The 137,436-nt window shown below is 36.9% G+C and overlaps 15 protein-coding genes and 1 pseudogene across 26 annotated transcripts; 9 read left to right on the top strand and 7 right to left on the bottom strand.

Moving 5' to 3' along the window:
- Positions 1-8,171: 8,171 nt before the first annotated feature.
- LOC140760390 (probable serine/threonine-protein kinase PBL8) lies at positions 8,172-10,020 on the bottom strand. Its single transcript, XM_073097323.1, has 5 exons — positions 9,967-10,020; positions 9,461-9,596; positions 9,171-9,310; positions 8,904-9,027; positions 8,172-8,760 (listed from the first exon to the last, which is right to left on the bottom strand). The coding sequence occupies exons 2-5, from the start codon at positions 9,585-9,587 to the stop codon at positions 8,201-8,203; spliced, it is 951 nt and encodes a 316-aa protein (XP_072953424.1). The 5' UTR covers positions 9,588-9,596; positions 9,967-10,020; the 3' UTR covers positions 8,172-8,200.
- LOC140760433 (probable serine/threonine-protein kinase PBL8) lies at positions 9,946-13,468 on the bottom strand. Its single transcript, XM_073097370.1, has 6 exons — positions 13,124-13,468; positions 12,826-12,961; positions 12,606-12,742; positions 12,015-12,138; positions 11,423-11,906; positions 9,946-10,252 (listed from the first exon to the last, which is right to left on the bottom strand). The coding sequence occupies exons 1-6, from the start codon at positions 13,466-13,468 to the stop codon at positions 9,946-9,948; spliced, it is 1,533 nt and encodes a 510-aa protein (XP_072953471.1).
- Positions 13,469-20,999: 7,531 nt separating this feature from the next.
- Positions 21,000-22,939, top strand: LOC140760559 (large ribosomal subunit protein uL15x-like). Its single transcript, XM_073097564.1, has 2 exons — positions 21,000-21,508; positions 22,625-22,939. Exon 1 carries the CDS (start codon positions 21,064-21,066, stop codon positions 21,505-21,507), a length of 444 nt encoding a protein of 147 aa, XP_072953665.1. The 5' UTR covers positions 21,000-21,063; the 3' UTR covers position 21,508; positions 22,625-22,939.
- Positions 22,940-23,486: 547 nt separating this feature from the next.
- Positions 23,487-26,403, top strand: LOC140760109 (putative pentatricopeptide repeat-containing protein At3g08820). Of its 2 annotated transcripts, XM_073096923.1 has the most exons (3): positions 23,487-25,571; positions 25,679-25,802; positions 25,994-26,403. In XM_073096923.1, the coding sequence occupies exon 1, from the start codon at positions 23,521-23,523 to the stop codon at positions 25,390-25,392; it is 1,872 nt and encodes a 623-aa protein (XP_072953024.1). In that variant the 5' UTR covers positions 23,487-23,520; the 3' UTR covers positions 25,393-25,571; positions 25,679-25,802; positions 25,994-26,403. The 2 variants fall into 2 exon arrangements, with proteins under 2 accessions (XP_072953024.1, XP_072953023.1); XM_073096922.1 differs by lacking the exon at positions 25,994-26,403 and having other exon boundaries at positions 25,679-25,975.
- Positions 26,404-28,305: 1,902 nt separating this feature from the next.
- On the top strand, positions 28,306-31,613 carry LOC140760108 (probable GTP diphosphokinase RSH2, chloroplastic). The gene is made up of 6 exons (XM_073096921.1): positions 28,306-29,062; positions 29,301-29,486; positions 29,718-30,178; positions 30,341-30,499; positions 30,573-30,924; positions 31,163-31,613. The coding sequence occupies exons 1-6, from the start codon at positions 28,538-28,540 to the stop codon at positions 31,448-31,450; spliced, it is 1,971 nt and encodes a 656-aa protein (XP_072953022.1). The 5' UTR covers positions 28,306-28,537; the 3' UTR covers positions 31,451-31,613.
- Positions 31,614-31,948: 335 nt separating this feature from the next.
- Positions 31,949-46,859, bottom strand: LOC140760226 (protein FIP1-like). Of its 4 annotated transcripts, none has more exons than XM_073097091.1 (14): positions 46,620-46,856; positions 45,202-45,293; positions 44,946-45,054; positions 43,762-43,811; positions 42,788-42,854; positions 42,393-42,465; positions 41,462-41,517; positions 36,211-36,307; positions 35,245-35,329; positions 33,771-33,833; positions 33,226-33,285; positions 32,641-32,733; positions 32,498-32,560; positions 31,949-32,422 (listed from the first exon to the last, which is right to left on the bottom strand). In XM_073097091.1, exons 2-14 carry the CDS (start codon positions 45,271-45,273, stop codon positions 32,324-32,326), a joined length of 987 nt encoding a protein of 328 aa, XP_072953192.1. In that variant the 5' UTR covers positions 45,274-45,293; positions 46,620-46,856; the 3' UTR covers positions 31,949-32,323. The 4 variants fall into 4 exon arrangements, 2 of the variants coding, with proteins under 2 accessions (XP_072953192.1, XP_072953191.1); XM_073097090.1 differs by having other exon boundaries at positions 45,206-45,293; positions 46,620-46,855; XR_012104345.1 differs by lacking the exon at positions 31,949-32,422 and adding an exon at positions 32,806-32,848 and having other exon boundaries at positions 45,206-45,293; positions 46,620-46,858.
- Positions 46,860-48,601: 1,742 nt separating this feature from the next.
- On the top strand, positions 48,602-54,331 carry LOC140760570 (UMP-CMP kinase 3-like). 2 transcript variants are annotated; one of them, XM_073097579.1, is made up of 10 exons: positions 48,602-48,760; positions 49,508-49,577; positions 50,483-50,537; positions 51,332-51,449; positions 51,665-51,821; positions 51,970-52,050; positions 52,161-52,268; positions 53,040-53,111; positions 53,223-53,269; positions 53,847-54,331. In XM_073097579.1, the coding sequence occupies exons 2-9, from the start codon at positions 49,533-49,535 to the stop codon at positions 53,229-53,231; spliced, it is 645 nt and encodes a 214-aa protein (XP_072953680.1). In that variant the 5' UTR covers positions 48,602-48,760; positions 49,508-49,532; the 3' UTR covers positions 53,232-53,269; positions 53,847-54,331. The 2 variants fall into 2 exon arrangements, with proteins under 2 accessions (XP_072953680.1, XP_072953678.1); XM_073097577.1 differs by having other exon boundaries at positions 48,603-48,760; positions 53,220-53,269.
- A 1,699-nt stretch (positions 54,332-56,030) lies between these two features.
- LOC140760481 (fatty-acid-binding protein 2) lies at positions 56,031-62,719 on the top strand. 2 transcript variants are annotated; one of them, XM_073097456.1, is made up of 11 exons: positions 56,031-56,243; positions 56,919-57,560; positions 57,709-57,919; positions 59,654-59,729; positions 59,902-60,004; positions 60,198-60,266; positions 61,420-61,456; positions 61,555-61,629; positions 61,709-61,760; positions 61,843-61,887; positions 62,193-62,719. In XM_073097456.1, exons 2-11 carry the CDS (start codon positions 57,043-57,045, stop codon positions 62,288-62,290), a joined length of 1,284 nt encoding a protein of 427 aa, XP_072953557.1. In that variant the 5' UTR covers positions 56,031-56,243; positions 56,919-57,042; the 3' UTR covers positions 62,291-62,719. The 2 variants fall into 2 exon arrangements, with proteins under 2 accessions (XP_072953557.1, XP_072953556.1); XM_073097455.1 differs by having other exon boundaries at positions 56,957-57,560.
- Positions 62,720-64,384: 1,665 nt separating this feature from the next.
- LOC140760434 (endoglucanase 8) lies at positions 64,385-67,892 on the top strand. The gene is made up of 8 exons (XM_073097371.1): positions 64,385-64,600; positions 65,267-65,479; positions 65,781-65,981; positions 66,239-66,316; positions 66,402-66,551; positions 66,656-66,764; positions 66,910-67,073; positions 67,566-67,892. The coding sequence occupies exons 1-8, from the start codon at positions 64,385-64,387 to the stop codon at positions 67,890-67,892; spliced, it is 1,458 nt and encodes a 485-aa protein (XP_072953472.1).
- Positions 66,951-74,698, bottom strand: LOC140760341 (uncharacterized). 5 transcript variants are annotated; one of them, XR_012104357.1, is made up of 8 exons: positions 72,561-74,698; positions 71,845-72,278; positions 71,378-71,539; positions 70,369-70,444; positions 68,967-69,125; positions 67,993-68,080; positions 67,160-67,213; positions 66,951-67,087 (listed from the first exon to the last, which is right to left on the bottom strand). XR_012104357.1 is itself a non-coding variant. In XM_073097269.1 (7 exons), the coding sequence occupies exons 1-7, from the start codon at positions 74,229-74,231 to the stop codon at positions 68,584-68,586; spliced, it is 2,487 nt and encodes an 828-aa protein (XP_072953370.1). In that variant the 5' UTR covers positions 74,232-74,694; the 3' UTR covers positions 68,123-68,583. The 5 variants fall into 5 exon arrangements, 3 of the variants coding, with proteins under 3 accessions (XP_072953369.1, XP_072953370.1, XP_072953371.1); XR_012104358.1 differs by having other exon boundaries at positions 67,160-67,221; XM_073097269.1 differs by lacking the exons at positions 66,951-67,087; positions 67,160-67,213; positions 67,993-68,080 and adding an exon at positions 68,123-68,685 and having other exon boundaries at positions 71,845-72,052; positions 72,170-72,278; positions 72,561-74,694.
- A 2,387-nt stretch (positions 74,699-77,085) lies between these two features.
- Positions 77,086-83,428, top strand: LOC140760093 (O-fucosyltransferase 35). Its single transcript, XM_073096900.1, has 9 exons — positions 77,086-77,703; positions 78,803-78,940; positions 79,023-79,092; positions 79,209-79,279; positions 79,364-79,452; positions 79,535-79,667; positions 79,769-80,001; positions 81,820-82,296; positions 82,738-83,428. Exons 1-9 carry the CDS (start codon positions 77,224-77,226, stop codon positions 82,940-82,942), a joined length of 1,896 nt encoding a protein of 631 aa, XP_072953001.1. The 5' UTR covers positions 77,086-77,223; the 3' UTR covers positions 82,943-83,428.
- Positions 83,429-84,387: 959 nt separating this feature from the next.
- On the bottom strand, positions 84,388-85,471 carry LOC140760395 (germin-like protein 8-14; annotated as a pseudogene).
- Positions 85,472-86,974: 1,503 nt separating this feature from the next.
- On the bottom strand, positions 86,975-87,852 carry LOC140760190 (germin-like protein 8-14). Its single transcript, XM_073097037.1, has one exon. It carries the CDS (start codon positions 87,773-87,775, stop codon positions 87,149-87,151), a length of 627 nt encoding a protein of 208 aa, XP_072953138.1. The 5' UTR covers positions 87,776-87,852; the 3' UTR covers positions 86,975-87,148.
- A 2,485-nt stretch (positions 87,853-90,337) lies between these two features.
- On the bottom strand, positions 90,338-97,251 carry LOC140760337 (signal peptidase complex subunit 2-like). The gene is made up of 5 exons (XM_073097263.1): positions 96,227-97,251; positions 95,986-96,137; positions 95,802-95,883; positions 90,829-90,971; positions 90,338-90,576 (listed from the first exon to the last, which is right to left on the bottom strand). The coding sequence occupies exons 1-5, from the start codon at positions 96,317-96,319 to the stop codon at positions 90,483-90,485; spliced, it is 564 nt and encodes a 187-aa protein (XP_072953364.1). The 5' UTR covers positions 96,320-97,251; the 3' UTR covers positions 90,338-90,482.
- A 2,660-nt stretch (positions 97,252-99,911) lies between these two features.
- On the top strand, positions 99,912-122,548 carry LOC140760078 (uncharacterized). Of its 2 annotated transcripts, XM_073096880.1 has the most exons (20): positions 99,912-100,044; positions 101,252-101,539; positions 101,766-101,954; positions 102,294-102,377; positions 103,801-103,860; positions 105,784-105,828; positions 107,312-107,511; positions 108,167-108,598; positions 109,878-110,007; positions 110,096-110,293; positions 110,421-110,510; positions 112,839-112,901; positions 114,592-114,666; positions 114,797-114,847; positions 117,965-118,042; positions 118,263-118,397; positions 119,146-119,253; positions 121,007-121,072; positions 121,562-121,688; positions 122,185-122,548. In XM_073096880.1, exons 2-19 carry the CDS (start codon positions 101,264-101,266, stop codon positions 121,628-121,630), a joined length of 2,349 nt encoding a protein of 782 aa, XP_072952981.1. In that variant the 5' UTR covers positions 99,912-100,044; positions 101,252-101,263; the 3' UTR covers positions 121,631-121,688; positions 122,185-122,548. The 2 variants fall into 2 exon arrangements, with proteins under 2 accessions (XP_072952981.1, XP_072952982.1); XM_073096881.1 differs by lacking the exons at positions 119,146-119,253; positions 121,007-121,072; positions 121,562-121,688; positions 122,185-122,548 and having other exon boundaries at positions 114,592-114,694; positions 118,263-118,326.
- A 7,582-nt stretch (positions 122,549-130,130) lies between these two features.
- Positions 130,131-132,762, top strand: LOC140760567 (cytokinin dehydrogenase 11). The gene is made up of 4 exons (XM_073097571.1): positions 130,131-130,958; positions 131,155-131,430; positions 131,812-132,074; positions 132,251-132,762. The coding sequence occupies exons 1-4, from the start codon at positions 130,233-130,235 to the stop codon at positions 132,573-132,575; spliced, it is 1,590 nt and encodes a 529-aa protein (XP_072953672.1). The 5' UTR covers positions 130,131-130,232; the 3' UTR covers positions 132,576-132,762.
- Positions 132,763-137,436: the final 4,674 nt, after the last annotated feature.

Genomic DNA, 137,436 nt, shown 5'->3' on the forward strand with positions numbered 1-137,436 from the left:
GCCATTGTGTACGAAAAGAAAGACAAGGTAATATTTACTTATCTTAATATTTATATGATAATACCTAAGTATCTCTGTCTCTTTTTCCATCCAATATTTACTAATTATTATTCCATTTTTAAAATATTATTTTAATTAAATATTATTCAATCACTCTCTTATTTTCTAATTTTTTCTCTCATCTGGTATTATTATCATTATACTATATAAATTTATAAGGAATCATAAATATAATATTAATTTTAAATTATTTTGTATAATATAATTTTGATATTTTAAGTAATAACATGTAGTGTAATTTTGATACTTTTAGTAATATTTATTTAGATTTATTTTTTAAATAGTAATTTAAAATTATTCCTAAAACTAATAAATATTGGTATTATATTAAATATCACGATAAGAGTTTTATAACTATATTTTTTTTTCATAAAAACTAATAAATTAAGAGAACCTATTAAATAATTTAAAATATATAGATATATATATTATAAATAGATGGGTGCATTTCGGGCTTCGGAGCCTCTCTCCTTGTATATGCTCTTATAAACGCGGGCATTTCGATGGATCACGTCATGGTTACGTGATCCTCTGTGTTGATTCTTACGTGGTAATCACATCGAGATCTTCGAGAAACCAGCAAAGATCTAAGCGTAGATCGGGAGCTTAAAAAGGGAGAGAGAAAAAAAAGGAAAAAAAGAAGCTAAAAGCCTTAAAGAGTAATTCCCAACTCGTCCGAAAACAAATAACACAAGTAGCATTATTAATTTATTTTACTAAATAATATAAAAAGAAAATATAGACAGGTAAATCACTCGCCTACTCCATAGTTCAACGACTCCTTACTCTGGAGTCCGGATCCATCCTATAAGTTCTCGACTCTTCCCCCTCCTCCAACTCCAAGATCCGATGCCCGAATCAAAGAACGGAGGATTCCTCAACCTCCCAGGCCGAATCAGCCGGCCTAACCCACCGCCGCCTATCCTCGTCGCCACGCTTGGAGTCACCGCCGCCGCCCTCACCGTTTTCGACCTCCTCACCACCATCTTTCGCCTCTTCGACTTGCACTTGGTCGCGCTCGCGATCCTCAACCTGGCCGTCTTCTTCGTCAACATCGTTCTAATCCATCTCACCATCGCCGCCTCCGGTGGCCGTCCGCCGTCGCGTCGCCTCGCCGCCGGTGGCGGCGCTGCCGGGTACTTGGTGTGGAGGGCGTACGCTCTTGCCAAGCTCGCCGTCTTCCTCACAGGGGCTCTCATCATCCTCCTCGTGGCGGCGGAGCCGCATACCGATCGGTTCGTCGGTCCCACATGATGCAACGGGATGAGATTTCACTCTTCACTTTTTATTGATCATCTATAAATATAATATAACGTTCTATATATAAAGTAAATAAAATCATGCTTGAAATTACTGTATTAGCTGTCATGAAAAAAGAGAATGTATTATTACCTGTCATAATTAGACATGGCAATGACTACGTTAAGCAAATTAGATGCAATATTCTTTATCGCAATAAGAATGAATTAGTTTGTTTGATCAGTGAATAGACCTTCTTGTTTAATTATTGTATTATTAAATTATTATTGTGGATATCTCTTCCTCCCTCTCCCCTCCTCTCTGTTTCCCTTTAGCCCTTCTTTCTCCCCCGTTTTCACCCGTCTCTTCTGTCCTCTCTCAAACCGCCCCGCCGCCGTTAGTCTCCGCTGCTTGGGCCGAGTGCCCTGGTACTCGACCCATCCCCTTCTCGGCCTTCGTGTCGCCACGATTTGACCCGGTGCCGGCCTCTACCCGTCCGCACCGACCGCCGGACGCCTCGTCTCGTCCGATTTCTTCTCCTTCTCTTCTTTTCTCCCCCTCCTCGTCAGGCTCGGGGTTGGCCGGCCTCTTTGTGCGGCTAGGCCAAGCCCGCTACCTTCTCCTCCTCCAACGCCGCCCCTTCTACCTTCCACCTCCGTTTTCCCCTCCCCCCTCGCGCCCGCCCCTCCCCGCCCCCTACCCCCCCCCCCCCCCCCCCCCCCAGCCAACTCCGTCGGTTTCTCGCGCCGCTCTCTCTCCGCCTCCCTCCAGTGCCGCGGATTTTGAGATAGTCTGCCAACAACTTAACCAATTTGAGAATATATCCACACAGAGATCAAACGATTTGATCTGATTAAGCCTACGAGAAGTTTTTCATTCATATTATTCTATCCGACGATATCTGCTCTTTTTCGGGAAGGGATTAAATCCCACTTCATATAATATTGCGGAAAAATGAAAAACGACGTGCCGTTCAACTGTGGCGGCGCGTGATTACAAAGTTACAACTGAACTGAATCCCATACCTAGGGTTAAATTTTCTCTACTACTATTAAATTCTCTCCATGGATTTGGATTGCTTGCTCTTTCTTAATTTGTAACCAAACGAATGAAGAAATGGGAGACAAATATTTTGTGAAATATAATCGGAACAAATTAGATATTAATTATATAAGTCACAGCACCACTATATATGGCAGATTGCTAGGACTCTACATAAAAGTCAAGATGGACCATTATACGCAGCGACCATGGCAAATGCCATCCAAATGGTGAAACAGTACTATACATCATATTACAGCGGTAGAAAATATAAATACTAATATTACAACTTGAATACCATCTTATATCATATTGGCCTGGCTGGAGCCTGATTCTTATTTGGCCAATCTAGGTCATCAAAATATCATTATTTCTTAATAAAATCATTGAGCTCTATCGAAAACCATCTTTGTTCACAAAATCTAATTAACTGTGATTAATATCGAACCCACCATGAGAAACCTTTTTTCTTTTTATGTTTGTAGAGTGATTGTTGTAAGGCTTTTTTTTTTTTTTTTCCTTTTCTTTTTACTACTGCAAGGATTGATTAAAGTATAAAAAAAAGAAAAGAAAAACTCCTTCCATACAAATTGTCACAAGGATCCTTTCAGGATCTTTCCTTACTTCCTAAGTCAACCCCACTATATATTTCCAATTGTTATCGACTATCTCGGCATCCCTCGACTAATCCACTGTCTGTCTGTATGATGGAGTAAATTAAGCATTCACAATCAAAATTTTTTTATCAATCTCCAGAGTTGGAGTACCACTATCATAATTTCCGACTTTTAGATTGAAATAGAGAAAATTAATAAAGAACAAAAGAAAAAGTTGGTCATAAATTTCAGATGAAACAGATAGATTAGCAGTTAGAAGATACCCAGCGAAGAAGAATATAAAGAGATGGTCAACATAATAAAACATAGACAAGAAGCTTATATAAACTAATCTGGCTCAAGATAACTCAGTTTAAAAATTGGCTGAGGTCCGGTTCAAGTTGACTTGAGCTGAGTCGAGCTTAAACCAAAATTCAAGCTTAAACTTAATTTTGAGTCAAATTTGATTCTGAACTGACTCACTTAAGCTTAACTAATTTAGAATTGTGTTCGTGTGTATTCATTTTTTTTAAACTTTTTGATACAATACGGTGGAAAAAAATTTCCTAGAATTTTATAAATCATTTATCGTACTTTTTTCTCTTAGTTTGGATAAAAAAAATTAATAATCTTATATTAATATAAATATATGTTTAGAGGGCAATTTGGGGGTCCTAATAATTCGTAAATGGTAAGGCATGAATTCTAGACATCAAATAAAATCATTATAATTTTATTGTTTTTATTGTGCTTATTGAAATTCATCCATCTCAGGCGACATCAGTTCAGTTCGATATGTTATTCCAAGCAACAGATTTAAAGGAATAAGAACAACAAATAAATTGAATTCAAAGAATTCACTATTTCCTAAAGTATCTCTTTATTACCCTTTTGAGGTCACAATTAACAAAAGTCAAAAGCAAGAAACATGGAAACAGAGAAGCAGAAAGAAAGGAGATCAATACAACAGAGTTGACCATTAAGAGAGAATACACTATTGACGACTGCAAAACCATAGGAGAGCTCCACGCCAAGAACTTCACATCGGCATCCGCTGGTGTACGGGGTTAATCCGGCGGCAACGGTGGGAAAAGCATGAGAGAAGTGAAGAAAATGATTAAGGTAATAAATATAAAGCAAATAATGCAGAACGCCAATACGGCAAAGTTGGAACCCGCGTTTAAAAGTGGAACAAGCACCGGTGCAAGGATGCCGAGGTGGCGGCCAAGCTCGATGACGACGAGGTAGAGGCCACCAGTAAGGCGGAGAAAAGGATTGGAGCCACAGGCTTGCTGGAACTTCAGCTATGGAATTCATTTGCGAAGTTCTTTCGATGACGGGAACGAGGCAGATAACTCGATGGCGGCGAGGTAGAGGCCAAGCACAGTCTTTCAGGTCTTCAACTGTGGAATTTATTAGCGAAGTTGCTTGGTCAGAGCAAATAAATATATGAGGCAATTTTAGTCGAAAACTCCACAACTCTGTTTGTTTGATTTGACTAAGTTCATTATTAAGAAAACGGTTAAGAATAAGTAATAAAAAAAAATACTTAAATTCTAATTTTTTTAATCTTTCTGCTTATGTTTTTGACTCGTGTCTTTGACTTTTCTCCTTCTCTCTGCATAGATTTGGATAGCTTGCATTTTCTAATTCGTTACCAAAAGAATGAAGGGATGGGCGACAAATATTTCGTGAAATATAATTGGAACCAATTAGATGTTAATTATACAAGTCACATAAAATATGTGGCAGATTGGTAGGACTGGATACTACATACATGGGACCATTAAACACAGCGAGCATGGCAACTGGTGTCCTTATGATGTCTCCATTTACCAAACCAGCCATTCTTCTAATACTATACACCATATACAGTTTGTAGAAAATATTACTGCTAATACTACTTTTAATACCATACACAGAATAGTAAATACCATCTTATATCATATCCGCCTGGCTCGAGCCTGATTCTTATTTGGCCGGTTTAGGTCTGACAGTCTATGAGCATCAAAATATCATAACTCTTAATAAAATCATTGAGCTATATTAAAAACCATCATTTGCTAACAAAATTTAATTAACATTGTGATTAATATTGAACTCACCCTGAAAAATCCTACTTTATGTTTTTAGAGTGTTTATAGTAAGACATCTTTTTTCCTTTTCTTTTACTTCTATTAATGCGATACTTAAGGATTGCATGATTTCTTGGAACAAAGAACTATTTTTTTTTAAAAGAAAAAGAAATCCTTCCTTATTGTATCCAAAGTCAACCCCACTAAATATTATTCCTATATATATATTTCCAATTGTTATCGACTATGTTGACATCCCTCGACGTCGCCTAAGAGCATCTCCGACCATGGTTTTATATTTGGAGCCCCAAGGCTATAAATGTGGAGCCAAAAATGGAGCAAGATGGCTCCATATATATATATATTAAAAAGAAAAAGAAATCCTTCCTTATTGTATCCAAAGTCAATCGACATCCCTTAGAGCATCTCCAACCATGGTTTTATATTTGGAACCTAAAGGTTCTAAATATAGAGCCAAAAATAGAGCAAGAGCCAATGCATTGGACTCCATATATATTAAAATAATAATATAATATATATTATTATATTAGCTATTTTAAATTACTTAATATGCCATTTTAATATTATTATTTTTTAATAAAAAATATATGGTTAGAAAACTTTCGTTGAGATCTTTAAAATAAGACTAATATTTAATAGTTTCAGAATTAATTTTAAATTACTAATTTTTTAATTAAATGTATCGAAATTACATTACACGAAATAAACATCGAAATAAGTATTACATGTCATTAACTAAAAATATCAAAATTATAATACATAAAATAAACAGAAATTAACCAAACATAATAAAAACAATAGATGTTTAATATTCTGATAAGTCATCTCCGTAGTCACCGGTTCTGGTTTCATTTTTAATATATTTCATATATAATGTATTTTAATTTTTAATATTTAATATTTATATTGAGAATAATTTTAAGTAATTATATTTAAGGACACATAATTTATTAGACTCATTTTTATAAATAATAAAAAATTTAAAATTTAAATTAACTCAAAAATAGTTTAATATTAGATTTATTTTAAAGATTTCGATGAGAATTTTCCAATTTGTATTATTTTTATTAAAAACTGATTAGTAAAACTAATTATATACTCATTTTAACTAACTAAATTATTTAATAAAAGATACAAATAGAATTAAAATTATTGAATATAATAATTATTGAATAATTTTAATGTTTCAAAATGTTGAAATGACAAATGAAGTTGGGCTCTATTTTCACAGTGAGGCTCTAAAATTTAGAGCCAAATTGGAGGTCAATGGGGCTCCAAATTTAGAATTTGGAGCTTGGTTGGAGTTGTAGTTCACTGGTGATTTCTTGCTTGTGTTCACATTCAATCTATCCCACCTCTTCTCCCCTCCTCCGAGAACTCCATTCCATGGCCGAACCTAACAACGAAGGATTCATCAACTGGCGTAGGACGCCGGTCCTTGTCATCACGCTTGAACACGTTGACAAGGCCATCAACTTCTACGGCTACCTGAGCATCATCAATGGCGTCTTAAGCCAGGACACCCACGTGCTCGCATGTCTTGCCGTGCTCTTCTTCTATCTCTCCGTGATGCTCGTCAGCATCCACTACAGTCAAGGCCCGGTCGAGTTCTTGGGTTTGAATGCGTTCACTCTTCTCAAGGTTGCCGGAAACCTCGCCATGTTCTTCATCGTCAGCGCGCGGGTGGAGCAGCATCTCGATCGATTCCCCCCTCCCACCCCCACATGATGTGATAAGAATTTGGACGGTGAACAGATCTTCTTTTGTTATTGTTATCGTTATAAGTTATGAGATCTTTAGAATTCCTTAGCATCGGTTACTGATCTTCCCTCTCTGTATGTCTTCAGCTGAGACTTCTTCTATGAGAAGAAACAGAGAGGGAAATTAGTATATCTCCTTGATTGTCTTGTTATTACTACCTCAAATAGCAGTAGGAATCAACTGATAGTGTATCATTTCTCATTCTATGTTTTCAAATCTTTGAGCACCTTTGTTATGGCAATTTTCGATTCTTCTGAGAATAAATCCATATGAAGATGCCACAGAGATCAACCAATCCATATCAATTTTTCATTCAGCGATTGCTGTTGATCCTATTTCTCTTTTGGGAAGTTATGCACTTTTTTTTCTCACATCATGTTGATTAGTCGCAATTACATTGTTGATTCATAGTGGTTGATGATTTATTTACATAGTATATGGAATATGAATTTTCTCAGTTGATCTTCATACAAACTTTGATAATAAATTTTCTTGGCTCAAATTAAACATGGGCGTTCACAAGCCCATTCCAACGCCTGACTTCATTCAAATTCATGGTGTGACGGTTTAGATTTTTGCCTTCCAAGTTACACCTATAAATATCTCTGTGTTGAATTTATAAGATATCAAACGAGAGGGTATTGATAGAGAGCATATCTCTGTTGTATTAGAAAAGTCATTAGAGCTTTGAGGACTTTGTATTTTGCATCATCCCTCTAGTTGATTGAAGCTTTGCACTACCTGAAGCTTTAATTTATCTGGCCTATTATTCTGGAGCAATTTGGATGTTGTTCCACTTATATATCTTGTACGTACTCTGAGCTCAGTACTTCCTTTTCTTTGTTTTGTTGGTAGTGACTTCAAGCTTATCATTTCCCCGTGTATCAAACTTGTAACATTTGATTGAGATTAATGGAGATGCCCTGGACGCAAGTTATCCTTCATTTGCTTAACAAATTACAATTATATGATATGCACATATGTTGGATATATTACGAGGGAAGTATAATCATTCATTCTTTTTATCATTTTTTAGCGTAAAATTTATAGAAGGTCATCCAAATGCAAGCATGGTAATTCTAAAAAAAAAACAGTTGTAAACAAGATAAGAGAGCCTAATTTTTGAAGTAGTGTTAAGAGTTCAGAATGGTTATCACAGTAATTGCATAGTATTCCTTCCTGAATGAGATTTTAATGCAGACAGGTCAAGACGTCACTGTTATTGAAATCCGAAAGCTTTACCTTTTTCTATTAGCCTAGAAATCATCTAGGTTATTGAGGAAAGTGTACATTATTACATATTTTTCATATTGATTGATGATTTTACTTACACAGTTAATGGACTCAGGAGTATAAATTTTGTCACTTGATCTTTATATAAACTTTTGACTATACTTGTTCCGTGGCTTATGCCCCTCTTTCCTGGTCACCTGGGCATCTCTGATCATGATTCACTGAGCTTGTGAAGTCCGTAGTAGTCTCAGCATGGATAGCTGAACTTGGGAACCTTTGCTTGCACCTATAACGAAACTTTGATGCTCTTTTATGTCCATTACTCATGATCTCTATAATCTCTCCATCCCTCTTCTCTTCATCGCCTTCTTCGTCGTCTTCCTCCACCGTCACCACCGGGCCGACGGCAGGGCTGGTCGGTGCATAGTTCGACTCCAGAAGAGGCTCCAAAGCCTCAACAACATCTCTCATTCTCGGCCTCAACTTCCGGTTGCTACTTAGGCATTTGCAAGCCACCATGGCAGCCTTCTCTGCATCCTTTTGACAGTAGTATTGAAGTCTAGGATCCATAATTTTGTACAGCTTTTTCTTAGGCCGTCTCAAATAACGTTTAGCCCAACACACAAGGTCTCGCTCTCTGCATCGCCGCGTTCCATCGAAACATTGTCGTCCGGTTAACAACTCCAGTAATACAACTCCGAAGCTGTAGACGTCGCTCATTGCTGTGAGATGTCCTGGAAACAAGTTATCATTCAGATCGATGCTTAATAACTATCAATCAGATTTAGAAGATTCGTCGATTATCTCTATCATCATCGCAGGCCATCAAAATGCGAATTCTAATGCATATGAACTGAATGAGAATTCTAATGCATACCGGTCAAGACGTACTCCGGTGCGACGTAGCCATGCGTGCCCATGACGCTCGTACTGATGTGGGTGTCATCTCCTTCTGGGCCATCCTTTGCAAGTCCAAAATCCGAAAGCTTTGCCGTGTAATCCTGAGAGGTTAATTCTGATCTTATTGACATGAGGATTGCAAATTTGAGCCAGAAACCAACACACAGATCTGTCACAATCTTGTGGACTAAATGCAGGAGAGAAGGGAGCAGAGGTGGAGACTTACAGAAACAGAGCCTAAGACAGGGTCTAACAATATGTTTGAGGCTTTGAAATCACGATAGATGACGGGTTTCTCGGCTTCGTGGAGGAAGGCGAGGCCTTTCGCTGCTCCTACTGCAATCTTCAATCTCGTCCGCCATGGCAAAGGATCACAGAGGGGCTCTGCGTGCGCATATAAGAAAATTGAGCTCAAAACTCGACGAGTTTTATACGTGAGCTGTTTCCATGAGCAATCTAATTTAGACGCATATATCTCTGAACAATTAAATGCCATCTGAAATCATAAACGTGGAAAAGGGAAATAGATTGTACTTCTAAAGAGATGGGTCTCCAAGCTTCCCTCGGCTACAAACTCGTACACTATCATCCGGTGCTCCTTTTCGTAGCAATAACCGATCAATTTCACCAGATTCGGATGCCTTAGTCGCCCAAGAAACATGACTTCAGTCTGCATAACATTTTAGTAACTCTGTGATTAGCACTCCATCTCAAGTTATTTGTAATTCTCATACGATATTCTGCCATTTCCTTAACGCTTTAATCATCCACATCCAATGACCCAATTATATTATAGTCAGGTATGATCGGAGTCATCACGATCACTGTATTGACATACATTCAATTAGACACTCAAAATCGGCTCCACAAAATTCCACTCAATCTTAACTTTGATTATGGTTTGCTCCTTGAATACTTTCCAACATAATCTCACACTAACTAAATTTACTAAAATACCCCCTGGTAGTTTAGTCATCTTAGTCAAATTTACCAGGGTGTTAGTTGAAAATTTCCCTATTTTATTGCATGTCAACTTTTACCTGCCATTCTCTCTGTCCTTGAACCCCACCCGGCTCCAGATACTTCACCGCCACCGTTTGCGCCGCTAGCCGGGGCCTCAAACCATCGTCGATGACTCCCTTGTAGACGCGTCCGAACCCGCCGGAGCCGACGAGGTTGCACGGCGCGAAGTTCTTCGTCGCTGCGATCATCTCTGCGTACGTGAACACGTGTAGGTCCGATCCGGCTAACTTTAAGGACAAGTCCTCAGGCGAGAGGAATGAGGTGGAGTTTGTGATCCTCCGGCGGCCATGTATGTGTCCTCGTCTGCAATGCCACAGAATGGAAACTAACCTCCATAAAAAGTTCGGCATATCTTTGTAGATGGTTGGTTTGCAAACTCTTGATCGATCCAAATTGAATTGTGTACGTCTTCTATGTTAATTAGTCTTTGAAGATCAATAAATATAGCTAGAATTGCCAATGGGAAAAAGGAAACCAATGGATGCTCAAAGTCGTGTGTCAAACATATGGGCAGTGAATTCTTTATCTATTAAACAAATGTTTGGGCCTCTTCTTTTAAGAGCAAGAAGAAAGGATTGAGTGCAAGGAATGTAGTTTATTAACGTATTTTATATATAGACAATTTATTATAAATGTCCAGGTACTTTGAGCCAATAAAAATAAAATGTAGAAAGGTAAATGATAAAATACTGGCATTGTAGGATTCAGTGATAATAAAAGACAGATGTATGATACTTTTTAAATAATTCCCTATAAATATATATATATATATATAATCTTTGCAAGAAAAAAAGTTGACAGCCCAACCTTGTTCATGAAGATGGGTTGATTAATTAGGCAGCGGCTTCTCCTGGCAGTAGGTAACTCTCGCATGGATAGGCTAATTACAAATTGCCAAACATCTTGGTGGAGTGGCACAAAGGCTGACACACATAACTAAACAAGCTGGATTTCCCAATTAAAAGCTTGGTGGGGTCTTCAAGATGATAAGATCATAAGTTCATAACCCAATTTATATCTAATCTTGGATTTGAGGTGTGACATCAGCGTATTTATTATGTATAGTTGACAATCACAATTGTTAGAATACTAAACACACCTGTCAATTAAAATATAAAACATCTGTTCATTTAAATCAAGTATATTATTTATCTTTAGTAGTTGTGTTAGTAATAGCTTTGTGCATTAGAATATTTTTAAGTAATTCTTTTAAAGCACTGGTTTTGTAAATAACTTTTTTTTTTGCTGCTTTATATAGGAGTTATGTAAAAGTATCTTCACAAGGTGCACTTTCAATTTATAAGATAACTCCTATTGACATCACTCCCTATTACATCTCATATAACCAAATGGTAAAATGATCTGATTTGATAACATTTTGCCATTTGATGCCTGAAAATACTTAGACTACAAGCTTTGCCGTAGTCTGTAATCTATACTCCTCTTTCCTGGCCTGGAAATCTCTGGTAGCACTGTCCAAGAGAGTTAGCATAGCTAATGGAAGTCTCTGCATGAATAGCTGAACATGGAAACCTTTGCTTATGCCTGTAATGGAGATATTGCTGCCTTCCTTTGGCCTTTCTATCCATCTCCTCTGCATCAACTTCCTCATCCTTCGCTGTGTATATGAACACACCGATTTCTACGTCGTCGAACTCAAGAAGAGGCTCCAAGGATTCTACAACTTCTCTCATATGAGGCCTAGACCTGGGGTTGTTACTTAAGCATTGGTAAGCTACTAGTGCAGCCTTCTGTGCACCCTTTATAGAGTACTGGAATTCAAGGCTATGGTCCATAATGTTGTGTAGCTTATCTGAATTTTTCAAGTAAGGTCTAGCCCAGTCCACTAGGTCTTGCTCTCTGCGCCGTTTTGTTCTGTCGATGGACCGTCGTCCAGTTAATATCTCAAGTAATACGACACCAAAGCTGTAGACATCGCTCTTCGAAGTAAGATGGCCTAGACATAAGAAGGAAGATTGATAAAGTTGTGAATTTCTCAATCTGACTAAACTGAATTGAACTGAACTGAACTAAGCTTATATATGTATGCATGTTACATATATACCAGTCAAGATGTATTCAGGTGCAGCATAGCCATGTGTGCCCATGATGCGCGTCGTGACATGGGTCTCATCGTCTTCAGGACCTTGCTTTGCGAGTCCGAAGTCTGAAAGTTTCGCATTGTAATCCTGAGAATTGAAGGACATATATAAGATCAAAGTTGCAAAATGTTAGCCTAAGTTGTAAGTGCATAGCAGCAAACATGTGTTCTCTTGACCTCTTCAAAGAAGTACACAGATTTGAAATTAAGAGGGAGGTTTAGAATTAGTTGGACGCCATAACTTTGTAATCAGTGTCACCATCATCCTAATTAAACCAATCTTTGTCTATACCTTTGAGAAATTTTGGTCAAAATAGGACAAATATAAATGGAACAGTCTCTGTCATCAGCTTATAGGATATATTTTGTAGTGGTTGCTCAATTATATGTTACAAGGAGCTATCAAGGTGTACTTCCAACTCCTATTAGCTTATGAGACTTCCTGAACCTTCCTATAAGAATCATGAGACAGGAAACTAGTTGTTGTCATGAGTCACAATCTTCTGACCTGATAGATTTCACACAGGATGCAAAGGGGCAGAGATTGTGACTTACAGAGTCTAATAATATGTTGGAGGCTTTAAAATCGCGGTAAATTATCGGCTTCTCAGCCTCATGAAGGAAGGCTAGACCTTTTGCAGCTCCTACTGCAATCTTTAATCTTGTCAGCCATGGTAAAGAAGTAAGAGATCCTGCAGCCATAAGAAAATTAAGCATAATAATCATGTAAATGTTGACACCCACAACGATAGGGAAGGATAAAAAGAGAAGTTACTTCTGAAGAGATAGTTCTCCAAGCTTCCCCTGGCCATGAATTCATACACTAACATCCTGTGCTCTTGTTCGTAGCAGTAACCAATAAGTTCTACCAGATGTGGATGACTCAATTGCCCAAGAACCATAACCTCAGCCTGAAAAATATGTCACATAGATCAAAATTAGTACTAGAAAACTTAAAATTGCTGATCAAATTTATAACTATTGTAATTCTAAGACAAATAAATAATCTTTGTAAAAGCTTAAGCAGATAGAGGACGGTGGAGATCAAGTCTCATCGTCTTAAGAGTCCTTACTAGCCATTCCCTGTCACCCTGAAGACCTTCATGATCAAGGTACTTCACGGCAACTGCTTGTGGCTTTAGCTCAAGCCTCAACTTCTCGTCGACAAAACCCTTGTAGACAGGCCCGAATCCGCCTGATCCTAAGAAATTACACGGCGAGAAGTTCCTCGTTGCATCTTTGAGCTCCGTGAATGTGAATGCATGGAGATCCGACCCGACCATTGTCAACGACAACGACAAGTCCTCCGGTGAGAGCAGTGGGGTGTCACCACCACGCCTTCTCTCTCGTCTTATTGTGGCCTTATCAAACTTTCCGTAGCATCCCATGAAACAAGACTTCCATGAATTGTTCACCATCTTTGCACAACTTAATGGTAAGTGTGGACGTATTATTTTCCTGGCCGGCTTGATGGAGATCAGAACGTGAATTGAGAAGATTATGGAAAACTAGGAAGAGGGAAGAGGGAGAAGGGAAAGGGGCAAAGATTCACAACTCAACGTGCGTTCATGTTTCATATATGGCAAATATGTATGTATATATATATATAAGGATTAGCTTACTCTTTGATGTGATCCCTTGACATAGTCATTAGAAAAAGAAATAAAAGATCAAAACTGTGGGATTGTTAAAGGGCGGGAATGGCCGTTGGCTGTTTGGTGGGTTTAAACGAGTAAACAAAAGGATAGGACTTTTGTTAGCAAGGCTTATGTTGAATGATCGAGTACAAGCAACTTCGTTTTATACTACCTTAATAAGCATCCTTATAAGAATTTGAGATTTTTTTTTCTCGGCTAAGTAGATTAAAATTTCAAACTGTTTAAGGAATAAGTCACATCGCTTTCGATGAAAGCGAATAGTTGGATCTTTAATAATACCTCTGAAGAATTCAGTGTTTCCAATAGCAGTTCTACTTCGAGAAATAGACTTGGTTTGCCACACACACACACAAACCAAAAGGAGAGAGAAGAAGAAGAGAATTTGAATGATTTCGGAACAAGTGCTTTTGCTGTCTCTCCTATTTCTATCATCTTTTGGATTTCCTCATTAATTAATCACAACTTTTAGTAAGAACTTGGTGATGCCGAGGACAACTTAGATGTCATATGCTAGTTAAGATGGGCTATTGGTGAGTTGTCTCCTGAGATTGTTTTGATGCCATATGTCTATTGGTGATCAATTATGAGAAAATAGTGCAAATATATATACACTTTTAAGACAACCTTATTCTTAGAAGCATGGAATTAATTTAGGGGATATTCGCATCTTGTTTCTAGTTGTATAATATCATTAATGATGATGGAGAAGGAACATCTTGTCATTTGGTACATAGACAATTGAACTGCTATTTTGAAATGAATGATACAAATTGATCCACTTATTCTAGGTGGAAATTTCTATTGGCTTGTAGACCAAGTCTCACGCTAGTTAAGAATAAACAAGAGAAGTTTGATAGCTAGAATCTCCACTCATGGGGAGCATGTCTGCATGAAGATATTCTGAACATCCTAAGGCTAAATTACTATCAGAAATAGATGGAACAAACTTCAGAAGCATTTGCTTTCCTCTTGTTTTCCTTATCCTGATTCAATATTTTCTATTGATGATTTTTTTTTTAATCTCAGTTGCTTTGAAAGGTCAAGGAGAAAAACAAGTGTTGAAATCTTCTGAGATGAGGCAAACAAAAATGTAGCGTAGCATATTAAGGCTCTATTGCTAATTTCTTTCACTATGTACCAAATGAAAGGTAACGAAGAAGTCAATCGGCGATTTCTTGATGCCTAGGACATTTCCCATTACATTAATAGAAGAAGTTTCAGTGATTAGGATCATTCAGGGATGCAGAAGAGCATCTTGGAGGATCATGGTTATTGTTGAGGACATATTGTACAATTTTATCAATATTAACCATGTCTTCATGGAAGTTGAGTCAAATGAAAAATGTCAAAAAAATTCTGTGCAAGTTCTCAGTGGATATACTAATGTCAAGTTGCTGACTGCCTCTGTCTGTATGATGGAGTAAATTAAGCATCTTCTGTTTCACAATCAAAACTTTTTTTATCAATCTCCAGAGTTGGAGTACAAATATCATAATTTCCGACTTTTAGATTGAAATAAAGAAAATTAATAAAGAACAAAAGGAAAAGTTGGTCATAAATTTCAGATGAAACAGATAGATTAGCAGTTAGAAGATACCCAGCAAAAAGAAGAATATAAAGAGATGGTAAGCATAATAAAACATAGACAAGAAGCTTATATAAACTATTCCATGGTAGATACTGAATACTCATCATTCATGTGATTTAGTTGATGCAAAAAGTGAGCTTCTTAAGTCCCTTTCATTTCCTTTTCTCTTATAGATTCAAGCTTAAGTGATTATTAGCAGCACATCGATGTGTGCATTCACACTATAAATGCAAGAATCACATGAGGAATAAATCTCCAGACTAATCAAACATCTCATTCATTTATTATTTTAAATTTAAATAGGTCATCATACTGAAGCTAACAGCAAATCCAGAATCTTTGCCATACGAAACCATCATATGATTAGTTTTACAATCGGAGTTGTGACACACGCAACAATTACTGTATCAGATTGACATCATAACTGCAGTCAAAGACACAAGATTAGTCTACCCCCATCTGCTTGGCTTCCAATCAATTATTAGTACTAAGAATAATCTATATCAAATGATTCAGTAAACTTGCAAATTATTCAGTATTCGGTGCTTGTAGTTCTTTACAGAGACCAATGAGCCACTAGCCCACAGAGTTCTGTAAGATATCCTTTTGGCCCCCGGATTAGATTTAGAAACCAGAAGGAAATGATAGAGATGAGGTCATCATTATGACGTTTTTACAACAAACCTCCAAAAGTCTCTGCCAAATTGATGGTGGAGAGATGAATTGACCTCATCTGGTTTCCAATTCTGCACATGAATATGAACACAGATATTACTTCTTGTTAAGAACATTAGATCATTGGGCAAATGCTGAAGTCATTCAAGGATATCTCAATGTTTCAATGCTCCAATAGAATGATGGTTGTCCTTTGGAAGGTATATATGGAGAAGTTGACTAAGTGGAAGTCTCCAAAAGGTTTCATAACAGCCAGAAACAAAGGAGAGTGTTAGAATATATTCAAGTCAAATCCACCTTTCTCTATCAACTCGTGGAGGTTTGATGTTGCCTGTAAAAAATTATTTTTTCAAAAGCAATTCACTTTTCTCAATGGCATTAGTTTAGACAGGTTACAATTCAAGAATACCACCAGAGGATACAACCGAGAGAGAATTACTGATAGAATGAATCCTCAAAAGTGATACTTTCTTTTTAGGAGTAAAACAAATCCATATCTATGGATCAAAATAGTCTGAAAACATACATATTCCTTCGATGATAAGTTTAAAAAAACAAACCAAATTCCTCGAATATAGATGCATAATGGGGAGGGAGTTATAACAATAATAGTTATTCTTGCTTCAATTTTGATGAATAAGGTGAGGAGTAAACTACCGAGGAGTAATTCTATGCTTATAAACACTTTAGGAACATTCTACAAACAAAGTAATGCTATGCTGTCCCAGAATATATGCAAAGAAAAAAAGTACTAATGTTTTGAATTGGTATTAATTAGTAAGATGAGCCCAAATAAATGGGCCAGGCCAGCTTAAATTGTTTCATCTGGTATTATGAGCATATTTGTTCATCTGTCATTTGAGCAATCTCTTCCAATAACTTCTACTGTTATCTCCTTAACTCTCTTGTAGGTTGTATATTTGATACACCATTCTCTTAGAAGTCGTGTGTCTTTTGATTATTAAGGAGAGCATCACGGTGTATCAAAGACTCAAAGTGATAAGCTTTGCCACTATGACTCATATTCTACAGTGTGTTTTGCTAAATCTTGTTATATTAATTAGACTTCTAAGCTCATTCATTTTGATGAATTTTGTTTGTATCTCTCAAGGAGCACAAATAGGTTAATTAAAAGGATTTGTTTTAGTAACAAAGCAAACATCGAAAACAAACTCTAAGCAAAGCTGAAAATTTCTTCCACACTCTGCTAATTACGTTCACTTGTGGAGTAACTTTCGTACTAGTTTAGTTATGTTAAATTTTCAAATCTGCATGAAAGAATTTATATCTGTTTAGACTATTATGGTGTTTGGTTTTTAAATCAATATAGATATTTTAGCAGATGACCAAAATACTATTTCTAATGGATGAGAAAAGAAAACAGAAAAAAAAAATAGAAAAAGAGATGGAAAGAAGGATTGAAATGATATTTTCTCAAAGCCAAAATATTAATAAAAAATACTGGATAAAAGTGAAATAAGTTTATGTCTATTCTAAAAGTGAATGAAACCTTAAATATTTTTTTTAAATCTCCCACCATCACAGAGAGGTTAATTCTGCATCCTCTAAGCCTTCTTCCTTGTGCTATCTTTAAAGTCAATAGAATAGTAGAATTGTATTGTTTTCACAAAAAGAAAAGAAAAGAAAAACTCTGCTAATAACCAAATCCAGCTGATTAAATCGCATTATGTCCATTGAAAACATTTTGGACGCATACGAGCTTAATCTAGTTCAACTTAGTTGGAGGTACTCTTTGTTTTTCTTTTTGTTTATTTTTTTTAATTGTTAAAAGGAACTGTATTAGCAAAGATAGGCACAAAAGTATGCTATTAAGTATCAAGGTTGACACCTATACAATATAAGAGGTAAATAGGAAGGGGATAGAATCCATCCAGAGAGAGGTGAAGCCCTGGACTTCTCCCCAGTCCCCAGGTTAGCAAGCCAATGCATTGGCTCATTTGTCTCCCCAGGATAGTAGTGGGTAGAGAGGATTCAGAATCTCTCTCTATCACGATGTTGTGTGAGCTTCGTCTTACGAGCTTTGGTGAGGGCTTCGACTTGGGCCTGCAGAGGGTCACTAAAGAGAGTTAGCACCAGAGTGGGTTCTTGTCTGAAGCTATTGTTGTTCAATATCAGAAGCTATTTACGGGCAAGGATTAACTGAAAATTCACTTGATTTTTGCTTTAGTAAGATAGGATTATTTTTGGATTTCCTCACACTTGAGTTATTTTTCTTTTAATATTATTGTTGATGTTCTTCTTTTTATTCTTTTAAAAATGATATAGAATTGTTTTTAAAAAAAATGCAAGTGAAAAGGTTATTTGTTGGTGTTTACGTCTAATTTTCAGTGAGAATTAAAAGCAAAGCAGTTACTTGCTTTTCTGCCATCCATCAGAGGAGCCTGGGCCAAGAGGCTAGAGGTGATTGGGCTGGCCGGGTCAAGTTTGGTCTTAAATATTTATTCTTGACCTGATCCACTAATCATTTGGATCAGGTTGGGTTTAAGTTAAGCTAGAATGCTGTTATTGTTTACTAGTCTATAAAATATTAGGCTTGAGTTATGGCATAATAGATTTAGCATAATACAAGTTTTGCTACTTGTAGACCCCAGTGTGACCCTCAAACTACTATATAAATCCCAGTATAGTCTAAGAAAAGATCGAACGAGAAAATACTTTCTTGTAGGTGTATATTTGATACACCATTCTGTCATTTGCAAATGGGTTCCATTTCCCAACAATTCTTTGACGCCGTAGCTGAATTCCGGCAAGCCTGTGGTTCGAATCCTTTTCTCCGTCTTACCGGTGGCCTCTTCCTCTCCTTCATCGCCATGGGCCGCCTCCTTCCCGCCTTTGCACCGGTGCTTGTTCCACTTTTAAAAACAGGTTCTTACTTTGCTGTATTAGCGTTGTTCATTATTTGCTTTATAATTATTACCTCACTTCTCTCATGCTATTCTCACCGTCGCCGCCGCGCCGCCCGATGTGAAGCTCTTGGCGTGGAACTCTCCTATGGTTTTGGAGTCGACCAATAGTGTATTCTTTCTTAATGCTCTCAACTCTGTTGTATTGATCTCCTTTCTTTCTGCTTCTCTGTTTCCATGTTTCTTGCTTTTGACTTTTTTTTACTCATAAAACCCACTGTGAAAAAAGTAATGGAGAAGTAATTTTGGAAATCATGAATTTCTTTGAATTCAATTTATTTGTTGTTCTTATTCCTTTAAATATGTTACTTGGAATAACATATGGAATTGAACTGATGTCGGATGAATTTCAATAAGTACAATAAAACAATAAAGTTATAACGATTTTATTTGATTTGATGTCAGATTTTTATAGAATTCATGCCTTTCCACTTACGAATTACCACCCCCAAAATTGCCCTCTAAACATATATTTATATTAATATAAGATTATTATTATTTTAATCCAAACTAAAAGAAAAAAGTACGATAAATTATTTTTAAAAATCTAGAAATCTTTTTTTTCCACCATATTGTATCTAAAGGTTAAAAAAAAGAGTTATTTTTAGTTAGACTAAGTTTGAGTTGAGCTCAAGCTTAAAAGAAACTTATTCTCAAACTGAGTCGAACATAACTTCTCTATGTTAAGCTGAGCTACTGGATCTTTGATCTAATAGTTATGAAGATATATATATATATATATATTTGAATTGAGCTTATTAAGCTGAATTCAAGCAAGTTAGCTTTAGCTTAAACTTACCTTGAAAAAATTTCAATTAGGCTCAACTCAACCAGACTCAAGCCAAGCTGAGCACTTGCAGCTCATTTATTTTGCCAAGTGATAAAAGGGAGATAAGATAATTTTACTTGCCTAGTTAAGTAGTTGGGTGGTGAGGTCAAGACTGACTGAGTATTTTTTGTTACACAAAGACAGTAGTATGGCAGATGTAGAGATAACGATTGGGCTTAACCCAGCTCACTCAATTTTAATCTAACCGTCACTCGGCTCATTATATATATTTATTGCCATAATATTTTTAATTCCATCAAATTTTTAGTAAATGAGATATTAATCTATAAGTATGTTCCAATAAAATATAATTGAAATATTTTTATGGAGGGTTATTATCTCAACCCGGTAAGATATAATATTTTTTAAAAAAAATTTAGCCCGTTATAAATTAGTGGGAGGTAACATGCTATAGTATACTAATATAATTAGAACCCGATCCAATTCGGTCTGAGTGATTGATGGGTCAACCTAGGAACAAATATTTAAGTTATCAATCAAAAAATCTGATCCAAATCCCCTCTCAAGGCTAGGCTCCTCTTATGGACAGGGCAGAAAAGCTAGTAAGAGTTTTGCTTGTAATTCTCACTGAAAAGTACACTACACACCAACAATAACCTCTTCTCTTGAACTTTTGACTTTCTATAGTATACTCGGGCCCCAAATAGCCAATAAATTGGCTTGCTAACCTGGGGAGAGTCCAGGTCTTCACCTCTGTTTAGATGGATTCTATATTATATTGTTAGGAATATGCTACCTAGGTATCAACCTTGATACTAAGCATAGTTTTGTGCCTAATTTTGCTAATAGAGTTCCTCTTAACAACAAAAAACAATAAAAAAATAGTAGCTCCTTATTAACAACTAAGTTGAATTAGATAAGCGCGTATGCGTCCACAATGTTTTCAATCCTTTGTTGCGATTTAATCAGCTATATTTTGGTCATTCGCAGTCTCTTTTTTTATAAAAAAATATTTATATTTTATATAAATAAAATATTTAAGGCTTCGTTCACTTTTAGAATAAATATAAGTTTATTCTAAAATAAGTCTCTTTATATTAGTATATAATTAAACAAAAACTTATTTCTACTTTTATTGGATAACTAACTAGGTGTTAGTTACTCTTTCGGCTGTCCCAAAATATATGCACCAAAAATAAATAAAAAAAATTACTACATTTTGAATTGGTATTAGTAAGACGAGCCCAAACACATGGGCCAGCCCAGTTTGTTTTGGGCCAAGGCCTAATACACCCATATAAAGGAGGCGGAACACCATTCCTCCAACTCCCTCTTCTTCCTTTCGCCGCCTCCCCCCAAAACCCTAACCCTAGATCCAATGACCACCCGCTTCAAGAAGAACCGCAAGAAGCGCGGCCACGTGAGCGCTGGCCACGGTCGCATCGGCAAGCACCGCAAGCATCCCGGAGGACGGGGTAACGCCGGTGGCATGCATCATCACCGCATCCTCTTCGACAAGTACCATCCCGGGTACTTCGGCAAGGTAGGTATGCGCTACTTCCACCGCCTCCGCAACAAGTTCCACTGCCCCTCGGTTAACGTGGAGCGCCTCTGGTCCCTGATCCCCGAGGAGGTCAAGGCCAAGGCCGCCGGCGCCGGCGAGGCACCGTTGGTTGACGTCACCCAGTTTGGGTACTTCAAGGTGCTCGGCAAGGGGATGCTGCCCCAGGATCGCCCCGTCGTTGTGAAGGCCAAGCTCGTCTCGAAGATTGCGGAGAAGAAGATTAAGGAGGCTGGTGGAGCTGTGCTGCTCACTGCCTAGGGTTGGTCTTTTCCTTGATTTGCTTTGGTTTGGGTTAGCTTCTGCGTTCTAAACTTTCGATTTTGGGACTCCGTAATGTATTGGAAGCTTAATTTTAGTTGCCTATCTACTTGGATTCGGCCTCATTATGTTATCAAGAATTAAATTTTACTTCTTTTTCTATGGAGTTGAGTCAAATATGCACTCTGCAAAGTGATCGTGCTTATGAAGTGTTGATATATGCTTGGGTAATGAATCCTCTTATATAAGAGTTAATTGTCTGTGAGTATGATTTAAACTTGTCTATGTTTGATCATGCTTTTCTCTCAGCACCAAGTAGTCTTTGCTTTTGGTTAGTTATCCTTGTTGCTGGGCATGCTTGTATTGTTGTTGTGGGCTTATTGGATGTTCAAAATCTTAGTTGTTTAATAAAGTTAGAATGTCGCTTACGTTATGTAGTTTCTTGTTATCTGATATGTTTAATTTTCATGTTGTGTGAGGATTACCGGACATTTAAATATTTGTGCACATTATAAATGATAGGAATAATTGGGTTCTTTCTTATATTTGTATCTATTTAGAATTCATTTACTTGATGCATAAACATAATATGATAAACATCAAAGCTCTATTGTATTTTTCTTCTACTTTTCCATTCAGTTCATGTTGTAACTTGTAGTAACTGCCTAGAGAAAAGGTAGCACCAATAGATAGTAAGTGCACAAATTAATCTGCATTCATATACATTTTTACATCACAGGAGACATTGTATTCTGTTCTAATATATTAGTTGCTAAGTAGTTCTTTGAATTCCTCTATTAGAACTGTTGATGTTTCACCTTTAAAGTTTATCACTGTTTGCTTCTTATTCTTTGCTATTAACTTGAAATGCTCAGTCAGACTACTACAAGAACAGGTTTATGATGATACTACTTTGATTAAATAATGCAGCATACCACATCGCATGAGAGTGGAAAGTGCCATTTTTTACTAATTAACATGACAATTGCTTTTTAAATTATTATGCTTCTGTATCAACAATTTGATGTTTGATTACTTGGTTAATATGAGAAGTTATCTGCTAGGAATAATACTTTGTACAGATGTGTTGGTCTAAAGAATCATTTTGCCTGAACAGCAACCAGAAGCTCTTAGGTGACTGCAGTGCACTGATCAAGTCCAGGAGTTTTGTTTGCCTGAGAGCAACATAAAGTTTTAGCTTATAAAAGTACACCTGGTATTATGAGCATATGGGTGACTGAAACAATGATTGGATTATGGTTGCTTATGTTTTTTTTTCATCTGTCATTTGAGCAATCTGTTCCAACCACTTATGCTATTATCTCCTTACTTTCTTGTAGGTGTATATTTGATACACCATTCTGTTTTAAGTTGTATCTTTTGATTGTTAAGGCTATCATCACAATGTTTGGAAGTGATGAGGTTAGCCATATGATTTCAATGTTCCAACTGTGTTTTGTTAAATCATGTTATATTATTCTTCTAAGCTCATTCTTTTTGATGCATTTTGCTTGTATCTCTTAAATATCAACATGCGTCTTTAAGGAGCGCAAGTAGGTTAATAAGGGTTTGCGATACGTAGCAAAGCAAACATTGAAAAATCACTCTAAGCAAAGTTGAAGATCTTTCCCATTTGGATATTTAATACACTTTATTCATCTTTTAAATATTTCTTCTTTCTCCCAGTGTTACGGAGAGGTTAATCTCAAATATGGGTTGATTAATAAAGGTTATTTTGCGCCATTTTGTTTGGTAATAAAATTGCATTTTAAGACCCCCATAATACGAATAACCAAGAGTAACTATTTTATTGGCTTTCAGTCTTTCAGATAAAGTGATTCAATTTCTCTGTGCCAAAAATAACTTTAAAACCCATGAATTTCGAATTTAAGTTCAAAAATTAAGCGGAACAATTTTAATCAAATTCATCACACAGCTCAAGTTGATATAATAATACCCACCTTGTTCCAGTAGTTCCTTTCTCGCAGCCAATTGCTCAAACGACTCACATAGATGCTCTTTCCCGCCCTCTCAAAGCTTAAATGCTTCTATTCCTCATTCTTCTTCTCTTATTCCAAATCTTATTCCTCTTGTTATTCTTCTGATCGCAGAGCTCTCTCCTTCCTCCTTCAAGGCCCCCTTCTTCATCCCCACCTCCTCCAAATCCACGCCCGAGTCTTCCGTCTCGGCGCCCACCAAGACAACCTCGTCGCCACCCGTCTCATCGGCCGCCTCCCGATCCCCCTCGCCCTCCGCGTCTTCCGCCTCCTCCGCAATCCCAATGTCTTCCCCTTCAACGCTGCTATCCGAGTCCTCGCCGAGGCTGGCCTTTGCGTCCAGGCCTTCTCTCTCTTCAAATCCCTCAAGCTCTGCTCTCTTTCGGCCAATGACTTCACCTTCTCCTTCCTCTTTAAAGCCTCTAATGCCGCTAAAGATGCCCTCTTGGTCAGGGAGCTTCATGCCCATGTCGTCAAATCGGGTTTTGAGTTGAACTCTATGGTTGCGAATGGGTTGCTTTTGGCCTATAGGAAGGGTGCTGGGGATGTTGCGGCTGCACGTAAGTTGTTTGAGGAAATGCCGGAGAGGAAGGCGGTTTGTTGTTGGACTTGCTTGATTTCTGGGTATGCTCACTCTGGATTTGTGGAGGAATCATTGATGATGTTTATGAGGATGGTCGGGGAAAATATAAGGCCAGAGGATGATACCTTGGTTGGTGTCATATCTGCATGCTCAAAGCTTGATATTAGTGAGATTGAGAAATGGGTAAAAGGTTTTGTAAAATTTGGCGAAAAGCTTGATAGTCTTTCGGGTGATGCAATTGATACTGTTCTTATTTATCTTTATGGAAAGTTAGGAAGGATAGAAGAAAGTAGAGAGTTATTTGATAAGATGATTAAGAGCAGGAGAAGTCTACATGTTGTTGCTTGGAATGGTATTATAGGTGGATACGTCCAAAACAACAAGCCAATGGAAGCTCTGAATCTTTTTCATCAAATGCGTGTTCTTTCAAGTCCCAGACCAAACCATGTTACGATTGTTAGCATACTCTCTGCATGTGCTTTAGTGGGTGATCTTGATCTTGGAAGGTTTGCTCATGAGTATGTGAAATCCAAAAGTTCTAAAGGAATTGTGGAATCCAACAAAATTCTGGCGACTGCTTTAATAGATATGTACTCGAAGTGTGGAAGCCTAGAAGAAGCCAAGAAAGTCTTTGATGAAATGGCTATAAAAGATGCTGTCTCTTTCAATGCCATGATTATGGGTTTAGCTACCAATGGTCAAGAAGGTGAAGCTCTCAACCTATTTATCGAAATGGAGAAGTATGAGATACAACCCAATGAAGGGACTTTTCTTGGTTTATTGTGTGCTTGCACTCATTCAGGATTGGTGAATGAAGGACGAAGGTTCTTCAGAGATATGAGCCGAAAGTTTTTGCTGGTACCAAATTTAGAACACTATGCCTCTTTTATTGATCTCCTTGCTCGTGCTGGCCATATCGAAGAGGCTCTTGAGGTTGTCGAGACCATGCCCATTAACCCTAATGGCCTTGTATGGGGAGCTCTTCTAGGGGCTTGCTTGGTCCATTCTAAAGTAGATGTTGCTCAAGATATTGCAAAAAGGCTTTTAGATGTAGATCCTGAAAACTCAGCTGGTTATGTCTTGTTGTCTAATGCATATGCATTTGATCACAACTGGGATGAAATTGGAGAATTGAGGGCTCTGATGAAAGTGAGAGGTGTAAGGAAGCAACCGGGATGCAGTTGGATCAATATTGATGGGGTGGTTCATGAGTTTCAAGTGGGATCTATATCACATCCTCAAATAGAGAAATTGCATTATTTGCTAAATTCTTTGTCTCCAGAGATGAGATTTATAAGTCGTTAAAAATATGGCTGTTGAAGATTGGTTATACTGAAAGATAGTTAAGAATCTATCAAACTTTTCATTACTAGCCACAGAACTAAAAGCAGTTGATGGAAAAGCTGGTCTTACCAACATATTGTTGTTAAGAACTAGGTACTATGATGTACTGTAGATGATTTAGCATCATCATCAGTCTCTTGGTACGGATATTGCTTATGCTATTCATTCTTTATACAAGTTAATCTGGCAAGTAGTTATTGTTATAAGTCGCTGATACTCTTCTATCTACTCTTTGCTTTCGTCCCAGGAACTGTAAGCCATCACAGTGAGATCTGGATATCAAGAAGGCCCACACACCGCTGTATTATAGACCCTGGAATTCTGAGTTACCTCACAATGATGTTTGTCAGAACAGCTGAGCCAAACTGCAGGTATGTCATTTTTTCCAATTCTCTTTTCGGATGTCCATCAACTTCTGTTGTCTTTCTTCTTCATGGCGAATTCTTAGGAGTGCTAATGTTCTAACTCAATTCAGCTGATCTCGTGCTATGCAACATATTTCCCTGAATTGCATCTTTATTCAATATCAGATGTGTAACATAGCTTTTTTAAATCTATTCAGTTGACTGTCTCAAAGAGTAAAGATCAATCTACTAGAACTTAACTTGCACCATAAGCCAGGATGAGATATGGAAGCTTATTGTGGCAATTATTAGCTGGGTCAACTAGCTTGCCTTACTTTGTAAGTATAACACCAATCTAAGGCATTTGTCTTTGTCCCGAGAACATGGTTGTGAACATTGTACCAGAGTAATCGATCTGACCTAATCTTGGCATGTTGTGTGACTTGTGCCCCAAATATTGCGTGCAGTACAGTAGTACACATCAAGCAAGTCTGACCTTCTTACGAGCTGGGTCAAATTTGGTTGCATTTTTAGTGGCCTCCAACTTGCTTCAGTTTGTTTCCAATTCCACAAGGATCGCCTACTTGTCCATCAAGCACATGGCACATCAAGGTCCAAGTAGGAAGGATTAATTTATATCTATCCTAGGGGTGAATAAAGGGGGGCAGCATTTTGGCATATATATGCGTTCAGTTTATATTTCTGATTGAGAATTGCTAATGGTCCTCCCATGTCCTTATAAATACGTCTAATAAGTAATATATGCAAAGATAATTATTAGTATAGACAAATGTGATAATCATTATTTAAACTAAATAGTCTGTTATAAACTTATGTGATGGCATTTGTGAGGACACCACAAAGGATCCAAAATGTTTCCTTTCTTAGTTTATTAATAGAAGTACAAATAGTAAGTAAATAATATATTTGAAATACTATATTTGTTTAATATAGAACAAATATAAATTAGATATCTACATGTCAATTGGATTGAGAAGGTTAATAATAAAAACATAAGGTGTAAGTAGGTACTGATAAGTTTTCATGCATTATCAAATACGCATCAACATATTAATTTAATCTTATAATTGAGTTTGTTAAATACATGTAATCTATACGTTAGTGTGTATCTAATAGTGTGTTAAGATAAACTCTAAAGGGATTGGCATGCACTTAATCCTCGCTAGATGGATCAGCACATTCATGATACGGAATCGGAGAATGGTAGACAAAGATCGAGCTGAACATTTCCATATCAGATTGGTGCATCTATCTCTAGATGGGGGGTGTTGTTAACAAACTCTTTGAAGTCCAAAACTAGTATAGGTATACACAGACGTGACAGTTAAAACGCCGTTTCGCCCTTGGATCCTGTCTGGTAGGGAAGCAGCCAATCAGGTGTAGATGCGTGGAACGAATTGGGGGCTAGGGGGGGTGGGGAGAGCCGGTGGGCACGCAAACCACGAGCCGTCACGCCGACTGCTACCAGCTTGCGTGGAGACAAAACGTGGCTGGACGAGGGCGAAAACGTGGCTACGCTTGACACGTGTTCTTTGCCGTTAGTAGTGTTGGACCATTTCTACTTGCACGTGCCTCTTTCTGGAAGGAAATCTTAAGCTGCAAGGAGGGTCCTATGAGGTTACAATATTTAGGAAGGACTGGAAACATCCTAGGCGACTTCTAAGACGTTATTTATATCATTAATAGCGTGTCATACAAACAGTTGGAGATTCTTGAATTTTCTATGCATCCGTAGCTAAAATATGAAATAATTTTCTAACCCGTTGAGTTGTCGTTGCCCATATTCAAATAAATCCTCTCAGTTTTTTTCCTTTGGGGGGGCCCTCTTGGCTGTGTCAACTATGTAACGTCTTCTATCTTATGATGGTACTATGAGAAAAAAAAAATAATGTTAAAATGACTTAAGTGATTGTAACTTAAAAGGGACGAGAGTGGTGCCTGAGAGATTTTATCTTTCGTTGTTGAAAATTGTGTCGAAATAGTTTAGGTAAGTAAGTTTAATTATTCCTAAATAATACTTATTTCTTCTAGGTGGTTGGTACACTATAGTTTTGTAATAAGACTTATGATGGAAGTTATGGATTCAATTCTCTTTGTAGACATTGATTGAGTCTAGTGTTTAATAAAAAAATCCATTTAAGTGTTATAATAAATTTAGGATGGTGATCTCAAATAGTTGAATTGATGTCCGGTTGTCAATATGAGAAGCATGGATTAAGGTTAAATGATTACTGAATAATGGAGTGGTAATATTCCACTAGTTTATGTGTCAGTCACTGTTAACAAAATAAAAAGTCCTTGATGTGGAAGTAGAAGCGAGAAGAAGCTGCAAGGGTGAGAATCTCATTTCAACACGGCAAAGGAAGGCTAAATCGCAAATATTTTAAGATCCACTCAAAGGGTCAATTCCGTCATTCTGAGTTGTTTCGGGTACTCCAAGATTCTCCTCCCTTGCACAACTTTCCAAGCACCTCTCTCCTTTGTCTCATTTCTCCTTTGACCACTCTCTCAATCTCACTCGCCTCTATATTAGTTAGGACTCGGCCTCCAAATCGTACCTGAATTCTTTAAAGCTTCTTCCTTTCCTCCAAATCCTAGTTCCTCTTCTCAGATTAGGTCTCCAATCTCCATTCCAGGACGAAAGCTGCAACCTTTGTGCTGCTAAATCTTCCATTTGCGCCATTAAAGTTGGAGGGAGAGAGAGAGAGAGAGAGAGAGAAGAATCTAGGATTCTGACGACCATGTCAGTCGCTGCCATCGCCCTTCCACCGCCGTCCTCCTCCTCCTACGTCGGCGGCCTCTCCTGCCTCTTCTCCTCCGCCACCGCTAGCCGCCACGTGTCCTCTGGCTTTTCCGACGAGGTCGGATTGCTATGGAACGAGAGATCCGATGATCTGGGTAGCTCGATCTCCTACTCTTCCTCGCCCTTCAAGTGCCGAGACCATAGCCATAGCCCCGTATCCGTGTTCCATGGACCGGCCTCATATGGCGGAGGTGGATGTCCTAGAAGCGACTGGAGAGCAGGAAGAGATCGGCTATTTAATGGGTTCGTAACGAATGCCTTGGGTTCGTGCTTAGATTACGCTCCGTCGTGTAAAGGTGGGGTCTTGGGTTTTGAGTTGGATGAGAGGCTGGTAGAGGTGGAGACCTTTTGTGAGCCCCATGTGAAGGAATTGCTCGCTGGGGCTCAAGAAAGGCATAAGATTTTTTGCGAGGAGATGGTGGTGAAGGCATTCTATGAAGCTGAGAAGGCACACAGAGGCCAGGTGATTGAATTTTTTTTTTTCGCATTCTTGTACAGATGAATTGGGTCTTCTGTTTCCTGCCGATTTAGAAAGATGCGGCCTTGGTAGCCTGGGCGTCGCTCTTAGCAATTTACAAAGCGATTTCTGATGAAGGATGTTCAAGAACTCTGAATTCATTATAGGTTTCTTTTTGAAGTATTGTTTCTATTAGTATCTAAGTTACTGAATTGAATTGGGTTTCACTTGGTTTTTCAACTAGATGAGGGCGAGCGGAGATCCCTACTTGCAGCATTGCGTGGAAACTGCAGTTATATTGGCAAAGATTGGGGCTAATGCTACGGTGGTTGCTGCAGGGCTGTTACATGATGCAATAGATGATTCTTTCATGGATTATGATCACATTCTCCATATATTTGGAGCAAGTGTAGCTGACCTTGTTGAAGGGGTATGCTCCTTTTCTGTCAGTTTTATTGGGAATGCTTTGGTAAAAAAGAGTGTTTAAAACTTACTTGGTTTGAACCAAATTTTTAGTTGGGGGATAATTCATAATTGAACTACTGGAATGTAATCTTATGTTTAATCCCTCTTCTTTTTTGTTTATCAGTTACCTCTGGGTATGACTTATATAGATGAGCCCGAACATCTCACATTCTTTACTTCTCTGCCATTCATTCAGGTCTCAAAATTAAGCCAGTTAAGCAAGCTTGCTCGTGATAACAATACTGCAGGAAGAACAGTTGAGGCCGACAGGTTACACACAATGTTTCTTGCGATGGCTGATGCCAGAGTTGTTCTTATAAAACTAGCAGACCGTCTACACAACATGATGACTTTAGAAGCATTACCTGTTGTCAAACAACAGAGATTTGCAAAGGAGACATTGGAGATTTTTGTGCCTTTGGCTAACAGATTAGGGATCTTCAGTTGGAAGGAGCAGCTGGAGAATAATTGCTTCAAGCATCTAAATCCAGAGCAGCATAAAGAGTTGACCTCCAAGCTTGTGAAATCCTGTGATGAAGCACTTATAGCATCTGCTCTAGAAAAACTGGATGAAGGTCTCAATAATGAAGGCCTTCCTTATCATGTTCTATCTGGAAGAAATAAGAGCTTGTACAGTATTTACATCAAGATGCTAAAGTGAGCAGATTTTCTTTCTGTTTACAAAGTCTCCATTTAGATTTCATGTCTTATGATCTTATCTGCACCTCTCCAATACAGCAGAAAGTTGTCTAATAGGAACTTGACTATAGTTTTACTATGTTGCAAGGCTAACTAATTTTCTAAAACATTTTTTTTCAGGAAGAAGTTAAGCATGGATGAGATACATGACATTCATGGGCTACGCTTGATAGTTGAGAATGAAGAAGACTGTTATAGAGCACTTGATGTTGTTCGTGAGTTATGGCCTGAACTTCCTGGGAGGTTCAAGGACTATATTGCTCGTCCCAAACTAAATGGGTAGGTAATGGAACATCTTTATACGATGACTTAATGTCCTACTGGGACTCTCCGCTGATTATTTTAATTGCAGATACCAGTCTTTGCACATTGTTGTTCTGAGTGAAGACAATCTCCCGCTGGAAGTTCAGATCCGAACAAGGGAGATGCATCTCCAAGCAGAATATGGATTTGCTGCTCATTGGAGATACAAGGAAGGTACCTGCAAGCATTCATTTGTGCTCCAAATGGTGGAATGGGCAAGATGGGTTGTTACTTGGCAATGTGAGGCAATGGACAATGATCGGTCCTCATCTTTTGGCGACTCTAATAAGATTAGGCCTCCATGTCCATTTCCTTTTCATTCCAATGACTGTCCCTTTTCATACACACAACATTGCAACCATAAGGGGCCCATATTCATCATCATGCTGGAAAATGAGAAGGTAATCATTCTCTTTGATATGTTGGTCTGCATGATTAATAAGTATTGCTATCTAATATCTGATCTCGCCTTTGCCCTTTACTCCTTTGACATTTCGAAGGTTATAATGGACTGAGGATGAATTAGTCAGGATAGATATGCTCTCACATTAAGGAATTTTCACCAAAAATTAAAATTAAAATACATATCCAAGTTAATGACATTATTCAGATGTTTGACATGGAGTTTTGTGGTTTCAGATGTCTGTACAGGAGTTCCCTGTGAATTCAACTGTGATGGATCTGTTGGAAAGAGTTGGGGTAGAGAGCTCAAGATGGACGCCTTACATGTTTGCTCTAAAAGAAGAGTTGAGACCAAGACTGAATCATGAGCCTGTTAATAACCTCAGTCAAAAGCTGCATATGGGGGATGTGGTGGAGCTGACCCCGGCCCTTCCACCCGAGTCCTTGACGGAATATAGGGAGGAAATCCAACGAATGTACAAGGGAGAACACTCCGGCACCAGCCAGGTCAGCTGGAGAAGATGAGGAATGACTATATCTACTTAGTTGACTGGTTGAAATTCGTCATTTTAATTGTTGTATATATATTATTCTTTTAACCCATTTTTATTTGAAATGTATAGTTATTCTTTATACCCATCTCAAAATGTAAAACGAGGTTCAATAAATGAAATTTAATTAGTTGTTATTCTGCTGTGTTAATATTGTGTAGTTGTTTCAAGTTATAGCTCCTTGGTAGCAGGAATAATCAGCGTTTGAGCCATTAGGCCTTTACCTTTCAGGGGATTTACGCCATACTAACTTGTTTAAATGGGCTTAATTCGATGTTTCTGTGACATCATTTTGCTTTTCGACTTTTAGATTCACCAAGAAGCCCTGTTTTTTCAATTGGTAGCCTGCGAATTTGATGTTTTAATCAGTTACCTTCCTGAGATTCTTCTGGTTGTAAAAGATATGGTCATCTTTGCATGACATCCTACATTGAGATTTATAGCACCAGCATTTGAAGTTCGCATGGTGTAATTCAGTAAAAGAAGTAGATTTTTTTTTCCATTTAATTTCGGCCTTGGCATACAAATCACAGCACTGGTAGGGTGGGCCAGGCTCTGAGACTCGGAACTATAGCCCACGCAATACAACCATCAATTAGGGCTAATATTTATCACTCCAGGGGGAATTTCTAAGACAACAAGCTGCAGACATCCTCAGACATCAATTTACAAAACAGCAAGCCTAAGGATGTTCTTCTCTTCCTTATGTACATCGTAGGACAATCATGTGATCAATTTTTTAACCATCGGTCTCTCCAAATAGATCCACAATACGCCTTCAGCTGTGTACTTGAGCCAATTGGCTTATAATGCTGATGAAAGTATTAGGTTTCCTGGATTATCACAGTCAGACTTGACGCTCCACAGCCGGTTGGCTCCTTAGTTTTGTGATGCTCTTTTGCAGTTCCATGTTAGAGACACGTTCTGCTTCCAATGCTCGCTCAAGCTGTAAAACAAATTATTGCAACAGTTAGTCACTAATCATGATGGAAAAGCTGCAGCGAAACATGCATGTGACTACCTTCGCTGCTCGAGCACTCCATTCTCCAAGTATAGCTCTCAGTCTTTCATTTTCTTCAACATACTGTACTAGATATGTCAGTCAAGCATACAATCTTTTCAATTTTCTTTTCCTTTTTCTAGTTTTAGGACTTGACAAGTTACCTGGTTGTTAGTCACAAGAATGCTCTGGATCTCAGAGTCTCTCTCAGCAATCAGACTACGAGCAAGACGTAACTCAGAATGTACTTGATTCATCTGCAATACTAAACTGAATGTCAAATACCTTAAGAGTTTTTAACTCTATGGGATATAGTCGGTAAGCCTCACCCGACACACACACACAAACGCACCACCTAAAAACCCTGCAACCCTGCACCACAAACCTCGCATAGATGTAATTTTATTCCATTGCTGGATAGTGGATAGTGGATACTAGATTGTAATCCCAGCTATAAGTCAATTCCATTTTTTTGCAGACAGCTCTAAGATAAAGGCCTTCTCTTCTTTCTGTTATATAAAGGTCTGTCCAGCACTTATTCTAGCAAGAAGTATCCCTTTCTGGTGATTAATATGAGCAAACTGCAATATTCAAGGTATATTCTCTACATACGGGTGTAAGGCAGTGGATGTTTGTCAGGAAGTATTGCATTGTACATGGATACAAGTCACTAAAAGGGCATAATGGCACCTGCTACAGGAATCAGATTTCTTAATTACAAGTGGATATAGCACAAGAGAGCTTATTACCTCAGCAGATAAGGCACGGAGTTCTTGATCACGAGATGCTAAAAGATGAGCAAGGTCAACCTGCAAAAAATACAAAAGGATACATTAGCCATCTTTTTAAGTAATCGAATTCACAATCTGGTTTCATGATGATATCTTTCTGATCAAGATACCATACTATGTTTGGCTTATATTGACATGATACTGTTGTTTTCCACAAGTTTTAAATTCACGACACAAATAAATGCAACCATGGTTAAAAATGATGAGGCCAGACAGCAGCATATATTTGGTATGAAGAAATGATAAAAGTACTTTCTTCCCCCTTTGAGAAAGAACAGATGGAGGTCAGCCTACTATATGTATGTTCAGCGAAGAATGCTCTAAACATATTGCTAACAACATAAGAAAGGGTTCTAACAGACACTCAAGGAAAAGGACTGACGAAATGTGGTTGCACACGATGTTAAAGAACAGCATGGGGCTATCGGCAGCATTCTCCTTCAGTCATTAGGATTTAGGATACTCCATAAGGATGGACAGAACACAGGAAGGTGACAACAAACCTGAGGGGTGCTTCCATTATCAGATCGTTGGTATTTGCTTAAGGCTTCTTGTAAACGGAGAACCTGCAAGAAAGAGAATAAATTTGTAAAGAGAAGAGACAGACCAAAAGAAAGTAATGGACAACCCAAGAGAAATTTTTTGAGCAATAATTGAGCTACAATGCACACAGATCTTTTTCATTTTCATAACCTACATTCTGATAAGTCATGAACAGGAAATGCTTTTAAATGCCAGTCATTTTTAAGTACCAACATACTGCCTTCCTATTTTATACAAATATTAAATGTTTAGTACTGATGAGACAGCTAACAATTTTTTTCTCAAAGGAACATGTTGGATAAATTGTCTGTTTTAGATAGTTCACCAGAAGTAAGAAGCCATGCATAGAAATAAAATAGTAGCATTGTCATGTTTATTTCACATGTGAAATATCCTACAGAAGTTTTCAGCAATTTGAGTAGAAATGCAGTTTTCATCAGCCAGTTGCAGTCTGAAGATGAAAATGTTTCTCAATTTCCGTTTCTTTTTTTTTTCTCTGAAAAAATAAGTTCCCTTTTTTCCCTTTTTCCCTCTTTATAGATATGCTTCATTCACTCTCATTGTTTTCCTTCTGTACATTTCACCTCTCCAATGTCAGTCTATGCATAAGTGGGAATCTGTCCACGTCAAAGAAAGGTATTGTATCTATCAGCAAAGCAGCAGAAAAGAAGGGAGAAATAGACTATTTGTAATTTCGTTCTCCTACAAACTAAAAGATTCTCTTCTACAAAACATGTAACCAGTAGAAATTTAGTCTTCATGGCAGTGCAAGAAAGTTTAAACTTGAAACTAACTGCAGGTCAATAAATCATAAGTTGATGTCTTATGTCGTCCATGAATGTATTTTCATAAAACAGCTTATTTTCCATGACAGTGGGTTACTGTGTATAACTGTATGTCTTTCTAAAGTTAAAATAGTAAAAAACTCAATATCAAACTTCTTCCTCAAACCTGTTTTACATATTTTTTATATGTTTTTCTCAAAAAAGCGTATTATTATAAACCAATAATTATTGATTAAAGATATCCTATTCCAGTATTCCTTAAAAAGTAAAAGCAAACTAATGCCCCTAAGGAATTTAAAGATTAAATCTAATATATTCATGATTATGTACCAGTATGCCATATTTTTCGCTTCACTAGTCATTAAAGAATTCTTCAACCAAAACAAATATATATGTTTTTAAGTTATATCAGTATCAATAACTCACATGTCAAAGATCCCTTAACACTTTTACATTTTATAACCAACTGAAAGGTCAAAAGCACATAGTAAACTGGATTCCGCCTCATTTATATCCTAAATGGTTGTACTTTTTAGTCAAAAGATCAACGATTTTGATGCCAATACAGGGAAGTAAATAATTAAGCATGCATGTTTAATGTATTGGTTTCTACTCTCTATAAAATCAAGTATCTTCAATTAGTTAATACTTCTTCACTCAGATAATGCAGATTTTCCCTTTGGTACTGTAGCAGTGCCATTTGCTGATCAGAAAGTCGGCCACCATCATAGTATCTATCAAAAAGAAAACATATAACAAGAATGAGAAATTAAATACAAGAAAGAGATTGGAGACATGGCATGCATTTGATTTATTTAAGAAATGACATATTTGATGTTGTTTTTGTGATCTAAAAAATTGCGAGAACAATTGGCATTCCTGTGAATCTTTTCTTTTCTTCTATCCATTTTTTTATTACATGACTAAGGAATCAATCCATTGGAGAATCACACTCGGTTTCAGGCCATATAAGAAAAGGTTGTGGTGGTTGCTGTACTGGTTTTAGGCCCTCTCCGCTGCCTTTAAGTCTTTAGACACAGTGGCAGGTTACTATGGTAGGTGTGCTAGCTAGAGGGTCAGCACATCTTATATTTATAGGCCATTTTTCATGTTCTCTGAAGATACTCTTTTAGTAGATGTTCTTTCTTAGACTATCAGCATCTTTTGCATAGTATTTTAAATTATTTCAAATCTTTCACAAAAGATAGTAATTAATAATAACATCAATTTAGAGATTTAAAAGCACATCTTATGCTTAAGGCACACTCTTAAGCGCCATGAAAACTACTAGCTTCCATACACCAGTCAAATGCTTTTTGAAACATTAGCACAAATTCAGAAATTTAAGAGTAGTGCAAGGGAGCATCTTCATAAATTAAGCATCTGTGTATATATGCATGACGATAAATAGATTTGTCAATTGTCAGTATTGTGCAAACACAGGTGATATTCATGCATTGAAAGGGGACAAAATTAACTGAACTGATTCATTCTCCTCAAGAACAATATTTCTCAAACATTATGCGTTAAAGATCAGTACAACATGAAACAGATCAAAATGCACCTATACTTTTATTTAATTCATGAGAATTAAACAAGTGAAATTTTCTCCTACCTCGGCTCGTCCAATGAATTAGATGGCTGCAATGCAGAGTAGAGTGACTTTAAGACATCAGGCTGACCATTCAAAGAATTGTACTTATGTATACACCCTGCACAAACAAGAAGGAAAACTGTATCTATAAATTTTCATTTGCACATCACTTGATCCAGTCCAAGCAAGAAAAATGAAAATTCTTACTGCACTAGGGAACCAGCGAGTCTCCCAAAAAAATACAGAAGCTAGTAGTTGACTTCGAATCAAACTTATATAGGGTGAAAATGGGTTGGATTAATTCCAACCCAATTCGATCTGGATCATATTGGGTAAAAAATTTATAACCGACCCAATATGGATTCAAATACTGGTAAAACTTTTGAAAAAAATCCATACAGGGATATCGAATATTTATTTACCCACATAATTTGTAAATAATATACTTATATAATACACCCTACCGATTGAAAGCCTAAAAACCAACCAATTAACCTAAACCTTATTCCTTACGGTCTTACCCTTACCCAGTTACCACCTCATTTCACACCCTCACCATCTTCATCTCCTCCTACACTGCCATCACCGAGCTCCATCTCCTCCCTTCTTGAGCCCACCTTCAACTTCTTTACATCCTATATATTTATAGGTAACAATTTTTTGGTCATTTTCTGATCTTAGTTAAGCTAGATTAAAAAATAATAACTTCATTATCTATTGGTTGTTTTCTGATCTGAGTTAAACCTACATCCTTAACTACTGACTACAAGCATCTATTTCTCAATGTTACAGCCAACAACATCAATATCTTCTGCACCTTAATATTGTTGTTATCTTCTTCCTTTTGTTCCCTAGCATCATGACTTTTAGCTTCTAATCACCTCTGTTTTGAACATTTTGCAACTCGTATTTTTCTCTCCTCTACCCTTGTCTAATATTCTCACAACTTGGAAGGGCAATTAGCTTTCAAAACTTGCTAGAGTGGCAAGGATGTTTTTACCTATAATGTACTCCCTCTTTCATGTTGATTTATAAGCATGCCACCGCATATGGTTTTTATATGGAGTTTTTGTGAATTACATTTCACTGTCATAATATGATCCAAGTCTAATATGAGTCTAATTAAGAAATTAGTCTAAATCTTTAAATTACAAGATATTATGGTATGCACAGTTCCCCAAAAAATTATAAAAATATTCATACAATGTTTGAATAATATGAAACTAGATAAATTAGATCGATAGCATCATGATCTACAACTTTCGTTTTGACTTTCTTCAGATTCAAATGCTATCTGGCTTGGAATGGAGTTACAATCTGAGAAAGAGTTGGAGGACAATTTAGATAGGTTTAATTATTCGTTTCTTACTCGGGTTTTAGAATTCTTTTGTTTTATTCTCTATAAATAAGGTTTATGGCTTATATTTTAAACATGCTTATTTGAATGAATTTATCTTGCCCAATCTCTCTACCTCTCATCTCTCTAGCTTTCTCTTTATCATCTAGAGAGTACTTCTCTACCCTTGCTACCCTCTCTTCTTAGAGGCTTTCCCTCTTCACTACGACAATACTCTTTCTTAATGTGCACAACCTTACCAAAGCTATTACCCACATTTCACCATCATCTACATCAACCTTAGCCATAATTCATCTATCATCCATCACATATAAACACTAGATTTTGTGCATACCGCTTCCAAAAAGACAACAAGGGGTTTATTTGCTATCTCGGGCTGATTTGATCGCAATCCTTAGTTAGATCATATCAATTTGGTATTAAAGTTCGAGTACCCTAAACCGGTTTGTATCTATTTGGCATCAGAGTTCGAGTACCCTAAGCCGATCCATAACAAATTGGTATCGGGGCAACATTCTTCGGCATGCCCACCACATGAACCATATCTGCAAGAAGGAATGTGACATATCCAAATTCTTCAATGTCATATGCCTCCCCAGTCGAGCTCTCGACAAATTCTGTGACCAAGGACAACCATGTGGAGAGGTCGAATATATTAGATCTAGATCTCAAGTCTATAATGGCCTTGATGTGCTCAACCCTTAATTTGAATGTCATTCTACGAGGAATATGGAGGTACTAGAAGAGATTAGAGGCAATGTCGAATTCTGATCTATCGTTGAATCATCGGCTAGGGCTGCCACGGCCACACCTACATGTAGGCCTAGGTCGATAACACACCATCACCTCAGCGTGAAGATAGACCTCTCTCACCTTCGAAACAACAAAATCAGAGAATGAATGGAGCTTTCATGGATAGGTTACACGCAAAGGTCGTTAGCCTGTGTGATATTCAGGCGATCACACTGCTTTGTTTAAAGACTAGACTATGATAATAGTAGAAAAATATTTGTGAGATGGGATTATAGCTCTAGCGGTACTCAATAACGTTAGATCAGGGCATCCATTAAGCTGTGTACTTATGTTCTCACTGTATGCGATGATTCTGGTTGTGTGCAATGATTCTGCTACAGGTTATAGTTATATTGTGTGTAATGATTTACTAGAGTAGTGATGATAGGGATGATAATACGGACTTACGAATGAGGTCCTTAGTCTGATGATTATAGACAATGGGTCATAGTAGCATCATCAGGCATATAGGGGTGATATTATCGCTAGATGACTATCCTTTCTCATTTTGATGTTTCTTATGTGAATTATGGCTTTGTATCAGTATGTTGAGATATAATTATTTATAACTATATGAGCAAAGAGAAATGTATATGGTCTTATATTCTGTGTGAGTTCATCTTAATAAAATAAGGAGTTGAGTTAAGTTATGATATTATTATACATTTTGTAGGGCGGCAGAGCTACTTTTTCATGGCACTATCCAAACACGGGAGGGTGGGCAATGCAATTGATGATAAGTCGAATTCCAAACTTTGGACGTAGAACTATAAAGTCCATCAAACGATCCTCGTCGTGGTGACACTGAGAAGTAGCCAAGCTAGAGGAGATAATAGGCTCCATTGACGTCAGCTCACATCATATGTCAGTCATGCACGGTGTTTTTAAAAGCGACCGCCATGGCAGTGGGTCAATCAACCGTCTTGTCCATTAGTTTTTTAGCAGGCCTCCATGTCCATTAATGGCCCGCTTATTCCTTTTGGCAACCCACGCAGCCCGCTTAGTTGTTATAGCAGGTTCGATAAGATTGAATTGTCCAATGGATAGCTAGTGACTATTTTTTTTAAAAAAAGAAAACCAACTGCTAAACCTTTCCCAAATATCCGATTGATCTCTTATCTTCCTCTCCCTCCTCTCTTGATTAACGCAGCAAGCGATAGCGATAGTGGTAGCAGCAGCGGGAGCGGCGGTGGTAGCCGGCAAGTAACTCTTCTTTCTTCTTTACTCTTCCCTTTCACACTCGGTGCTGGCAACGGCAAGCAGCAGCTAAGGTGGTGATCATCTTCTCTCTCTCTCTCTCTCTCTCTCTCTCTCTCTCTCTCTCTCTCTCTCAAAATGGGATTTCTCAAAGGAAGCCGAGAAGGATTGTCTCAAAAAAGAGGGAGAAGCTTTAGGAACGAGAAGCTCTAAAAGGCCATGTGCTCACCCAAAAATCTCTCCCTCACTAGCAAGCATGCACCCATAGCCACTTTTATTAATTTTAAATGCATTAACAACATATGTAATACATAGATATTTACATATTTATAAATTATGATATTTTGTTGTTATGACTATAAAATATGCTACTAAAAAATTTATATATAGTATATCATATAAAATTATTTTTTATTTTTTATGTTTTAAAAATACTAATCCATCTTGGCACCCGTTTTCTGCCTTGACACTAGGCAATGGGGTGACAGCCCGCGACCCACGGCAATTTTTCAATATATTGGTCATGTGAGCATAAAAGTCTTGAAAGAAAGCTAACCTTGTCTAGCCTCTTAGGCATCGCGACAGAGCTGAAAACTATGCATTAGACTCAACTAAATGAATTGGTGGCTAAGATGAGTCCAGACAAATTGAGCAGAATGTAATGTTTGAAGCTGAGATCAAAAGAAGCAGTCAACTTGCAAGATGAGATAGGTGCAAATTCCCTATGTTATGCAAAGCCCACTCAGCATACTTAGGGGAAGGAACCTCTATCTAAATGATTTTGGCCGTGCCAAACTCAATAGGACCCACAATGATAATCTGGATAATTGTGTGAGGAAAAGCACACCTCATAGAGATATTGTCGATATGCTCGAGGAGATGTCGCCCACAAAGAACTATCTCGATATAAGAGCCTATGTGATCCACTCACTTTGAGTGACAAGTAGAATACTAACTAAAGACACAATCTCATGACCAACCAAAACATGAGACGCTATTAGAAGAGACGACAATCTATGAGGGAGTTTCAAAAATTTATCATAGGTTTTTTGTCAAATAGTTGGTGAGTAGAAAATTATCTCAGTGAGACTTTTCATCGAATAGTTGGTGAGCAACAAAGTTCCCATGGACACGGGTGCTTAAGCTAATTAGAAATCCTCAAGTGAATAGTGGGTGAGAAATGTTTCTTGAGCATTAAGAGGATCCTCGGCGCTGCCACTGTCAAATAGTTAGAGGACTACTTAGCACGGAACACATGGAAGCTATAGAAGGAGAGGTCAGCTCAGCGCAAAATTCTCAAAAGCGACAAAGGAGCAACGAGTTAGAGAAGACGGAGGAAATGAGGAATTGACGGCAATCCAACAACTGGTTAGGAGGGGTGACATGAAGAATCGCATGGTAAGAATTATGCGGTTCCTCAAGGCTAGGAGGTACGCTAGGCATGTCTATGTTGTAGCTCCAATCTCCCTTGTCACCAAAGTCTTGGAGTTGGCCAAAAATGCAAAAGATGAGTATCTTTGAGAGCTGGAGCTGCGACCGCATCATCCACACTAGTAAGGAGAGATTGAGAGCGACGAGGATGAAGAAGCGATTGGATCTGAGGGTGAAGGTGAAGACAAGTCTAAGGCAATTCGGTGAAGGTGAACGAGAAGAAATCCAATAGATGCACGAGTCCCTAGAGATTGGAATGCTGTGATACTATAAAACAATACAAAACTTGACCTAGAATGCGTTCAAGGAGAAGAGAGGAAGAGAAAAGAGGATTTGGTGAGAACGTATTGCTTAACCTTATGAGAGAGAGTCTTAGCCCTATTTATACAAAACCACCATATATATAAATAAATAAATATAACTCCAGTAATCAGTATCAATATACCAACTAAATACAAGATTCTGTAAGGCAATTTATCAAAACTGGTTATATACCTATATATGCACTCATAAAACACCCAGCACAAATAACTTCTGCAACCATGGTAACCCTGCACACATGAAGATGCAAAGAAATAAGCAGCTCATATCTACAAAAATCATAAGTTGTTTACTTCCTAGTATGTTACATGTCGTTAATTAGTGAATAGCTGCAAGGATTCCAAAACTTGTTACTAATGAATAAAAATTGAGCAACTTGATGTGTTTATCATAGACTTATTCAGGAGTTCAGCAAATTGTGGCAAACGATTGAAGTCCTAACCATCTTCGACAACAATTAAATGCAAAGGCTTATATTATCAGTAGACAGAGTATTAATAGGAGAGAATTAATGATTTAATCCAAGCTACTTTCACTTTCTTGTTAGATTTTTTAGCTAGTGTACCAAACCAAGTCCAGAATCCAGAATATGAAAGACAACTGCCCAAGGTCCAAAAACATAATTCCATATATCCAGTTCCCAATTGAGCCAGAGAAAATAACTCCTAGTTCAAGCATGTTAGATAGTTTGAATTTTAAAATCCACCAAGTTTAATCGGACACGACACTGTCAGACTCCAAGCTATTTTGATAAGACGAAGAAACGATTATTCATTATGAATTCTATGTTATATTTCATTGGACCATTAGATAGAACAACATATCATTGTTAGCAGGAAAAGACCAAAAAATATATATATATATATACAAAAGCATTGTGCATTATATCTTGATCTAACTTCAAGTCCATTCATGATAATTTTTAATGGATACATTGCCCCCATTGGTTTAATTCCATATAAACTCTTACTACTAAGTACCAGCATCATTTGTAAGGAATTTCCCCTACCAATATATAAGATAGAATCAACACATCAAGAAACTAGCTTAAATTTCTTTCTAAAATAAAAGGAGGGTAATGAATGTACTTGAAGCAGTAGTTCACCTTAGTAATACAGAGACTGATAGTATATGAATGTAAGGATGCCAGATTATGACAAGTAGCATCAAAGCAGTCCCTGTAAAACACATATAAGTAAGGCAGATGAGAACATGCAGCAACAATCCAGTTATATCTGAAAGGTTACTGATAGACAATAACTAGCCTTGTCTGCATTTTCCAACCAAAATTTAAAGAAAAAGTAAGTCATAGGCATGTCTGACAAATATTCTCCACAGAAAAATTGCTGGCCAAAAACTGAATCAGTAGAATAAAATCAATCATCCCATAGAAGCAAGAGAGCACTAGCATATTTTAATCCTCCCCTCTTATTATCAGCTTTAGACAATTTGTGCCCTAGCATCTAAAACTCATCAGGTGAATCTATAAAAATTACTTACCGTAAGCAATAGTGGGAAATGGAAGGCGAGCAATGTGCTTCATCTTCTGGCTAAAAGTATAGTAGCCCTGCGCAGTACACAGATAATCTAGTTAGATCAGTACTAAATACTATGAACTTTAAGTTAACAATCAAAGTTTGGAAGCTAGAGAGAGAGCACCATTTTTTCATGTTCTGGTGGATGGAAGATGAAAGAAACCAGTGAAAATTATTGAGTATGAAGAGGAGCATATAATTCCAAAAAACTAAAAAGAAATGATCAATTAATGCCTGTTTTGCAATACCAAAAGTACAAGGCCTCAGAGATGTAGACTTCCTCCATCTGACCTCTCTATTATAGATCTTACTCAACCCAAAAGTATCAAGGTGATATTCCAAATATGCCTAACATAGGTGACTACAGGAAACTACCTTTTGGGATATAGATTAAAGGCAGTACAAATAAAAATAAATAGAAAATGTATATATGACTTAGATGGTAATTCATTAGGTATTGTAACAATATATGTTTCTGATCCAAAAAGGAAATTCATCTGAATCTTTTGCAATAGCTTTGCTGGATCTGTGAACTTAGATGTTAATGCCTAAATGGTCTAAAGAAGAGAATAATTAATTGAAGAACCAAAAAACAGTATCAAAAAGCAATTTGCATATAGAATAACAAACTATGCAACATATTCCAGTGAATTATTTTTAACTCCAACTGACCACTGGATGTACAGTTCACTAGGCTATAGTTAAAGAAATATGGCAATATTTGGAACTGCAGATCTTAAGCCACACAGCAAGTAGAAATTATTTATACAATAGACACTAGGTATTGCCAACTCACTTAATTATCCATGTAACATATATGCAATTGTGCAACAACTCATGGTCTCATATATAAAACAGGATAAAATACAAAAAATAAGAACAGGGAAGATTGGATAAAGATATAGTCACAACTCACAAGAATGACATATAAGCAAGTACCTGCAAGCGCACTTTTCTAACCTGGTAAACCCAATATTGCTGAAATACACCTGCATACAATTTCATGCCAAGCTATACTCAGGACCACGAAAATGATGAACTGACAATAGCAGAGATATACCTTAAATATCACGCAATAGAATTTCTGAAGTACTCACACAATCAGAAAATTTATGTTCTATCAATACAAAATCTGTGGAAGCTTTCAAGTATGAGGGCTGAGACACATCGATATCCCCAATTAACTATTACTAACTAGTGGCTTCTCCACCTTATTTAACTGATAATAAAATTGACCAGATTGTTCAATGGTTATCCTTCTAATTTCCACAAAATTAAAATTTGATCACCAGTAGATAGCTATAATCTTGATGAGCAAAACATATTACAAAATCAGTGTCGAAGATTATTAAAATAAAGCTTATAGAACAATTAGTTGATCAATGATTGTTCAAATGGTAAAGCTATAATCTCTAATGCTGGTAATCAGGAAAACTATCATTGTTCAAAAAGCTAAAACCTCTTATATATGAAATATTAATACCCAATACGACTGAATAATTTATTTGAATTTAGAAACAAACTATTTGCATCGATGTTTCAATTTGCCTCATTCGAGTATAGGCAAAACTGACATAGGGCATAGTGGAACGAAGATGAGAACAAAAGAATTCTAGAGGTACATCGATATGGATTTTCCTACAAATAAAGAGTGAAAGTACTAAATAAACTGTTAAATCATTGGAACAAGAGGCATATTTCAAGTTATCAGGTAGATCTAACAAACTGTAAGGCATCTGCCATTCTGCCTACAATCTCATACTCTCGTCATGCCAGTAAAGGCCAGCGGATCAATTTTAACTCCTTAGACAACAATTAACCTACCAGAAGAAAATAGATATTAGTAAGGATTGACTACACTATTCATTAGCATTCAACTGTAGAGAACTCTAATATATTTGAATAAATTATCAGATCAATAAACAAAAGAAATTTGATACATGATGAGTTCAGCACTTCGGCATCTCAAAATATAGAGTGATTTATAAGCCACTTAAAGTATAAACTCAAATCAGAACTGTAATGAAATCAAGCAACAAACTTTTCTTCTCAGCATGCTAGTTCACATGGAATTTTGAAAATCTACAGACGGAAATTATAAGATCAGTGACTAAAAGGAATACTTGTAACTATGAGAAGAATGATATTGCAACTGCAAAGCAATGTGGGTATCAACTTTGGTATAAGGATGAATATCCATGGAGCTGCTGCAGCCACAACTGCATAACCAACCTGGAAAAGAAGAATTTAAGTTAAGAATACCAAAACATTAAATGGGTGCAAGAAACAAATATTGTGTACTGACAGAGAAAAATCAGGAAAAAGCTAGAGAATAGGAAGATTTAGAAATTCAGATGTCTAGAGAAAGAGAAACTGTACTTGCCAATATGAGACAATACAAAATGCTGCCGAATATGCCTCTAGGCTGCCGATTACCAGATAAAGGAGCATCCTGAAGTATGTCAAGAAACCTACACCATGAAATTAATATAACATGAAGACATAAACTAAAAATCATCTTCAATATAGTGTTCTATGATGACTATGGACAAACTTCATTGGCCACAGAAAAATGTCATGGAAGCTAATTAAATTCTTGGACAACATAGCAAATGGAATACCTCGTGTCCTTCATTACCATCTGTCGCTCATTACCTTATCATTTATGAAGCAATGACGCAAGTACCATGTAAAGAGCAGCCAAGATATTAGAGGACAATAGAACAATACCTCGTTCAAAGACCATTGTCTTTTTCTATAGGCCATATGATTAGATAAGTAAAATCTGATTCTTTAACCCTCTGCATAACGATAAAGTGAAAAGACTGTAACATCAAATATCTAAGAGGGAACTGTCGTGACACCAACAACAGGCATATAAACTTGCATCGGTACATCATTTCAAGCAAATGATGCTCGATCATGAATAAGTAAGGCATAGGAATCAGATCTGATATGAATCACAAAATCCTATTTTAGTTTTTCACAAATAAACAGCATGATCTTACATTTTTGTGGAAGACCCCAAAAACAATGTTCTTACAAAGTAGTTAACACTTAACAGTACCGCCAGGTTACATATATTGCAATAAAACTTGCAGCATGATGCAATGCAGCAGTATTGGTGCCATAGAAATTAATGGTCCTGAGATATCTTTTCAGAATAGCTCGAGGACTAGCTTGATCATTTCACTACAATGTACCCCGATGGTTTCAGTTTTAACTAATCTACTATACTGTATGCCATCATAATACCTAGTCAAAGAAACAGTATATTCAGAACATCTACTTGCCAAAAGGTTATTACGCATATCATAGAAACTAATGAGTAATGACGATTTAGGAAGAGCTCACAATCTACCGATTCCAGTTACAAAGCTCGCAAATACCCATCACTACAAAGAATAATAATTTAAAGACATTAAATTAGCATTTGATGATCAGAGATGATGAATTTCCTTCCGCAGTGATCCACCACTAGTAATAAAAATTAAGCTAATGCCACAACTCAAACAAATCAAGAATTCCAATACATTCTTCTATTTCTCACATGATCGTACATCAAGAATGCCAAATCAAAAGGAGTTCCTCACACTCGTAGATCTTACTCCCCAAATTTTCCAAAACTGGTTAACAGGATAATCCAATTGGTGACAAGATATAAAAACCTTGATCCGAACTATATGATCCAGAAATCCCTTAGCCTGGAGAAACGCTGGGCCGTCCAAACGCAATAGATTTCTAGGGTTTCCAAATTGCTAAGCGATTAAAAAATAGGAATAAGGGGAAAGGCTTACAGGGTGTTCTCCTCGGCGGATAGAGCGGCGGAAGACGCCCCGCCCCTCTCGTGCGACATCACTACGTCCTCCGATCTCGCTCGCTGTTCTCTCTCTGTGTCGTCTCCTACGTCGCCAACTTCCTCTTCTCGTCAGGCTACGTTGCCGCCTCCCATCTCTCTCCACCTCGTATCCCGCGGAAGAAACGTCGATATGTTAGCGTTACAGTTGTTGCAGGGGAGAAAGACAACGGACATCGCCCACCGTAATTTCCACGGGATTCTTCTACGTGTCAAGGTGGCACCATGTGGTCGGATCAGATGTCCCAAATACGAATGGTCCCACCAAAGTGTTAAAGATGGGTCCAACGTTTACAACTTGAGTCTGGTGGACTGGTGGTTGCTTTTTTTTTTCTTAATTTAATTTCTGAACTCGATTAGTTATATTTTTTTAATTATAAATTTAATTAGGTATAAAAAAAATAAAAAAAAAATTTAATTAATGAATCAGTTTAGGAATCTCAAATATAGGGAGTTTACACAATAAAAGTTAAGCATGTAAGCTACGGATCAAGTGAGGCTAGAACTATTGATTTATCTCAAAATTTTATTTTTTATTTAATTTATTTGTTTATTCCTTTCTTTGAGATATGAAATTCAATATTTACATAATAACCTTTCATTCAATTATCGCTCCGTAATCTTTTCACTCCTAAATAAAAATGAACACATATACTAATATGACTCGGTCCATATTGGCTTCACTCGTGATATTGGGTTCGCTGGGATTAGTTTATTTATCTAGTTGATTTTGTTTGAAGAAATAAAAGAATATTTGTCGAGGGCATTCGAACGGGTTATGCGAACGTCTGCACGTATTCACAAAAATAAAGAACGTAAATTGTGCGTTTGAACGACATGTTCACAACGATAGAGAATTATAATTTTGCGTTTGAACGTGATCGACAAAAATTATTGGTTTGTTAAGGTTTTTTAACTTAGTTGATGGATCTTAAGGTGAGCATCTATAAATATATAGAGGAAACTCTAATTAGAGCTTATCTGATATTTGAAAACGGTATTGTGCCTTTATCTCCTTCTCTACTTGTTCTAGCTATTGACGCTCTCTCTTATCTCCTTCCTTTTATCGCTGAAGTTTTTGGTTGGCTTCTTCTAACTTCTAATCCCTCTCTTTTATAACAACTTTTCTCCCTTCACATCAAGGAATTAACTAAGCATCAATCTATCTATCGAATGACTATTAAGATAGGATTTATTTGACCTTCAGCCACCGTTTAGTCGATATCTCAAGATCTAATATCCAAACTCTGTGATTTTGGATTCGTTGAAAAACTCTTTTTTCAAGAGCAACAACATATCTAAAATTTAGAAAGATCTATTGGTTAGATTGTCCGTAGATTTCTTCAAAAGTAACGAGTCTAATCAAGTTCAGAATCGTTTCGAATCGGATTAAGCCGGTTCATAATATATACTTGTTAAACTATTTAAATACATCTCTAAACCTTTCTATTAATATTTTATTAAAAATTCTAATATAAATAGTCTTAAAATTTTAATAGATTGATAAAATTGTTCTTGTTCTCCTTTCATATATATATATATATATATTTTTTTTTTTTTTAATCTCTACGACAACTTTAGGAAATATGAAATTTTCAACCGATCTTTTTAAATTCTTTTAAAATCCACTTCTAATTAGAGAGGAAAAAAATAACAAAAATTCTATCCATCTAATTATTAGTTAATTTTTTTAATATTTTCTAATCTGATTTTTAATAATAAGAGACATTAAAAGTAACACCGAGTGATTATTGACGGTTCCAAAATGTAATTAACTTTAATTATTATTAATATTATTTCTAAAAAGACGGGGAGGAGCATTTTTGAAGCAACAGTACTTGCCGACCACCTCACGTTGACAAAACGGGCCCGTCTTCAAAATTCCGTTTCCGTTTTCCCCCGACGACTCCGCACGCGACTATATAATGCCTCCTCCCCCGTAAGAAAATATTCCAAATTCCAAACACCAGTTTGGAGCTCAAATCCCTCTCTTTTCTCCGCTCTCTGTCTCTCTCTTATCCCTCCTTTTTAATCTCCAGATCGAGCCCGAAATCTCTGTTTCTTCAATCTCTTCCTCTGCAGGTAGCGATCTTTCTCTCTCTTCCTGTTTTCTATCTGCAAAATTAGTGTTTGTTTAATAAACTTTTTTTTTCTTTTATAATGTATTGGCATTAGATTGTGATAGTTATGCAGATCTCGTGGATCTGGTGGGTTGGGGATGTTTCTTTTGGCCTTGATGATTTTCATCGCTTGTTTTTTTTATCAGATCTATTGAAATTGGAAAAATTGCTGCTCCTATTATAGTGTTTCTCGATTTCTTTAGCAAACTTTCTTTAGATCTGGGGCTTGTGCCATCTAAATTCGTTCAGATCTATTCGTTCACGAGAGAATGACATCTTGTTTCGAGGTTTTGATGCTTTTGGATACAAAGTTCAATAGAATTACATCAGATCTGTTTGTTTGATGTTGTTCTTCCCGAACCCGAGCTTGAAGATTCGTACTATAAGATGTAAATGTGATCAAAGTTCGCATTTATGCTGATCTATTGTACATAGACTAAGCTAGATCTGCTAATATATTTTCACACTTTAGTCTAGGGGCAGCTTTTCTTTCGCACTTTAATACTGCATGAGGAAAAGGTATCAGGATGTTAATTGAAACCTTTCTAATATTCCTCAACCCTCTATCATTTCTTCACACCCACAAAGATTACATCGTTGACTTGGAACACTCTTGGGTAGTTTACCACATTTTAGTTTTTTCCTTTTATTCTAATTTATTTGTTGCCTTATAATTTAATAGTTGAACTCTATGTGCATCTCCTTGCAGATAATAATTTCTGGAATTTTCTTCCATGGGAACCGTCGTAGATGCTCCTGTTGTGCAAATTGAAGAAAAGGTATTTATGCAATCACGACTCTTAATATTTATTTATATTTAAGATAATAAAGTTAATAATTTGGTTCTTCTTTCCTGTAGCGTTTAAAATATTTATCTTCAGTAGAAAGTATATGTACCCCAACAAACAAAGAATAGAATTGTGTGAACGCAATTACACTTGGCATATTACTGTTAGACTACAGCATAGATGCACACAGGCTGATGTAGAAACAGTAACCTAATATATTCATTCCAGATTTAAGGCCTCTTGTGAGTTCAAGAATTTTGCCTTTTTGGGTCTCTTGTTTCTCCTGTAAAGATGAAGTTGACTGTTTCAATGCACTGTTATATCCATTCCCTTTATTTGCCATATGTTTAACAAATTAGCAATTTAGGCGTGACTTATTATTTTCTCTATTTTGATTCTCGGCCTTGGAAGGACATAGGCTGTTATGTTGATGTTTTATCATTGTGGTTACATTCTTCAAATTATGCTGCTGAGTACATTATAGAATTTACAATGCAGTATATTGTTAATCGTACTGAGGTCTAGCCAAGATATATCCTCATTTTATGTATCTTCATTTTTTTCATCATGTTGCATAAAATCTGAATTCTCAACTAAGTTTGGACTTCTTTTCCATCAATTTAGAAAATAAGCTTCAGAGTTGGGTCTTATAAGTTTGTCAAGTCTCTTGTATTTATTAATTCTAAAGATCCACACATTTTAAAGTAATACTAATATGATATCTATTATGGCAGGTTGAAGTCATTCTTAATGCCTCCCTTTTGTATTATGTGATTATGTATTCATGCATAGACAAATCACCTTCACTTGAATCATGATAGGCTAAATTAATTTCTGATGTCCCACACTTGTATTTCATGATTTTATCATGTTGTAAGAATTGCTGTTGTCTGCAGGATGCTAGTCAGAACGTCTTGGGAGGCAAGAAAGTTACTGTTGTCTTTGTTTTAGGTGAAGTCTTGCTTCACTCCATCTCTGAGTTAATATTACCGCTCACAGCCATGGTCTTTCCAAATTATCTGTTATTTTTTGTTAATTCATAAATATCTAATATCTACATTCATCTTATCCTTTTAAATATGTGCTGATGTTGTAGAATAAAATCTGCATCTACAGTTATATTTTGAGTTTACTATTATGATATTTGATACAATTATTTCCAGTTAAAATTTAACAGATGAGGTCTCCTAAGAAAATTTATATTACATCTTGAGCTAAAGCTAACAGATTATAGAATTCATTCCTTTGTCCTTATGTTTGCCTTTCGATCTTTTTTCCTTTCCTAATAGTACTCGCTTTACTTGATATTGGATGATCAAAAGGGTGATTATCTGTTACGAACTCCATTTTTTTTTACAACCTTTATTGTGCTAGACCTGCTGGTTCATGCTGAGCATATCCCTCTGTATGTATCATACTAGTGGGTTTATAGCAACAGCTTGCACATGCTAACTTGACATTCATATCAGTTACTGATGATCTGTTTCTCTTCCTGCAAATGCATCTAGTGGATTGGCAGATACAAGATGGAAAGCACCAGTCTAGTTTTTCTCTGTCTGGCATGTCACTAGCCATGCTACTGGCACATATAGCCTAGTTTAGCACGAGTTATCATTGACCATTTCGAATTCTATGAGAGCCAAAATATGCTCATGATATCCACGTGAAATATGTCTAGATAGAGGCATGCAGAGAAAGAGATGGTCCTGGTATTATCTAATTTTTGTACATAATTGTATCTACAGGTGGTCCTGGCAGCGGGAAGGGTACACAATGTACCAATATCGTTGAACACTTTGGATTTACTCATCTTAGTGCTGGAGATCTTCTGCGAGCAGAAATTAGATCTGGTTCTGAGAATGGGTATGTGTTCCTCTTGTTTAGAAACAGCATTGATTGAGTTGGAACAATTCAAACGGTGCTTCCTTCAATTGTTTCCACAAGTTACAAAGCCTTGTGATGTGGGCCCTTCATACCTAGATCACTTATTCTCTTTTCATTAATGAGTTTGCTGAATCTTCTAGTAAAGATATTTAGTCTGTTTCCTTGAACATTTATGATTGCTTTAATTTCTACAGCAATATGATTCAAAACATGATAAAGGAGGGAAAGATTGTTCCTTCTGAGGTGACAATAAAACTTCTAGAACGGGCTATGCTGGAAAATGAAAATGACAAATTCCTGATTGATGGATTTCCTCGGAATGAAGAGAATCGTGCTGCATTTGAGAAAGTTGTGAGTCAGCTTGATGCTGCATTTTATGAGAACTTTCTTTAGATACTTCAAAATTCAAAATTTCTTTATATTAACAGTCCAATTTGATGCTGGTTCTTTTCTGTTACAAGGAGAATGCCTGATTGTTAGTTGTTTATTTCTGTTGCAGACAAAAATAATACCTGAGTTCATATTATTTTTTGACTGTTCTGAGGAAGAGATGGAGAGGCGTCTTTTGGGTCGCAATCAGGTTGGAATACTTACTCTGGTTTGGTCATTTTAGGTGTATATGCTCTAGTAGAAAGTTGCTCCCCTTTATAATTCATTTCTTAATTTTTTTTAATGTTGTTTGTTATGTAGGGAAGAGAAGATGATAACATTGAGACAATAAGGAAGCGGTTTAGAGTTTTTGTGGAATCCAGTTTACCTGTAGTTGAATATTACAACTCGCTGGGCAAGGTTAAGAAGGTATCCTTCCTTTCTGCATGATATGAATAGTATTTTGTGTCCATGTAACTAATTTGGAGACATTGCTTTTCCGGAACTAGTTTTGATTTCACAAGATTTTGTCTAAAATGGGATACTTGCATGTTAAATGTTTCGTCTCTTTGCTTGAGCTAGACCTCTACTTCATAGGAGGTCAGCAGCCAGTTTTGTCTCTAATGGTCACTGGTTCCCTATGCGGATAGCTTATTGTCCTTTATTCAAGCTGGCCAATGTCCAGGTCTGATCCAAAATACACCAATAAAACACCTCCTGATTTTAGCCAACATGATGAAAGTTAGACCATGGTTGGACTAGAATAGTGGTTCTGGACAGGTCACAATCTGCAGGGGGAGGGCTGCTAAACGTAATTTGTGGTTGCCGGACATCTTTAATTAGTTCTCAAGGTCAACTTGAACTATTATCATGTTGTACAAATTGAGAGAATGAAGAGAAATAGCTGAAAGGGGAGAAAGAAACTTAAGAGAATGAGAGAGAGGAAGTATAAAAGGTAACTTGAGGTTGTGAGGAGAGGGAGGAGGAAAAAGGACTTGAAGAGACTACATGAGAAGGACAAGGTTGGAGAATATATTTTGCTTAGTGGAACATTTTATGACAGTTTTTTTTCAATCACTAAAGTACCCGCCAAGTACTTTTACTTTGCTCCAATATTAACAATTTCACTCTTCATCTGTATCCTTATTTGCAAGGTTCATTTTCATTTGTAGCGCAAAGACTAACCATTCATTTTCTCAGATTGATGCTGCAAAGCCTATTCCTGAAGTTTTTGAGGATGTAAAAGTCATATTCTCAACATTTAATGCAAAGGTAATATGCTTTTTTGCCTTTGCAATTAGTTAGAAGAGAACCATTGTACGTGTGCATATATTCGGAGCCTCCTGCTAGTCTTATCTAGACTATCTTCTTTTTTTCCAGAAGGATCTTTGAATCAAAAGAAGGATAGCTGCAATTATATTTTATAAAAGGTAACCCTCTTTCTTTTAACTACAGACCTGTTGGTTAAATTTCTGGTTTTATCTTTCACATTAGCTGTTCTTTTTGGCTTTTGCATGGCGCTCATCATTTTATTTAGTGATACTTTTTTTATTTCACTCAAAAGGGTTAAAATTTGAACAAAAAGAAAAAAAAAATACTGTTCTACTCTACTCAATAAATATCCAAGTATCTTGCCATTTGCCAAGTAATGAGTGTTGTCCCTGGACCATCCAGCACCTAGACCTGAGGTTTGGTGCTGGATTCTAATTATATAAAAATATGTGGAAAACATAAACAGGGAAGTGGCACCAGTAAAAGGGCCCAATCAATTTACGGACCATGTGACTGATGTTTCTTCTCATGGCTTTGTCAAGTAACTGGACCTATTAGTTGTGCTTGGTCCGATGTATTGAATTGTTTATTAATAATTTTTGTGATGCCATGAGGTTTACAACTTTGTGGGTTTGCTTTTTCACTTATTCTATTTGACATCAAAAAATAAAAAATCAATACATAGGTTGTTGGTACTTGAGATATTTCATATAATTCTTTTCCTCCTCCTTGCAGGTGTTTCTTTAGAAAGGAGGCTGCATATTAGTCTACAACGGAGGAGACAGATACACCAAATATAGAAGAAAGTTTTTAGCTCATCTGAGCTGTCTATATTAATTCATTTCCTGGAGTGCTGATAATAATGTACGATGGATGTTGGACATTTGTTCTGGCAGTTCTAACGATCTCCATGAGCCCCATAGCTTATCAGTTTCTATGATAGTGCTGCTATCAATGTATTCTTTTCATTTTGTCGTACTGTATTACTTTTCATCAACTATTGTCAACTCCTCATTTGTGTAGTTACTATCAATCATTTGGTCTCTAATTGATTCTGTGTGTTGAGATAAATTATATTACTCATTCTTGGGCCTAAGGATGGTGCAGTTCCTGTCATTATTTGCAGCGTACTTTTATATTACCCAAGAGCTCTTTATAGTGCCTGAGCGGGTAACAAGGATATTTGTTCGTTATTAATTCTCAAAAGTATGTCTGCTAAATATTTTATCTGATATAATTTAGACAGATATGGTTGCTTAATCTCTGCTGAAGCCTGACGTAGACATTCACAAATTAGCCAAGCTCAAGCAAAATAGTACAGATCTTTAAACTTAGTTTAGGTTAAGTTTTGGCCTCTTATATACACAAACGAACTCTTTATGAAAGCATTTTGCTAAAGAAAAAATAGTGACTACTTGAGATAACTATTCGACTTAGCTTGGAGCCTTAAAGTGCAGCAGTTTGGTGGAACTCTGCTAAGAACTCCCATATCTCTATCCAACGTGATGTTCTTTTTGTACATATTGCAGCTGGGAAGTTTTAAAGTATATATATATATATATATATATATGTCTATTAAATATCCTGCCCATCTTATTCTTTGATCTTAAAATTGGCCCAATTGCTGAGATACTCATCAGATGGATGTCATCTTGGCCTATTTCTCCCGCAAACTGCACTTTTCATGGATATATACATGAGAAAATGAACCATCTGTAAAGACCACAGCCACAAACTAGTAATACTCCAGAGTCCAGATACAATGTATGACGTGCCTGATCAAAGAATCCAATCACCACCTGACAAGTTTCCAACTGCGCGAGATTCCTGCATTTTGGGCTGTAGACAATATGCTGCCATGTTTTTTGTGTGGACACGTTGCAATTAACAACTTTCCTACGACCAAAGTATCCTAATGCCAGTTCCAACCTCGTGTAATGTTTAGTGAGTCAGTTTAATGACTCAGCGATGCGATAATTTAGAGAAGCTTCTTGCAACCCAGAGTGATGATCCTAACAAAATATAATTTAAAATAATAGCTCGGCAATATAAAAGTCTAAATTAGATGATTTAATATATCGATTAAAGTTAGTAAGATTTAAATATCTTTGTATTAAACATTTTTCATTTCATATCTAACCTTTAGGTTTTTAAATAATATTTAAAAAGAAACCGTCATTTCTGATGGTAGTCGTTGTAACTAACCGTGGCTTCGTCAATAGAACTCCTGCTTAGCGCTCTAAGCCACGTGGCAAAGCCAAACACCATTAATCACATGCGAACTTCTTGCTTTAGTAGCTTGGATTTTAACTTAATAAGTCAGGGGCCGTAGCAGAACCTTCGTAATATAACGTCTAATTGGACTTAATGTGCTAATCCAAGCGGGTCAAACTTGCCAACTCAAAATATGAAAAATGAGAGTTGACAACTAATTCCAATCTCAAGCCGGTCCCACTCAAATAGTCCAATAAGAAAACGTATCCGATGGTATCACATCATACGTGGCAACCACCCATGATCCATGTCGACTGTGCTACGTGACAACTCAGTGGGCCTTTCGACTAAAAAGTTCCCCAAAAATTACTAAATCCCAGACTCTAACTGTCAAACACCCAAAGGTCAAAGCTTATTCCTTCGAATCAGAGGTCCAGATATATCCACGTCTGCAGATCTGTACATAAATTTCGGACAATTTTCTCTTCTTCTTCTTTTTTCGTTTTACAGCCAATATTATGCATTAATATTATTTTAATACAACACAGGCTGAACCTGTGAGTCAGTGTTTTCATTTTAGTGGAACAAGAAAGGGATGAACTAAAAATAATAAAAAAAGGAAGGGTGTAAAATAAAAAAATGCGTGGAAAATAAGGTGTGAAATAAAAAAAGCCCTAAAAATAGACGCGTTTGTTTGCTCCGAAACGGTGGAGCGGAATATTCCTTGCCTTCTGCCTTCCGTTGGTGTTCTTGCGCGACTCCTACTCCGGATTCGAGGAAAGGAAAGTGGGAAAGGGCGAAACGGAACCCTACTTTTCCTTCCTCGCAGCGTTTGTTTCCCTTGCCTTCGGATTGATTCTCCTTGGGGTCCGCCAAATTTGATCTTTCTAGCTTCTTGATCTCCTTTCGAGAGCCCAGGTTCGTATGCCGATGCCACGATTGATCTCGTTGTTCTTCTTAATTTTGGTTAGTTATGGAGTAGTTTTGTGCTTAATTCGTGAGGTCTTGCGATATGGGATAAATGTGCGTGAGTCTGGGGGTTGATTTATTGATCGTTATTAACTTTTCCTCATCGAAAATGTGCTGCTAAAAAGCAAATTACTTTGTTTTCTCTTTTTATTGTGCGAGAATTTCATTTGTTTTTCTAGTGGGAATTGGAATGTAGATAATTTTAGGACTCGTTCTGGCTGGAACGTTATTGATGCATTGCCCATCTTGTCTGTTGATCTGCTGTACGGATAGTGGAGACGTTTTTAGGCTATTTAAAACTAAATTACAAGGGAATTCTTTTTGAATATATGAGAGAAATATTTGATAGGTAGTGTTAAGGCTTGTCTTATTTCTTCATGTCCGTTTGCAAATCGGGATGCTTATATTTGAAGGTATGGAGATGCCTGTGGAGGTATCAGAATGCAGATGAACAATGCAATTCCACTTTGTATAAAGAAGATAGAAAAATAATAAGAAAGAAATTTCATTGTTCCATCATTGATAACTGATAGCTTTTGCCATAAGTTTCATAGATCGTTGTACATATAAATGCACCAGGTTATGGTTAATTGTTTATTTCTCACTTGTCCTTCTATTGCATAGGTTTACTGACGTTCCTTTTCTTCTCCCTACATCAACAGAAATACTTCGGTATTATTGTGTTTTAGTGATTACTCGTGGCCAGAAGCATTCATCTTGTTATATTCTTTAGCACTACAAATTTAGTATGAAGAATACGTGGTCGTTTTTCACAAATTTGGATCATGATGGTGGATTCCCTCATGGCTTCCCAACAGAGACCCAAGTATCTCAATTTTTTGGGTTAAGTTTATTACCGCGCTTCAGTTCATTGGTGGACAGTTCTTTAAGTCATTCAAAACATCTCTACATTTCTGGGAATGCAGCTCTTCAGGAATCATTTAGTTGCCTTAATAAGTTTGCTGGTGCTTTCTTTGTCTGGCTTTCTACTGGGGCAAATTCTTATATGATCCATAGACTGTCGAGCAACACTTGTGGCTCAAATTCTAGAGGTTATGGCTCACAAATAAAGCATGTAACTTCTTGCATACGAAATCTGGCTGGTTCACACTTCAGTTCTCACTTAAAAGAAGAACATGGTGTACAATTGCTCTTAGCGAGGATTGCAAATTCAGCAGTTGGTCGTTTGTGGAAGGAAATTGAGCGAGATCATGCTTGCCACATACTTTCACTAGCTGCAGCTATTATACCACCATTTGACAACATGTAAGCTTCATTTATTTCAATATTCTGAATTGATCTGCAATTTTATTTTCTAGGATGTAGTAAATTTTCTTCTTCTTCTGTTCAAGTTTCATTCAGTTTATCTGGTCTTGATTTAATTTATTTCTCTTATATCATTATATGGTGTAAGATCTTCAAAGGTACTGGCTGAGTCTATCACTTTGGGGAACAAGACCGAATGTATCAATGGATCTATGGATCGTTTACACAGAGAGAACAGCTGTTCAGGCTGTGCTAATCTTGCAATCTCGAACATTAGCTGGACAGGAGATGCAGTTGAACCAAAAACTGGAATCAAATTCCCTACATCTTTGGAAGATATTTCCAATTTTACTACCGAGGTTGACTTTCTTCCTCACATCTGTGTTCCTTTTGTTGCATTATTTCTTCTTGTAGCAAGGTTTTGAAAACACATGAATAAGATTTAGCTGCAGATTTATCAATCTGCCAAAGAGACTGGCTCGGTTTTTTTAGATGTTTTTACCTATCTGTATTTATTTAGAGAACTAAGACATGCAAATGGAATGAAATTACTGGATAAGTGTGCAACCTAACTATGTAAATACCAAATAGAGATAATAAGAACCATTATTGAAATAAATTCATGCTTAGTAAAGACTTTATTTGTTTTAATTTAATTGTAATTTTCCACTTTAGGTTTACCTTGTGAAGGAAAGATTTGAGGACTTGGTATCTTGGTTTATTGTTATTGATGAGAACAAACTTTTAATGCCTTGATGCCTTGTGCGTGATTTTAGCTTTGATTCAAAACTTGTTCTTGCATATTTCTGAGTGTGAGATTAGATGTCAAGGTCTCTTGATTTTCTTTCCTAATTTCTAATTTTTCTTAATCTCTGCAAGTTATGAATGGAAGTTCTACATGCAGCAGTCCTAAACTCTTTGGAATGCAAAATGATGCACTGGGACACTCTTAAGTGATCTTTCTATGAGCATCAATAAAATTATAGTTTATAATTTTTTATATATTTTCAAAATTTAGTTGAAGATGGACTCTGTGTGGTTTGATCTACATGAGGTCTTAAAAAACTGTACATGGTACATGGGAAATCAAGGGATAACTTAAAAGACTAGGTGATAGGTAGCTACTTAGATGGATCACTAGACCCTATAAATCAGGGAAGCTCGGACATAAATAAATAAGTGCTAAACAGCTAAAATTTTGCAAAAGCAAGGTAGACAATTAGAATTCATGAATCTGCCAATGCTATAATGGATTGAAGTGCATTTAAGAGATTATATACTCAAAAATTTACAAAGCACTATTTAGTAAAATGTAATCAGAGATTATGATGCTGTCCAAGATAAATGCTTAAGGAAGGTGTGCCTAGGTGTTGAAAGTTCTTTCTTCTGGACCAATTTTTATGTGCATCACAACTTACAGGATGGACTGTTATTGATAAACTTGTTTGTTTGAGTACCAATAATCATTTCACTTAGATGTTGCAGGTCAGCTTATTGGAGGGCTCTAGTATATAGCACATATAGTGGTTACAAGGGGCTTATTATATGCCATAGATCTACCTGACTACTCTTGTCTTGTTTCCACCCACTATATATGGAACCTCTTTTATTTTTCATTTGTGCTTTTGAACTTTAGTGGAGACATCAAGTGCATCCCAGTTATCTGCAATTGACTTTGTTAATCACCTCAATTGTACAGACCAAACTTCAATACCATCTTTCTTTACCTGTGCTTCCCTAGGGATTACGAGATGCATATACAAGTCTTTGTATGTATGCAAATTTTGTACTTTTGTATGATGACAGAAAACTATCTCAGAAAACTTTTGATAGATCTATATGAATTAGTATTCTCTAAATTTTCTGTAGTACAACAGTCAAGCAGAAGGAAAGCTTATCTGTAAAATAGCATAATTTTTTCAGTTTTCACTCTTTTTTCTGATATTTATGTTTTTCTTGCATTTATTATTTCTCTTATATTTTTCTTTATACTACCATCTAATTTATAATTATACTTCCGAACAAAATAATATTCATTTTTTGACCCAAGCTACTTTATGGAAAAAGTCCCCTTGACAGTCACAATATTTCAGGTGCTTGTTGGGACTGGTTCTAGAAGCATGAGAATAATTACTTTCAAATCTCTGAAGGTCTATGCATTTGGTTTATGTGAGTAATTTGAAATGTTACCCCTGTATTTTATGGGTTGTTCATATTTACGAGATTCTTGAATGAATTTTGGTTACTGATTTAATTCTGGGAAAGTAACAATTACTCATATAGTCATATGTTACGTCCTCAATAGGGATGGTGTTGTAACATTTCTTTTTTCTGCTTCTAGATATCCATCCTGATTCTGTCTGTGAGAAACTGGGTCCCAAGTATGCTTCTGTACCCATTGATGAATTAACGAATCGTTCAGACTTTTTTGAAGATCTTCTGAGGTATATTTTATCTCCAAGAAATGTTGTATTCTGAGAGGAAAAGTTGTTATCAGTTGGATCTCAACCTTTACAAAGGGCGAAGCAAGGAAAATCTATTTGTTGGAAATTTTGGTGTATTGAGAATTAAAAAACTTCTAGGTCCTCAGATTAACTCTATAAGTTCTGATGAAAAGTTCATATCTCACTGATGCAGGGAAGACATTCACATGACTGTTAGGCTGGTTGTTAATTGCAATGGCCTCAAAATTAATAATGTGCGAGAGTAAGTAGATCTATATCCTCATACTTGTTGGTTCTTTTTATCTGCAGTTTGAGGGTCTTCGAAATATGATCTCTATATTTCTCTATATTTCACTATGCTATTGCTCTCCTCTTTTTGTTGGAGAGAGTTACAGACTACTCTTTCATGCTTATCTTGTCCGAGCAATTATATATTGAGTTTACTGTCACCTATTATTTAATTTTCTGCCATTACTTACAGCTGTTGATTATGGGTTTTTCAAAATATGCCCTTCAGTATGCTTTTATAATGGCATTGGAAATAAGAATAATAAATTGCAAATAGGATCAGTGACATAGGAATGTACTACCATGATATGGTTCTAGGTTTATAGTTCGATTACATTGGAAATCTAATAATGTTACGACATGAATTCCAGCTTAAGGTGGGCATATGATTCAGTTTCATGGCCAGATTATGGTAGGGTCTACCTTTGTCCAAAAGAGTAATCACCAAGTTGTTTCACAGGAATGGATACTTGCATAAACCTAGTTTTCTACGCAAGCAGACCTAATTTAGATGGCCAGCTGAAAAACTTGGTTATATGATGTAATAATGTTGAAACAGGATGATGCTCAAGGGATAATTTTTGATAAGTTTTCTTGAGCTCTTTATGTACTTAACATATTGGATAGAAGAGTTGTGCTTGTAAAGTTGTTGCATTGGCGTGCTTTTTAGGTTCTTAATTCTTATGTCAACTTTTAAGAGCATGGCATATGTAAATCTGGTTTGCATTTTTCAATATTCTCGAATTATTACAAATCCTCATTACTGCTGTTTGATCCCTTGCTGTGGATTACACGGTTTTCATTTTCAGAATGGAATTCATTAATGGCTAGTTTGAGAGTCTGTTTTATTCTGTAAGTTAAGAATTTAGTAATTTACCTTCAAAACTAAATGGGCTTCCAGGACATAACAGCAGAGCCTGTAATTGTCCAACCAGCTGGTTTTTTCCATTATAATAACTTCAGCATATATTCTATTCCTTGCATCATGGCTCCAGTTCCTACTTTTTGTTCTTTTGCTAACATTAATTGATCTAATTGTTTATCCTACACAAGATCAAGATGTCACTCGCTGGAATAGAATTATGATTTATTATTGATGCCGTGCTTGTTCTAATATCCTTTTGCAGTGCTTTTGAGAAGTCCCTTCGCGTTCGATTACAAAAGGTACTTATGTGCAGCTATCTTGACAGATCTCCTTCTTCTGTTATAGTTCCATGAAATGAATGCAGACTTACTCTTATGTTGTGTTTCTATTTGATAAGATGAATCCTGATACGGATTATCATTGCCTGAGGACATTCCGTTCTTATTTCACTCAAGATATCCCCATACCTATGGTAAGGTGTTCTGTTATAATTTATTTTTCTTGTTTCTCATGCTTTTTTGCCTAAGGTGCAAAAATAAATATAAATGCAGGGTACAACAATTAATTTTAGACAAACAGCAGATGGTCAGCTGATAACAGAAAGTAAGTTGTTGGCTGGTGTGTCAATAATGCATTAAACTTGTCATTTATATCTACCCGACCTTGACGAATAGTTTTTGTGCAGTTGGTGGTAAACATATGGGTGCTGTTCATAGCAAAGATCTGTGCAGTAAGTAGATGTTTTTATTTAATCAGAAAATTCTAACAGGTGCTATCAGTTTTCTCTACCCATAAATTGTTGCTTAGCATGTCAGTTAAACAATCTGGAACTCCTCAAGATCACCTTGTTGATGTAGATTTTGTTTGTTCAATTACCCTCTTTTGAGATTGGATAGAACATCACTACATATTCATCTTTGAAGTATCATAATTTGAATTATCTTCCATTTAAGACTTCCTTGTCCCAGATTGCTGGTATATGCTCTAATGTTTTTTGTGCGTCTGTATTAATTAAATTTTCTTCTTCATCTTCAGGGGCTTTCTTCGATATGTATATTGGCGACGTTCCTGTCTCAATGCAGGCCAAACAAGAGATTGCAGAGAATGTTGCTGTCATGATAAGGAGATGCTAAGGAAATAAAAAAAGATTCTTCCAATGTCTCATTTCTGGGTCCAATGGAATTCATATAAATTAAATTAGACCAAGTGGGCTGATCAAAGATCTTTTGGACCTGTTGTACAAACTGGACGAAATCCAGTGCATAGACGAGTTAGATCCATGTACAGTGAGACGGTTCCTGATATGTAAATCAATATGAACATGACCTACAGTTTCGAAGGAAAGTTGCATCAGATAATGCAAAGGCCTCCATTTGCATAGGCTTTTGCTATCAGCCTATAACGAAGGGTGCTCTGCCCCTGCACCATTGACATTCTTGGTTGTGAGCGGTTTTGTCAATTCTTTGTTGCAGCTTCTTTTGCTCCAATTCTTTTAGAATGTATCAGAATTCTTTTACGATGTTTATCAGAACATATAGTAGTTGCCATTGTTGTTTCAACTATTGATATAGGTTTAATATTTAGACTTATCAATTATCAAGTTTAGATCTAGAGATAGAACAATCTTATCTCAGCAATTCATTGGTATGTTTTAAATCACGACTCTCTTACATGTACATTGTTTCGGTCCAGATGTGTTTGTAAACTTAACTCGTAACTCCTTCCCTAAGATTAAACAAATCTGCTATATATTTCCAACTTGGGCATAAAGCGACAACTATCGTCACACGGTATATTTCCCCTTCACTAAGGTTTCTCTTGTCAAAAGTTTGTCTTCATGATGGAAAAGAGGATTAGTCTCACGTAGAACATAAACATACGATAGAATGCAGGCAACTCCAGTGGCTTAAACTTAAAGGTTAATTTGGGTTTCAATGCGTGTATTTAGACAGGTTTCAGTTTCATTATAATTAGGTTCTCTTGTCTCCTCCTCCCCAGTAATTATTTAGAATATTTAGAGTTAAGTTTGTGTAGACACTCAATCTGATCCTCTAATTCCACTTGCAAGAATTATCTGCAATACTTGCGCCTTAAAAATCTAACTGACTTAATTTAACAACTTACATTAACTTGGCACGAAATAGATGGCTGCAAATTAATTAGAGTTATTAGGAATTAATTATTGTGGTGGGGAATATATAAACTTTTTGATAAATTACAGATTTCTCCCATCAGTTTATCTCGTTTTTAATTTTATTCAAATAGACTTTAAACTTAAGCACTTCACTCTCGTATAGTGTACACCAAGATACTATTAGTTAGCTACTAAATGGGGATGAGAAAAGATTTAATTAACCCCATGATCAAGGATGGTAGAGATAGTTTGGTTCATTAGTGACTTTCTTATGAGGAAAATAGTGCCACCAATGAAACACAGGTGCACACTGATTCCATCATTTGCAACATTAGTTTTGGATTAGATGAAAATTTTAACATTTGCAACTAGGAAAGGTTCAATGCTTAAGTTTGGAATACATTAAGGGTACTTTGAAATGGGGCCAAACCATAATTTTCTCTAAACTTTTGTTCTATCAATAATTAGATGCGTTGTTTTCTGTTAGAATCAAAGCTTTAAGTATTGGCCTTAACTTATAAAGTGGATATCAATTCACTCCAAAACCAATTTGACCTTTAAACAAACAAATTAAGTACAAATTGAGTCATTTCTTACTTCAGCATGCATCAAATCAAGCTTATGTGATATATACTCAAAGCTGAAAACTTTCTACTAGATTTACGTATATTATATATATATATTCTCATCATGCAATGGAGAACCATGCATCCTAACCTCTTGAATACATACATAAATATATATGTATATTAGACTTTAGTTAGAAAAAAACAAAAGATGTTATTATGTTACTTAAACAAGACCAAGACCGGCCTCCCAACCCTACATCCCCTCACCAAAAACATTCCAAAAATAGCTTCCAAAATGGAACTCCTCCCATAAGACCACATACGTGAAACCATGCAACTGCACCCATATTAAGCAAAAAGGACATGCAACTATTAGTACGGCCGTTTGCACCACTCAATATATCTACAACACGCTCTCTCTCATCATCACATTCTCTTCTCTCCTCCCCTTCTATTTACCTCACATCTCTCTCTCTCTCTCTCTCTCTCTCTCTCTCTCTCTCTCTCTCTCTCGCTCTGAGAAGATGAAGTCATGTTTGAGAACGATCCATGTCGCATTCTTTGCATGGCTTGCTCTCTTTGATGGTCTTCTCTCCACGGCTTCCGGTTCTCATAACTACAAGGAAGCTTTAACGAAGTCGATATTATTTCTCGAGGCGCAAAGATCTGGGAAGCTCCCGGCAAACTCTAGGATTTCCTGGAGAGGCGATTCGGCTCTCGACGATGGAAAGCTTTCCAATGTATGTCAACTTTTTTCTCTCTTCTTCTCTTCCGATTTTAATTACCAACTTTTTTTTTTGTTTTTTGAAAGAGTTAATTACTTGTGATTTTATTCAAACTTTCGATGTTATTTTTGAAACTATTTTGCATATTAACGCCCTATATATGATATATCTAAGAGATTTTGCTAACTGCAGGGTGTAATTTCACGCAGATGATGGAAGTATAGGGCCTGAAATGAAAATTTATAAAATACTTGGATCCTATCTGTAAAATAACCTTTTTTTTTTTAAAAAAAAGTAATTATTCTAGCAAAGAAAGAGCTAGCAATCTTGGGGTAGGGGGCCCGAATCTTTTTAATGTCATTAAAGTTCTTCCAAGATTTGCAGTTTAGTCTAAAATAAATGTACATTTAATTAACTGAGACAGGATTCTGATTGTTTAAAAGATGGTATTATTTTGGAAACTACTTAGGTTTAGTTGGAACTAGAATTTAAGAGGTTCCTCAAATCAATGGCCCCTTTTTGTCAATGCGTGGTTCCTCTTGCTGAATAAGAACAGTATTTTAAACATATATATATATAACGTTTATCAACTATTCTGAAAGCTTTCAAACTTAATCTTTTTAGATTTTGAAAGCCGAACCTTTGATTATTATTATTATTTTTTTCCATATATTGGATTAGGTGGATCTTGTAGGTGGATACTATGATGCTGGAGACAATGTAAAGTATGGGCTGCCAATGGCTTTCACTGTGACTACTCTTTCATGGGCTGCCATTGCTTACAAATCCGAGCTGCAATCCACTGGGGAGTTTGAGAACGTTCGTGCTGCAATCCGATGGGGAACGGATTTTTTTCTCAAGGCTTGCACCAAAAAGAATCGCTTATGGGTCCAGGTAATTAGGGTTCATATATAGTTAATCGCATCTAATTATGTGGCAAAGTTTACTTTATTTGTTAAGCACTGCTATATTAATTATTAAATATAAAATATAAAAAATCGCCAGTTCCTAATAGTTTTAAATTTTTTAGGTGGTGTTTGGTTGCGAAATAACTGTCAAACTAGCTTAGTTGTGTAAAAAAAAATTTATACCGATTTAAGCTATTATGATATTTAATTATAAACTAATATATTAGTATTATTATTATATCTTTCTTATGAAAAACAATAAATCAATAAATGTTGGCCAAATTAAGGTGGGGGATCCAGATGCCGACCATCAGTGCTGGATGCGGCCGGAGAACATGAGGACTCCGAGAACTCTTTACAAGATCGACGAGAATACCCCGGGAACGGAGATCGCCGCCGAGACCTCTGCCGCCATGGCCGCCTCTTCCATAGTTTTCAGGAATCAAGATCGCAACTACTCCCGCAGCCTCTTGAACAAAGCCAAGTTGGTAAGAATGCATGGCATCTCAGTGTAACTTCATTTATGTTTTCTGAGAGATAGGGAAACATCATGACATCCTACTTAGTAACTTAAATCATAAACTACCACTGAGACTAAGTCAAGCTCCCAACATCTTAATTATTAGTACATGTTTAAAAGCACTTCTATAGGGCGGGGTAAAGGGCCAAATGCCAATCATCTACTACACTAATCCTTCTACTATTTTTTCCCCTTAATTGTTTTTTTTAATGATGTTTTCTGTAGCTCTTTGAGTTCTCTAAAACCTACAAAGGAACCTATGATGGAGAATGCCCATTCTACTGCTCCTACTCTGGCTACAATGTAATCTCTCTCTCTCTCCCCCCTCATTCTTGAATAAAGAATTGGAAGATTAAAACTTTAACTGCGTACCTAATGAATGATGCAGGATGAGTTATTATGGGCAGCTTCATGGCTATACCGTGCAACAAGAAGAGAGCAGTATCACAAGTTCATAACTGAGGAAGCCATATCTGCTAGTGTGGCTGAGTTCAGCTGGGATCTCAAGTACGCAGGAGCCCAAGTGCTCCTCTCAGACGTAAACAACACCAAAACTCTTCCTTTTAATCTTGTCCAGATATTTGCATCTCCCAATGCCGGTCGAAGTAGCAAATTGACTTGCAGAATTTTGCCATCTTGTAGTTACACCTGACGGGGGAGGATGGTCTTCAGAATTTCAAGACACAGGCTGATAACTTTATTTGCTCAGTGCTACCTGACAGTCCCTTGCACCAAATATATGTCACTCCAGGTATCTTCAATTCTTTCACAACTCGAGGAGTTATACCCAAGTTGATCATGTATTCAAACTGCATAGATTATATTCTAACATAGTTTTTCTTTTAACAAAAAAAAAATTCTCCTTACCTAATAAGTTCAGCAAATTTGTACTGCAGGAGGGATGGTTCATCTCCGTGATGGAGCCAATACCCAATACGTCACCGGCACTGCCTTTTTGTTCTTCGCATACAGTGACATTCTTGTCAAGAACAATGAGAAGGTCTCATGTGGTAGCCAAGTGATTCAGCCTTCTCAACTTAGGGATTTTGCGAAGAAGCAGGTAAGCCATTCAACCTGAAATATGTGAAAAAAAAAATGAAATTTGAGATTCTCATTAGTTGGATGCATATAATGATATGAATGTACCTGACTGATAGCCTGTTCTCATTGGTATACCATCATACCCTACCCAAATCTCAACTGTTACACTTCACAATAAAAATAGTAAGAGCTTTGCGTATCTACAAAAACTGCATCTACATATATAAAATATAATACAAAATTCAGTTTCTAATTTATGAATTCCATAAAATATTCTTTCTGCGGGCTAGGATACATTCATATATAGCATCTTGATATCTGGTTCAATTAAGTAGATATCAAAACACATTTTCTTAACATTTAAGAAAAAGAAAGATATAAGACTTATGTTTCTTAACACTTTTTATTTAACACTATAAATATTGCATCTTGAAACACATGAAATCAAACAGCTCTTAAGTGTCTAGAATGCAAACATGTTCTAATCATGTTGTTCCATGGATATGTGCAGATGGACTATCTTCTTGGCACCAACCCTAGGGGCAGGTCCTACATGGTCGATTTCGGAATAAATCCACCGACCCAAGCCCATCACCGTGGCTCGTCGGTGCCGGTGCTCCACCTCGAAGAGTCTATTGATTGCGGGATGAGCTTCACAAAATGGTTCAAACCAGACGAGCCCAACCCTAACAAGTTGACAGGCGCCATCGTTGGCGGCCCTGACAAGGATGATAACTTCGAGGACAACCGCTCCAACTCACCCATGCTTGAGCCCACGACCTATATCAACTCCCTCGCCGTCGGCCCTCTTGCCAAGCTTGCAGTGCATGGTGCCTAAGATCTTATGGCATATGAGATGCATGGAGACTAGCATGTAGCTATTTAGGCTGTATTGATCAATATCTATAATGCAAGGAAAGTGAAACAAAATAAAGTACCTCCTGGAGAATTCTATGTTGTGCTTCCTGGTGTGAGTGGATCAGAAAAATTTTGTACACGAATAAAGCTTCTAGATTGTTCCCTGTACTGCAGGAAGAATAAATGCGTGACAAAGTGAAGTCATACTAGCCATTGCTTACAAGATAAAGCTTAAGACGTTATTGGTGCAATATAAATTAGAACTGAAAACATAGAGCATTTGGTATTCCAGTAAGATATAAATTGTTCGTCTTAATGAACTTATGGAGTAGAATACTTCATCAGTAACAAACAGAACAATGATATTCTTCATTCCTCTGGAAAATGCAATTATCCAATGTGTAAACTTTCATTCTTTCCGAGAAAAAAAAAATACATTGTCATGTGCTTTCTCTCTGTATAAGTACTACACTCTCTAATTCAAAACATTGTCTACTATTATGTCATTTCTCTAGCAAACATTGTTTAAGATGTGGCAGGCAAAAATCACAGGGTCAGGCACAGGCAACATTCCTCTCTCCAAAGTATGAACTTAAACCTCCAGGATCCAGAGATGTCATGTGATGATGAAGGAACAAAATTTGTTGAACAAAGGAAAGAGGCGTGTTGCCTCATAAGAAGTCAGGGATGTCTAATTGATCGAGTATCTTTCCCTGCAACCCAATAATCTTGACAGAAGAATTTGAGTGACCATTCAGAAACACATCTGTGACCTGCAATGTGATCATTATGAAATTCAGGTTTACAAAGCATAATGCAACCCTAAACTGGACAGAAATCAATGAAGGAGAACCCCTAAGGGAGCTACTGACAGACATTTGCATAAAAGGAAACAAGGGATTAACCTGGGTCATGCTAGGTGGACGGTCAAAGGAATTGATCAGAAAAAATATCATAGATTTACAACACAAAAAGGATTGGAAGATAGAACTTTTTTATATTTGATTATATTTTACAGCTCACCAGGAAGTGCTAATCAGATGAGCATTAATACCTGGGTGCATCCAAAGAGCTTAAGTATCCTTAACGATAAACAGCTGTCAGCAATCAGTCCCAGAGCTTCATCAGTCATCTTTCGGCAGAAGGAAAGATCAAGATTGTGTAGGTGTAAGGAACATCTTCGTGAGATGGCTGCAGCAGTATTATGACAAACCTGCAGAAAGTGCAATAATCATTAATTACTGTGGCTCAGCGCAACATCCTTGCAAAAGAAAATTCTAGACAAAAAAATTCACTTATCAACAATGGGATTAAGGTGGGAACGCTCCAATTATTTTTTTTAAAAAACTATTATAAAAACAACTCCTCAAACACTAATAAAAATAACTATTGAGTGCCAAAGAGTTATGCCATATTGAAGATTAATCAGCAGCACAACCAACAAATAGTGTCGAAAGGTCACTATTGAAGAATGCCCAGACATAGGAGTGAAAAGATTTAGATCTTGTCATACCTCATCATGAAGAAAGTGAGTTTACCTTTCAAATAAACAACTTGTGTGGGATGCTCTCACAAGAAATGTTCATTTAGAATCCATTGGCAAGCAAATTAATCAAACCATTGGCATCTAAAGACTAATGTTATAGAAAAAGAGAGATCTATATTGCCAGCAGCTAAAAGTGGCATCCTGTGAGTCCCTCAAACATTTTTGATGTTGCAAAGAATCTATGCAAAAATCTTCTCCGACTGGACAAAGTTCTAATATCAGCCATTTCAAAGGTAAAAAAAGAATTTAAAGGAAAAGAGAAGGCATCCAACCATAATAAATGCCTGAGCATGTTCATAGGTGGTATTGGAGAACAAGTGAAATCCTTTTTCTTGGCCTACTTTAAGCATAACCTAACCTATGTTACCAGATCAAAGCAACAACAGTCCAATGAAAGTTCAACCGTAGCTGCGGCCAGTCATAAATTAGCACTCCCCAGTCTTGTCCTTCCAGTTACTCGTGGCTCTCCCAGTAGATGTTGCCTCATTCACACGGAAGTAATTTCAAACAGCAGTTGCATAATGGAAGCTTCTATTATCACTATACAAATGAACAACTGACCAATTGTAAAAGAATAATTCCAAGAAATATTACCTTGTCCCAAATTATAACAGAACAGGAAATGTAAAAATACTATAAAGACTGCACAAGTCAAAATATTCTTCTATTACCTTTTCAGGTCACTACGTCCAAACTGCCATGTTTGAACTGTCTATATCCTCTGCAAGAGGACCATCAAATAACTGTGCCAGAGTAATAAGCCTAAGCTTTTTAGTTTTTACTCATCCAATTGCTTTTCTTTCTTACAAAACAAATTTGCTCTAGACATGAATATTAACTTCTAATTGTCATTTAGAATCAATTCAACCACACATTCAAAGCATTGACCAAGGAAAAGTGAAAGAAATACCTGCTCAACATTATTTAGTGCAAGTTCAGTCAAGGAGCTCCCAGATGCTTCAATGAATGCAGCAACTGCTTCATCACTATCATTTGATAGCAAGAGTAAGCTTGTGAGAAACTAAATTTATCAAGTTAACGCATCATATCAAGTTGCCATTAAGTGGGAATCATCCTGACTAATATATATATGTGCAAGATGTTCAATAACATATAGAGTTACGATGGATATTACTGGAACAGATGTTAAGCAATGAAAATTGTTACAGCATTTCTCAAACTACTTTTTCGCCAAAAGAAACCAAAGAATATAATGTAAACATAATGAAGAATACATACCAAGAAGCAACTTAGTAGCCCATCAAATAGGATAACAACAATTTTTAGATTTTAATATTTACAAACGAACCACTTGACCTGGTAGTTTAATCAGTTATAACTTATAACTGACCATGACCATGTATAGGATATTAATGCTATCAACTCAGAGAATATTATGCTCTTCCACCATAAACAAAACCAGAAAATACTTCTTGCTTCTGTCTTGATAGGGCATTAATTGACCTATTTCACAGTTTCACTAATTCAATTGTTTTAATAATTCTAGGTTTCTCTTTCAGATCTGACAGAGAACTCATAGATTTGGTGAAAAGAAAATTAATTTTCACCACTTAAATATACTAACATATATTCTACAATTTATATATGCTAACTACAATTGACAACCAAAGATAGCATAACGTAGGCATCTAGATTAACCTAATTGATTCTCAGCTCACTAACTGCTTTCAAAATTTAATCAGTGCATTAAATCAGATAAATATTGATCCTTCAGTCTTAAAGGAAAAGAGCATATGAATACTACATATCAAAAAGGGCATAAACAGACATGTCTATGTTTAAAAAAAATTTCCTGAAATGTTCCTTATAAAGAACAATATGAAGGATATAGGAACGGGCTGTATCACATAATCAGCAACTGCAGAAAATCAACCCAACACAAAGAGTAAAAGATGAACCTGAATGCATTACGGCAAAGCTTAAGTTTCTGAATTGATCCACAACCGTTGGCGAGATGACCCAAGGCATTATCATTCAATCGTTTTAAGTTCCGAAGATCTATAACAGACAACTGCGGACAATTTTCTCCAATAATTTTAATTGAAGAAGTAGTCAATCTCCTGCATCCAGTCAAAGCAAACGAGAATCAGAATGTCAGCTAAGATTATGTAGCTTTGCTTGAAAGATTGTGCTTCCTTCGCAGCAAAGGTAGTTGATTCCAGTGTCTGTTAAAAGGGAGGCTGCTTACACAGCTAACAAAATGACTAATTGCTACAGCCTAATTTCCAGTTACATGCAAAAACAGTAAAACCGCAGAAAATAAACAGAGAATGCATTCAACAGGAATGAGGTTGAATAATCTTTGTAGTTATTTTGATGAAATTCAGCTATTTAATTTAGTTCGTGAGTCTGATACAAAACTTACAGGCAACCAGCAAAGTGAAGCTCCCTCATGCTATAACCACTCAGAGGTATCAACTCATGTACAAATTTGTCACGGACAGATTGAAGGCCAGCAACTGATAAAATTTCCAGATGTTTGATCTTCTTCAGTGCTGGAAGAATCAGCATAACATTGACATTTTGGCAATCATCAATGTAGAGTTCTTTCAGTACCAATTCCAACTTATTTGCTACATTACAAATTCCGGTTGAGGTAATAAGAGAACACTCAGACAAATTTAGTGAACTTAACAGAGGTGCTGAAGACACAATTGCATCTAACCCATCATCAGACAAACTATATGCACCTTTCAAGGATAACGAAGTTAACAATGGTAAACTATTAGAGGATCGGGCCAAGGTAGCCCGCAATGTGTAATCTGGCAGACATCGCCCACATAGATCAAGCTGCACCACCTATTTCATTGCAAAAGTATAATAAATGTCAAAAGAAAAGTTCAATATGTAAAACTCATCATACAAACTACCTGTCTACAAGTAAAAGGAAAAGGATTAGAAAATACAACCAAACAACAGAAACAATTGTGCAAAACTTAAAATAGTCCAAAATTGATTATTCTTTGTCAAAAAAGAGAAGAGAAAAAACATGCTCACATAGGTTGTCATGCTGACCATTCGAGAAAATCATTATTATGCATAAATAATATGGAGAAAATATCGAATGCCAAGAAGCAATACCTTTAACCTTCCTGTGTCACATCTGCCAAAAATGCCCTCGAACTCACTGTCTGTTGCCCAAGAACAATCACTTAGGCGAATCTCTGTTGGAGAACCAGACAAGAGATGAGCAAGAAGACCAGAGTTCATCTTCCTATAATGACAAAACATCAAAATGAGCCTATGTTTGAGCGCATCAGGAACTCCTTCAAGTGATTCAATTTCTTCGGCATTATCCAGTAGAATTTTCATGCACAAGTCATTGAGGGATGGAGCCAGCTTGACGGCACGCTTGCTCTCCAAACTCTTTGAAGGAGTCCATTGGATCTTTACCTCACTCGATGTATTTATCTTCAAAGAAGCATTTAATTCCCGAGCCCTCAGTTTTTCTTGCCGCTCCTCAATGAGCTTCATGGCAGTTGAGAAAGGGCCCGGCCAATCCTCTTCGCCACTGGCGTGCTCTAGTTCTTCTATCTCTTCTTCATCAGAGTCGTGATCTTCTTCAGTTCTGAAAAAGGCAAATTTGGGAGCCAACTCAATGGCTCTGCTCCTATCTGCTTCTCTTCGAGACTCAATCTGTCCTTTTGGCTTTCCAGGCGATACTTGCTCTACTGACCCATCTGCGTTCCATGAGATATTGTCAATTTCCTCTGGTGCAGCTGAGTTCAGATCGAACTCGGCTATGGTTCTATTTCTACGTGACAAATCCTCTTGCACAACCATTTTTCCCTTTCCTTTCTCTTCAGCACTGAACTTCCCATTCCCAGTAAGACCAACACCTTCGCCGTCTCCAAAAATCGTCTCCTTACTGGCTCTAATCTCAAAATGCTCATCATCCAATAGCAACTTCCCTTTTCCTTTTCCTTTTTGGCAGTTTCTCCCCTCAAAAACTAATGCACCGTCTTTATGGACCGAATCATCTATTTTAATCCCTTTCCCGGCAATCTTAGTACCTGATCTCAGGTTAATGTGCCTCTCCTCCATACCAACATCCTCCGGGTTTTGTTCCCTATTGCCAGCTTCTTCAGGTTTCAAGAAGGTACATTCACAGTCCAGCTCTACGCTTTTACTTCCATCTTCTTCTCTTTGGATCACCTTTCCTCTCTTTAGGCCTCCAGGCTTGCTTTGTCTTGATGAGTTGACTTCATTTTGCAAAATTTCCGGAGACTTCGTATTACCGATAGATACAAGAACCTCTCCCATCTTCATCAATCCATCTTCTTCCTTTCCATCCTTCTGAACCTTCTCTTCAAAGACGATCCCATCCCCTTCCTCCGCAGAAACATCAGCAGTCACTTCGATCCTCCTCTTCGTGATCCGAGAACCCGACCGCAGGTTCATGTAACTTCCATCCACCCCATCTCCCTCCAAAACCCTAGCTTCGCTCCGTCGTCCGGTTCCTTCCATATCCCCGCCCTTCTCCTCTACCGAAGAGCTCGAAGCCCTAGCTCTCCCCTTCCTCTTGCTATTCGTAGCATCGACAGGAGCGGGATTCGAAGTGGAGGCGAGCCGAGGGCTCCGCCGAAGAGGAGGCGTTCCCGTGGCGGACGAATCGGACCCTAACACTAAGGACGTCCCCGGGGAGGGAGATAGAGCGATTGGTGACGCATCTGATCTCGCCGGAGTGGGAGGATCGAGAGGAGGAAGGTCTAGGGTTTTGTTAAGGACCTCTTGAGATCGCAGCACCGGCATTAGAGACACGTAAGGAATCGATCGAAGCGGAGATGGTAACGACGGGCGTGTGCAAGAATCGGAGGCGTGCGGCGTAAGAGATCCATTTCCCGCGCGAAAGGAAAGGGGATCCCGTTCTGGTGACTCGCGGTACACGCTACGGGATGCGTCAGTATGATCTCGTTCTTTGACGAATCCTCAAGTGCAACACGTGGACCATGTCGGTCCTACCAAGGTTGCTGATCACGTTAAGGGGGTGAGATAGAGTACATCGCGCCGGCAGAGGAACCTATCACTTCCGACGCTTCGAGAGGAGGTCAGACTCACCACCGGTGCTACGTGTCAAACGTCAAATATTTATCCATTTTTCCTCTCTTTTTTCCACATTGAGCCCAAAGCCCATGGACTATCTTAGCAAGATAATATGTTCCTAAAAATTAATTAATACTTGGTGACTTTATTTCTACATAAAACCTGGGACTACTCCAGACTTAACACTCTGTTTCTAATGCTTGCTTTGACATTATCATTTTCTCTATTTATTTAAGGTACAAGGCTTATGATCTTTGGAAAGCTAGGATCTGTATGGCTTCCAATTCTTTGAACCTGACAAGGAGAATTCGTCTACACCTTTAACTTGTCTAGTAGTCTCAGTAGAAGTTGTACAGGATGTGGGTTATTCTTACAAAACAATTGCCAACTTTGTTGTTTTCTGGTGTCATTTGCTTCCCCTGTTGGCATCTTTTGCTGGTGCCAGAGCTAGCTGCTCTTCAATAGGTCTCAATACCTCTTTCTAGCCTCAAGTTGTCAGTATTCAAAGCATGACATGATGAAACCAAGTTGAAGAACTGGCTAATAGGCAAACTGGGGTCCATTGCAGGCCTTGGATGGAACAGTGGGTATAGTTTGTTCTCTTTAGTAGTTTATATAAGGAATTAACGATATCTTTTGTTAGAGGACAATATTTTTATATCTATACATATTAAATTGCTCCAATTGGTGGCTCTGTTGGTAGCCTTAAAAACTATGTGATTGTTGACTGGATGAACAACCTCTGCCATAATTCTCTCAACCTTTTGAATAAGAGAAAACGTGGGTAATTAAATTGAAGCATTTGACGACTACCCACTTGGGAATGCAACTCTGCTGTAAAAGATTACCTTCCAAGACTGAGAAGACTTGCAGTTTGAGAACCATTGTTTATGTCTTCTGAAACATAAATTAGTATTAGATGGGCAGAGTCTCCGCTGGCATTTGTCATGGAATTACTGTTGCTTTCTACTGCATTCATTTTCAACCGGGATTTGTTGATGAGAAGAATAAAATCTCTTGTGATTGGATTATATTAAGTCTAAATACTCGATATAAATTATGGTTGATATTTGGTTAATCAGAATAAGTTCATAATAACCATATTTTGAGTCCATTCCGAATTAATCTTAATCCAAATTTAATTCAAACTTATCTTTTGATGAAGTTTATCCGAAGCCGACGAATTAATTAGTGGGGCCATTTCGGTCATTTACGAGCCACCGACCGACGGCGTCAAAGGGGAAAGCGCGTCCAGCCGCCGCCTAAGTGGAATCAAGTACGCGCTTTCTCCTTAAATGACTACTATACCCTTCTGGGAAACACTAAAAAAATTTGCTTAAATTATAATAAAAATATATATATATATATATTATGCCTTCCAGCTCTGATTGGAATATACTGTCCAATCACCAGCTAGAAAAGCTTAATAAATTAATTTAAGACTTACGAGGTTGGATTTAAGCGAGTTTCTTATATAAAATTATTGCTAATTAAGAAGACAACTTGTATAAAATTTAAAAAACTACTAAAAAAAGTTATTGTCTTTAGGGAGAACTTTTAATCTAAACTATTTTATATTAGCAATTTATATTTATAATATATATATATATATTATTTTTCTAAGACTCCATAATTTTATTAGGGAATTTCAAAATTTTATATTAGTTCAAAGTTGTCATTCCAAATAACAGTTTTTTAATTCACATAATTTCGTATTTAAGGGTTAAAGTGAATTGAACATGTGATGAAAATAATAAAAAAAAGAACTCCTAAGTTCAAATATGTATATTTTACTATCACATCCTAATATGTATTTCATGCTAGCCACTTTAGTTCAACTAGTGGATTCTAATAATAAAGCTTATGGGTTTAAATCCCATAAATAATTAACAATGTGTTCAAAATAGAATTACAATTAAATATCATAATTTTGATGAAGTTTTTATGAAAATATTTAAGTAGAAGATTAGGTTTCTGAGTAAATGAGTGATTAAAACTCTATGATTAGAAACCCGATTATGGTTAATTTGATGACACTAAAGAAATAAACATGGTAATCTCTCTCTTTCTTTATATATATTGTGAAGAAAATGATTAAGAATTCCACTACCTTAGTCAATTATGATTTGACTTTATTGGTGCGTGAGAAGTCTAGGATTCTAGCACTCATCATATCTACTAGTCAATTATGAAATCAAGATCCATAATGCGAGTGGGCCAAGAGCTACATCTAGTTGCAAAATGCTATTGATTGACTTTAATGCTGCCTGAGTGTGAAATATAACTAACTAAAATCAAAAGCATATGTTAACTTGTACTTTGTAGGGAAACAGCTCCTAATTATCTCTAATGTGACCTTAAACTTAATTGGTTCGGGTTGGGATCGTGCCGGATCGGGTTGGGAACCACGCATTCGGATCCGAAACGCTAATGCTGTACTGCTGTTTGATGTAATAAAGCGGGGGTGTTCTCGTCATATATATATTAAGGAAAATGGCAACGACGTAATTATCTCCTCCATCGGGACCGTTTCCTTTGGTCGGGCCACCTTCTTCCATAAAATCTTCTCCTGTCCAAAACAAACGTTGCGAGCTCCATTAATGGCGATCCTGCACCCTCCCCCTTTCCTAAAGAAGGAAGGAGAAGAACCCTAACCCTAACCCTGATACCCTATCGATAGATCTTTGTGCCCTCTCTTAGAATGGGATACGAACCTCTCCACGTCAACAACTGCCCCTCCGATGGTGGCTCCCACCACCACCGCGTCAATAGTCCTCGGTTCGCCGGCTCCATGACTCGCCGGACGCACTCCTTCAAGCGCACCGGCAATGGCGGCAACGGCCAGATCGAGCTCCAGATCAACTCCCCGAGGTCGCCGGGGGAAGGCACCGGGAGCCCCTTAGGTGACGTGGCGGAGTCGCCTCCGGCGGCGGCGGCTGTGGCTGGGCACCTCCACCACCACCCGAGTAACCTCCGGTTCCGGCTCGGGGTGCCGCTGCTCGAGAAGGGGCTCTTCAAGAAGCACGTTTCTGCGGCGGAGATGGGGATCCGGGAGAGGAAGAAGTTAGGGAACGTGCTGTTCTTGGCGTTCTGTGGGGTGTGCTTGTTTCTTGGGATTGTTAAGATCTGCGCCGGGGGTTGGCTCGGGATGACAGTGATCAAGAAAGATGGAAGCTTTCAGGTGAGGAGATCTCTCTTACCTCCACTAGATACTTTATGTCGTTCCACGGATAGATTCCTCTTTACATTTGTTCCATTTTCGGGCACATCAAAAGTATTTTAGTGCAGGATTTAAAGGCCTGGGAATTTCTCTGGCTGTTTGTCTTTGGATTCGTATGAACTTTTCTTCTCTATTTGTTTATAATTTAAGAAGCAGCAAAACTTGTACTGTATTTGTTCAACATCTGAAGCAAATTTTATTTTCAAACTGTGTATTCCTAAATGATCTTTAGCCCCTTTCTGATATTGCCCGAGTATTTAGGTGTGCGATTGGGTTTTTATTTTCCTAAGATAGAGAAAATCCTTTTAGTCCGTAGTTCAATACGGAGCAATATTGTCGAATTAGTTTTGGATATCATGTTTCATTTGGAACTGGAAGGAGCAAGCATTTTACATTACGTGGAATTGTCAACATCCAATTGTACTATTTTGATAGAACTTTAGTTGGTAGGTATTGAGTTCTCAAAATGTTTGATATTGACTATCCTTGATACAATGATGTAAGCTCGCAACTCATTGTTGAGTGATTTGATGTTTTAAGTCCTGTAGTTAACCTGGCTTCTGTATGGGATTCATTTAATGATTTAATATATTTATATATCAACTGTCAGCTACCATATCCATTAGCTGATTGTCTGAAGCCTGCAAGATGAGATATCACGATGAGAATAACAATATTGTCCACTGATTTGATTTATTGAGATGCTTGGACTCTGAGATGCATATTGGGCTTGAAGAAACTTTTAGATTGTTTTCGGAGTCAGAAATGGAGTTCAAACTGCTAAATTCATGTTTCCTCTTTAACCAGACGAATTAAGATTTCAAAATTTGGTTAAAAGTTCATTTATTAAGAGTGAAACAGAACTTCCATCTAGTCATTACTATGTAGCTAACAACTAAAATAGGTTTAAAATTCCTCTTTTTCTAATAAATTTGTTTTCTGCCTTATTTTGTATAGTGGACTCTAGTTCAATTCTGCTGTGGTTTATGTTTTTAAGAGTATTACTGAGAAAGCATTTGCATATTTAACATTGGATTTACTGTTGTCTCATGATTACTAGGATCTATCTGGCACTCATTTTACTAGTCAGGAGGTTGAGGTCTCCCATAACGACCAGCATAGGGGAGGAAGTGATAGTGAACGAACACTTATGACTGTAACCTCCAGCAAGACTGCAGGCCAGAGCAGTGTAACCAAGGCAAGTGACACATTCAGTTTATTTTATTTTTTTTTGACTTATCAAATGGCTTTTCAGTAAGAAATATTTCTGCTTTGTACAGTCTTCAAGTATATGGGCTAAACCAAACAGTGATAATTTCACGCAATGCATTGATACAAGTACTCACAAGAGTAAGTTGATCATAGCAATCTTCTTCGCCACATCTTCAGTTCATCTCCATTCTTTCTTTTGCTTTTGTACCATTTTATTCTTTTGTTAACAGTAGAATTTTTTCCTTGTTGTGTAGAGCTGGATGCTAAGACGAATGGCTATATTCTAATAAATGCAAATGGAGGGCTAAACCAGATGAGATTTGGGGTCTGATTACTTTTCTGTTGTTTCAAATATGCAAATCTTAATTTCCGTTGGATAGTATACTGATATGTCCAGTTTAGAATGCAGATATGTGATATGGTTGCTGTTGCTAAGACCATGAAGGCAACACTTGTTCTTCCTTCACTTGATCATACCTCCTACTGGGCAGATGATAGGTACTTATTTTAACCCCTGGATTTCTTAAGCACCTCAAATATTCCTGTTCACCTCATTATAATGTCTTGTTGATTTGTGCAGTGATTTCAAGGATCTCTTCAATTGGAAGCATTTCATTGAAACTCTGAAGGAAGATGTTCATATAGTCGAAGCTCTGCCTGCTGCTTTTGCACACACTGAACCTTTGGCCAAAACCCCAATCTCTTGGTCAAAGGTTAGGGGCTGGATTCTGCTAAAAGAAAGACACAGTAACTTACGATTCTCTCTGAAAAACATAATGTCTGATCAATTTAGTTATTCTGAATTCTGATGCAGGTCAACTATTTTAAAACGGATATTCTCCCGGTGCTAAAAAAACACAAAGTCATATACTTTACACACACAGACTCCCGTCTAGCAAACAATGGGCTTCCCAGTTCTATCCAGAAACTAAGGTGCCGTGTAAACTACAGAGCTTTGAAGTACTCACCTCCAATTGAAGCACTCGGGACCACCTTAGTTTCAAGAATGCACCAAAATGGAAGCCCATATCTTGCTCTTCATTTAAGGCAAGTCTCCATGAGCTTCCTTCTATGGATCATTCAATTTTGAAGCATTTACCCATTTTATTTCCGTAGTATGTTCTTATCTGGCTTTCAGTTTTTGTAACCTTCATCTAAATTTCTACTTTGACCGTAAAAATCTAAGATGACTTCCACTGCTCTTTTTCTTTCACACAAGTGAAAAGAACTATAATACATTGATAATATCCTAGAGACGATGCGTATTTCTTCTCTGGTCCTAGAGACATCAACTATTCAGTATTTCCTGTCAACAAACATTCTCTCAACACTTAATAGTATCCTCTAGCTTCACTACTTATTCTCTAACACCTAATAGTTTCCATATGCTTATAGTTACTCATACTTTTCTTCTCATTCTTTATCTTGGGCTATAGGATGTTATAATCTTGGGTGGTAGTGTAATCTTGGGCTGTAGTATCCTTAGACCGGATTGCACAGTAGTGAATCTTGGGCTATAGGATGTTATAATTAACAAGCAGGGCATGGTAATAGAGAAACTAGTTTTAAAAGAGAAAAGGAAAAGTAGAGATTCATCACTGTAAATTGATGTGAAGCTTGATGGGGAAGAGGAGGAAAATATCAATACAAGTGTTCAGATAGAAGGATGCACTTAACTAACCCTCCAAATGGTGGTTGTAAGGCTTGGGTAGAAAGTAGTATGAATGACCTGTATATTTAGGTGGAATATACATGTTTTACTGGAAGAAATAGAGGTGCATGTTTCTGAAAATTGGTTTTCAGCTCTAAGAAGAATTAAGAGGAGGAAAAGAGTAGAGGGCAGAAGGGACAAGTAATCTTTACAATAATTATCAAATGTGAATCAAATTACAGTGAGATGGACTCTTACATTACTTAATGCCTTCCTTTAGAACATGCAATATTAGGATCCTTCAGGGGTCCTCATTGAACAAGGGAATATGTAGAATTCTGCTCATTGGATGTCTGTAGGGTCTATGCGAACCTTTGGACATTACTCTTTTCTCACCTGTTCTCCTTGTTTTAACTCTGCATTCAACTAGAAGTGGATCATACCACTATTCACCAGACGTACTTTTTTCAAATTTGGAATCTTCTAAGTCGTTAAAGCTTTGTCGAATTCAGGCACCAACATCAATGACAAATTGTAAAGTAGTAGGAACTTATATGATTATTTCAGTTTCCATAATTAATATACTTCATCTCCTTGGTTACCATTTTCTCTATCTCTGAATATCTGGGCTTATATAACATAGAAGAAAGCACGAATTGTCACACTTAGTAAAATAAAATTTGAGTTTCTCTCTTGAAATCAGTAGTAGTTGCCTGACTTGACATCTTTTAATCTTTTATTCAGCTGACATTTATCTTGGTCCATATCTCTTAGTTTTCATAAAACTTATTATTGCTTAAGTTTCAGTATTTGATGATATCTCGTTTGTTAGTAACATGTTTCTTTTGATGAATTAAAGCTGCTGTAGAAGACACAGTGAGTGATTGATTGATTATAACTCTTACAAGAAAATATTGTCTTGTTAACTTAGATGATTCCACTTATTATTTTGCATCGTACTAATTGCTCCAATTCACCAGTTGTTTGCGGGTTAGGAATGTTGTCCAAGGATAGCTGACATAAGAGTGAAACTGTCTTAAGTAACATGCTGCTCTGAGAAACTGTATGTTGTATATCCATCATTTCATCATTTCCTGAAATCTGGCATTTTCAATGCAGTAGCCTTATTTTCCTCCCTTTTTTACAATTTTGTTGACAGGATTCTATTTTTCAGAAAATATCATCACGCATCTTAGTTTTTTTCACCTCTGCAGATATGAGAAGGATATGCTAGCATTTACAGGCTGCAGTCATAATTTGACATCTGAAGAAGGGGAAGAGCTTCGTCGAATGCGATATGAAGTAAGCCATTGGAAGGAAAAAGAGATCAATGGAACAGAGAGACGATTGCTGGGTGGATGCCCTTTGACGCCAAGGGAGACTTCCCTTCTACTTAAAGCACTAGGCTTCCCGTCAAGCACGAGAATATACTTGGTTGCTGGTGAAGCTTATGGAGATGGCAGCATGCACTATCTTTTAGATGATTTTCCCAACGTCTACTCTCATTCTACCTTGTCTACTGAAGAAGAACTTAAACCCTTCAGAAATCACCAGAATATGCTTGCTGGTTTGGATTATGTTGTTGCTCTTCAGAGTGATGTTTTTGTTTACACCTATGACGGAAACATGGCAAAAGCTGTACAGGGACATAGACGATTTGAGGACTTCAGAAAAACTATCAGCCCAGATAGGTATTTTCCCATTCCTGTCTTAACTTCCTTGTGAAATTGCGCATGGCGTCACTACCAAAACATTTTGCTTTTTAATGGAGCTGAAACTGAAACTTTGAACCACGGGTGGAAATGTTATCTAGAACATGTTCTTACAATTAATATTAAATAGAATGTGATATCCACTTGAAAATTACTCTAGATCAGAAGTATGTATGAAGCCTTAATATCTGTTTCTTTTTTTCTTTTTTCGTTTTTGTATTTCACAAGCATATAATCTTAAAGTTGTTTCTACATGTTTATCTTTCAGTTTAGCCTTGTTCATTTTGCCAATTTTCTTGTAAAATGCATTGTCGTACCTAATTTTACATCTACAATTAATAACTTACTTGATATGAATCATATGATTGCTTTCCTGTTTATCTCTATCTGGTTCTTGGCACTTATATGCTCGTCCTGCAGGCTGAATTTTGTAAAACTTGTTGATGACTTTGATGAAGGAAAGATCTCATGGAAGAAATTCAGTTCAAAAGTGCAAAAGTTACATGAGGACCGAACCGGGCTGCCTTATTTGAGGGAGGCAGGAGAATTCCCAAAGCTGGAGGAGTCTTTCTATGCCAACCCTTTACCAGGCTGCATATGTGAAAGCCAAAAAAGCGAGAAATGAAGGTTGCCATGTAGCCAATTTTTCTATTAAAAGCTGCAGTCCAGAGAATTAAGAGCAGGAGAATAAAGGCTGATCTATTATCATTATCCCTGTTGCATGGAGATAAATACAACCATTGCAGCAGCACAGTTTAGGATATGTCTGATGCATTACAAACTTGAATCTAGTCAGAGGTAAAAATGATCATATACAGATGTTGGAGGCACTGAACTGAGACGCTGTAGAGGTGGATAGCGACTGAAACAAAGATTACAGAAGTATAAAGAATCCTCATCGCGGATGGGAAGCATCATTGTACAAAGTGATCTAATTTTCCTTCTGGATCATCTCATCAGTGATGCTGTTCGTTGGCCTTTCTCCCTGCTATTGTATTCGTTCGTAGAGTACTTAGAATGAAGCAGATTGAAGGCAAGCTGCCCTCTGTAACAGAATTCATTCTTATGTACAACGGTAATCAATAATTGATAACAAATTCTTTGTCCAACATATTTTGCCTGTTATCTGATCATCACCTTATTACACTCCAATTTTGACTAGTGATAAAATATCTGGTAGATTGCAACTTGAGGTTTAGATTGGTATGTGTATATATTATCTCAAAAAAAAAAAATTTAAAAAAACTTAATAATTTGTGCATCTTATTTTTGGTGATTCAGTCAATTACACCTTTAAATCTGCTTTAAGATGTCACTAGTGATTCTAGTGAAGATGTTTGGATATAGGCCCAGTAACTTGTGGGAGTGAATTGAGCTTATTTATGACTACTAACCAATGATTATACTGCAAATTCACTTATCTAGCTAACTTATGATTAGTCTGGGAGTTTATAATTTATAAAAATAAAAAATATTTAAATGGATGGAGAAAGAGTGAGAGGAAGATAGGAATCATCAAAGCTCCCAACTCTGAGCTTCCATTGGACAAGTGTTTTTGAAAAAAAAGTTCTAATATTTGATAAAACAGTGCTAAAGCCGAGCACTAAGTCACAATTTCTTTTTACTAGCTCACAACATAAACATTTAAAAAGTCAACAAGTTAATTAAACCCACCCCAAACACCAACAAATTTTTAACTACTCATCCAAACACTAACCCACACAACTAAGTAATCCCAGAGAATTAACACGCACCAAAATAAACCTTAATTGAAGATAACAAATTAAACTAAATGACCCTCTCTCCCCTACCAACTTCCTCGAAACACCAATTTTGACTTCAAACTTGAGCACTTAACCGTCAGTTGATCATTAACGAGAATATAAAAGACTTAATAACCCTAGTAAAAACACTGATTTAGAAATAGTAGGGATAGTTTGTTCACTTAGCAACTCGCACCAAACCGCAAGAGATAAACAGTAATTTTCGCTAAACAAAATAATAATAATTATTATAAAACAGCATACAAAGTGACTTGTTTTACTTTTTACTTTCCCTTGACATGAAAAATCTTATTAGAAATCAAGGTAACAACCAACAAAGCAAACTCAAACCCAAAGAATTAATTAGCACACACTCAAACGAGAATTAAGCCATAACTAGGCACACCAAATTTAACTTAAAACCACCCTCTTTCCTCTACTGAGTTCCTCCGAGCACTTTCTTGAGCTTCTTCACCTCCGCGTCATCAAGAAAACTCACCTTCTCCACCAACGCCGACGGCAAGCTATTCCCGAAGAGCGCGAGCGGCGTGATCTGCAACCCGGGTTTGGGGCTACTAAAGCTTGCCACCGCAGCCGCCGTTGACCTGGAAGTGGAACAAGCCTTGTGGAAACACCATGGCATCTCCCTTGTGGAGCGTTTTATATTATACGATGTTCGCGGTGGAGATGAAGCCGGCCACGATGCTCCCTTGGGTGACGAGGAGGATCTCGGAGGCGGCCGGGTGGGTGCGGAGGAAGACGACGCCGCCGACGAGGCCGTTGACACCCGGGAACTGGCCGACGAAGGCCGGGGTGACTGCGGCCTTGATGATGCTCGACGTGTTTCCCGGGACGCCGAGGCCGGAGAAGAAGAAATCGTCGACGGTGACGGTGGAGTTTTTCTTGCAGGTGTAGCCGGAGGGGGTGGTGTGTCCGGCGAGGTTGCCGACGCATAAGTCGTGGGCGAGGAGCGAGCAAGGGAGGAGGAGGAGGAGGAGGAGGAGGGAGAGGAGGATAGGAAGCATGGTGTGGAGCTTTCTTTGTAGTGTAGATGATGATCATCACGGGGGTTTTGGTGGAGGGTTTATATAGAGGAGGAATTGGATGCATGGGGTTGATGAGATTAATTGGTGGGTTAATTAGAGGAGATTGAATTCCATGCATGCAAGGTTTCACGTGCAAGGTTTCATCCTGTATAGATATTTCCAAATTGTACTGAGAAAGAGAGAGAGAGAGAGAGAGAGAGAGATAGAGTTGTCATAAAATAGGTAAACAAGGAGACAGTTTCTGATAAGCCTAAAGATGACAATTTTGTGATCCAAAGGACAAATGACATTTTACTGATGATATAGATAATAAATTTGTGATACAAATATTCTAGCCCAAGCCTTTTTTTGGTTTTGTTTTTGTTGTTGTTGTTGATAATTTAAAAGTTTCTTGTGGACTATTGGGCCTTGTTTGATTTAAGACTAAAGCTCGAACTTAATTAGTTAATCTTATTTTTTATTTTTTATTTTTTTAAAAATAAATTTAATTAGATATCAAAAAGATAAAAAAAATGTTTGTTACTGAACCAATTTAGAAATATCTAAACCAGCTTAGACGATCCTGAATTCAAAGCAAACAAAGCCACGAAGAACACTTGAAATATATATATATAAAAGAATAGGATGCTTCCCCTAATAAAAGATGCCGATCTAAGTATGGACCACACTCAAGATCTAGTGATAGTGAATTAGATGGATTTTGAACCCTACATCTCCTGATACTTAGGAGACAAGGTCTCATTCCCAATCTCACATAAATTTAAGAGACAAGTTGGACAACAAATAATCATGGGCTATGATCGATCATTTGTTATCCACCTTGTCTCTTAAAAGAGGATTGATGGGAGGCAGTTTAATTTCATAATTTCTTTGTGATATTTAACGTATGGAGATTTAATTCAGAGAGGGTGTTTAACTGAAACGTAATAAAAAAAAATTACATTTCTCAAAAAGAAAAAATAATAAGGAAAATTTTAGAGAGCATATTTTTTGTGATCATTAGTGAATTCACTCAAATGAGTCAGAGATAAAAACCCGAACATGACCCGATTAATAATCAGATTAGATAGGTTAATTTGTTTATAATCTGAATTCAATTAGACTAAACTCAAATTCGATTAACAAACAAGTTATCTTGTTGGATTATCGGACCAGGTTATCGGGTCAAATTATGATTAGTTTAAATCATCTTTTTATCTAATTTAAGATTAGTTTAAGTGTTCATAATCTATAAACACAAAAAGCATTTAGATATGTATGGAGATGTTTTGACGGATCGATGTAGAGAGTGAGAAAGAGAGAGAGAGAGTTTCTGCCCCAAAGTCTTAGCTCCCATTGGACAGAGGTAGATATATAAGAAAGCTCTCTTTTAACTTCGTATGATATTTTAATATTTTATTACTGAAACTTGTTACCAGAAGTTGAAATTTCCCTCAACAACCTTTTACTTCTGTGTTGTTCTTTCTGAATTTATTTTCCTTTTAATGTTTGATTAAAGAATGCTAAACCACAGCACTAAATCACAATCTTTTACTAGTTCACAATGTAAACATTGAAAAGATCAACAGGTTAATTAAACTCCAAACACCAACAAAGCATATAATTATGCATCCAAACAGATACTAACCCACACAACTAAGCAACCACATAGAATTAACACACACACCTAAAAAAAAACCTTAATTAAAGATAACAAATTAAACTAAACCACCGATTTTAACTTCAAACATAAGCACTTAACCGTTAGTTACCCTTGTAAAAATATTCTCACTTAGCAACTCGTCTGAACGATAGAAAGGTTAAACGGCAAGAGATAAAGTGTAATTTTGGTGTTAAACAAAGTGAAAATAGAACAGCATACCAAATGACACATTTTACTTATAGAAATCAAGGTGACACCAAACAAAGCTTATGCATCCAAAGACAAACTCAAACCCAAACAATTAATTAGCACAGACTCAGACAAGAATTAAATCATAACTAAACACACCGAATTAAGCATAAAGCCACCCTCTCTTTCATCTACCCGCTTCCTCCGAGCACCTTCTTGAGCTTCTTAACCTGAGCGTCGTCAAGGAAGCTCACCTTCTCCACCAACGCCGATGGTAAGCTATTCGCGAAGAGCGCGAACGCCGTGATCTGCAAACCGGGGTTGGGGCTACTAAAGCTCACCACCGCCACAGCCGTCACCCCGCCGGCGTTGACCTGGAAGTGGAGCAAGCCTTGCGGGAACAGCATGGACTCTCCCTTCTTGAGCGTCGTATAGTATACGTCGTTGGAGGTGCTGATGAAGCCGGCCAAGATGCACCCTTGGGTGACGACCAGGAACTCGGAGGCGGCCGGGTGGGTGTGGAGGGGGACCACGCCGCCGACGGCGAGGTCGAGGCGGGCGGCGGAGATGCCGAGGCCGTTGACGCCCGGGAACTGGCCGACGAAGGCCGGGGTGACGGCGGCCTTGATGATGTTCGACGTGTTGCCCGGGACGCCGAGGCCGGAGAAGACGAAGTCTTTGACGGTGACGCTGGAGGGTTTCTTGCAGGTGTAGCCGGACGGGGTGGTGGGGCCGGCGAGGTCGGCGACGCAGAAGTCGTCGGCGAGGAGGGAGGAAGGGAAGAGGAGGAGGAGGACGGAGAGGAGGATAGGAAGCATGGTGTGGAGTTGGTTTTTTGTTTTGTTTCCTTTGTGATGTATGTTGTGGTGTGGGCTGATGATATTGGGGGCTTAATTGGGAGGGATTTATATAGAGGAGGAATTGGATGCATGGCTTTTCATTAGTGGGTTAATTGGTGGGTTAATTGGAGGAGATTGGATTCCATGCATGCAAGGTTTCACGTACATGGATGTGTAAGCACGTGAAGCTACGTCCTGTATGCATATTTCCAAATTGCATTATTATGAGAGTGAGTGAGAGAGTGAGAGAGAGAGAGAGAGAGAGAGAGAGAGAGAGAGAGACAGAGAGGGGTAAAAAAAAGGAGACAAATCCTGATGGGTCTAAAGACGACAATTTTGTGATTCAGAGGACAAAGGACAAAGGACATTTTTACTGATGATATGGATCAACGATCTTGTGATTTATACCTATAAAAATGGACCATAATAAGCTTAAGCAAAATCCTACAAGCTGCATTTCTTTCTTATAACAATTTGAACCTCTAATTTGTTAGTTAGGGAGATTCGACAAGATTTAATCATAACTACTTATACTAGTAGTTGGACCTTTTTTTTTTTTTAAATATCATGTGATATCTAATTATGAGATTTAAAGAAATAATTTACAAAAAAAGAAAATTAAAAATTAATTATAAAAGGAAAAAAAAAAAGTAAAATGAAATATAACCGGAGGAGCACTACGATTCTCATTTTTATAAAAGACTAATCAGTTTTAGGATAAAATCAAATGCCGTGAGAAGTTTAAACTCGAAGATTCTATTATTTTGTTCTCTTCAAAATTTTAATAAAGAAGAAAAATTCTTATAACTTATGAAGGGAAAGAGTCGAATAAAGAATCCATCGAACCGAGTTGCTACCCAAAATTTAACATCTACTAAGGATGATCAATATGAAATCTCAATCACATAATATAGTTTGACTTCCTTGTAGGAATTTTGTGCACTGCTTATTATATGATCCCAAAAGGTTGGGAGGGATCAATAATACTTTATGAACTACAACGAGCAACTTGGTTCCCAATGAGCAGGAGGATCGGTTTAATACTTGCAAGGACCCATGCATGCACAAATCCTAAATAGGACCCTTTCAAAAGTAACACTAAAATGCAACCATATATTGTATCTACATAAACAAGTGGTTTATTTATGATGATTCGTAGGCCCTTTCTAAGTGTCTATTGTAGGACCTTGTTTCTTATATACATATAAATTACTACATATGTAAATGCATTTTCATGAATAAGAAAAATAAAATAAAAGGTTCTTATATTCTTCATAGAAAAAAAATATATATATATATATATAAGATGCTTGCAAACGGCAATAAAAGATGCTCATCCTAGAGTGTGGAGTATGGACCACACTCTAGCTTATCCTTCTATTTTCATAACCTTTATCGATCTAGTGGTAGCGGATTAGATGATCTTTGAAGCCTACATCTCTTGATAATTAGGAGACAAGGTCTCATTCCCAATCTCACATAAATTCAAGAGGCAAGCTGGACAACAAATGATGTCAACCATACTTGTTGGTCCAGCTTGTTTCTTAAATTTATTTGATCATGGCTTATCAGTCATCATCCATAAAGAATTGATAGGATGCATTTGATTAAAAGTAATTGAACAAGAGAGGGTTCATGTCATAGTTGAGAACGACGGTGTAACTAGAGAATAGTTAAATTTTTATTTTTCTCTAACAGAAAAAGGAATAAAGAAAAGTTCCAGGGAGGATGCACTTTTTGTGATCAATAGTGACAAGATTTCACCATCTGTCAATCTTTTCCCCACATCACATGGAATAAAAATGAATCGAGGCAGCATTACAAGACGCATGACAGCTATAAGCAATTGTCCTTCTTATGTGTAATATTGTGTGTCACATGAACGGGTGGACTGTAGCAATTCCCTTATCCATACGGCACATACGATCTCATGGCATCCTCCCATGCACGTATGAGGGGATTGCATGCAGCCAAAATCCCAAAAGGGAACGAGAAAGAATGGGAGCTGAGGCAGCCTGGGGACCAAATTAATTGACCACTGCTAGAATTTGTATGCGTCCTATAATTGTTCTAAAAAGGATGGGTATGCCAAATTATGTAGTCATAGTGCCGTTATGTTCAGCATATTCCTGAAGATTGTGCCAGGATTCAGTGAAAGGTATGTCAATGTATCTACTGTGAACAACCAAGGGGATGGTTTTCTTCTCTTTTCTTTTTAAACAAAAAAGTTCTTGTTGAAATAAAAGTGATGCATGCTTTAGGAAGTGTAAATTCTGATTAGAAATTAATTATATCTTAGATCTCCTCAACTTTTGTATATATTTATGCAGATCTCATTTATTTTTTTTGTGACGGATTAACTCTCTTAACTATTAAAATATCTGGGGATCCCTTCTGATTATAAGGGTGAAAATAATCCCTAAACAAAACCAAGAAGAGAGACGAATGGCGCACTCAAATATTAATTGGGTTGGAAGGGGAGAACTCTTTGACGACGATTGAAAAGCTTATGGGACCAAACCATCACATAACCAGCTAAGATGATAGAGAATAAATATTTGTTATCTTAATAATGTAAAGTTCAAAACAGGAGGAGATATTCTACGGATGGCTGCAAAATGTTTTAAGAGATTTCAAAGATCAGCATTCAACACCTCTCCTTATCAAGACAAGGGAGTGATTTGGTTCACTTGTTCTTGCCATCAGCATTGTAGTCGTTGATCAGCCCCTCAACATCCTTCCAGAAAAGACCTTCCACAAGAATCCCATCTTTAGTGAACCTGGCAAAGAAATGATAGTCAAAATATGAAGATAATGAAGATAATAGTGAAAAGAAACACACTAGTCTAAAAGGAAACAAGTCGGACCACTGAAGCAAAGATACACCTGAGTAGCCATTATCAAAGTATAATTTTTTTTTTAATAGTCCTAGCTAATTATTGATCAAATATCATCTGAAACAGCTAACCAACAAACCATGCGAGTATGAACATATAATCCTCCTCAGAAGTACGTAATGAGTGTGTCATTACCATTTTGTAACGCTCTTTGTAAGTTTGACTGGTTTATTGGCAGAAATGGACTCTGGATCTGCACTGGCTACCGTAAGAGTATACATGTCAGAGAACCTTGGAAGCTTTGAAGAAACAATTAGCCCAGTGCTATTAAAAGACCCCTGTGTGAATGCAGTAGTCAGATTAGAGAAATTACTCAAATATGCACAGCCACTTTAGTGTTACTGAATGACCTGGACAGAAAACTGGTGGAAGAGCATATGCCGATTGGCATCTAGATAAATAAAATATAAGTAAATTGACTCATTTTGTAAAGATTATCCCAAATAGCAAGGATGACAGTTTCGGCCGATTCCGAGTTGGATAGGCCGCATCGGCCAAAACGGCCTGATATGAGTTGTTTAAAAATTTGACTTAGAAGAAATCAGTAATTGATGTCACTAGTTGTCTTCTTTTTAAAATTTTGTTGATGTGGTGGTCGTAGTAGGCTCTAAAAGCTATCTTTCCTATTCTAGTAAACTCCTTTCAGATTTGGTTTCCAAGTTTATGTATGAATCCCTCGAAACTGTTTAACATCCAATAAACAAGAAGCACACTAAGTCTGGCATCTTTGACAATGAAAGACAATCATCACTTTAAGGATTTTCATGCAAGTCTATCTTGTTGCCAACCTTTTAGGACATATAGATATCAACCAAAATAGCTTTCACTGACAGCAATTGCAATGATAGGATACTTTTAGCAAATGAGAAAACTGAAACAGCCTTCAACACCTCAATAAATACTCTGCCTGCTTAATTTCCATGCTTCATTTCCTCTCTTCTATCTTTTCTTTGCTTCATCTCTTTTCAATCCCCTTGTATTCTTTCAACTTTTACTCTCTCTCTCTCTCTTACTCTCCTCCCACGCTTCACACTTTACTGAGCTCATCTTGATACGACTAAGGTTAGACCTAATTGTCTCGAGCTGAATCTTTTTTTTTTCAAAGAATAAGAATTTATGGTTGTCGCATTTAAATACTTCTGCACACGCTCGCAAATACAGAGAACTATTTTTGTCCATTCAAATGAGGCTGCGCCCGATGAGAATACATTATTTTTAGGATAATCTTTTGTTTATTTTGCTTGTTAAATTAGCCTCTAAATATGTGAAAAACAATCTTATTGAATCGATTGATAAAATATTTCGATTTTCCTTTTCTAGCTCTCCTTTCTCTCTCTCTATTTCTCCTACCTCTATCTCTTTTGTCACACGACATTCATTATTGATCGTCGTCTTCTTCCTCCTTCACTCTAACCATGCCCATTACCTATCAACGATCAGTCCACCCTCATTTAGCTTAATGCTTTATCCCCCACCATCGCCGCTATTGTCACCTTCTAATATCCTAATCATTATTTCACCCTCCACCAACCTCGATCATCCCGCCACAATCTGACCATCAGTTAGTAATTTCCCCATAACTTTTGATCTATACCTCCGATCGACATGATTATGGTTGCGTTAGATCCCTTCAAGAAAAACAACCTATCAAAATGTCAGATCTTTTAGATGGCTAGATCGCCCTCAATTGTTCTCGAAAGTTCTGCCATAAATCAAAACCTAGTTGATTCCAGATGATTGTTGACGACCTCCCCAAGCGTGATCGTATTACATCTAATGAGTTCCTTTGGTGACTCCTCACTCTGGTGAACTTGAATAACATTTTTTCCTCTACTTGTCATTTCACTTCTCTCTTTCTTTCCAACTCTTTTACCCCATCTTTCTCTCCCTCTCTTACTACTGTAGAACAAAGAGATCTCACTCCCTTCATCTCACTTCTGCAGCAGTAATTTACAAGCATAAAAATTACTATATTCAACTTGAAAATCATAATTTTAAATAAGCGAGTATTTTTTAGTTTTTAGATTTACTGTGTTGGTAATTTTTCTTTTCTTATTTTTCTATCACTTTTTCTAATGTTTAAAATTTTCCTATATTTTAAATAATTTTTAGAATTTATATAATTTAAAATAGTTTGATATCATATCGACCGATACGGCCAATAAGTATCATTTTTCCGGTCGGCCCATCCCGATATTATGAACCTTGCCAAAAACAACCATGTTTGTTTAAAAACAAGATGCATAATAACTATCATGTTTGATTTGATCCACGGGAAAAAATGACAAACTGTATTGGCTTCAAGAATCCGCCGGAACAAAAGCTTTATGAAGAATTTATGGAAGATTCATCTCAACTGCATAATGACCAATCATTAATAAGTAATGTAAATCAAGTACTTCCTAGGATCTCATAACTAGGGTTGTAAACAAGCCGAGCCTGAACGAGCTAGGTCCAATTTAGACTCGGCTTGAAATTAATTTCGAACCTTCTAATTGTGCTCAGGCTCGGCCCAGCTCAACTCGAGCTGAGCTCGAGCCGAGCCAAACCGAGCTAGAGTCGAGCTCGAGCTGAGCCAAACCGAGCTAGAGTTGAGCTCGAGCCTGAAATAAGCCTATTATCAAGCCTTATTCAAACAGAGCCAAATCGAGCCCGAGCTGAGCCACAACCTATTAAGTTGAAGTTTAAAATTTTAACCCGTATAATTAGAACAAAAGCCAATCAAATTGAGGGTCCTAACGGAGAAAGAGGCATGCCAACGGTTGGAGGAGGAGAAGGAGGACCGGAGGAGGCCAAGCTTGCCGATGGTGGAGAAGGAGGAGGCTTGTCAATAGTTGGGGGAGGAGGAGGATTGGAAGAGGCTAAGCTTGCCAACGGTGGAGAAGGAGGAAGAAGAGGAGGCTTGCCAACGATTGGAAGAGAAGGAGGAGCTGAGCTTGCCAACAATGGAGGAGGAGAACGACGAGGCGTCGAATTGAGGAGAGCATAACTGCGTGAATTGAGATTTGAGAATTTGGGAGAATTACGATTTAGGAATTTACACTTCGGGTTTTATAGCGAGCTTAGAACCAAGCCTGAGCGAGCCAGCTCTGGCTTAGGCTTGACTCGAAACGAATTTCAAGCCTAAAATTTAGGCTCAGGCTCAGCTCGTTTTAAGCCGAGCCTAAGTCGCTCATTTATTTTGACACCTTACTCATAACAGTTTGTATGGATGAGCTGACATTGAACATCTTCTAGGATTAAAAACAGCGTTTAAGGTAGAACATTATATTCCTCAATTCAAATTGAAGACAATAGATAGAGATAAAGACCAGAAAGGACTTGAGTAGAGAGATATGAATTTACAAATATTTCACTTGAAAAAATATCAATAACAAAAAAACACATTAGCCTACTCTAATTAAATTAAAACAGACAAAATAGTCTACTATTTTTTAAATGTCGAGCAGTAAACTTGATGATCCACAATAATAAATGATAGTCTAAAAGTACCTCTTTCAAAACTTCTATAAAATATATCCACCTTAGCTGAAATTTGAAATTTCTGAAACTGCTAAAACCATCGAAACGAAGAATTAGGAGCCTGGCTTTCTAATTATATGATATAATTAGGCACTACCTTGTTTATGTTTCCAATGTACTTTATGAGAGTGTTACAACTCCTTTTCAAACTGTCTCCAAGTGGACCTAGAAGACTCATTATACTTCTAATACATGTTAAGAACTACAAATCTCACGACTTCTCTGCATGAATGACAATGGAATTAATGCCAACGCAACAAGTGCTGACTTGGTGAAGTTACTATTCGATATATCATATATGTGAAATTTTATAATCGTGATGATGATGCACATGCCCTCAATAGTCAAAGCACACATAAAACTAACCAAATTCCCCGGTTCTTAGTCCACAGGTGGCTCACACACATGCAAGTGAGAAATATCGAGGTCCCCTCTACTATGAACTAGATCAGGGTTCGTCTCATTTAGTTGAGGATACTGGTTTATCTCATATACTTTAGGTAAACGAAAGAGAATGCAGCAGACATCACAAATTCATAATATATGAACATATCATGACTATGACTGTTTTAGCTACTCGATGATAAACAACATGAATGCCATGAATAGATGCTAGATTCGAACTATCCAGAACAATTTCACAAAGTAAGAGCCTACTAACCAACTGAATAGAAAAATAAAATAACACAGCTTCATCAAATTAGGCAAAATAAATTCAAATTAAACATCAGAATGACAGTGAAACTTTGTAATGTTCATTGCATTGAAAACAAACATCTCATATGTATTTCAGCAGCTGAAAACATCCGTCAAATGTCTACAATACGAGAGGCAATGGGAGCATTTCTAAAATAAGAGAAATGAACAATGATTCAAGCTACATGTTCTGGCAGCAAATAATGGAAAAGAATTATTATCTTCTGCAAGTACAGAATTTTCCCATGTAAATTGTGATTTTCCCTTCTAACAAATCAGTGCTAGTCACTCAAACCTCAACAAACATCTTGACTTTATATGATGTGTTCTACAGTTATCTCCAGATATTGTTACCTATTCATGTGTATAGCGTCTAAAATTTTGGTATCGATAGAAAATCTATGACCAATATCCAATGTTATGGCAAAGGTACATGACAATAACATAACTAAGAAGAAACTTACAATAAACTACGTCCGCTATCGTATAGGATAGGGAATCAACATTTTAAAACTAAAAGATTTTAAAATGGTGTAAACTGGCATAAACCTTTACATTCAGGAATGAAGGAGAGATACTAGCAAGGTAGGACAGCACAAAACATAAGGATATGTGTCATACATATAAGAGCAATGAGTGGTGCTATATTCAATGGTCGGAACTACAAACAGGATTGTATGACAGGTCATTCAAGTAACCAGACATCTGTTTCAAAGCTTTCATAAGCCTAATACAATTGAACGCAGATACTTAATACAACAGAAACAACAAATATTCACCGCATGAAAAAGAAAAGAAAAATCTAGAATCATCCTGCAACTGCACACTAAGAACCAGCAATGTAAATTTTCCAGAACTACTACATTCCAACGGAAGAAAAACAAACTCACCGCTGGAGGGTAAGTAAAAAGGATGGCATTCTTCTCTTTCGTGTAGCTGATCAACTGCAACAGTCCATTAAAAGCTACATACTTGCCCGAGTCAAGAACCAAAAACAAAAATCACACAAACAATGAATCCAACACCTCGTAAACAAACAATCGAATTTCATCAAACCGCCAAAGAAAAGGATATAACACGATGCAACCAATGAGGAGATCTCTGTTCTCCGGGAACTTCTTGGGGTAGAACTGCGCGAAGAGTGCGATGGCGATGACGATGGATCCGATCAGCAACCTCACATTGCTTAGTCTCACGTCCTCTACGTATCCACGGCTAGTTACAACCTGAGATGAGAATTAAACCCAAAGTTCTCGCCTTCTCCGAAACCCTAGAAATTGAAGGAAAACTTAGATATCAGTAAGAGATGTCATACTTCGGTTACAGATTCGTCGAGGAGGTGCTTGATCGCGTGGGGATCGAGGAGGTTAGCCTTCTTAGGGTTCTTCGCGGCTCCGCTACTCCCCATTTTTTTTTCTCTCTCTCTTTCCTTTTTTCTCTTTTTTTCTTCTTTTTTTTTGTCGTGAATTTTGGGTCTCCTATCGTCCGATTTGGTGCCGGACGAGAACGCTTCAAGCGGATCGAGTAGAGAATATCACCCATCCCACCCGATCCGACCCGGTTCAGAATCGGGCCGGGTTCGTGCCAGGTGGGATATTCCAACCCGTTATTACCCAGTAGATATCGGGCTCGGGCTGGCTTATCAGTTATCACCTCTAATCGTAGTGAAGAGAGGAAAGTTTGTTTCCTTAAACCCTAATAGGAGAAAGAAAGAAGCCTCGAGGAGGAAGAGAGGTCGAGGGAATGGAGAAGACAAGGAGATAAGATTGGAGACTACTATCTTCTGATCTTCTCATCCACATAGATCTCGCTCAGAATCATACACAAAATTTACAATGTTCACCGATGGCCAACCGAGATTAGAGATCGATAGAGCGCCATCTTCAATTCCCTTTTCCAAGAGAGTAGATCGCCCCAATTCGATGCCGCGAGCTCGAAGAAGCCAAGGAAGCCGGAGGCGAAGGGGAGAAGCATGGAAGCAACCATGGCGCATAGCGCTTTGACGAGCAACTGACCAGAGCTTTGAGGAAGAAGGGCAGCACCACACCCACCCCGATCCAGCGCGAGGCCAAACTTTCGGTAGCACCAACACCGTATCATCTCCATAGCCACCAAAATTGTTCATTTCTTCCCTTACAAGTTTAGCTCGTGAGCCATCTCTCTCTCTCTCTCATCACCAACAAGCAATTCCACCATGAATCCTGCAACCGTTGTTGCATTCATTGCTCTTCTCCTCTCCAAATCACTCTCCCTTGATGCTACTACGCCAGTACCCATCTCAAATACCACAGTCATGGGCACTGTTTTCTGTGATGCCTGCTGCTCTAAACGAGTGATATCCACTTCCTAGATATTTTGATTTCTTTTTAGGATAATTTCATTTAGACTGGCCGAACACTGTATTTCATATGCACTATCTGAATTTTCTTGTTAAATATTCAAAAATATCTTCTTAAACTAAAAATAAAATACGAACTTTTAAATTCAGAAGATACATACAGTAAAAAATTTACATGAATAATAGTTGTCCAAAAAGTCAGTTTTTCTTCTAATAATTGCCATCCAAGTTGAATACTTTGAGATATATACTTTTGCTTCCATTCCAAATAGTAGATTAATCTCCAGGACCCCAATTTTTCTAAGGCCTTACGTGAGAGCACTCACTAAGTCATATTATCCAAATACTTTGAATCAACTTTTGCTTTCACATCACACCATAACTCTATTAAGAAATATATATATATTCTTTTAACTCGATATCGACCCATTATATTATTATTCCTCGTCCTCGTAGCAAATTTATTAACTTAAATCCTAAGCACCGAAAGGGAACGAGAAAGGGTGAGGAGCCAGCGCATGCGAACTCTCGAAGGTCTGACGAAGGAATCGATAAAGAATAGTAGACGGCGAACACTGCACACCACCAGATCCAGAAGAAGCCTTCCTCCCTCTTCCCTCTTTCTTTCTTTTTCTTTTTCTTTTTCTTTTTTCCTTTGTCAAATGGCATGAAAAGAAACTTCGCTTTCGTCTGCAAAATAATTTTAGTCAGCTTTGCAAAAATACCCTACTTTATTTTGGTTTTTGGTTGAGAAGTCCCCAGTTTGTGGTATTTGGATGATAAATAGTTAAATACCCATTTGGTTTGGGTTTAAGGGTTTTCTTAAACCATGACAACAAATATTAGTCGTTTTCAAAATACGACTGTTTTACCCTTAATGAGATATTACTTCAATCAATAATATATCTATTTCCTCTACTATAAAGGATGTTTAAGTCAATCGACATAAATTATTTTATATTTTAAGGACTATTTTTTTTATGTCAAATTGAAGTTAATGATGATGACACCACTAATCTGATTTACAACTAAACATTCAATTTTAATCTTAATCTGTTTAAGGTACCCTATTCAAGGTTAAAGAATGGGAGACTACCTGGTTTTAAAATTAATTAGCCACCATCCAAATGCCACCTTAACGGAGAATCGTTATTGAGCTTAAGTATAGTAATATCAAATCATCCCAATGTCATTATAATTTATACATCGAAACGATTAAGATAATGTAAAGCTTGAAAGCCTTATTTTGTACCAACCAGTGAAAAATTTGTCATAAAAGCAACCCCATCCATCAACTTGTTGAATAACAACATATTTATTCTTATATAAGTGTTTTTTATATATTAGTATAGTAAATAAATAACCACTTAAACCAACGCTAGTATAGGAATATATATTTCTCTATAGATTTCGAGCGAGAAATAGTAAAATTGATAGTGAATGAATGAGCTCTAGGTGGAGATCGAAGGATTGAGCAGCTTCTTTAGGCTATGTATAATTTAATAGACAAAATTATGGGCATCTTAGTTTGATATCGTTTCAAATCACCAATTAGTCTATTCAATAGAAAACGATGATTTAAACCTTTATATTCTAACAATTATAATAATAAGTTGGTGCACTGATCTAACTTAAATAAAGTCTAAAAAGATGACGAGAGGAATATAGAGTTTGCAAGGCCATTTAAAAATAAAATAAAATTATGAGCAGATTAACTAACCTCATTTTATTATATAACCAATTGACCAAAATCATTACATAACCTACTAACGATGTATATATTATGCCTTTTAACACAATCCCTCACACATTTTCCTTTTTTTTTTTAATCTCTCTTTGTTGTTGCTAATATTATTTTCTCATGCAATAACTTTTCCACATGCTGATGCCCAGAACCAATAAGGTTGCGCAGTTCATGTCACAGCCTATGATGATTGCCTTATCCCCATGCCCAAAAAGCAAGGTTGCAAAATATAATCCTCACATTTTAATAATGATCACCCCATGCTAGGTGCCATTATAATCCATTTGAAGCCCTTTTTGGTTTCCTCAAAAGAAAAAGAAAAAGAGAAGAGAAAAAGAAAAGGGCCAGGTGTTTTGAGGAAATTAATTACTTTTAATTTTTTTTAATTAAGATAGATATATTTTATTTAAGAAGATGAAACACTAATAAATTTATATATAAGACACTAATTTGATCAGTATTTTATATATATCAAAAGCGAAGAAGACAAATACTTAAGACAAACTACCTATTAGTTTAATATTATATACATAGTTGATAAGATTAATATTATTTTATTTAATTACGTGTATAAATACTGAACTTATTGATATTTTTATATAAAAATAATACCGATATTATTAGTATTTTATTAATATAATATTAAGTTTGGGGTGGCTTATTTCCATTGAAATTATTTGAGACAGGACTAGTTTGGTCAAAACCTCTGTGGCAGAGTCATCAACGTCGAACTCGCTCATAGGTGGCCAACTCGGCTTTTCCGTATAAATTTGACTATCAAATATCAAACGTCATTCAAGAACCTACCGTGTATTATTCAAAAGAGACAGGCGTCTCCAAGTGGGAGTACTGGATTGAGAGCTTTGGTACATATTCGCTTGTAGCGATCTTATCTGTTAGTCAATTTGTTTATTCTAATAATAATAACGTAGACTACTACCGTTCTTTTCTTTTACCCTTCTTTTCTCTCTCTTCAGGAAGCGGAGAAATCGCGAAGAGAGACCTCGGCGGCTGCCGAAACCCCGATCGACCTCGTTTTATTGTTCTTCAGGTGATCGATTTTGTTCATATCACTTGGTTTTATCAATTTTTTTTGTATCTTTTTTTTTTTTTGGCGTAGTATTCATTTGATTTGTTCAGTTGTTTGTTCCGGGGTTTGGGGTGGGGTGACTAAAATTGAAACCAAGCTCATCTTGCACTAAAATCTCCATGAGGAATCTGTAGGAAGAATCTCCAAAGATAGTTGATTCTTGAAACGATCGGTTCATCTCTGCTTATCACCTCTCAGCTACCCGAGTATTTTTTTTTTATAATAAAAATGGAATCTTTATATGGTTCGGAGCTTTAATTGCCGTGTAGATTGGATCGTAGGTGTTCAATCATTGCATAATCTTTTTTAATAACTTTCTTTCAATTTGTTGGAAACTCGGCTGGTTCTTGATTAATTTGAATGAAGGAATATTGGTTTTCTCTTGTTATTTACGTACCGGAATACAAAAGCTTGATGTATGGCATAAGGAATTAGACAATTTTGTCTGAGTATATCTGGCACATTAAATTGGGCTACTTTTCATTGGGTTGCTATGAGCATAAACCATTGTTATCATTTGTCTTTTCTATATATCCTTTTCAGGGTTCTGAAATTTTATCCAGAAAGTGTCTGATAGAGAGAGTTTTGTTGAATTAATGTCTCCAATGGAGCTCTATGAAGTTCGATTTTTGGTTCCTGTATACAAATGCAGAGTTATATGATGTTAGTAGTATTTGCCTCCATGGATGATTGCTGTAGTTCAGTTGCATGTTCAGTACTGAAAACTATAGCAATTGTTTCATTTGGTTGCATGTTGACCTTCATGTAGAACTTTGGACTCAGTTCATGCCAAAATTAGTGTGCACACAACTAGAGACACACTTTTCTTGTTAGAGCCTTCATAGTCACTAGCAAGACAATTGTGGTTCATGATGCTTTCCATTTATTGCTCTATTGTTACTTGAAGAGGCAGAACAATCTCATTTTAAGCATGCTCACTTGATCTTTCCTGTTTATTTCATTTGCTTATCCATTTATTGTCTATTTCAATATACTATTCCTCTGTTATCTCATTTTCCATACAATTGAGGAGTCTTAATTCCTTCATAGTTCTTCCTGCAGTAGTTTTTCAGGAACAAATGTTGATCTATCTAACACACAGTATCATCAAAACAATAGCATGTCATCAGAAAAAAACTTTACATACCCCTTCTTGATTGGTTAGCAGGGATAAAGAAAGATGGATAAGAACGAAGACTCGCATAGTTTTGGATGGGAAGATGTTACGAGAGCATTTTTTGCTGCCACTTCACCTGCAAGTGTGCAACCAACACGCCCATCTGTAGTTTTTTCATCCAAAGATGAGAATAATGGCAACCAGTTACAGAAACTGCAGCAACAGGTTACAAAGATGTTGAAGGGTTTTTCACCTCCACCTGAAGTGAAGAGAGCTTATAATCCGGAGGTTCTTACCACCCAAAAGCGTCAATGGGCAAGGTTCCAGTTAAAATCATTGGTATTAACATTCTTTATCTCTCATTAAGTACAGCTTTGCTTCTACCTAATTGGCCTGAGGGACCTTTCACTTTTCAGTGCCTGTTAGTTTTCTCCTTGTAATTTGATCTCCAAATATGAATGTTCTGCTGCAACTTTTTGCTCCCAGTGTGGTCTGCTTCCCTAAAACTTAACTAATATTTCTTTTGTCATTATTGCATGACACATAAAAGGTTTTCTCTGTGCAGGATAATAGACCTGTTAAAGAGCCATCAAGAGTTTTTGAGAGCATGGTTATTGTTGGTCTTCATCCTCATTCAGATGTTCAAGCGCTTGAAAGTCTTGTAATGCAGAAAGATGATGGAAGTCCAAAAAGAGCAATAAACTTACTCAATAACCATCACCAAGTTCATGCTGCATCGAATCTTGAGCCACAGGTTCTTATGCCCTCCTGTGATAATAATAATATTATTTACTTTTCATGATTATCACTTTCTGATATCTTACCATATTGAAGTAGAATTTTCAGAAGTCTATCCAGAATAGGATATCAACTAAAAAGATGCATTCCTAGATAACTTTTACTTCCTGGGGGGTAAAATAATCAAAACATTCCTATTACTTGAGTTCTTGCTCGAATATGAGTTTGACAGCAAAGCTCAAAGTCTTTGGTTGCTGTTTTTATGTGAACTTGCTTATTTGTTTACTACCAGGGCGTTCAATGCTAACTTCTTGATAAACAACTGGTATTTATCTAAATGTTCCCCTTTTTTCAGGTTCTATTTGCATATCCTCAAAAAAAATGTCTTCCACTCAAGTACAAGGATCTTCTTTCTTTCTGCTTACCTGGAGGTGTACAGGTCCGGAACTTTGTCTGATGGCTTGTATATTTCTGATTTATTTTGCAACCTTCATTTACTAATCCACAGCAGTACCTTCTGAAGATTTTTTTCCTCTCTTCTTTTCTTTTACTATTTGCATAAACACATTTCACAGCTGAAAACTGTTTAGACATAAAGGGGTTAAGAAGTCTGCTTATAAATATCTTTTGCCCTTTGATTTTGGGTTGGGAAAACAAAAATATGCTTTGTCTCCTTCCTCATGATTTCAGTTATTCCTTGGCCACTTGCAACTGGCCTTAGTAGGACCACAGAAAACCAACTGAAGGAAACATCAAAGAAGTGAATGAAACTGGATTAACATGTTTATGTTCTCTTGTTCCTAAATTCATGAGTCAAGGATACTGTAGTGAACACAGTCTGCCATATATATTCAGATTAGAATGGATCCGTGGCGTGATTATTGACTTTTCTAATTGTTTAATTCTACACTTCTGCTTCAAATACCGGTTTTGGGACTGAAGTTCTATTTTGATTGCTAGTAAAGAACAGAGATTATTTTCCAGGAGGATGAGAAATTAGCTATCTGGATATTGATTGTTGAAACTTTGAATCACCTTTATCAGCATAGAGGTTGATGAGTTCTTGGTAAACCATCTGAATTGGCACTATCATTCATGTCTTTCTCATAGACTGATAGTAAACTAGTAATTAATTAAACTGAAGGTTCTTGTGCTCAGTGCTAATGAGTAGTTGTACCAATCCCTGTATAATATCTTGGATTTGATTGCAAACTTTATTAATACTAATTAAATATCTCACCAAGATAACGTATATGTTTTTAGCATGTAATTTGGAATCAACGAAATATGGGTAATCTTTGTATGGATTTGGTTGTAGCTGCCTAGGCATTTTGCATAGGCCCTGCCTAGGGTAACCTCGACTTCTTGACAAGCTTCTGCACTTTTTTCCCCTTTGTATTTGAAAGAAGTTGCTCAATTTGATGAGTTATATTCCTCTTGCTTCTGCATTGACCATTCTGGCATGAACCCACATGATGTGATCTTTTATGAGCTTAGTGAGTCGGAAGTGGCATCTGATCATATTTCATGGCTAAGAAATAATGTATATGATTAATACCATAATTTGTATGTGCACCATGAGCTATTGCAGTTGCATATATCTGCGCTATTATCATACTTTTTTGTCTGAAATATTGCATGTCTCGAATTTTGAGCAACTAGAATTGCCATTTGTATTTGTGACTAATTACTTATATCTTAACCCTGGATCTAGTGTTATCGTGTCAACTTTCGAAGATACTATGTATTCTCCCTTTCCAGCTTCTTCTTTTAGTTGTGACATGGTGTTTATTCATTTAGCTATTTAAGTAACACGGAGTGACCTTTTTTATGTGATTTATTGATAGTGTTTTTTATATTAGGTTCATGCAGTGGAAAGATCTCCTTCATTGAGCGAGCTGAATGAAATACTTCTAGGACAGGTGAATAGTCTTGCATAATGAGTTCATCATTAATTGACATTTTAATGTCTGTCATTTAGAATTAGATATAAACACTATTCTTCCATATGATGCGTAACTAGATTTTGTTCTATTTGATCTCTATTCCCGTCTTAGCTAGTGTACTCATGAATATTGCCCTTTAATGTATTGTTTCGCATGTATGCTCTATGGTCCTCAAGAGATCCTTGTGGTTTGTGATGTACAATTATGTCATTGTGGTTTCGTATTATAACGTGGTCTCCTACATTTTATTGTTAAGGCATATGGCTTTACTTTGCCATAAAAAATACTTTATATAGCTTCAAGTCATGCAGTAAAAAGTTGCAAACTGCAAGGTATATCTTTACTACCATAATAAATGGAAGGGGTTTTCTATCCTAAAAGGTTGCAAATTGCAAGGTAAACCATTGGTTTTTCGATTACAAAAGCTAAACCGCAGGACTGCAATTTTCAGATGAAGTTGCAAAACCTTAGGGTCCGATTTAGTACTTTTCCTTATTTCTTTTGATCTTCACATCTACAGTATTCATGGATCAGGTACTTTAGACAACTCACAACATAATATTTTGGCCTTATTGGGCCAGACGATGAATGAGGTTAAGACACATGTAGTCATGTAGATAACTCCTTGTTGACCTAGGATGGCAGCCATGCAGTCAACACTGGTGTATATCTTGAACAGCATCCTAAGGTCTTGGTCTATCTTTGCGTTGCCCTAACCAGGATAATAGAGCGTATGAGGTGCCTAGATCATTTGTGTTAGTTTTGTTTGGATTTCACTTAACTAGCAGTCTTGCACACTTAATACCATGTTGGTAGTTTAGAAGCATTAGCAACAAACTAAGAAAGTGATTCCAAACAAGATGTTACTGTCATTGCTACTTTCTACCAAGGATTGGTGTGCGGTGGCATGTGGAGTGCTGATTGGTCATCAATGTATTGTGTGGCAACATGTGGTGCAGTGCCGGCACTTGGCATTGGCAGAACCTTGACATTGATCCCTTCACTTTTGACACATGGCATGGTCTGAATGTGCTGGCTAGCATGGCAATCGATGCTTTCCTTTTTGTTGAATAACTGGATGCAGATTTGGGTGCAATAAGATTGCGGTTATGTGTTTAAATCGTATCCAAGGATGTGTCTCAGGAAACATTCAAATTCGCCCATGCATATATTATATTAGATCAGAATTGTCTCATCTTTGGCTCTATGGCCTTTTAGTGCACCTTTGAGATGAAGAAGCTTGAATTTGCTAAAGTTCCACACTTTTTTTCTCTAGACTTCATCTTTGGACAACTTTTCAAGGTTGCCTCTCAGTTCTATGAGCAAAAGCTGCAACAATGACGGAAAAACCTTGTAATTTCATGGCAAGACCATAATCAAAGATGCAAAATTGATATCAAGTGATCTGATTATGTCAAATCTTTTGGTGTCTTTTTCACATCTCAACTTTTAGTTTGTTCTCTTGTAGATTAGATTTTATGGCATGACCTTCTCTTGCCTAAGTTTTCCTTCATTAGCAAACTGCCATCACCTTCTAGAGGATTAATAATTAGGCTGACATGTCAAGTCTTTGGGAGTCTTCTCAAGTCTCAGAGAGTAGTGCTCTCTCATGCCTTGTGTGTGGGACTTTTTCTGTGGGGGGGTTTGTTTTGCTAATTGGCTTAAAGTTTGACTACCTCTAGCTGTGAGGTGTTGAGCTCCATAGAAGAAGCTGATAGAGGTAAGTAAATGGCAGTATATATTTTGTGGGCATGTATATAAGTTTGCAACTTTAAGTTGGCTATACAAAGATAAGCAAATTTACAGTTGTATATTTTCTAGATATTCTTCTAATTCTTTCTTTTACTTCTTTTTAACTTTTTGCATCTTAAAGTTGTAATGGTCTTTGACTCTTTTCAGGAACAATTTAAGGAAAGCAACCAGTCTTTTGTATTCCGTTTACAGGTATGAGCAATATTAAACAACTTATTCATTATTGCAGTAACTCCATGCTTAGTTCCATGTTGGATCTTGTTGTCATTTCTCATTAATCATATATCATTTTTTTTGCACTCTTCTATTCGATGGAATTTTCTTTTCTTGGATAATAGATCCAAAAGGACATTTAAAACTGTATTACTTCTCTGCTTGTATCCACCTACTGTGATATCTACAGCAGCCACTCCTAAGCCCGGATAGAGGATAACGTTTGCATTAAATAGCTTGATAGCCAATGTAGAAATTTATCAACATAAACTATGAAAATGGATCCTAAAAGAGTTAATTGTAGCACTCAATTTAACGAAGAATCTTACATTAAATAAAGTTGCGCATAGGAAAATTGTCCATATTGCTGACCTCAAATAGTTGGAGTTCTTGACTTGTAGACTTGTACTACTTCTATGGAAAGATATGGAAATCGTCATTCTTACTTTGCTCAAATAGAATTGTCTTGTACTGTCTTTGTTATCTAGTTATTATTCCCTCCCTCATTTATTTTCTAGTAGTTTTATTATGTTGTATGACTGAAATACAAAAGCTTGTAACTTGGCTCTTTAACATTTGTGACTATGGTGATAAACAGATGAAACTTGCATGCTGTTTCTTTTCAATTTGCGAGTTCAGTTTTAGTGATAAAATCTAAGTTAACCATACTTGGTTATCAATTAATTTGAGCATTTACAAGAAATTTTATTAACAACCCAAAGTGATTATAATTGGAGATACCAATATTTATGGTACAGAAGTTCCTGTATCATTGGGAAATGCCCTATATTTGGAGCAGATCTTGAAAATTTCCTTTTCATGCTAATCCTGAAAAGTTAGTCCTCATTGCTTGCTAAATTAGTGCCTTGTATAAATGCTACCATGACGCCGGAACAAATCTAGAGCCAGGTGATCAGTCATGGTTTATGGGTGTCTTTTCCCTTTGATTTGGGTTGAGAGGTTGGTTCTTACTTCTTAGCAGTTGAATGTGACATGATATTTGAAATGAAAATCCCTAAAGGTAATTGTCTCCTTTTTAATTAAATTACTGAATGAAAAGTTGTGTTCTACTTAAGAGTCTGCTTCTTCTTTTCTGATGGTAACTGTTCTCTAAGTTTAGTCAAACGACTCAAACCTATATACACATTAGAATGAGTTAAATACATGGGAATGATTCAGTGATCAAGCTGTGATGTTAGTACTATGATTTGGCTTATACTGACAGTTTACATAGATTTCCTTGCAACATTATCTGGGACATGTGAACACATTAACCATCAAATTTGCCATCTTGTTATCCTATTGATAATTTGTTCGCTCTCATTTTCTTCTGAAACTTTAATATCCACACTTGTATGATACAAATTCCTTGATTGAATGACACGTTCAATATGGATATACATTTAACCAAATGCAGTAGACATCTCAAGGGAACTTCACAAGAAATTTCATCATTCTGCAGGTGGCTGATGATTCAACGTTGTATGGATGCTGTGTCTTAGTTGAAGAAATTGTGCAAAGGCCTTCTAACTTGGTTTCCATGCTTATGGGAGAAGAAGCCTCCTTGCCATCCTTGAGTCGTTACATAATTACTACTCCAAGATGTTATTGCATTCTTTCTAGGCTTCCGTTCTTTGATTTGCATTTTGGTGTACTTAGAAGGTAACATATACTAATTTTTTTGAACATCTTTCTTTTCTATATATTAATTACATTTGATCACCATGTATTCTGTAACCAACATATGCTCTCAGGAAAGCTTTTATGTAACAGAGAATAACATAGGCCACATATACATGTATATAAGTAAGAAAGATTGTCTATAGAAACAAAATACCAAAATCTGATAGTAAAAAGATAAAAAAATCCGCCTATAAGAAAAGGAGAATTTCCCAGCTCTCCAATCTAGCAACAATCAGCTGTTGCATAGAATATGGGATCAATAATGGATTTTGACAGTGCAATATTGGTCATGTGGTTGGACACCATCTGAGGCTGCCAAAGCACGTAGCATAGAGATAGGGCCTAACACAACCAAGGATTGCTCTCTGTTAGCTTACAATCAGCATATATATATATATATATATATATATATATATATATATATATATATATACTTCATTTATTTTTTGAAGAATTGTTATGTGTTCCTCTTTTAGCCTTATTCTGCAATTGTTATGCACTAGTATGCCTGCAGTTTGTTGCTGCCCTGTTAATATTGGCAGTAGAGTTCAAGTTTACTTAATATGATTTTACGTTTTTATGATCCCCTCTTTTCAAATTGTGATGCAATTGACTCTCCTTTGCTTGTGTGTAGCATCTTCATTGAGGAAAGGCTGGAATGGCTTACAAAAGGTGTTGACATGCTAAACTTGCTATCACCTGAAGAAACTCATGATGAGGATTGTACTACAGAGGAACAACATGTGGCTAACAATGCAGAAAACCTGTCAAGATCTTCTGAATTGACTACAGAAGATCCTTTTCCTAAAAGACTACTAGGTAATGGTAGTTCATTGGAAAACCAGATGCATGAACTGGAAGTGAATTCTGAGGTAGTAACTGAGAATACAAGTAATATTGAAGTCAGTCAAAAAGGAGAGCTTGTAACTGGACTTGCTGCTCAAGATGGTGATGATAATTTAATTGGTAAAATTTTGAGTGATAGGAGAATTGGAACGCCAACTACAGATACTGTTTTGCCACTTCTTCGTTGCCACCTGTATGAAAGTTCTGAATCCTCTGCAAGGTATAGTGTTTTCTCTACTTAGCATCATAATTTTGAGGGGTTCCCTTCAACCCGGCACTCAGTATTCTGTTGTTACTGACTAGAATTGCAACTCTTCCCAAGTGATTTTCTGTTTGGGTGAATATTGTATCAAGTTTTCTGGATCCTTTCTGGATTTAAATCTTTAAATGGCATATGCAAGTTTATACAGTGTTGGCATACTATCTTCTATTTAATTTTGTAGTAGATGGCATTCATGGACCATTTTATGATTGTTAATCATCAAGACATTTGCTGTTGTTGTATTTTCCCCCCTAATTTTTATAATTTTTTTTGTTTTCATCACACTAATTTGATAAGTAATTGAATTTTTTAATCCTGATCTTGTGGCCTAGATGATAGAACTGAGATTGTGAATTGGTATATTCATTATAGTTACTTTAGAAGTTTGTCTCTAAATGGATACATATTGAAAAGTGCAGGTGACATCTTGAGGTTCTAGGAAGCCTTAGATGAGGTTCAGGTTCTTGAAGTTTAGAATTGCATAAGTTTGTGCATTAGCCTGTGTGAAAACTGTGTTGTAAAAAGCAAATATGTCTCAGGGTTCCTTCAGGATTGCCAAGAACTTCCTGCAATACTTTGATTAGTAGTATCCTGTTAATTCCTCCCATACTTTGATCTGCAGGATTCTCTTAACATTGACAACCATTTTATTTTAGATTAAGAACCATTTGATATTGGATTCAAGGATGGCCATGCCACAAGCACGCATCGTGCCGACCACTGGCCAGCATGGCACGTGCCACAACATTTGCTGGCCGTGCTGCAAGAGAGGGAGAGAAAAAGATAAGAGATTACTCATCTTCACCCTTCATCGCTCGTTGCTTGCCGCTTGCCGAGTTGCTGCCACTGTCGCCGCCCGAGCTTGCGTTGGGTGCGAGCAATGAAGCTGCTAGGAGGGGTGCCGTGTGGCACCCCTTGTGTCATGTGCCGGTATACTGCCGGCACAGTAAGTGCCAATTGTCACGGCCATCATTGATTAGATTTAGTGAAAAGTAGTTGATTCTTTGTGTAAAGGTTGGTCTCCTCCACATGTATTCTGTAGTAGAGATAGTTACTAGCAACATATGCTCTATGCTTTGGTGTACAGCAATATGAGCCATTGAGTATTTTTAAGGTAGTTTTGAGAGAAAATTATATACAAGGGAATTATTCTTATTTGGAAGGAGATACAACCTTCACTAAATTACATGATAAATTAGCAGACATATCTAATAACTACTAGCATCATTACATGCAGCTGCGAGGGTTCCCCTTGTGAAGAGAGAAACTTCAGGAGTGATGTTCATGAAAATAAGATGGACTTGGAAGAGGCATCTTCCATTGGTGATGAAGATTTAGATGGGCGCACCATTTTGGAGTGGGCCAAGGTTTGCTTATAATAGTATAAGTGAAGTGTGCAAGTACCACTTTTGTATCCAGATACAAATTTTTTGATGTATTTATCTGAATTTCCAGGCAAATAATCTTGGATCTTTACGAGTAATTTGCGAATATTACCAGTTGAAATGCCCTAGCAGAGGTTCATCAGTTACCTTCCAGCCCTTGGAGCACTTGCATCCATTGGAGTTCCATAGACCTGGTGAAACAGTTCTTCGTATTGCTGGCTCTACCATTGATGTTAGATCCTGCACTACAAGCTTAGAAATGGCTGAGGTGCATTTCTGCTGGTGCTATAATAAGACTTTAATTTACCCAGTTTGGGGCAAGCATAATATTCCAGTCTTTTATTAAGAAAAGCTCGACGCATCCTACAATTTTTATTTTCATCTTGCTTTTTCAGGTACACAATGCACTCTTAGCTGAGGAAGAATCTACAGCATTATCTGTATGGGCAGTCGCATGCATATGTGGCTGTCTAAGGCTTGAAAATGTAAGTATAAACACTTATCTGATCTCTTCCTAAATTTGTGGTAGCACTAGTTTATTTGCACATATGAACTTCACTACTGCATCTTTTTTCACAATGACCCCTTTTGGGACAAAAATGATGATCATAGTAAGGATGCTTATTTCTCTTCCTAACATTTCCATGGTAGTATTTCGAGTATATCCAGATGACTCCTCCCAAACTTACGCTACTAATGTTATTGTACATTGTTACAACTCTATAAGTAATATAAGATATATGGTGAGAGTAAAATACTATTAAAACTGTAAATCCTTAAGTAGTGAATGAAATCATATTCCTTATTAGTTAGTCTATTTGCATTTCTTTTATATATTTAGAATAAATTTCATTTGCTATGTTGCTGTAATACTCTGTGCTGATGCCTTTGAGGCAGATACAATATGTGACATGAGTGAAAAAAGGATTGGATACAAATTGGGTGGCACTAAAGCCATTTCTATATCTGTGTGTCGGGACTGGCTGAAATTAAGAACCTTGATCTACATATGTAAAATAGGGGTCCTATATTGCCATGGCTCGTGATGGCATCGTTAATTTACCAATAAAGTACATACATAACTAAAATTCATGTAAGCCTACTTAATCGGAGCAATGTCATGAGTAATAATATCACATTTGAAATTTTGTTCTATATCTGTTTATTTACAATATGTCCATATCCGTTTGGATCAATATGGTTTTAAGTTCTAGTATCTGTTAGACAGTAGTATCTACACTTTTCGAGCTGGAATCGGATGGGTTGCACACCCGTTTCAGTTGTTTTGGCAGAAACAGCTGAAACAAATGCATTTAATCCTTAAATGGGTCAGACACGACCTGGATTCAAACCCATTTAATAAGTAATAACAACTTTACCCCTCTCTCTCTCACTCGTTCATCTCTTTTCCCATCTCTCTCTTGCAATCTCCCTCGATGCATCACTCTCCATCAGTTGCTTCAGTGGGCCAAAATGGGTGCATTTTAATCCTTAAATGGGCCAGACTTGACCTGGATCCGAACCCATTTAATAAGCAATACTCTCTCTCTCTCTCTCTCTCTCTCTCTCTCTCTCTCTTAATCTCCCTTGATGCATCCTCTCTCGATTTGGCACTGACAAGCGACAGCAAGCCATGCTGAGTGATTTTCCGGAGATGTTGACCTCCAATCAGTAGTTATCTGGCGAAGTGAGGAGTCTTTTTTTTATTTTTAATTCTTTGGTTAAGGTTTTCCTTTTTCATTTTTTTTCCATCTCCCCCCTCACTCTCTCTTCCCTCTCTCCCCTCTGCCTCTCTTCTCATCTTCTCCCTTTCTCCTTACTGGCTACAACACCATTGCCTTTATTGCTATAGTAGCAATCTAGCAGAGTGAAAGAGGGAAGGAGAGGGTTGTTGGAGAGAGGGAGAGACTAGCGAGGGATGGGTGATTTTTTTTTAAAAAAATTTCCTATTATTTTTTCTATTTATAAATATTTTTTTTCCAGCATTTTATATTTATTTTTAACACTTTATGTAATGAAACAATACTTTGATCTATATTGCCGAAATGGCTGATACATATCATTTTCTAGTGGCCAATCCCAATCCCAATATCGATATGCACAACTTTGCTGTAGATATCTAGATATCCATATTTGGATATTTTTTACATAATATGTACTAGGATCTAGATTTGGAAGATTTTCAAAATGTATATTCGCATCTGGATCCGTATCCAGCTTGGTGTTCCTTAGAGTTGTACATTTGCTGTGTAGCTGTTAACTGACTAGTTATAGCCGTGTATGTTCAATTCCTACTTGTTTTGGAGAGATTTAAATTCTCAACTTAAATTTCATGAATGAACATGGTACACTTCACCAATGAACATAACATCTTGTGTAACATCGTTTTCCATTTTGCTATTCACCAACTGATAGCAATCAAAGCAAGCCTGTAAGTTCAGTTTATTTGTGTGAAATATCATATTTGTATATATTCTTGTCTTCAACAGTTAGTGTTCTGCATAAATACATTTGAAGTGGAGCTACTTATTTCTTTTGTAAAAGCTTTACAAGTATGCATGGTAACAATGCAAATGCCCAAATCAAAACTTCCGTAACACACATATAAATGATCTTACATAAGGAGGCACATCTTTATACATAAGGTAATATCCAATAGCCCAGTTGGTTTTAGCATTTACTGATCATGGATCATGGATCATGGATCATGTCTTATCATGCACATCATTTATCTAATTACGTATGACTATTCTTGTTAGGAACAGTTGACTAGGATTTATTCATGCATACTGATGATATTGTAATCTGGGCAGGTAATGACAATGTTTGCTGCTGCACTTTTGGAAAAACACGTTGTTGTTGTTTGCTCTAATTTGGTATGGTTGTGCTCCTGCATTTATTTTATTCTTTCATTTTTGATGTTATAATATTATTTTAACACTGTTTTTATCTCATTACCTTGTTACCCTAGTCTTATATTATATCTTCTGGTTAATAATGGTATGATGTTTCTTAATCATCTTATATAAGTCAATGACTAAAGAAGCCAACTTTGGAAAACAAGCTTCAAGCAGCTTCTTTTGTGTTCCTTCTAAATTCATCTTAACTTTTGATGAGACAGTTCGAACTTTTATGCACTGATTAGGCGGCTTTTCTTTCCTTTATCACATACACATGACATAATGTTCAAGCGAAGGTAGGTGTAGGTGTTAGGTCATATGATTTCTGCCCATTTATACTACATATTCTATCTTGGAAGACAACACAATAAAGCAATTACATTCTTATGTATGGAATATGAACTACTAGTCCTTAGTAATAATTTCATTGAATTGGAAATTGATTGTTAAGAACAACAACGGCTGTGCCGGTGGTGTATTGGCACGTGGCACTAGGGGTGCCGCACGGCACCCCTCCTAGCAATTTCATCACTCATCGTTGATCGGTCGACGCAGCTCCCGTCGTACCTCATCGTCGCTGTTCGCCGCCGTCTCACCATCGTCTCGTCGCCTTCAAGCTCAAGTTGCCAATTGCATGTGAGGGGGTGCCCTAGCCTGAGGAGGAAGAAATAGTGGTGGATCAGGTTGGGTCGAGTCGGGTGAAATAGAAACTTAAGTTGCGAATCTGACCCGACCCACTACTCTTTTCCTCCTCAAGCTAGGGCACCCCATTGCGTGCGATTGGTGGTTTGAGCTTAGAGACGACTCAAGACAGCAGTGAACGATGATGACGAGGTTGGCGCGGAGTGGCGACGGCTGGTCGACTACGAGCGGTGAAGGGTGAAGGTGAGCCTCATCTTTTTCTCTCCCTCTCATGTGGCAAGTGCCGTGGCATATGTCGTGCTTGCTGGTGGTCGATACTAGTGCATCCACGGTTAAGAACAACAATTTTCTTTTTGCAGCACTTGCAACAACAGAAACAACCATACCTTTACACTCAACAACGTTTGAGTCAGCTATATTAGTCTTTTTACCCCATTCTTCACTATTTAGTTCTCTTTATATCTTCTTGTCTAATTTTGCTGCAATTCTGATCTATAATATGTTCATGCTCAAATGCTTTATATCAAAACCATGTCAGTTACATGTTTAACCAAGTATAGCTCACAATCTTAAATTAAAATCTGGACAACTAATCATGTACTATTTTGATATGAATTAGAGTATTTTTGCTTATCTTTTTTAACATCTAACAATAATTGCATTTTCTTTATTGCAGCTAACTTTTTTTTTAAAAAAAAAATTCCTTTACTGGTATGAAGAATACAAAATCCATTTTATTTTCTCTTTTCCATGGATTTCTCCAAAAGAGTTGTATGTCCAAATTGGGGAAGACTCTGCTAGCTATACTCCTTGTTCCTTTTCAAGAAACTTTTAAATAATTCTTCTTCGTATTTACTTTTTCATTGCTGTATTGTTTTGTTTATTTCATTTATTTATATTATTTTGTTTTCAATAATTGGGAACTTGGTTGTATATAAAAGACTACTGTACAATCTATACATGATGCATTATATTGCCATCCAGTAACTGCTAGTAGTCGACTCTGACGTAATATCATTTGCAGGGAATATTATCTGCTTCAGTTTTGTCCATCATACCACTAATACGTCCATATCAGTGGCAGAGCCTACTTATGCCAGTATGTAACCTTTTTTACCTTTTACAAGGTCTGGTTTTCTGTAAGTTGAAAAGTTCTCCGGTTAGAACCATATATATATATCACTTGCAAGATGTTTGCTAGTAGTGAGTATCTTTACATTTAAATCCAGGTTTTGCCAGATGATATGATGGACTTCCTGGATGCGCCTGTTCCTTACATTGTGAGTGTTCATTCATCACACTGAAAATTTTCTTCTTGACTATAAATTATCTCTGAATCATGTGTTTGCTTTATCCTGTATTGGTGATGTAAGGAATCAGTTACCACTGTACTGCTCAATCTACACATGAACAAGTTCTTGTGAAATCATGTATAATCCTGCTTACAATGTTAGTAGTCTTTGTTTGCCTGGCAGCTATGAAACACGGACACTTTAAATAGCATGCTGTGTCCGTGTCCGACACTCGTCGGACACTTATTGGACACGTGTCGGATACTTCTACGACATATCCCATATTTAAAAAATTATAGAATAAATTCGAACACTCCTTAGACACTTTTAGACACCCTTGAAAAACTTTTTGGATATTAGATTTATCATATACTATAAAAGTTGATAGCATAAATTATCAATTTTAGAAAATTCCTGCATATGCTATAGAAATATAATGCAACAATCACAAGTTAGTACATATAAGAAAATTAAAAAATATTAATGTAAATTATTGTAAAATCACAGATTCGCTTATGCCATCCATTGTAGTTAAGTAATAGTAGTTAGTTATTTATTCTCAGGTAGTTAGATATTTATTCTTATAATATAGAATTGTATTATCATGTATTAGCATTATCATTTTTGGCTTTGTAGTATTGTATACGTTTTGTTTTTCTCTCATGAATAATTTATGCATGCTTGTGTATTTATACTATAAGTTTAGAAAAATATTTCTTTAAACGTATCGATAATATATATAATGCTTTTATTTATTTATTTTGCTGTGTCTTAAACGTATCGTGTCCTGTTTTTTTAAGATTTGTCGTATCCCCGTGTCCGTATCGTGTCGTATCCGTGTCCCGTATCCGTCCGTGTCTGTGCTTCTTAGCCTGGCAGTTAATCACTGAAGACTTGTTACCTTTTATTATGTGAGATGTGAGATTTAAGTACTTGAGATGATTTACGTACCTTTTATTATGTTAGTACAATTGTACTCAAGTTGGATGATTGAAGAAGAGTGAGCAAATATATATCCGCCCTCATATACATATCTCAAAAGTACATCAAACTAGGTAGTCAGTCTACAATGCTAAAAGCACAAATTCCCCAGTTTTGCAGCTGAACAAAATACCCTGGAATAATTCTTTTTTTAATCTCAAGAGTAATTCCACTATTCTAGGTTAAAGTAGAATATCTCCCCATTTTATTTAGTTAGTGAGGTTTTGGAACAAAATAATGATTGCAGGAATTATTTTTCTAGCATTTAGACATGGCCTAGCATGATGGAAATGTGGAATAACAAGAAGTGGATTAAAGTTTGAAACTTTGCCTGCTTTGTGACTTTCGTACATAAATAGGCTATCTGGAGTAACGAACAATATGGTTATTAGATGGATACAAGAGTTCTGAAAGGGCGGAGGTTCTGGAGATCCTGCAAATAAATCTTCATGGTTTTAGCAGCTCCCTCGATGTTGGCTGCCAGGAGATGAATTTCAGTCCGATAGTAGTGCAGTCCAAGTTGCTCTTCTACTCCTTTTTGTACACATTTACCCAATCACCGATAAGAAGATAAATAAGAAAGAATTAAGTACAAAACTCTTCTGGTACCTAGCTCTTTACCATTCTCCTTTTTAGTGTTCCACATCTTTATTTCAGGAGGAAGGTACGTAAAATTAAATATCATATAAAAATATCACCCCAAAGAAAAGAGGAAAAGAAAATGGAGCATTGCAGGACTTCAATGCACAAATATTAAAAATTAATCAAACTTCAATCAGCCGAATTCAAATTAACCTTTTCACTTGCTTCTCTTTATTTAAACTAGTGTGGGTTGGAACTTGTGAGCCAAAGAGGGTGATAGACCCAACGCAGGGTGGATGGAAACATTTGTTTCTATCTATTGTTCCTGTATGAAGCTAGGATAATTTATTTTTGACAAAGTCAGTAAGGATAGACTTCTTATCCCCACGTTAAACCTAACTGACATGGTTCTAGATGTTCCATATCCAAATTGTTCAATTGATCACTTCAAATTAATGGTATAAAAAGGCGGCTTGTACAATAGAAGTACTATGTTTATGAATTGATGGAATGACACATCTTTTTAAGTTGGCGGATGAAGTAGATCCATTGCTTTACTTTGAGTTATGTGCATGGATGGCCGTACCATGATATGGCATGTGTCGCAACACTTGCTGGCCGTGTCGCAAGAAAGCGAGAGAAAAATAGGAGGGAGACTATTAGAGCTTCGTCGTCGTTGTCGCCATCGTCGTCGCTCGTCGTGCTCGAGGTCGCCGATCAAGACAGGGATGCCCTAGCCTTTGCTGGCTCGAGGAAGAAGACGACCCAAGTGGGTCGAGTCGTTGGGTCGATTTCGAATAAAAACTTAAGTTGTGGATCTAGATATTTAGTGAGCGGTGAACGATGACGACAAAGAGTCTTCAGTGAAGTGTTGCTAGGAGAGGTGCCATGCGGCGCTCCTTGTGCTTACGTGCTAGTACGCCGCTGGCATGACTGTTGGTTATGTGTTCACCTCACTGTTCATCCATGTAATGGCTAGCAAACTCGGAAATGGTCATTTTGACATCCTTGCTAAGGGTGCTCCAGCCTAGGAAGGTTCCGAGGATGGACAAGACATACACAATCTTATCTTCGTTGCTAAAGAGGTTGTTTCCTGAGACCCTTGCAATGAACTTGAAATCTGAGAGCACAAATATTAAGTACTTTTTGAGGGAATCCTTCACAATAGAAGAATCCTGTGACAGCATTATGATTTTTCCTTTTCACGTCATGCCTATAATTTATAGTCTATACTCATTAGTGTGTAGTTTCTCCTTATAATCTTATTGGAGTAGCAACTAGCAAGTCAACCTGCGGTTAAATGTTCAACTGTAAATACATATACTGCACAGCAGGTTCACAAGCAAAAGTAGTTATGGAAATGACGTACTATAATTTTAGCTAATTGGAAAATAACTAATGCATGTGAGGAAGTTAGAAATGTTTGTGTGTCTTCAGCACCTTTCTCTCTGTTCAAGTGTTTATTTTCTTAGTTAACATTATAATTTCAAATTCATCTCAGCTTGTTGTTTTACTCTAAGGAGAAGTTTGCTGCATGTTTAGGTTGGTGTTCAGAACAAGTCTGCTGATGTACAGTCAAAGTTAGCAAATGTTGTGCTTGTGGATGCTAACAAGAATCAGGTTTGTAAAGGCCTCATGGAACTGTGGTTTTTGTTAACTCTACAAATTCCACTTTACATCTTCTTTTAGAACAGCACTTCATATAAGTTTCATTTTCCTCTATTGCTTTTGGTTCAACAAGTTACACCATTTTTCTGTACATTATTTTCTTAGTTTTGTTCTTGTATTACTAATTTACTATCATGAGCATGACCGGTTATTCATTCTCTGGATCAAATAGGTAAAGGGGGCCTCAATTCCACAATTGCCCCAACAAAAAGAGTTGCTTTCATCCTTACGTCCCTACCATGCTAAGCTTGTTGGTGAAAGTTATCTAGCAAGAAAACGACCAGTTTATGAATGCACTGATGTCCAGGTGATCCCTTGTGCTAGAAATTTATTAAAATTCCTTTATCCTTGTTTGCTTCCTCCATTGAATTTTATTTCTCCATAATCCATTTGACTATTCTAACACTCCATATTTTGTTCGCAAGTACCAAACTATAAGTGTAGACATCAGTTTACATTCTATGTAGCTTGAAGGTACCTTGTATACCTACTGCTTGTTGTAACAGAAATATAATAACATGAATAGCCACATTAGGCAGCATGTACTACATGGAGACAAATCCGAACATCAGTTGCGCAGCAGCTGAGGGTTCACAATTAGCTTAGTAAGCATTAGCCGCTCCATATAAATGTTGTTTTTCAGGTGTTTTAATGTTTCCGTGGAACCTTGAGATGTAGACTTAGTATTATGGAGAAAGAGTTTAGTTTTCTCACTTTTTAGTGACCTTAGTCGTTATCTAAGTTGAATGTATCTTTAGCATGTCTTTCTGTTAATGTATTTGTCTGTATATCTGTACATCGTCTCCCAATCTTAACCCAATTATTTTTTCTCTATTTGCAGTTCAGTTCATCAATATCATATCTTAGATGTCTAAACACATAATGAGCTTTTGTAGTATCCATTTTTGGTACATTTAGTTTATATTCCCTCATTGTATTTGATATACTTATAAGAGTTAACAGACTCTTTGTCGACCAGCAGTTGGCTCTTTAAGTTCTGAAGAATTTCCAACATTTCCTTGTTGCTGGATAATGTTATGCTCTTAAATCTACAGGTTGAAGCTGCTAAAGGTTTCATGGCAGTTCTTAGATCCTACCTCGATTCTCTTTGCTCCAATTTGCGATCTCACACAATCACAAATGTGCAATCCAATAGCGATAAGGTTTGTTTCTGAATTTTATAAGGTGCTCATGTAAAGAATTCTTGGTTTTAATTATCTTTTAATTGTTCTCATTTTCTTATGTAAGGTGCTGCCAAATTATAAATATGCATGCCATAAACTAGTTAGGTGGTGATGTTAGTTATCCAAACTCTGTGTTGGATTATAACAAACTGAATATATTCCTATTATGATGTTAATATAACTTGTTATGCATTAATATGATACTGGTTATAGATTACTGAAGTGGATAACTTGAAGGAGAAAGAAAGGGGTTATTCAGAAGTTTGTTAAGAGTAAGAGTTGATCGTCTCTTTTACTATCATTGTTGTTAATTCGGCATGGGCATTCAGACAAGCTATTCAGACAGATGGGATTGATACAACTTAACACTGGTTGACATGACTCTGATGCTTGAAATGAGTGTCTATGAGTCAATGATAAAACCAACCAGCATTATTTTTTGCATGGATGGTTTGTGATCTCCATGCGTGGCATAAGCATGCTTGCTTGTCTGGAGTTAATGAGAGAATAGAGAGAACATCTTGATGAAATATTTGAAATCAGAAGCAAATCGAAGAGGAGGAAAGGGGGCTAACTTCCGTGCATGTTTGTGTGCATTTCTCGACCTTTTAATTTAGCAGATTGCAGGTGGAGTTTTAAACTTGTTTGGAAATCATCATTTGGAAGTTGTCCAACTCTTTTTCTTGTTCCTCATAAAATGACTAGTGGGTTCTCTCTATTTGGCATTTGATAATTTCTACAGTTTCATTCCAGGAAAAATTTACAAGCTGCAACTCTTTTAAATTGTGGAAGTTTGTTACGTACCATGTGACATTTGATTTTATAGTTGTTCAAACTGGCAAGTTTGTAAAAGAAAAAGGCAAGATACCTGCTATTTGCTGACAATTTGACACATAATAGAACATTAGTAACATCTAGTTCCCTGAATTCATTGTGTTCCATTGTCACAAAGTTTTCCAAGTCACCAAACACAAGCTTTATATTTTGAACTTCAGCAAGTGCCTCTTTGGGATTTGAATATAGGAAAAGAGTAAGTTCTCATTAAGTCTGTTTTGGACAGAATTTTGTTTTAGGACTTTTTCAAAAAAAATATAGGCTAAAGGTAAAAGGGTATTTTTGGCTTACGAGATTCATCTGGTACTTGGTAAGTTTTTGCACATGCAGAAATAACTTTTCAAGTTAATACCACTTGATCTACTTTTCTGATCTATGTTTAGGAGTCTTCCTTGCACATAAACGATTTTCTTGCTTTCCTCTCTATTTTCTTTTTCTTAGGAGGCTGAGCTGGTTTGAGGCTTAAAGCTCTTCTTTTAGAATGTGATGAGTTTAACAAAGAGGACTCTGTTACATGCTGGAATATGCCAGGCTAGTTACTCACCCCTCCTGGCATATACCATCAGAGATATATTCCCCTTTTATTTTTGTCCACTTGTGATTTGGCTATGATGTTCTCAAGTTATTATGAGAGTAGCCCCTAAAATGTTCAACCAGAATTCAGGCAGCAGCATCTAGAATGCCTTCCAGATATTGTATGCTGGGCGATGATTAGATGAAGACATGGATGAGTGCTTTCCTGTAGGATAATATTTTGTCTGAACCCTGTCATTGATGCCGATAACTAGAAAATGGATAAATCATGTGGATAATGATCTATTGCTTTTATTAGTTTCTGTGCATAGAACTGATTCTTGTTTGCCTAGTAGGTAACTACTTTTTTCCTGCTGTTATTTAGGTTTCCTTACTTCTCAGAGAGAGTTTTCTCGGTTCTTTTCCAATTCGCGATAGGTCCTTCATGAAGGTATGGCAATAATTCAGAACTTCTCTCTCCTTTTTCTTTTCCTTGAATAGTGAAGCCTTTTATGCAGTGAACTGCAAAGAACTATCCTATAGGATAAGGTGATACCTATCCTGTGGCATTGGATGTCAGTTCAATGTTGGCCTTTTAGCTTCCATATTTTTTGTCTGTTCATTCAAATCCATTGATAAATGGGTATAAATATATATACTGTCATGATTCCCTTACTGTAACGTTAGTCTTAGACACTCATCCAAATGGGTAGACTGTTGACTTTTATACACCTGTTCTGGTCTAGACACCGTATTCTAACATGTCAATCTCTCAGATTAATTTAAAGACGCTTCTAATTTTTATTATTGTGTAGAACTGCTGAGGCATAAAGATTGGTCTTATTTAAAAATCTGTAGAATTTGTTGAAGAAATGCAAAAGAATTCTCACTGTCTTATCCTGATATGTACTTTTATTTATACCTGGTGATCTGGTGACAGCTTTTCGTGGATACCCAGCTTTTTTCTGTACATACAGACCTTGTTCTCTCATTTTACCAGAAGGATTGAGCTGCCATTAAAGATTCTGGTGGCCAGGACTCTGAAATGTGAGCTTAAACTTATGAAGGTAAGAGCATCATAAACCAACTCTTTTTTTTTTCCTGAATCAGTGAAATCCTATTCACTATAGTAGAAAGCCTAGTGTGGTTCCAACTTTTGTTTTTTTCCTATGAACTAGTGAAATCCTATTCCCTATTCTAGAAAGCATATTATACTTCATCTTTTGACAATTTCTGCTATTATTTACACTGATTTGAAGACTTTCAAACCCCCAACACACACTGTCAGTGTTCCATGAATCTAAGAGGCAGTCTGTCAGTAGTAATATGTCAAATGATTTTAGGACTTAATTTTTGACCATGCAGCTTAATGTCAGCAGATTAATGTCCTAATCCACTTACTATTTTGGTGTAAAATAGATGGTTGTCTTATTACTCTTTATGCATCTAGTATTTCTTGGATGCAATATGCAAATCATATCAGTACAAATCCTTGCAGTTCCTTGCTTAGATGGTAAAAATATTGCATAATTCATTTCTAGCTCCATTTTTCCTTATGCCCAGGAACAACTTTTATTGGACAATCAGCTCATCTCTGTAAATAAAGGCGTAATCTTGTAGCAAAAGGATTGAAGCCGCTGGAGAAGTTTCTGGTGGCGAAGATACAACAATAGAGCTCATAGTAGTCAATGTAATTTTTATCTTCCTCTCATGGTTTACAGTTGCACATATTTACAGCCGAATTAGTTATTCAAATGTAATTCAACTTTTTATTTAAATTCTCCACAGCTGTTGTAAAGCAGCAGAGTGGTTAAAATTATTTGTATGAGCAAAATTTTCAGTCAGTTACTGAATCAGAAAAGGAGATTGATATAAAAGAAAGATCCGAAAGCCATGTCAGTGGACATCTTTCATATATTTATTTTCATCACAGTTGAATCTAGTGCATTGTTAGTTGCAGAAATGGTCTACATTCATATAAAAATACAATTCGTGTCATGTTTAATTACTCTCTATATATTTGCAAGATAATATCACTCTATAATTACATTGACAAGTAGGGATCAAAATCCATAAGACTTGCAAATAAAGTCTACTTTGCTGTAATTTTGTATTGCATAGGTGTAATTGTGTAATCTTTTGGATGCTCGATACCAAAGTGGAGTTGTTTCTTGAGCTTCCTTTAATGAGAGGGAAATTGTATTACAAAAATTCAAAGTAGAAGATTTGTGATTAACCTTCTTATCACTGCAAAATCACAGCACTCTTTACTGTTCTTAGATTGATTAGCATCCAATTTGGAATGTTAAAATTGAGATTTGTGACTGATAACTCTTCTTGAGTATGGATATTTTTGCAACCAAACTTTTTGATCTTTAGATTGCTCGAAAAATCGTGGAAAAACTCATAGAAGATGATGTTGTGGAACAACTTCTTAGGGTTATGAGATCTTGTACAACTTAGCCCCAAATCGGCAGGATACTGACTTTTATAATATAATAAAAGGGATGAAAAGGAATCCAAGTATGAATCCAATTAACTAGAGAGAGAGAGAGAGAGAGAGAGAGAGAGAGAGAGAGAGAGAGAGAAAAGAATCCAATCAACTAACAGTGGGCAAAGAGAATAGATATCTTGTAACACTACTCAATTCAAAGCAAATCTTAGGTTGAGTACTTAGACCCAGTAAGCTAGTCAAGAGAGTGTAAGATCATCTCCTTCTATCAAAATCCTACCACAAATGACAAGATTGGATTGAACAAATATGGGCACTTTGTCTGTAGGCTAAGATCTTTCAACCTGCAAAGATTTGGACGCCAAATATGAAGCATATGCCAAACGAGTCAAAGATACTTTAAATCTAAGGAGGTAAGATTAGATTCCATTAACATGTCGTTTCTTATAGTTGATCATGTTTTCAGAAGAAGATTCTTTTTTTTTTTTTTTAAAACCAAACTCCAAATTCTAAATTCAATTGAAATTAAATTAAACCAAGTTGAAATCTTTGCTAGATGAGTTAATTTATCAGCAGATTAGTCCAACAAGCAACGAAACCTTTGTTGAAGTAAAAAAGAAAAAAGGTTCAATTAATCACATGGGAATAATATTTGAGATAAGATCATAATTTGGCCTACGTTAGAATACAAAGATTTCTAATACCACCATCATAGTTAGCTGTTCAAAGATAAATTTGAAGCCTTCACTCCATGCAACACCTCTAGTTGATTATGACAAGAATAACTTTTTAACATTTAAACACTATAAGTTTGTCTAATTGCACTAAGAGTCAAAAGAAAAAAGAAGGCTAATTAGATAATGTTGTCACAGTCAATATAATAGAACTATAGAAACGACATGTCGTATATTTGGGCATGATCCAAAAGAACAGAAGATTGAGATCTTCTGACATCATAGGCTTCTCTATGGCGTTTTAATCTCAAATTTGATACATCCTTTTTGTTTTTCAATTTCGTGAGAGATTTCGTAGAATATTGAAACTCAAGTATTGCTGCACTCTCGTTGTTTACGTAGAAAACCCTAATGTTGAAAAACAACAATATTCGAGCCGTGTCTTGGATTGTTGGATTGCGATGAAATCACAGTGTGGCTCGAGGCTTCTTACTCTTGTGAAGCTTCTAGAGGTATACTTTATTATAATTTTTTTTGTGTCTTCGGACTTAATACTATGTTTTTTTATTTGTAGTGCTGTTTAAAATAGACCAAGAGTTGAAACTTGTGTTAAAGAGCCGTTGTATGAATAAAGAGTTTTGGGGCCATATATATATATATATATATATATATATATATATATATATATATATATATATATATATAAGAATCTTAAGGCCTCGTTTATTTTAGGAATATATTCAATTTTAAAAAAGAGAATAATCGATGTTATTCTCAAAATGAGTTCTTTATTTTAAGAATAACTATTCTTATCTTCGCTCATATTTTAGAATAAATATATAATAATTATTTTTGATGTGATATAAAGTGAATGAAAAAGAAAAATATGTTTGATTTTTTTATAAAACTATGAATCCTCTTTGATTTGATATAAATTAGGTTAATGAGATAAATATTATGTGTAAATTAGTAATTGAGTTAACGTGTAGTATAAAATATAATTTCGATAAATACTGTTTGTTTTCTAGAATTAAATTATCATGATGTTTTACTGTTATTCTAGAATAAAGAGTTATATTAAGAAAATAACAAAATTTTTTTTGAAGTGAATGGGGCTAAGGGTACTCATGAAAAGCAAGTGTTTTGAGACGTGTCTATATATATATATATATAAATATCGACCTTCAACGAATATGTACATAAATAAGGAGTTTGAGGTATACGTGCAAACAAACCTTGTTCTTAATTCCCTCACAAACTGAAAGACCCTCCATGTTTATGGAGGTGATGAACAGTGGGACCTTTTGGCCCTCCATGTTTATGGATCTCAAAGCAATAATAGAAGCATAATGTTTTGACAGGGAATTAAGGGCCCATAATTTAGGGGTTTTTTTATTTGTCACAAGTTGTTGTTTCTTAAAGATGATGATGATGTGTTGTCCACCCAGGAGTTGGCAACTCCCCTTCAAAAGTGGGTTAGGTGCTAATAGTTTGTTTGGAAGTTATATCTCCAAGATGCAAACCTTTGTCATTGTTTTGATCTCATCTCTCACGATACTTAAACCAAGTTGGGCATTACTATATCTCTTGAAGGGCAGTAGAGAACCCCTGTAACATTGGAGACCATTTTCTATATATTTGATGAGATGTTTCAAATTTTATATCTTGCTTGGTAAAATTTTTTTTTCGATTAAAAGGCATTAGGCATATGAATATATGATCACATTTATTTTGAACAGGATTTACAAACTTGATACATAGATGAAAAGAGATATAGGTTGTAACAGTCCAAAAGAATAAACATCAAGCTCAAAGGACATACAAGATCTAAATAAAACAATATCCAAATACACAACACAATTGGCTAGCTAATTATAGCTTCATCATGACCGTCATGGGTCTTGAAACAATAGCGTAGCAATATTGGCCTTGCAGATAGATAATAATAAAAGAAAGATAACTGTCTAATGACCAATAAAGTGGCCTCCAATATCTTAGCGTAAGATGGGAGGGAGGAAGTCCCGCTCCCTTCTTACAGAGCAAGCCCTTAACACGAGAAGAAGCCACACAAATCCCGCACCATCCACCAAACCCCTCACAACCCAAACCGGTTGAGACGCATGATATTGATACGCACGAGAAGCATGAGGGAAAGAGTGACGGCTCCAAGCCATCTCACTAGAGTGAGACTACTTGAGAGTACTCTCCTCATGCCACCATGCCTCACAGAGAATAGTAAGAGCAACAACTCAACGAGCGAATGAGAAGTATCGCAGGGAAGGGAGAGAAACTGGAGCTAGTCATAACATCATCAAAGATGAGGAGGAATAGGAAAATGGCGAAGGAAAGGGGGTAGTGCATGAAAAAGGAAAGGGGGTAATTAAACCCTAGTGACCGACCATCTTGCTAGTTTACTCATAGTATAAGTTAATGAACTAGTTGTTTAGCATAGTGATTAATTTCTTTTAAAATAAATATGCAACTCAATCAACTTCACGGCCAAAAAATTTCCCAAATTGTTTTAGAAATTATTTCTTAAGTAACAATCACTTTAACTTTTGATGCTTGACAATATTCAAAAATCAACTCTAGAGTTATAATCAATTATTCTGGTAATCTAGGGGTTGCCACCCCAAAAAGCTATCATATCCATATACCAAACAAGATTATCCCCATATTTAATCAAATTATCCATATAAGGATTTAACAAGTCAACTTATGTTTTTTTTCCCTCCTATTCGTCCATCTACTCTTTCTTGACAAATTAACACGTTATTGACTAATAACTGCATCTACTACTTAAACAATGATCTAAGACTATCAAGAAAACCATAGTAGTAATCCATACTAAAACAATGTTATCATGTCAAAGATTGTGCATCAATGTCACTGGAATCTTTCAAGGTCTTAGAGACGTTAAGAACTAGTTGTGTGATGTGATCCATCAAATCTAACAAAGAGATTGTGCATCAAAGTACGTTCTACAAACAACGCTTTCAAATTCCAAAGTCAATAAATGATATACAATATATTCTGTCTCTCTAATTAATCTGAACAGAATCTATATAAAACGACAGTTTAGATGCCCCGACAAACGTAGCTTTCTTTTCTTTGCTTTCTTCTTCCAAGTTTCTAACTAAGCTATGGTAGATTTGAGTACGTTAAAAAGGAAACAAAACAAAAACCTAATTTGCTAATCGGATGTCATTTTCCAATTGGTCAATCGATCATCCTTGGCCCTATATGTTTTATGTCTGTGTCTATCCAATATATATATATATACACATAGAGAGAGAGAGAGAGAGAGAGAGTACAAGAATTTATAATATTTTATGTTTATAATAATGTGTTTTAAGAAGGCATCAAAATAATCTTTTGATGACTATAATTTTGTCGATATTAGTTAATGTTCGAACTAATCTCTCCACTCTATGGCCGGAGATGAGGTTAATTGGAGAGGGTTGCAGGCTTAATATATGGATTTAAGTTTGACAACACGATTAGTACGTGAGCATGCATACTAACAACGTGGAATATTAGAACGAATCGTACGACAAGACATACTACCATTACCATTTGATCGAATCGGGTCCACGTTGGCGTAAAAAAGTGCATCCAATTGGACGCCATGTCAGCAACACGTGTCTCACATGTAGAGAGGCATGCACTATCCTTTCCTTTTCTCCTTTATATATCCACCACACCTAATAAGTTGTTTCTCCATTTGCAGCTGCAGTGAGATTAATCTCTACTTAGTCACCACTTTTATTTTGATTTGGAGTAACTAAGTACAGGGAAGTAATATTTGTAGGGGTAGTTTTGTCATTGTATAAGAGTGTTTTCGAGAAAATTATTGACTGGGTTAAGGATTTTTGATCATATATATATATATATATATAGCATTGGATAATGTATGAATAAAAATAAGATTAGGATTAAAATAATAAGAAACTCCACAAAAGGTTGGAGGCATCTCTAGATTTTATTTTTATTTTTATTTTTTTTTATTTTTGGGAGAGAGAAAATGATGGTGAGCAAATGGTACAAAATGGAAGATCACTTTCCTTTTCTCTTTCAAACTAGAGGTGACATGTTTCTTGACATGGAATGGGTGACTTTATACACTTTTAATTGGACCCAAAAATAAAAAGTACCTTGAGTCCTTTTATAAATGATCTTAAAAGTACAAGCAAATTATATGTTATAGCTGATCTCATGATGATTTTGAGATAATTAGAAGCAAATATATAAGGATTCAGTAATGAGTAAGTATTATTGATTGAAAGAGAGAGTTGGGCTGTTAAAAGAACACATATAGATTAGGATGTAGAATTGAATATTCTTTCAGATATTCTTGATTTATGGATTCAGATTCTTCCAACTTTAAAAGGAATTATTGTGTAAGAAATATATATATATATATATTTTTTCTTCTTTTATTTCTATTATGATGCATTTGTATTAGAGAGCTCTTAAAAGTTTTGATAACACCTGCATCGGGTTTGTATATAGAGAAGTGTGTTAAGGGAAAATTTATAATAGCTATTCTAATTTCTTATTCGTAAAGTTGTATCTCTAATCTAGAGCAAAGTAATTGATGTTTAGTTATAAACTAGAATACTAGTGTAGTATTATCTTTACTGTGATACAAAGCTAATTTAAAATACAAATAAGAAGTAAAGATTAACTCGGATACCTTTGATTTGATAAATCTAATGTTTTCACTTCTTGTAAGTACGCAGTACATATTTTAATAAAAAAATGAGATAGATGAATAGTAGGAGAGATGAGATAAGTAAAAATATTGAGCGAGAACTTTTGATTTGTGGAATGAAATAGTTGGGCTTATACATAGAATAATCTGAATAGTATTTCTAATTTAGAGTATATATATAAGATGATGTTTGATTGTAAACCTAGAATAGTATTCTTTATTCAAAAATATAGAAACAGATAACCTAGAACCGATAACCTAGAACCGAACAACGATTCCTTCGAAAATCTCACGATTCAACTTATAAATTTGCATACGTTGAGCTATATATCCAAAGAAAAAAAATGTCATTTATAATGATCATGTCACATCTCATTAGATCACATTAGTAATAAAATTACCACATAATCTCTTTACCTAACCACGAGAATTTTCTTGATTCAAAGATTAGGCTACTTAACCACGCTGCGACATGCTGTCGAGCTATCATGGATTTGATTATGATAAAGCGAGCGTCGGATTTGTACTTAGAGTAAAGGCGAGATTAAACAAGACAAAGATAACATGGTCACAATCTTAGTTTAATTATCATTAACATCTCTATCACTTGATATTAAATGACTCCATTGGCATTATCTCCTCTACCAGCACTTGCTATTAGTATAATGAGCAAGGTGTGGTTAATTACAAAATTGTCAATCTCTTAGGTGCTCCAAAAATGGATCCATTTGTGGAAAAGGTTTCCATATGGGAAATTTTTTTTAAAAAAAAAAAATTAAAATTTAAAATTTAAAATTTAAAATTTTTGATATTTTTTTTTTCTCAAATTTAAAATTGTTTGATTGAAAGCACCACCAAACCAAACTCCTCTTATTATTGATTCCTATCATGATCTCATAAATTTTTACATGCCATGGGAACAATCAATCATTCCATCCATGATTTGAGACCCATTTCGTATTCTTCTTTTTTTTTGGGGGTGGTTTGTGAAATTCCAAGAACGCCCCTACTTTCCTTAGGCCCCTCGGATTCCAGTGGGCAGATAGTTCCGGTCGCGGATTTGTTGGCATTTTCGCAGATTAAACCCTCACTTATGGAGATATTCCAGATTAATTTTCAATTTTTATTATCCAACGAAGTGGAGTGACTCAAAGACCAACTTATGGAAGAATATCTTTAAAACTTATTACATTCTATTCTTGTTTAAATATTCTTATCCTCTACACCCCTCCCCCTTTTTTCTTCTTCTTCTTCTTCTCCTCCTTCTATATTTGGATAAAGCAAGTTGGATAATATATTAATATTCGTTCGTAATGACAAAGATAAATAATAGTGATTAGGGTATTTCGGCAAATATTCCATAATACTTTTGCCATGGAAGTTGGGATGTTTGAAAAGGGAGAGAGGATTGTTTAGGTGGAGATATGCAAATTAAACCTCCTTTCTTTTTATGAAGAGTGGCAGACAACTGGATGTCAATCGGATCAGGGCGTCAAACAGTCCCCAAAAACGAAAAGTAACAAAAATTTTAAGAACAATAAATGAATAATTTAAAAAAAATAAAAAACTCGTGACGTCCTTTTGACGTAGCCGACTTCTCTATTTAAACCATTTCCTCCCTAAATCATCACAGAGGAGAGAAGAGAACCAAAACCCAAGAGGGAGGGAGGGAGGGAGGGAGGGAGCAAGGAAGGACTCGGAATCCGACACGATACGTTACGTAACGTAACAGAGAAGAGAGAGAGAGAGAGAGAGAGAGAGAGAGAGGGGGATGATGATAGCTTACCTCGACCAGCAGCAGCAGCGGCGGCTCGTCCCGGACGCCGAGCCTGAAGCGAGCGGCGTCCCCTCGGCGGCCGAATCCCCAGACGGCGACGCGGCGCTCCTACGGGTCATGGAGCTACACGTGGCTCCGGGGGACGCGTGCGCCGCGGCCGCCGACTTCGGCGGGATGGTCCGCTCCTCCCCCGCCGTGGCGCTCAGGCCTGCGACGGCGTCCGACGTGGCGCAGGTGATCCGGCTGGCTGCGAGCAGCCAGCGTTTGACGGTGGCGGCGCGAGGGAACGGGCACTCCGTGGCCGGCCAAGCCATGGCAGGCGGCGGCGTCGTTCTCGACATGCGGGCGGTGGGCCCCGCCTCCATGGAGCTTGTCCGAGTCGGCGGGGCGGCGTACGCCGACGTGTCCGGGGGGGCGCTGTGGGAAGAGGTGCTGGATTGGGGGGTCAAGAACTACCGGCTCTCGCCGGTGTCCTGGACTGATTACCTGGATTTGACGGTCGGCGGCACGCTCTCCAACGGCGGCATCAGCGGCCAGGCTTTCAAGCATGGACCCCAGATATCCAACGTGGCGGAGATGGAGATCGTCACCGGCGACGGCGACTGTCACGTGTGCTCCCCGTGCATCCTCCCCGACCTCTTCTACGCCGTCCTTGGCGGCCTCGGTCAGTTCGGGGTCATCACTCGGGCACGAATCCCAATGCAACCCTCTCCCCTCATGGTATGCTCACCTCTCCTCTGTGACCCGACTCAATTCGTTTGATTCACGGGGTTTTTTTTATAATTTAGCACCTCCCTTCCCTTCGCCAAAATACTGCGGCCGGTTTTACATGCTAACTCTGTAAAATTTAAAAAGTCAGGTAGTGAAATGAAAAACTGTAGTTTGAGTCTTCCGCACTCCAATTCGTGTGACGCAGGTGAAATGGATAAGGGTGGTGTACGAGCGGTTCGAGGAGTACGCCGCGGACGCCGAGTATCTTGTGAATCGGCCCGAGTCCGACTCGTTCGACTACGTGGAGGGCTTCGCGTTCGTCAACAGCGCCGAGGACCCGGTCAACGGCTGGGCCTCCGTGCCGGTCCCGCCGGGATCGGGTTTCGACCCGAGCCGGATACCTCCCGAGTCGGGCCCGGTCCTCTACTGCCTCGAGGTCGCTCTCCACTACGACCACCTACTTGACGACAACGTGGACAGGGTAATTTTACGAAAACTCAAGGGTATTTCCGTCTTTTTAGCTTTCCCCATCCTCGGTGGCGTACTTGGCTGGACGCCTGCCCACTGCCCTACCCTACCCTCTGCTGGATTTCCTGACACTTTTTGAATTTTACCCCCCGGAAAGTCCAAAATTACCAGCTGCGGCACGAAAGCCCCGCGAATAGCTTCCCGTTTGGGGAGAGAGATCGCTGGGCAACGTCCAGGAAAAGTGACGTTAATGCCCCTGACACACACCAAACCCATCCTTAGTCCTTACCCAACCCGTGAAGGGGAGAGGGGAGAGGGGGAGGGATCTCATCCCCTCCCTAAAGTTGGTCAACTTTGCAAAAAAAGCCCTCTCATCTTTTTGCCCTTTTCGCAGAGGGTGGGGGAGATGATGCGGCCGCTGAGGTACACGAGGGGGCTGGAGTTCGCGGCCGACGTGGGCTACGTGGAGTTCCTCGCACGTGTGAAGCGGGCGGAGGAGGAGGCGCGTGCGAACGGGAGCTGGGCGGCGCCGCACCCCTGGCTCAACCTCCTGGTGTCGGCACGTGACATCGCCGGCTTCGACCGCGAAGTGTTCAAGGGCATCCTCCGGCACGGCATTGGTGGGCCCATGCTCGTCTACCCCATGCTCCGCAGCAAGTAAGTGTTTTTATTAGGTGGAGAAAATTACAATTACGCTTCAGTATTTTAAGTTTTATTAAACTACTCACGGTGTCCAAAGTAGACGTAAAAAGTATCAAATAAGGATAAATATATTCTTTCTTAATCCCCCCCTTCTTCCCCTCCCCCTCCTCCCCCTCCCCCTTCCCCTATAGGTGGGACGCTCGCACGTCGGTAGCGGTGCCGGAGAGCGATATATTCTACCTCGTAGCGCTGCTACGCTTCAGCAAGCCGTACCCGGAGGGCCCCCCGGCGGAGGAGCTGGTGGCGCAGAACCGTCGGATCGTCGACTGCTGCCGTTCCAACGGCTACGACTTCAAGCTCTACCTCCCCCATTACAAGACCGAGACCGAGTGGGCCCACCACTTCGGCGACGATTGGCCCAGATTCGTCGAGAGGAAGTCCCGGTACGATCCGACGGCCCTCCTTTCCCCAGGGCAGAAGATTTTCTCCAGGAGGGCCCACGAGTCGCCACTGTGAGCTGGAACCAATCAATCCTGGCCGTCCAGGGTCTATTATTAGGGAGGGGGAGAGAGGAGTGAAAAAGATTTCAACACTTTTTTTTCCCCCTCTTCCTTTTTGTTCGGTTTTTTATTTTTGGCTATTTGTATATGGCATCAAGTGCCAAGTTGTAATTCTTTTTTAAAATTTTAAGACTCTTTTCGCATTTCCTTGTTCAACAATCAACAGCACTAAAAATGATTCGCTCTGCCCTCTAGCCATGTGATGGACTGGGACACCGGCTCGAGCTAAATCTTGATCCCTCTATCTGATTGCGACCCATTGAAGTTGACTTGTCTCTTTCTCTTCTTCCTCCACCCCCACAATTACCGTTATTTAAATTAGAAGATTTTATAAATTACACTACATTTTTAATCTCACCTTTCTCTCTCCTCTCTACTTCGAGAGTATAATTTATAAAACTCAGGTTTAAATTAAGTGGGTTATCGTATTACATGATAATCAGGTCTCCGTCTAATGTCTAATGAACTATCACATCATCTGAATCTTTCGTATCTGTGAGATTTGCTAGATCCGGTGAATCTTACTAACATGCGGAAGGTGAAATGTTAGGGGTTAATAATGGTCGAGTGTTAGAGACAGAGAGAGAGAGAGAGAGAGATATGTTCATGACACGTAGCGTGCCGGGTCCCACCGGCGACGTCCAATCTCATGTGCCATTAGTGCATAACGACAACTGTACACTGTTGGCCCCCCCCTGAGAGGGTCGAACTCTATTTGCTTGGAAGTCTCCTTTTGGGTTTGGGTTTGGGGTTGATGTTCATAACAAAACACTCTTTGTTTGTTTTTGAGTTCAGGAACAGTAACTAAATATTATTATTTTTTTAATATATAATTAAATTTTTTTAAAAAAAAAATTAAGATTAACTAATAGTTGCTAATAAAACTAATAAAGTATCGTGTATTTGATTAGTAGCATAAATCCATTTTACTCCTCAAGCATAAAATAATTTTACCCCATGATGAAAATATCTAATCAGTTTGTAGGAGTTTTAGGTAAAAGTACATAGATTTTAAGTAATTATATATATAAATATATGAAGGTTAAATATATTTAATTCTTAAACTTAATTCACCCTGCTCTTAGACAAATGGGAATTAAATTTAACATCTTTCGAGCTAAAGGCTCCTATAAACATAGCTCTTTTTTTTTCAAAAAAAAAAATCGACCCTAGTCTAGTTTTACTTGTTTGTCTTTTATCTCTCTAGATTATGTATAAATTTGGTAGTCTAATGTGACCCTAATTTTACCTTAGTTTCATCTCTGTGAAACTGGTCATAAACTGTCATTAGATAATTAATTCCCATCCTTAGGTATTCTATTAGGTGACAGAAGGTGACATTTTTAAGTAGTTTATATTTTAGAAAAGTAGTCTTAGCCCAGCTATATTTATTAGGAAAAGAGGAGGTAGGATAGACCATTAAGATTTTATACGTTGTCGAAGCTTATCTCAGAGCGATAGAGGAAGGAGAGCTTCCAAAGCTTTCAAATCCGAAGGCTAGAGATAGTCAGAGCTTTCCTCCTTAAGATATATCTTTCTACGTTCTTTAAAAAAAAATAGCAATCGTAGAATACCTAATAAATAGTCCTTAATTGAGGGCGAGTAGGAACAGCAGAACACCGCCACAAAGACCAATAATCCTTGATTGAGGGCGAGAGAGAAGCCACACCCTAGCTTGGGAAGGAGAGAGTCCCATGTATAATATTTAGTAGTTAATTGTGTCGTTATTGCAAAATTTGGAAGACAATGCTTGGTTAGCTTTCCTAAGTATATGTTTATATTTATATATCATGCAAGCACCTATCTAAAGTTTAGTAAAGCAAGTAGGTGTGAAAGTTATTTTAGTTTTTGAGGGTACCAAACTAACCTCATCTCTTCTTTTTGATGTACAAATGCAGCACTGTCAATAAAGCAAGATTCGGAGCAAAACACAGGTAGCTTTCGATTTGGAACAACCTAACATTCTTAAACTCAAAAATGATTGTACCAGTTCCAATCTTTCTCCCTACTTGTCTGTACTATGAGAGAGATCTAATAGTATAATACTCAATGGGGGCAGTGCAAATCTCCACTTTTTTTTTCTATTTTGTCTATAACTTTCATATGACACCCCCCAGTTAATGAGAGTTAGGCATATTACTAATTACTTTTAATTTTTAAAATACCTAGAATATCATTGTTTGCCCCCTTTTCTTTTCTCTAAATCCCTTCGAACAACATATTTCTCAAGGCTATTTTGGTAAATTTAGCGAGAGCGAGATTATGTTAATTAAGAGGTGTCTCTAGATTATCTTAAGTAGCTTTATCTGTAGAGTTAGATTATTAAAAAATATCTTATAATTTTATAGAAAAGTTAATAGTATTCAAATAATACATCGAAGTCAGTGGGATTACACTCATACAATAGAAACCACCGTATGAACACAATCTCTTTAGTAAGAAAAAAAACTTATATTTTGCTTGTTTTATTATAATCACATTCACGTCGATGTGTTTTGTTTTTATTACCTCAAAAATATAGTAATGTTAGTCCACTTAAACAGAAAATGACCTCTCTTACCTCTTTGATTAGCAATAGTGGGTTTTATTTTTCATAAAGAGAAAAGAAAAGAAAAGAAATTAAACTAGCATGTGGTCAAAGGGTGAAAAAAAATATGTCAACCTGATGAGTGACCCTGGTTGTTTAGCTTTAATAAGCTCATGAAAAGAAGCAGCCTTCCATAGCAAGAGCATCAGATTCCGCATGCAAATCCACTTGGATTTGGAGGAGTGCACTTCTCAATACTACCACCATGCACTAACATGCACACAGCCACCACAAAACACTACTATACATCCATCTCCTCAAAAGCATGAACACACTGCAGAAAAGAATGAGCCCTAATAAGATTCTCTCTCTCTCTCTCTCTCTCTCTCTCTCTCTCTCTCTCTCACCTTTTCCATGCAATTATAGCCCCATAATTCCACTTCCCAACAATGCTCTACTTCTTTTGAATAGCACTTCTATAATCCAAAAGTTAACCAGATAGAGTTCTAAGGGGTCTATTTGCATGTAGACCACTTAAAATTTTCTTGTTTGCATGTTTGCCTTCCCTTTTTGGTAGACTATCATAGAGTAAATGAAGAGGTTAATAGTTTTTTCAGATATGTATCAGTTAAAAGATTGCCTAAATATTAACCCTTCAAATTACTTTTTGGCAATTGTAAACCAAAATTATAGAAAAAAATCTAATAGGGAAGAAGACAAAGGTACACATAGCTGAGAGGAAACTAGGAAAAGAAGAATAATGATTTTTTGTTTTTTTGTTTATCTTTCTTCATTAAATGGATCAAATTTGGCGAGTCATCTGCATACAATATCAACTTTAGAGAAGTATATAAATAAATAAAGAAACTATTTTTGAAGAGTATACATGCAAACAAACAAAAAAATCCAAGTTCTATCATGTGCTAAAGTATGCAACCCATGGCCCATTAGACGAAGGAGATTTGCATCTTTAGCTCTCTCTCTCTCTCTCTCTCCCATGTCATAACATTACATGCATGCATGCATGCAAACTTTACAAGCCAAAGGAAATAAACATAGGTGTCTGTGCTGCTAGATTTAGAGAGAGATCTCTCTCCCTTGGACTATCTCAGCCACTGGGATATTCTCACAATTCCCACAGTAGATTGTTTAAAATAAGAGAAGCTCTTCAGGGTGTGCTTTAAGAAAAGAACACAGCAATTGGGTGTGGTTAAAGTAAATTTTGAATTGGTTTGGGCATGCTTGGAGATTAGGGAATATGAGAATCTGTGAGCTGAGAAGCTTTTGGTCTTGTTTCACCTTTAGACAACTAAAAGTATAAATGGCCAAACTAAAGGTTCCACTTTTTATATATCCTGGGTGGTGGAGCTGGTGGACCATCTACTCCATGGGTTGCCTCACCAAGTGGATTTGGTAATTAAATGCACAGAAATAAGAGATATCATTCAATATATCTGTAGAAGGAGATGCTTTGCATACCCAAGAAGGCATCCTCAATCCATGGGGATAAGATAAAATTTTTGGGCTGTAGGTTGAATTGGATTGCAATAGTTAGATTGTCATCCAAAGTTAATGATAATAATTTGAGCAAAAACCAGTTTATCATTCTAAACTTTCTCCTTAAAAGTTTAAGGAGACTTAGTGATACAACTAATAAGTTTTATAAAGTTATTTTTGCCCAATTAATCTATAATGGCTTAAAATGCATTTAACTCATATGTAATTAGTATCTCGAGATTAACAGACACTATCCCAAGGTGAAAAGAGAGTGTATTTAATTGTTAAAAAGACTATTAAAACTGTTTCCAAAATTTTAGCATTAAATGTATAATATTCATGTATGTATGTGGAGCACAGAAACAACTCATGTTTGAAGGAATTGATCAATAAGGCCTTTTTTTGGTTAGTACATATATAAGGTTTTTTAAGAATAATTATATATATAATTTGATTTATATTTTTATCATTTAATTGTACAACACAATGATTATCTTGAATAAATTTACATAAAAATATTATATTTAGTTACTAAAGTATGAATAAGTACTTTAATGGTAATAAAAATCTTATTTAAAAATATGTATTATTTTATGACACATGCTATCAGTAATAAAGTTTCATGCATAACTTATCACATGACTTATTTTATATTAAATTTAAGTATATATATAAGTATTTAATTATAAAATATATTTAAAGAAATACTTAAATTATAAATAAATACTACTTATGCACGATCAAAATGTCACATAAATAAGTAGTTATATTCTTTATTGCCTTAACGTAGTTG

This window comes from Typha angustifolia, chromosome 5, assembly GCF_048772165.1.
Source record: "Typha angustifolia cultivar Huaian chromosome 5, ASM4877216v1, whole genome shotgun sequence".
Lineage (NCBI taxonomy): Eukaryota > Viridiplantae > Streptophyta > Magnoliopsida > Poales > Typhaceae > Typha > Typha angustifolia.

What these genes read in the sequence shown, in the direction of transcription:
- LOC140760390 (XM_073097323.1), bottom strand. Translation starts at nt 9,587, where the DNA reads ATGTTTCTTGGGCGACTAAGGCATCCGAATCTGGTGAAATTGATCGGT. An exon ending in GGAGACCCATCTCTTTAGAA is followed by an intron (nt 9,311 to 9,460) that starts GTACAATCTATT and finishes ATGCGCACGCAG; the next exon opens with AGCCCCTCTGTGATCCTTTG. An exon ending in CAAACATATTGTTAGACCCT is followed by an intron (nt 9,028 to 9,170) that starts GTCTTAGGCTCT and finishes TTAACCTCTCAG; the next exon opens with GATTACACGGCAAAGCTTTC.
- LOC140760433 (XM_073097370.1), bottom strand. Translation starts at nt 13,468, where the DNA reads ATGGTGAACAATTCATGGAAGTCTTGTTTCATGGGATGCTACGGAAAG. An exon ending in CCAACATATTATTAGACTCT is followed by an intron (nt 12,139 to 12,605) that starts GTAAGTCACAAT and finishes TTCAATTCTCAG; the next exon opens with GATTACAATGCGAAACTTTC. An exon ending in ACCTGAATACATCTTGACTG is followed by an intron (nt 11,907 to 12,014) that starts GTATATATGTAA and finishes TCTTATGTCTAG; the next exon opens with GCCATCTTACTTCGAAGAGC.
- LOC140760559 (XM_073097564.1), top strand. Translation starts at nt 21,064, where the DNA reads ATGACCACCCGCTTCAAGAAGAACCGCAAGAAGCGCGGCCACGTGAGC.
- LOC140760109 (XM_073096923.1), top strand. Translation starts at nt 23,521, where the DNA reads ATGCTCTTTCCCGCCCTCTCAAAGCTTAAATGCTTCTATTCCTCATTC.
- LOC140760108 (XM_073096921.1), top strand. Translation starts at nt 28,538, where the DNA reads ATGTCAGTCGCTGCCATCGCCCTTCCACCGCCGTCCTCCTCCTCCTAC. An exon ending in AGAAGGCACACAGAGGCCAG is followed by an intron (nt 29,063 to 29,300) that starts GTGATTGAATTT and finishes TTTTTCAACTAG; the next exon opens with ATGAGGGCGAGCGGAGATCC. An exon ending in TAGCTGACCTTGTTGAAGGG is followed by an intron (nt 29,487 to 29,717) that starts GTATGCTCCTTT and finishes CCATTCATTCAG; the next exon opens with GTCTCAAAATTAAGCCAGTT.
- LOC140760226 (XM_073097090.1), bottom strand. Translation starts at nt 46,678, where the DNA reads ATGTCGCACGAGAGGGGCGGGGCGTCTTCCGCCGCTCTATCCGCCGAG. An exon ending in CATTCTTCTCATAGTTACAA is followed by an intron (nt 43,812 to 44,945) that starts GTATTCCTTTTA and finishes AATTGTATGCAG; the next exon opens with GTGTATTTCAGCAATATTGG. An exon ending in ATTTCCCACTATTGCTTACG is followed by an intron (nt 42,466 to 42,787) that starts GTAAGTAATTTT and finishes TGTGTTTTACAG; the next exon opens with GGACTGCTTTGATGCTACTT.
- LOC140760570 (XM_073097577.1), top strand. Translation starts at nt 49,533, where the DNA reads ATGGGAACCGTCGTAGATGCTCCTGTTGTGCAAATTGAAGAAAAG. An exon ending in TTGTGCAAATTGAAGAAAAG is followed by an intron (nt 49,578 to 50,482) that starts GTATTTATGCAA and finishes TGTTGTCTGCAG; the next exon opens with GATGCTAGTCAGAACGTCTT. An exon ending in GTCTTTTGGGTCGCAATCAG is followed by an intron (nt 52,051 to 52,160) that starts GTTGGAATACTT and finishes TTTGTTATGTAG; the next exon opens with GGAAGAGAAGATGATAACAT.
- LOC140760481 (XM_073097456.1), top strand. Translation starts at nt 57,043, where the DNA reads ATGAAGAATACGTGGTCGTTTTTCACAAATTTGGATCATGATGGTGGA. An exon ending in AAGATATCCCCATACCTATG is followed by an intron (nt 61,630 to 61,708) that starts GTAAGGTGTTCT and finishes ATATAAATGCAG; the next exon opens with GGTACAACAATTAATTTTAG. An exon ending in TGGTCAGCTGATAACAGAAA is followed by an intron (nt 61,761 to 61,842) that starts GTAAGTTGTTGG and finishes GTTTTTGTGCAG; the next exon opens with TTGGTGGTAAACATATGGGT.
- LOC140760434 (XM_073097371.1), top strand. Translation starts at nt 64,385, where the DNA reads ATGAAGTCATGTTTGAGAACGATCCATGTCGCATTCTTTGCATGGCTT. An exon ending in GCTCCTACTCTGGCTACAAT is followed by an intron (nt 66,317 to 66,401) that starts GTAATCTCTCTC and finishes TGAATGATGCAG; the next exon opens with GATGAGTTATTATGGGCAGC. An exon ending in GGGATTTTGCGAAGAAGCAG is followed by an intron (nt 67,074 to 67,565) that starts GTAAGCCATTCA and finishes GGATATGTGCAG; the next exon opens with ATGGACTATCTTCTTGGCAC.
- LOC140760341 (XM_073097270.1), bottom strand. Translation starts at nt 74,231, where the DNA reads ATGCCGGTGCTGCGATCTCAAGAGGTCCTTAACAAAACCCTAGACCTT. An exon ending in GTGACACAGGAAGGTTAAAG is followed by an intron (nt 72,279 to 72,560) that starts GTATTGCTTCTT and finishes GCAATGAAATAG; the next exon opens with GTGGTGCAGCTTGATCTATG. An exon ending in CACTAAATAATGTTGAGCAG is followed by an intron (nt 69,126 to 70,368) that starts GTATTTCTTTCA and finishes CACTTTCTGCAG; the next exon opens with GTTTGTCATAATACTGCTGC.
- LOC140760093 (XM_073096900.1), top strand. Translation starts at nt 77,224, where the DNA reads ATGGGATACGAACCTCTCCACGTCAACAACTGCCCCTCCGATGGTGGC. An exon ending in GCCAGAGCAGTGTAACCAAG is followed by an intron (nt 78,941 to 79,022) that starts GCAAGTGACACA and finishes TGCTTTGTACAG; the next exon opens with TCTTCAAGTATATGGGCTAA. An exon ending in TATCTTGCTCTTCATTTAAG is followed by an intron (nt 80,002 to 81,819) that starts GCAAGTCTCCAT and finishes TCACCTCTGCAG; the next exon opens with ATATGAGAAGGATATGCTAG.
- LOC140760190 (XM_073097037.1), bottom strand. Translation starts at nt 87,775, where the DNA reads ATGCTTCCTATCCTCCTCTCCGTCCTCCTCCTCCTCTTCCCTTCCTCC.
- LOC140760337 (XM_073097263.1), bottom strand. Translation starts at nt 96,319, where the DNA reads ATGGGGAGTAGCGGAGCCGCGAAGAACCCTAAGAAGGCTAACCTCCTC. An exon ending in TCGACGAATCTGTAACCGAA is followed by an intron (nt 96,138 to 96,226) that starts GTATGACATCTC and finishes TTCTCATCTCAG; the next exon opens with GTTGTAACTAGCCGTGGATA. An exon ending in ACAAAGAGCGTTACAAAATG is followed by an intron (nt 90,577 to 90,828) that starts GTAATGACACAC and finishes TTTCTTTGCCAG; the next exon opens with GTTCACTAAAGATGGGATTC.
- LOC140760078 (XM_073096880.1), top strand. Translation starts at nt 101,264, where the DNA reads ATGGATAAGAACGAAGACTCGCATAGTTTTGGATGGGAAGATGTTACG. An exon ending in ATGAATGCACTGATGTCCAG is followed by an intron (nt 118,398 to 119,145) that starts GTGATCCCTTGT and finishes TTAAATCTACAG; the next exon opens with GTTGAAGCTGCTAAAGGTTT. An exon ending in GCGATAGGTCCTTCATGAAG is followed by an intron (nt 121,073 to 121,561) that starts GTATGGCAATAA and finishes ATCTGGTGACAG; the next exon opens with CTTTTCGTGGATACCCAGCT.
- LOC140760567 (XM_073097571.1), top strand. Translation starts at nt 130,233, where the DNA reads ATGATGATAGCTTACCTCGACCAGCAGCAGCAGCGGCGGCTCGTCCCG. An exon ending in TTGACGACAACGTGGACAGG is followed by an intron (nt 131,431 to 131,811) that starts GTAATTTTACGA and finishes CCCTTTTCGCAG; the next exon opens with AGGGTGGGGGAGATGATGCG. An exon ending in TACCCCATGCTCCGCAGCAA is followed by an intron (nt 132,075 to 132,250) that starts GTAAGTGTTTTT and finishes CTTCCCCTATAG; the next exon opens with GTGGGACGCTCGCACGTCGG.